The sequence below is a fragment of the Lissotriton helveticus genome, chromosome 1_1, assembly GCF_964261635.1.
Source record: "Lissotriton helveticus chromosome 1_1, aLisHel1.1, whole genome shotgun sequence".
In the NCBI taxonomy this organism is placed as follows: domain Eukaryota; kingdom Metazoa; phylum Chordata; class Amphibia; order Caudata; family Salamandridae; genus Lissotriton; species Lissotriton helveticus.
Window position 1 is genome coordinate 83,317,396 of NC_136057.1, and position 144,179 is coordinate 83,461,574.

General features: G+C 44.4%; 2 protein-coding genes and 1 long non-coding RNA gene across 4 annotated transcripts; 1 reads left to right on the plus strand and 2 right to left on the minus strand.

Moving 5' to 3' along the window:
- Positions 1–4,146: 4,146 nt before the first annotated feature.
- On the minus strand, positions 4,147–14,261 carry LOC144751973 (uncharacterized). The gene has a single exon (XM_078639965.1). It carries the CDS (start codon positions 13,687–13,689, stop codon positions 11,974–11,976), a length of 1,716 nt encoding a protein of 571 aa, XP_078496091.1. The 5' UTR covers positions 13,690–14,261; the 3' UTR covers positions 4,147–11,973.
- Positions 14,262–14,691: 430 nt separating this feature from the next.
- Positions 14,692–49,940, minus strand: LOC144767763 (uncharacterized). Of its 2 annotated transcripts, none has more exons than XR_013598339.1 (3): positions 49,886–49,940; positions 38,920–39,038; positions 14,692–15,422 (listed from the first exon to the last, which is right to left on the minus strand). It is a non-coding gene; the product is annotated as an uncharacterized LOC144767763 (long non-coding RNA). The 2 variants fall into 2 exon arrangements; XR_013598341.1 differs by lacking the exon at positions 49,886–49,940 and adding an exon at positions 40,331–40,375.
- A 481-nt stretch (positions 49,941–50,421) lies between these two features.
- LOC144767775 (uncharacterized) lies at positions 50,422–89,801 on the plus strand. The gene is made up of 4 exons (XM_078651158.1): positions 50,422–50,505; positions 58,135–58,185; positions 86,415–86,584; positions 86,680–89,801. Exon 4 carries the CDS (start codon positions 87,720–87,722, stop codon positions 89,499–89,501), a length of 1,782 nt encoding a protein of 593 aa, XP_078507284.1. The 5' UTR covers positions 50,422–50,505; positions 58,135–58,185; positions 86,415–86,584; positions 86,680–87,719; the 3' UTR covers positions 89,502–89,801.
- The last annotated feature ends 54,378 nt before the right edge of the window (positions 89,802–144,179 follow it).

Genomic DNA, 144,179 nt, shown 5'->3' on the forward strand with positions numbered 1-144,179 from the left:
CCGCGGCAAGGCGGGCGCCTGAGCAGCTCTTCACCGTCCCGGTCCGAGCTCCTCCACAGGTCCAGCATTCGTGGGCAGGCCGCAGCCCGGTACAATGGCCGCCATGCCGCTGGGCTCAGTGTCGCCCATACGCCTCCTCTGTTGCACTGAGCACGGCGCCGGGCAGAGGAACACCTATATGGGAGCGGCCACACTTAGCAGGCAGGGCGTCGCACCGCAGTAAGCCGGTCCCCACTCCCTCCGCCACGATGGATGCAGGCAGTGTCAGGGCCGGACTGCCCAAAACAGCAACCCCCCACCTTGCAGCCCGAAAATAGAGGCACCGCTGGATTCAGGACAGCACACAGGTACAGCAGCGCTCCGCGGCCGGCGTGGATGGGCACCAGGGAGGGTGATATTCAAGGCTAATTGTCAGGGGGTGCCGGAGGGACAGGAAAGCACTTCCTACTCCGCCGCCATCTTGGCCACGCCCCTGAAGGTTGAAATTTCTGAGAATCTATTAGTGAACCCTCAAAGGTTGAAATTCTGACACTTTTAGCTGCAGGTTTCTGACCTTTTGAATATTCCCTAGCATCAGAGTAGATCTGGAAAATCTTCAGCAGTACCCCTGCATGCCTGCAGGTGGTACCGTGCAGTTCTCTGCCAACGTTCCACTCCTGAAGTGTCATAATAGTATGGATTAGGTGAGTAGCCCCTTAACTGTGTCCATGAAGTTGTTTATCAAAACATTTGAATATAGCACTCTTTCTTTCTTAATCCATAACCAGTCCTATAAACCAGACAGAGGGCCTTATTACTAAATTGGCAGACAAGGTTACTCTGTCACAACCGTGACAGATATCCAGTTCGCAAAATTACAATTCCATGGGATATAATGGAATTGTAATTTGGCGAACGGGATATCCTTCTTGTTTGTGACGGAGTAACTCATCTGCCAAGATCGTAATCAGGCCCTGAGTGCGTGTGAGGGGTAATGAGATGTGCCTGTGAGTAACCGTCCAATACACAGACTTTCTATCCTTAAGAGTCTTACATAGATCCATTGAATACACTGCCAATGGAAAGACTCTACATACCCTGCATTATTTTTCCTTTAAATCAAATACGTATAGCAATCACTACATAGAAATATTTTTTGTAAAGGCTGGAAAAACAGTTTTGGAAAAACCCAGAGAAACGCCACTGAAATCCATAATATAGAAACACTGTAAACATGAGAGACAGAGTGGATTTGGTAATTGTTGGGCAAGGTGATTTGATTTAATTAGCTACCTCATTTGGAATGTTCTGTTTGTGAAATTTCTTAGGAATTTGTTGTAAAACTCTACCATGCCAAGGAATGGCCGTAGTTCATCTTTGTTGGTTGGAATGGCTAGGTTTATGCTAGAGTTCATCCTGGTCATCTTTTGGTTCAGGGCCTTTCCTGGAGATCTTGTGCCCCACATGAGTTATTTATTCACATGCAAATTTGCACTTGGCTGCTTTAACTGTGAGTCCAAAACGTTCAAATTTCTCTAGTATTTTCACACCATCGTGTTCTGTTTTGGTTGCCCCACGTACCAATACATCTTCCTCGTAATAGATACTCCTGTAATGTCTTTGAGCATTGATGACATTGCTCTCTGGAACACTGATGCTGTAGATACCAGCTCAAAAGGCATAAGTTTGAACCTGTAAGCGCCTATGGGTGTGATTAAGGCAGTGAGGTCTTGTGACTCAGGGTGCAACCTTATTTGGTAATAGGCTGATGAGAAATTGAGGGTTGAAAAAATGTGTGCTCCCATTAAGGCTATAAACATTTCATAAATCGTGGGTAGGGGAAATCTTTCAAACACTACTTCCTTGTTCAGTGCTCTTAAATGTATACACAATCTCACCTTGCTGTCAGCTTTCGTGCTCCCACAATGGGAGCTAACCACTTTGTGGCTTCGACTGGCTCAATGACATTCTGTTCACATAATCTCTCCAATTTGGGTCTCACCACATCATTTTATGTTCACTGGTAGTCTACAGACCTTGGATACAACAGGGGTTGCATTAGGTTTTAACTTACTTTTGTGGATGTATGATTTGAGGCATCCTAATTTTCTGCTAAATACTTCTGGACACGTGTACAAAACAGTTTTCCTAGATCGCTTAAACTTGGATTTGTAGTGAGGAATTAGGGTCAAGAACTACACCTAAGATTTTCTGGATTGGCATCCTAAAATGTTGTCACCTTTCTCAGACAAGTACACTTTGCTTAGGGTTTTCTTTCCACAGTCCTGAATATTCCCCAAACAGTAGCCTTTCATGATGTGTTTGCCCCCACACCCACTAGGTTGTATGTCCATGTTATTCTACTGGGCTCTATCTTTGGACTTGTATCTGAATACTGGTCAGAAATAATGGTTAGTCTGGAGCAAGAATCAAACATTGAATCTACAATATCCTTGGGACTACCTTCACCTGACTCATTCATTTGCAAGACTATTTCATCACATATTTCAGATACGTTGGGGCTTTTATACCTTTTCTCGTTTTTCTGGTACCTTCAACATGGAAAAAAATGCCCCTTCCTGACCAACCCTCAGACACAGCCTTCCATTCTGGGCATTCTCTCCAGTTAGCCAAATGGCCTGTTATGCCACACCTGAAGCACTGGTCATTTGTTTTATTTATTTCCTTCTTCTCTTTCACAACAGTTGCCTCCCTCTTATTTTCAAGTGAACTGCTTTTGTTCTCAACTTTTGCTTTTACACTGGACAACCTATATTCTACTTGCTTTGAAACAATTAACACTCCATTAAAGGGGGGGAGGGTCATCCTTGAGCCATAATTCTTTGTGTATCCTAGCTATGTTACAATAGAACAACACACTCCCATCAGTCATGCCAACGGATGTTGATACTTTGCTTGAACCAGCAACGGCCCATGTACTGTCACATTCTGATGACATTACTGAAAGGAAGGGGTCTCAGTGTGAGAACACTTATAATTATAAACTTTAAAGAAGATTAGATAACAATAAATGAATCCAACATTGTTTTTATTCACAATGAGGAGCAATATATCCAATATATTAACATTTTGAATGAATAAAGTAGGTTGAACGGTGCCCAAAAGGGGAAGGGAGGAAGTGAATTTGTGAGGATGGTGTGATGGAGGAATTGTGACAATAAAAACAAGAGTTATCAAGAAATTACAATTGTGTTTTCATTTCATTACACATAGGATGATTCACTGTGCCGATATATACAAAAATGTCATACTCCAATAATGCAATAAATGTCAAAATGTAGGTAAGGAGTTGACTATAAGGACGTTGTCGACGTTTCGACCCTCTGAATAGCGCAGGGTTAGTTGAGCCCTTGCCTTGGGGTCTTCTTCAGGACAGGGAAAACGGGCAGGCAACCTAGTAAATATGTATATATATAGAGGATTATTATAATGAGATGGCGGAGTATATCCATTAATACGAAAAACAACATTTATTTTACATTACTGTCGCACACCTGGAAGAGCGTACCGTTGTGCTTGGCACTGTGTCTTATCACTGCAATAGTCCTTAGATTGGTTTGTCAGAACTGCAGTTTGAGAGAGAATAAAACGTGATTCAGACTTAAATAGGTGTGCATAAAGCACTACAAAGGAATCATAATATTTGAGAACATTTCTCACCGATAGGTAATCAGTCCATACTTTGATAGAGATTAATACATAATGGAGAATTGGAGGGCGCGGTCATTCTGATGACGGCATTCATTGAGATCTCAAAGACGCAAGTACTACTGCTGTAATTCATGAATTTATATCTTGTGTTCTGATTAACTTGGACATATATTTGTCAATCTGTAACTTGGAAGATATTTTTCTTTTATAAAACCGAATAAAGTTTGTTGATAATAATCACCAGGGGATTCATTTACAGGGTAGCATGGTATCCCTCACAATAACTCCAGGAGTCACAGTCCACATAATGTACATGCTTTGTTTCCCCTACTTCCAACCTTACATGTACCCCTAGTCACCTGCCCAAACCTCTCCCTGCTGATGCCAATGTGGTCCTCCGTCATCTCACAGACCATATTTTTGGCCCCTTTGAAACTGACCCATACTATAAAAATGCTGCAGTTGCAAATACATATCAACTACCATTTGTTGTGTTTGAAACATTTTATTGAATAATAAAACCTAATAAACATAAGCCCATTATTAAAGCAAAACAAAACATCAGTTGTCATAAACAAAAGAGACAAAAGTAGTACATAAAAATCAACATACTGTAACATAGCAAAGTTATGTAGAGCACAATTCCTAATTTCGGGCAATCTTTAAAGTTCAACAATAGAAACGTTCATAAAGAACAGGAAAGGAAACAAAGAAGGTGGGATACAGTGATTTCATTAATGTAATGCTTCTTACATATAGAAAAACAAATAATAATTATTATAAAGTCCTCACATTAAAATACTAAGAGAAATATATTGAACATTGAACATTTCATATGTAATTAGAATTCAATTTGAATATTTTAACCTCCTCAGCATTATTTGACTCATGATTACAACCTGAATGCTTTCTGGAAAGGAACCGCCTCATGGGGTTCAAAATCACATCTTTTCCAACAATAGGATTCAAATGATAAACTTGAATTTCAATTCAATTTATTGATTTAGGCCATTTTGGAGATCAACAATTTGAAATATATACGAAATCCATACACTTTTGTAAAATTGTCTCCTAAACTTGAATTCCATCCACTTTTTGAATAAACACTTCCCATTCCAGCAAGCATCACAAGACCACTTGTTGTTATCGTCCCAATTAGTGATAATGTTTCGGCTGGCAACAACAATAAATATGTTTAGAATTTTACTTCCGAAAGCAAAAACATGCCATTTCTGAATCATGGTACACAATCAAATGTAGGAACAGAAGGGCATCTTTTGGTGTAGCATTCATTAAGGTTTGACCAGGCTTGAAACTAGAATTCCTGATTTTTTGGACATTTAAATGTCATATTTTTGAAAGAGTTCTAACAGACCAGCAAGAGCTCCGCGAAAAATAGAAGATGACTGAATTGTACTTAGAGAAAATGTGCTGATAAGTAATCTATTGATGTAAAATACAGTGGTCCGACAATGCTTGTGTATCTAATCTATTCAGATTTTAACTCCATAGTTTGTTCAATAAATTGACTGAGCATAATACTTGAAGGTCCATCTCTCAGATCAGTTCTATTACAGTTTTAGTTGCGATAACACTAATAGAGATCATTGATAAATAGATTTTAAAAGAAATGGGTGGAATTGATCCTTGGTGTAAATCTAGATTAATGTCTGCAATAGAAACCAGTACAAACAGATCAAATCTAAAATCGTTGAATATGTTTATTACAGTGGTTTAGAGTAAACCCAGAGACACACATTGTTACTGAAACTCAGAAAATGTATCTAAAGATCATGATTACATCCTATTTTAAGTCCAGAGACTGCTTTAGCTGCTTTCCTGTTTAAGTGACAACATTTGCAAATATATTTAACAAAACATTAACTCTGGATGTCAGAAATTCTGTCTTTAAGTATTGTGTAAGAGTTATGTGTGATGGTTTTTATTTGATCTGAAGCAACACTAACACTAAATAGGTACATGCACCGGTTATAATTCAACTAACAATATTAGCAAACTTAATTTGGAAGGAATTGAGAAAAATTGCCTCATGTTTTATTGTTAAAAAAATCTACTGGTTCAGTAGTTCACAGAGTTTGCAAAAGCTAAACCCCTTTTTGAAATGTACTAAGCCCATTTAACAATTCAGAATTTGGAAGGGGAATGTTAATAGTTTCCCTTCTGAATATTTAATACATCCTTAAGGTATGTATTGAGCTTTGAAACCATATGTGGACTGAAAAACAGTAACAGGATGTAGTAACCCATGGGGACATTTGTGAATCTGAAAGTAAAATGGGGTGCATTAAAAATGCCTTTATTAAAAAGCTATCAATGACAAAGTAGTGTGCTGACTCTACAAGCAACCACTTTTTACCAAATGGATTATTAGTACATGAACCTCAGTATTTCCTATATTGCTGAAATTTGGGGGCAGATGTATCAAGCCTTTTGCGAATCGCAAACGGTCTTTTTGCATGTTTTGGCATGCATCAAAAATTCGCAAAAAAAGAAATAGCAAAAATTTGCGATTCCTTATTTTGCCATAGCATTTAGGAATCGCAATTTTGCGATTCCTTAAATGCTATGTATGTAGCATTTTTGAATTGAGATTTTTGGTTAAGAAATCGCAAATTACCACTAACTTGTAGTTGATGGTAATTTCCGATGTCTTTAAAAAATGCACAATTTGGCATTTTTTAAGGTGGCATGAGACGCACACACATGCCCATAGGGCATGTGTGTGCGCCATATGCACACACATCTACATTTCAGGGGTGCAGCAGGGTGTCTTTGAGACACCCCTGCACCCTTGAAATAATTCTCAAATTGCGATTAGCAAATTGCGAATTCGCAATTTGAGAATTACTTCACAATCATTCGTATGGGCCTCCTGGCCCATAGGAATGCATGGGAAATTATTCCTTATTTGCGAATTCGCAAAATTCGAAATCGCAAATAAGGAAGATTAAGGAACCGCAAAAAAAAAGCGAATTTTTACATACATTCCATTTTGCGATTTCTAAATAGCGATTCCTTAAAAATCGCTATTTAGGAATCGCAAAATGGAATCTTGATACATCTGCCCATTGGGCTCTAATATTTTTGTAATGTCGTGTAAATATTTGTTCCTGTTAGTTCCCATTACAATATTGTCATGAAATGTACCTATTCTTTTTGTCAAACATATTGAAATATCTTTATCACAATTTTTGGGGCATTCTAAAAAGTGTTTTCACTTTCTAACTTGAAGCTTCCTAAGAAAAATACTGATGCCAGTTCCTGGTTTCTCCTAGATCATTTAGCTTTCTCACTAAAACAAGCACAATATTGATTTGAGAGAGGTGGTTATTGTAGTCATACGCACTGGGGTTAGTTTAGAAAAGATCAATTCCTTAATCTTTCGAAATAATACTTGGAAAAGTTTATGTTCAATAATTTCAGATAACTTACTGATAAAGATATCAGATAAAGATCCCCAAATTTCTTATACCTTGTGGTATCAAAAATATGCTAGAATTAACATACTTCTCTTCTAGATAAATCCAGGTATGAGAAGTTATTAAATGCAATTATCAACTTTCTGTTATTTTAACACATTTTGTCAGTGCACCGAGTATTTTCCCTACATAGATCACATTTCATGCAATGGTCTGTTCTTGAACGTACAATGAAGGGGTAAAAATGCATTTCTACCACAATCAAGAAACCCTTGGGTCTCTGCGGATTACTGTTACAAATGAAGACCTAGCTAGGATGAAATATCCCTGTAAAAGGACGATTTCCCTCACCGACCATAGTTGGCATGCTTCCTTATTGGGAATCTCCTTGCACCATGAAACAACCCCCTCACTGAGAGGGAGGAGTTCAGGCATATTTTGTTACAGAGAAAGGTATACTAAATACTACAATAATGAGCTCAGGGTAGTGGGGGCAGCAGAGTGAAAGTTAAAACTTGCTAAAGGGTATGTGGTTTCCATTATTTGTACGCCCCTGGGCCAGAATTAAAAACAGGACACTGTGGGAGAAATATATATGCACTGTTGGAGTCAATAAGAGGTCAACATGTTTCAGCCTATTATCCCTCCAAAGAGGTGTTTGCGGCATTCTTCAGGACTTAATCAAAAGTTCTGCCGCTCAATGTACTCAATCAATAACAAGTATTGTCATAGCCAATAGGTCTCGCCTTTGGGACCTTATAAGTGTTTAGCCATGCAGATTTAGTAACAATGTGAAATAATTACTATTAAAAAAAAGAAGACTATAAACTAACTAAGCTAGACGTGACTTTATAACTGGTTAATCAAACGTTTCTGGAGGTTTAGTATATATAACCAACTCCTTTTTTCTATGGTGTGTCATATAAAATTGATGCTCTAAATTTTGGTAAGAGTACACAACGTCAAAAAAATCAATACTGCTTTTATATCAAGTGGCACTTGATTGATTGATTGTTTGTGGGTTCCTAAAGCGCTAGAATCGACTCCCGAAGGAGTATCTCTGCGCTGTAGACCGCTGGGGAACCCATCCTGACTTTCCCTGTGAGATGGTCCCTACTGGGTATCTCCAAGGTGAAACCAGGCATCCCCAGCATATGTGGGGGGCCGTTGTGGAGATGAGGCAAGCTAATGCCCAGAGTTGCCGAGTGTGATCCCTAGTTAGAGTGGGCACCGAGGTGAGAATTATTGAGTCTGTTGACCTTGGTCCAAGACCCTGCCGCGTCGGGAATTGAACCCTGGTCCCAGGCCGTCCTCTGCTCACGGGTCTGCCGCCTCTAACCAGTGAGCCACACTACTCCACTTGGTTATGAGTAGGCGCTAATGACTATTTCCAGATGACAATGTAATTAGCATTTTTTGTATAAGATGTGTTAAAAGTATGGCTAGGGAAAATGGCTATTTTGGCCAAAGGCTGCCCTTTCTATATGCATGCTAGTTTTAATTTGTACACAGAATCACAATTTGTTATGTGGTACACTGTAATGTTAGATGAATCTGTTTTACCCTTCTGATAAGCAAGGGATGACGATGAACCGTTTTTTCGTCCCTGGTTTTAAATGGATTCAGGTTGGAACAGACGAGGTGTTGGTTGACTTTACCTCAGAAAATGTTTGTTTCCCGCATGCTGCTTTCATGCGACTTAAATCCCTTCAGAGGAAGAGGCGGCTGCATGCCTGCATATATGGCCAGATCAGTACTTGGCTGTTTCGGTTCTACAGTGGGGCTAGAATAGAAGCTGTTAAGGGCTTCCCGTTGGTGCAGCAAGTACAGTGGCACCAGCTCCCAGATGCCTTAAAGGCCCACTGAACTCGGATAACTGCTGTTTGTCACAGTTCAAACAGTGGCCTGAGGGGCCCACAGAACAATAATTATTGCTGTTTTCCACAGTCCAAACAGAGGGCAGGGGTCACATTTCCTTTCTTGCCTTGGGGCCCAGGGCACACTGGCTAGGCCACTGGTTAAGGATGCAGCAGGGAAAAGGTGGCGAGACAGGTGGATTATTTAAACAGCTCGATGATGACTTCATGCCTGGGTATTAAAGTATTCATTGCAATTAAAGACTGAAGCAGGAATAGATCTCATAATATAGGAAGGCCTATGTACAAATGCAGCTCGATTAACGGCTGCCTTTTTACTTCTCACTTCTCACCTCTCCTAATTTACAGTTTTATTTTAGATGCAGACTTAAATTGTGACCTATGAATAGGTTTATCTATCTTTAGGTTCCAAATGACCCATCTTTTCCATATGCAAGTATCAGACAAGTCGGGAACGCCTAATGGCTTTGAACTTGATGAAGCCACATTAATCACTGGTCTTGAAATGCAAATTGCAGCATTAGGCACGCAGAGGTGTATTCTACGTAATCTCATTATGTTCAGGGTATGGGAGAGTGTTTAGGGCATAAAGCACTTTGACAAAAACATGGCTGCCACCGTAGAAATTCAATCTTCCTTGTCCTACCCTAGTATACAAGTAGTACCACATTCTTTGTATACCTGAATTAAATAGGCACACAAAATAATACCGTATTTAAAAGCCCAGTTCAGAATTACATGGAAGGTGCACTATCCAAGACTACACAACAATGCAGTCTTTAGTGGGTACTATCATCCCACACAGGGGGAGTACACCAGATTATGCTGGAAAAAGCATGTGGTGCCCCAACGTAGGTACAGTTGTAAACTACCAGTCTGCTTACAAAGTAAAGTGTCTGGGAGCTATTAAACGAGGTGGCCTGTTTCCCCTGCAGGTGGTTGGGGTCTGTCACCATCCTGTCAGGTGGGGGTATACAATCAGTGCGCCTCCTAACTGTTTGTTTGCCCTTTCACCCGTGTCAGTGATACAGTGCAGTCACAAGACAAAAGGTTTTCCCACATTTGAACGTGACCATGCCCAATACAAAGGAAAACATGCCCGCTTAGAATCTCTCCTGCGTGATCCACGCTACATAAAGGGCTATGGAAGTGTCTGCAGCCTCTTCTGTAGAACAAAAGGCAAAATGCCCATGGGACGCAGAAAGAGGGTGCACTCTGATGCTTCATTATGTACGAGGACCTTTGGCGTTCGTCTGTACTAAGCTAGTGACAGAGTTAGTGGAGTGTTTATTGTCCTCTATGTCACTCTACTTCTAAGCACCGAATACAGCTTGTACAGTGGTTACTGTCATCTGTTCACCTACATTATACTTAATATAAATAGTGCACAATTTAGGTGTTTTTGTCTGCCTACAACGTGGAACTGATACAAATAGCAGTACCTACAAGTTGGATGGTACAATTCAACAAGAGTCTAGGATACTCCAGCACAGATGATTTTGCATCAACATTACGGGGCATCAGTCTTGATGGCAAGCCAACTTTGTATACATTATTATCAGAGACTATACTTGCCTCTTGGATACAACTTTACAACAGAATTTTATGAATTTTCATACAGTTGTATTTATATAATAAAACAACCTACCCACCATAATTGATCTATCTATTCATCTTTTTGAGTTCTGGAGTAGCATGCTACTCGCTGAAAAGCACTTCAACACTTCATACGGGGTAGAAAGCACTATATAAATGCAAAACATGCAAAACCTTCCCTCTTCTATCCCTCCAATCTCTTTTTCAACCCAACTAACAGACCAACATGTCTAGCTCTCAAACACATTTTATATTTCCCTACACTAATTCACCACTAATCATTTTTGCATCCTGGAGTAGCGTGCTACTCGCCGAAAAAGCACTTCAAATTGACCCTAACGCACCCCACTGCTCGCAGAACTCTGCGTTGAGCGGTTGAGTTTTTTTGACACTTTGCGGAGTTCTTCATTGCGGAACACCGCCTAGGCCTAATCTTATCATGAAAATCTAGATTTCAGTCATATGTAAAGAAACAAGTGTGAGTAGAAACCTTTTGGGTGGAGAAAATTTAAGACATTAATATTGTGAATTTTTTGTTAATTAGTTGATGTTTGCAAGTACGAACACTTCTCTGTGTCAAGTAAAGACCTTGAGAGTTTTGTAACTTTCAGATACTCAAATTGTGGATTTTGTTGCAATTAAAACATTTTCAAGGCCTGAAATTTCTTTGCAGGTTGCATGCGGGCAGCCTAAGTTATCCTGCAAGAATTTCTTGATGAATCCTATTGCAACTACAATATGTGCTCTCTCATGTAAAGTCAGGTTGTTAGAAGCTTTTCTGCAACTCAAGATTCGCCTTACTTTTCACCTGGTATGGGTGCATTTCTCATGTTAAGTGAGATCTCCTTTCTGAGTATAACGTTTCTGGCTTTCCCCTCCTGTATAAGGCTTTAGTCCAGTGTGAATTCTCTCATGTGAAATGACATTGTATTCGTGAATAAACCTTATCTGACATTCCGAACACACATAAGGCTTTTTTCTCCCTTGTGAGTTTGCTCCTGACACGTGAGAAGTAATCTGTGACCAAAACTTTGCTTGCATTTCGAGCAATCATAAGGTTTTTCCCCAGAGTGGGATCTCTCATGAAGCATAAGGATTTTCTCCAGTGTGGAGTTTCTCATGGTGAGATAGCGTTTTTCTCTGCAGCTTTTCTGGCATTCAGAGCACTAATAAGGTTTTCATCAGTATGGAGTTGATTATGGTTAGTGAGGCTGTGCCTATCAAAAAATAGGAATTTCTGCCATTCACAGCATAGGTAATGTTTTTTTCCCTATGTGCGTCTGGTCATGTAGAGTGAGATTGCATTTAAAATTGATGCTTTTCTGGCACTTGGAGCACTGAAGTATTTTTGATGGTGTGTTTTCTTATGGTGCATGTAACCATCACTACCTCTGAATCTTTTCTGACATTTAGAGCACTGATAATGTTTTTCCTCCAGTGTGGATTCCCACATGTGCAGTGAGATCAAATTTACAGCTGAAACATTTTTGGCATTCGGAGCACTGATAAGGTTTTTCCCCAGTGTGGGTTCTTATATGGTGAGTGAGATTGATTTTTTCACTGAAACATTTGTAGCATTCAATGCACTGATAAGGTTTTTCCCCAGTGTGGGTTTTTGTATGCCGAGTGAGTATTCTTTTTTCACTGAAACATTTCTGACATTCAATGCACTGATAAGGTTTTTCCCCAGTGTGGGTTCTTGTATGTGTAGTGAGTATTCTTTTTTCACTGAAACATTTCTGACATTCAATGCACTGATAAGGTTTTTCCCCAGTGTGGATTCTTATGTGCCGTGTGAGACTACTTTTTATACTGAAACATTTCTGGCATTCAGAGCACTGATAAGGATGTTCCACAGAATGGGTTATTGAATGTTGAGAAAGACTTTGTTGGTTACAAAACCTTTCCTGGCTTTCAGAGCACTGATAAGGTTTTTCCCCAGTGTGGGTCTGTATATGCTGAGTGAGACTGAGTATGTTTTTGAAACATTTCTGGCATTCCGAGCACTGATAAGGTTTTTTCCCAGTGTGGGTCTGTATATGCTGAGTGAGACTGAGTTTGTGTTTGAAACATTTCTGGCATTCAGAGCACTGATAAGGTTTTTCTCCAGTGTGGATTCTCACATGTGCAGTTAGAAGTGATTTACGGATGAAATGTTTTGGGCATTCAGAGCACTGATAAGGGTTTTCTCCAGTGTGGATTCTGATGTGCTGTGTGAGTCTACTTTTTAAACTGAAACATTCCTGGCATTCAATGCACTGATAAGGTTTTTCCCCAGTGTGGATTCTTATGTGCCGTGTGAGACTACTTTTTAAACTGAAACATTTCTGGCATTCACAGCACTGATAAGGTTTTTCCCCAGTGTGGTTCATTGCATGTAGAGAAAGACTTTGTTTTTTACAAAACCTTTTCTGGCATTCCGAGCACTGATAAGGTTTTTCCCCAGTGTGGATTCTTGTATGTTCAGTGAGTCTTTTTTTTACCCTGAAACATTTCTGGCATTCAGAGCACTGAAAAGGTTTCTCCCCAGTGTGGGTTCTTATATGATGAGTGAGACTGTTTTTGTCAATGAAACATTTCTGGCATTCCGAGCACTGATAAGGTTTCTCTCCTGTGTGAGTTCTTCTATGCCGAGTGAGATGGGTTATGGCATTGAAACATTTCTGGCAATCTGTGCACTGATAAGGTTTTTCCCCAGTGTGGGTGAATACATGTTGAAAAAGACTTTGTTTTTTACAAAACCTTTTCTGGCATTCAGAGCACTGGTATGGTTTTTCCCCAGTGTGGGTTAATACATGTTGAAAAAGACTTTGTTTTTTACAAAACCTTTTCTGGCATTCAGGGCACTGATAAGGTTTTTCCCCAGTGTGGGTCCTTATATGTACAATAAGGTCTCTTTTTTTACTGAAATATTTCTGGCATTCAGAGCACTGGTAAGGTTTTTCCACAGAGTGGGTTAATACATGTCGAGAAAGACATTGCTTGTTACAAAACCTTTTCTGGCATTCAGAGCACTGATAAGGTTTGTCCCCAGTGTGCATTCTCATATGTTCAGCGAGATAAGATGTAAAGCTGAAACTTTTTTGGCATTCAGAGCACTGAGAGTGGTTTTTCCCAGTGTGCATTCTCTCAAATTCAGTGAGATGAGATTTATGGCCGAATCTTTTTTGGCACAGGTAACTTTTTTCCCCAACTTGGGTTACTTTGCTTTGATTGAGGCGAGTTTTAACACTGAATTTGTTCTCACAGCCCGTGTTTTTATAAGGTGTATTCCTTGAGTTAATATCTCTACATTTAGTTTTATCTTGCTTATATGCCACGGTAAGAGTGATCCCGATTTTAGAGTCGGGCTTGTTTAGATAATGTTCAGCATTTATCTTTAAACGAAATTGCGTGTAATCTTCTTAACACTTAAATTGAGCAAAATATGTCTGGATGCAGCCCTTTAAAACCTGTTGAAATGTTTCTAGCAAATAAGAGCCTTTTGGTTATAGCCTCTTCGGCAGCAACTTATTTTGTGACTGAAGTTTTTCTCAAATCTATTTGTATAGGTTCTTGGCAATGCAGTGATAAGGTGTTAGTCTGATACTTAATGATTAAACTAATAAGTACCTTTTTGCACTGGCGTAATGGCAGTAACTGAGAACATTAGTGGAGAAGTGTGGCTCAGCGGTTAGAGGCGGCAGACCCGGAAGCTGAGATCGACCGTGGACCAGGGTTCGATTCCCCGCCTCGGCGGGTCTCGGGCTCAAAATTCCACGGACTCGACAATTCTCGCTCTGGTGCCTACTCAACTCACGGGGTCACACTCTGCGACTCTGGGCAATAGCTTGCTTAATCTCCACTACGGCCCCTCGCAGCGGGATGCCTGGCTTTCACCTTGTGGACACCCTGCCGGGGTTTCTCACAGGGGAATACCAGGATGGGTTCCCTAAGCAAGCGCCGGGACGCTTACGGGCAGCTGTGCGCTTTACAAGTCCAGCACATTTACATTAGAACATGCACAGTACTATTGTGTCTCACCAGTCGCAGAACATCAGTTCCTTTTACCCTTTCTATGTTTGGTGGAAGGTTAAGGATTGTAGTTCTGAAGTTGAGGATTTATTTACATTAGCTATAGCGCAACGGTGCTCATTTAATCCATTTTTATATTTAACAGTTTTACATATCACTCCTTCACAACAGATAATGTTGAGGCAATTTACATAGAATTACAGAACAGTACACAATAAAAAGGAAACAATCTGAGATGGTCATGAACACAATAAAGGGTGAATTTTTAAGGTTTTCACCAGAGTGAGCAGAGTGGGTCTCAGTGTTGTATCCCGAGGCAGATAGTCTCAAACTTGCGTAACTGGTTAAAAACGGTTGTTAAACAAAGGTGATTTTCCAATCTTTTGGTTGTTAGCGTGTCAGCTTCGGAGTCTTCTTTCAGTGTCTTTTCTTTGATGGTCTGCAGAAGAAACCTTTTGTTATATCTTTCTTGTATGCAGTGTGTGCTTCCTCTCTGGAATTACATGATGCTTTAGATGAACGTTATTCTGTCATGCTGAGGCAATTTGTCTTTCTGATAATATTTCAGATGAGGATGTTGTGATTGGTCTTTCTGGCATTATCTCTGATGCTGTGTGGACAGATATGACTTTGCTCTGGGTTAATGAAATGTAAAATTAGAGACTTCACTTACATGTATAGTACCTTCCTCAGCTCCCACTTCCTCGCCACACCTAGATTTTGGAAATTGTTTAAACTTAGAACGCTGGATGTCAATCAGTTTTTCAAAATAAACCTTCTTATGGCACTAACATTCAGTTGGCTGGTGCTAAATCTTGCTTTCTTCGTCCGTAATTTCAATCACCTATAGTATTAAAATTAAATAGTTAATACATGTATATATCCCCAAAAATAATTTACAAGCCATATCAATGCAGAATTGCAGAATTTTGAAAGTGTTGAGCTGTTCTTCAGCCAGAGCAGAGTGTAGAATGGTAGCCTGAGAGTACTTGGATCAGTGAGTGAGGATTTGTAGAATTTCCAACATTTTAGTACGCTCAGGAAGGATACATGTACCCTATGGACTTGTAACATAGAATCCCAATAGCAGACATTAAAGTCATATGGACTGGCACCAAAAAGATATTTAAAATAGAATTCTATTAATTAATTTTTAATGTAGATTTCTAGGATGGGAATTTCCCCTCCACGGACAACAGGCGTTTTCCCCTGCCCTAAGTGACCACCTACTTGTATCTGGTATCCTGACTTTTGAGCTCTGGCCTCTCTCGCACGCAAATCTATTGTGTGTTACGAGGACTATGCCTAGACCTATCCCTCAACTATGGTCCAGAGTATGAATCAAGGGCAATGAAATTAAGGAGTACTTTCATGTGTTCATTTTATTCCACCTGATTATCAGTTGTTAGGCTTTACCGGGTGCAGAAAAACAGGACACAATTTTTTACCAGACAGAAAAATTAGACTGAAAAGACCCACAAGACTCTGGGTGCAGCAGAAGCAGCCAAGACTTATGCTGTTTTTTTATTAACTGGGGGAAACACACAATTCTTCCCTCTGTTAGAAAATGCTTTCCTCTTCCCTCCCCTGCTTCACCCATCCCCCCCCCAACCAACCACATGCATATATCTACCACCTGCTTAAAACAAGTGGTAAATAAAAACACTATGTAATAGTGAATGGCATGTGGTTTGACAGGGAGAAGAATCTGTTCCTCGTGGCAACTCCCCAGTCCATGGCGTCAAACTTGTAACTGCATGTTACATAAGATTTTTCTGCCACCCCAGTACTATGCAACTTCTAACAAGGGACTATGAGAGATTTTGGACCGGTCCTGTGACCTGGAGGGTCACACCAAGTGTGCCCTCATTTAAGACAGAGGACTGTCATGGGTTTAACAGCTAGAGCGGTGATGGCAATGCATCCTGTTGTAAGGATCAATAGCCTGATGAGATCTTTGCATCATGGTCAGTGTAGTGGCATCCTACTGACACACCCATGTAATGCTCCATTTCTATGCCTGTGTCCAGACTTTGCAATAACATCCAGTGCATGTTTAGGGTGTTGGTGTGCATAGCATAATTGCAATGTGAGGGTGCGACAGAGTAAACTGTGTCACCTGCCTGCCAGTTGTGTAAACAAGTGGGACCATACATCCCTCTTTTATACCCTAGCTCAAAGTCCTCTGTTACCAAGGAATAATGTGCTCTATAAAGTACTCAGGTGCCTGCTGTGGCACCAGGGATGGTGTCAGCCTGACAGATTATCTAAGTTGAGGGGACGTAATCTGCAGGGAAGGGAGTTTGACTATCCAGCAGGAGGACAACACTGTCCTGAAAGAAGCAAGGTCCAACACATCCCCTTTATCTGTAGGGCGGGCCGGAAAGCCATCCAGCAGGACCAGCTAGTCTGAGGGACCCCGCCCTGCCAAGACTCTCCCAACAGTTGAAGGCAGAAAATAAAACTCTACGACATGATTGTTTAGGCCCAGTAGGACGATTGTGTGCTGCCAACCGTCCCGTTCAAGGTTGCATTTGACAAATTCCTAACACAACAGAGTCTGAATCTACTGGCTTCCTGGAGAGCCTGTGTTGGGCTTTTAGCTGGTGAATTTCTGACTACTCTGTGTCAGAGGCCCATAAGGACTACAACTACTCCAGTGTCGAACACCCTGTCTGAGCTTACGCCTGTGTTCCAGCCGGCCACAATGTGGGCTCAATTGCTGATGGTCAGGCCTCCAGAGGGGCTGCACTTACCGACAGGCCAGGTGTGACTGCTACCTTGGGACTGCTGATCTTCAGGCAACTGCAAAGAAAAGACAGAGTGGGTGCCCTACAGAATGCTGTAGTGTAGTTCCTATATTCCCAATAGGCTCTCTGCATTGGAATAACATAAACAATAGTTTAGACATAGGACTGAGGTCATCTAGGTCTCTATTGAATATGTTAGACTTAATTAGGTTTGCCAGCTAGCTCAGAGGTCACTAGAAACTTTCTTGGGTAAACAAGAAGGTGTTTAGTTTCTGACAACCGCATAAACTTGACAACTTTGCTCCCCCCAGAATAAGAAGTATATCTCCAGAGTCGCGGAAAACAATAGACAGCTATTTCACTCAGTCAATCGTGCATGCTTAGTTTCACCAGGAGTGCAGAGAAATAGAGAGACGGGCGTTTTCAATAAAAGTTGTTATTTATTGAGCAGTCCTCTTTCTCATGCAAGAGAAGTGAATTGCCACATTTGCAATACTTGTCATGAAGTAAAGTGCGTACAGTAAATAGAGTATTATGAAATAATACTGTAAAAGCATTTATTTGGTTTCTGAGCCATATGATACTTAAAACGGATAAAATATATACATACATAAAATCATTGACTAAACGTACTCAACTGGTGCTTCTAAGATACGCCTACCCCGGTGTACCTGACCTAAGCCTAATACGTGGGAAGGAGTAAGTGAGCTGCAGTTTAAGTTAAGTTCGTTTTTGCCAAGAATCTGAATCAAGAACTCTCTAAGGATCTAATCAGCTCCGTACCTTGGTTATAGAATGAAGGAGGTCTTGTATCTCTCTCAGGACTCGATCTCCCAGCAACCCACAAGGGTGACTGGAAACACTGGAGCTGGATTTCTCGGCAGGAGAAAAGACAGCGTCTCTCTCAGTGCGTCAATGGGAGGGTCGGCTTCCTTCGGCTCTCGTTACAGCTGGGCTTCGGGTAAGTAGATAGCCGATCTGCTCCAAACCACCGTGTGTTTGCTTAACCACTTGGATGCTAAGGATCCCGCGCCGCTTCAATGTAATTTCCATTGAAATCAATGGAAACTCCATGACGAGTTACCCTTGTCATTAGCACTGAAGGGGTTAAGGCAAACTTTGGTATATTTATACCTGGACGGTGCCGAGTTTGACGTAAGGTTGGGCATAAGACGTCACTAAGAACTTACAGTTCTTTCTGGACTCCAGGAGTTCTTGGACAAATCCAAACAAAAGCAGGGGGAAGTCCCGGGCTGCTGGAGGCTTGGTTTGTTTAAAGAACATGTTGTACTTTCTAGGAGTCTATGGGAGTAGCCTTGCCGTATTTGGACTGCATTGGCTATGACTAAATATGGATATGATTCTTATGCCTTTATAAGGATATGATTTGTTATAACCACATAAGGGCATGAATCGGGAATATTTAAATAGGGTCCTAGATACATTTACAACACCCACTCCACGTATAATGTCCATCATTACTAAATACTAAGCAATACTAAACATATAACGATGCATGTGTTTTCCAACCCACCCCAAAAATACATAAAATGCATTTGAAATGGTATATGGTATATAGACGAAAATGAGTATTTATACTGTATGTTTTTCAAGCAGTGGTATCATTCAGATAATGCATATATACATTTTGGCTGAATGAATTGCGAAAATTACATTTATGAAATGGCTCTTAATACAGAAGAGAAGGTCGAGACCATTTCATCACATATTTATACAATACTGTACATGTGCTAGAGGCTAAGTTACAAATATTGTCTCTAGAGTCTCTAAAAATAGAAGTTCTGTTCTCGAAGAATAGTTCTACTTTAAGCAGAGTACCATGTGCCAAAAAAAAAAGTAAATATTTTGGGAATGGAAAAATAATTTCACTTTCAGGGGAAAAAATAGTTCCAATTGTTTTCAGTAGTGTTGTTTATCAAAAACTGAAGGCCGAATTCAGAGTTCAGGGAACGCTGTGTGCTCGTTGTTTCAAAAGTTATTCTCGTTGTTAGGAGAAAACATCAAATCAGACAGGCTTGCGAAAAATTGGTCTACAACAGTAGGTGAAAGTTCGACCAAGTTCGAAAAAGCTGAAATAGTGCATACGTGAGAATCATTGCCATCATCGATGTCTGGATCAGCAATGCTCACAGAAGGTTGTACCTGTGTGGTGCTGCTTTCATCTCGTACTTCACATCCACCTATTTGTAATGGTGAAGCTTCAACGAATGCAGTCATCAGAATAGGTAGCCGCTGGGGACAACACTTTGCATGAGCCATTACCGAACCAAGCAAAGTATTGATATCCATTGGTACTGCTGATGGTAGTGTAAGAGACTTCCAACACGCATTCTTCTCCGCATAGCAGACATCGAAGCACAGGTAAGATGCAATCTTGCCAGATTTGTCTGAATGAAAGAAACCAGGTAGTACTCAGATCTCTTAGCCGGGCAAAGCCGAGGACTTTAGTAATCCGTTCTCGGTATCATATAGCCAGGATCGTTTCTTCAATTGTAGCCTGAGTTTTGTCTGTGGCTTGGCTTGCCATATCGGAGCAGAAGGAACAAAAATAAAATTCCTGCTACGAGTCCCAAAAGAAGAGGCAGGCCGCCGAATAAAGAATGCACAAAATTCGGGAAGATGCCCAGAACTGTTTCAAAGAGTGCCAACAGTCCCGAAAAAATTGTCTTATATACAAGTGAGATGCCACTGGTATCAGACATGTTTAAAATTTGGCTTAACATTTCTACGAAATGCACGGGGCAATTTGTTGATAATAGGGTATGTATCTCTGCTGCTGTCCTTGCAACTTGCAGATCATACGTCTCTTTGGACGAGGTTAAAGGCACAGTTGTCTGTAAAAGAATAGACTTCATTCTGCTTAAAGTATCAATTCAAATAGAAGAGATATTCAGAGAAGGCCATATTGCTGCCTCCTTCTCTGGTTTGCTGTTTGGATACAATATTTGCATACAGCAAATGACCCTGGAAGTAACGCTCACGAGATAGGCTATTCCTGGCACCATGCCACAACAGCTGTGGTCACTTGTTATAACATAGCTGCCGTTGGAAAGCTGTCTGACAAAAGGCTCTATCTGTGTTGCAGGGGTGCCATGCAGGTGACATGAAAGGTTATTTGATGAACCTTCGCAGGCTCCATGTAAGTTAATACCTTGACACAGAAGTGTATCTCTTAGTGAATTTTTACAGTTGTTGCCACTAAGAAATACTTCTTTTTTTCCTTCACTATAACATTTATGTGTATAAGGTAAATTCCAGGTTGACTTGATGTATCCTTTACCCAACCTTTCATACAGGCCTTCTGGTATATACTTTTGGCAATATTGAAACTGAAAAGTTGTTATCGGAATTGTAATTGTACCATGTATTATTCATTCAATGACAGGTCTGTCTGACATTGTCAATGGTAATCTCTCAAGTTTTTCAATGCTCAGAATTGTATAGTCTGCTCCTTTTTGTGCCAAACTGATTTGTTTATCAGTAAGGTTAAAGATAGAAAATAATGACGTTATGTTGATTACATGCCATGGTACGTAGCCTGAACGCAGATTTTGCAACGTCCAGCCTAGCTGTACAATAGAATGCAATTGGGACTGGCCATGTTGTAACATTAGCAAGTCCTGCTCTGTTATATCAATAGCCGATGATACAATGCTGTCCAGTGAATAAATTCTGAAGGACAGAGTCGTTAACCCATTGTCCACTACAGACAGTGATTTTTCCAAATTTATACGATCAATTTCTCGTATTTTTTCAGCAGTTTCAATTTGCGTCACTTTCCAAGCTTCGATGTAAGCAGCGTATATATTGGCGTATATGAAATATTTTTGACCCTGTTTGCGAGGTCCCAATATGAAATCTCGCAAGTCAGCACCTTCTTTAAGTAAAGTTAAGTGTTGCTTAATTTCAGGCAGTGTGGATTTCTGTAGCCACTCAAGGCATAGTTTTCCTACACTATATGTTGTAACTATCCCTGGATGTTGTCTCTGGGAATATCTTGGGTCTGGCCTGTTCTGTTTGAACCCCTGTGTTTTGTTCAGGAATCTATCTAGACACTTATTTGTGTCTGTGGGCCAGATCAACCATTTTTTCCAATCAGGATTTGTTCTGTTTTGGTGTAAAATATGGGATACGTCTATCTCAACATCTGTAGTGCTATTACTATCAGGTATGGGCTTTGGAATAGACGGTTTGTTGAAGTCTTTTATCTTGGCCAAGCCAAGACAGGTTGTTTGCTGAATGGTGTCATTCAGGAATATCATCTGTTCTGGGATCATGCAGGCTCTAAATAATGATTCTAAACCTTGTACCTGCCAGTCTTTTGGACCCCAGATGGTTTTAGTCTCAATGTTGTTTTTCCAAAAATCAAAACCAAATGTAGACATTTTTTCATAAAATTTTTCAGAATAAATCAATTTAGTTTTTGTCAACATGTTTTTCATTCCTGTCTTATTTAACATTTTAAAATAAAACGTTTCTGGATCAGGAAACCCTGAGAAGTATGGGAATTTCTCATGAAATGTTTTTGAGCTGCCTTTTGGTGGAGTTGGACAATGTTCCCATTGGTTATAATTAAAAACATTTCTAGGATTAGCAGATTTATGCAAATAGTGATGACCATAATGATTAAAGCAGTACATTTCTTGATAATTTGATGAACCCTGTAAATAATCATGCTCTGTGAATTTAGCTGACATTTGTAAATCTGACATCATATTATTAATATTTTCAAAGTCCCAATCATCAGAGAAAGTACTTGGTGATACGAAGTCACTTAAGGAAACCTTGAATTGATGTGGATATTTCAAGAGCTCAATCGGGCCATAGATTTCATAATCCGTTGTGTCCCATGCTACCCCACCGGGTATAGGATTGGCTGTGATGTTCACTGATGACAGTTCTCTTTTTTCAATGTGAGAGGATCTGTGAGGCTTTATGACCAAGTTGATGTTCTGACTTGCTGTGTCCATTGTACTATGTTTTCCATCAATAAATCTAACCAAAACTTAAAATCAAGATGAGCCACAGAAGGAGGAAAAGTACACCTAACACAATCCATAATTCAATCCATGGTGAAATTAGATATGTTTCTTTGAGTTGATGAAAGAGTTCAGTCATTTTTTCTTTGAAAGTTTTTGTTGCTGGCGTTTCTTTATGTTCACTTGGATCATCAGAAAAGTCATCGAAATTGATGAAGTAGCTAGATGCAGTTCTGTCAATTGTTTGAATTGCTTCCGGATTTTCATTTATCTTTGGATATGTATGTTCAGAGGCTACATCATTGTAGACTGGTGTTTCTTGACGAACTGTTGCAATTTGGGTTTCAAGAGGCACAAGTTCCATGGCTTTGTTGCATAGTCCTTTTTTTATTCACTGCAGGTTTATCAAATGTGATTAGTCTCTCAGTTTGAACCTCTTGGATTGTAGCAAGATTTGGTCTTCTGCTATTTCTTGGGAGTCCACTGGGCCTACTACTTTATTGGCCACATGATTGTGGTTTTACCAGGTTGATTGATACAACTCTGTTCTCCTTTTTACCTACAAGGGGCGGTAGTACTACTGATCTTGTTCCGCTGACAGCTAAGACAGGTACTGCTTTTCTGTAAGAAGGCCCAAATTCCTTTTTCACCGTGATTTTTTCTCTGACCAGATCCCCAATCTTTGGAATCCAGACAGGTCTTTCTGGGACAGGTGGTTTTTCTTCAGTGGCCGTTGGCTTTAGCTTTGTGTTAATTAGACTTCTTCTTGTTTTATTTAAGTCCTGTAAAACAGCCAAACGATCTTTGATATCAAAGGTTTTTTGTTTCACCACTGAAGTCTGACAATCTAGATCCTGGATGATCATTCTAGTACCAAACAAAAGTTCGTACAGAGTGATACCTCCTAGAGAATTTCTTGGCAGATTATTAAGACTACGTTGGACACTTGTTAGATGTTTGACCCACCCGTCACCCGAACCTAATACCCTCGCTGTTATAGATTGCTTTATGTCACGTTTTATTCTCTCCACTACTGCATTTCCGTCGGGATGGAATGGACTAGAGTACCGCAATGCAATGCCCATGGTGGCCATGGCCTCCTTGTAAGCCCGAGAGCTAAACGCAGGACCCTGGTCAGAATGTAGCATGCCAATTGCGTATGTGCCGATAAAGACTCGCAAATCTTTTATAACAGTTTTGGCGTCAGTCGAGCGCTGGGGCCACATCTAAATGAATCTCGTCTTAATAATTATGGGATCGCATTTCTCCGTCTCGATTTCTGCGTATAGATAGCCTAATGCTTTCTAATAAAGGTGTCCTGGCAATTGTCTGGTCCGGTTCACAACTGCGATCTCTATTGCAGTTTTGACAATTCATTGCAAAGTTATAAATGTGCACGCTCATCCCCGACCACCAGTATTGTGATTGTAATTCTATTAGAGATTTCAAGATCTCTTGGTGCCTCAGACCCATTCCCGTGTGTGCTTCTTGAATCAAGTAAGCTCTCCGGTTCGTGTTTGGAATTACTCTATCCCTCACTCCAGGGATTTGAGCAAAAGGAACAGAGTTCGCATCAATTATGTATTTATTTCCGAGTGGATAATTTAGAGGTAACGCCGCATAGTTGCCTTTCATTGAGGTTTTTACTGCTAGTGGCGTTTCACCGTCTATTTGTTTTCTAGTACGCTTTTTTGCAGCTACGGAAGCCGATTGAACAGCTGCCGCTGTGGCTCTGTTAGCCAATGAATTTCCCACAACGTGAACGCCATCACGGTGATGACTCAGTGTATGTATCACGTGAGTCTTTTGTAGTTCTTTCAGCAAAAGAACTACCTGTTCCCAAAGTTTTTTATGCTTTACTGTGGCACTTGTCTCATCTTTGTAACCGTTTTTGATCCATGTCTGCATGTCATTATTGTAAGACTGGACGCAGTAATGCGAATCGCACACTATTAGTGTGGGGAATTCGCGATTGGCATTTTCAAGCACCATCTTTAAAGATCTTATTTCAGCTCGCTGAGCTGTACAGTTTCTGAGTGATTCAGTTTTGGTGATTATCGGTCTGAATTTACCTAAGCGCCAGCGACCTTTGACAATTGCGCACGCTGCATTATAAGATTTTTTATCCACAACGCAGTGTTGTGAAAATCTGTCTGTGTAGATTACACAGGTGTATTGTTCGAGAGGCAGAATTTTGATTGGCAGAGGATATTCATGTTCGTATTCCAGATCTTCTAGTTTTTTCATTTTCGGATCAAAAGCGTGTTTCACGTCTTCTGCAGCAAGATCATTTTCCTATTGTATCCATTTTGGATCTAATGCCACAGCATTTGGAATGCGTGGTCTTGTTACTGCCTCAAGGGCTGATACTGCTGTTAAAACAGATATGCTCTTGCCTTGGGCTAGGGCTCTTTCTTTTGCTACAGCAGTTTGAACCGCAGTCAGAATTTGTTCAGTTGAACTGAATTTCATTTCAGCTTGTGTGTACAAGTGTGATTTATAAGATATTGGTACCGTTTCTCTTGGTTTGAAATCAGGTTTTATTAATTCGTATAGAGGTTTAACCCTCTCTGCATAATTTAGAATGTATGTTCTTCCGAAATTCAGGAAACCTCATATTGATTGTAAGTTCTTCAGCGTTTTTGGAGCTTGGAGTACTGCACACTTCTCTAAGAAGTTGTCTGCTAGGCTTTTGCCTTCACTTGATAATTCATATCCTAAAAACAGGACAGTTAGGTGAGCAATTCGTGACTTTTTAAAGTTGAATTTGAACCCTTCAGCTGCGAACCCAAGTATTATGGTGTTCACTCTTTTCAAGTGTGTCTCCAGGTCGTCGTCTGTAAGATAGATGTCATCGACATAAGATAATGCCTCATCATCATACATTTGCAGTAACTCTGTTACCCTGGCTGAGAATAATCCTGGGCTATTCTTGAATCCCTGTGGGAGACGGCAAAATTGTTTTTATGCCCCCATTGTTGAGAAAGCGGTAAAATACCTGCTTTCAGGTGCAATGTTTTGACAAAAGAAACAATTTGAAATATCTAATGTCGTTTTATATTTTTTGCGTACAATGTTATTCATTAGTGCTGCACTATGTGAGTTTTGTACTGCAAATGTTTTGCAACAAGAGTTTAAGTGTCTATAATCCAAAACTAGACGATATGAATCGTCTGGCTTGGAGACAGGAAACAAAGGATTGTTCATTTGTGAGGTGCATGTTTCAATCACCCCCTGATATTCAAGATGATCTAATATCTCCCTGACTTGCTTTTTAGCTTCTTACTTAACAGGATTCTTACTGCCTCTGTGTAGTCAGTTGATTTTTTAACTGGATTTATGGGGAGGAGAATCCTCATCCCATCCTACATGATTTTTATATAATGCAGGGGCTTGGGCCACTGCCCATTTTCTAGCAAATGTGTATTTTTTATGAATTGGAATTTGATTTGAGAAGGCAGGCATAATCATTTCTTCGCCATGTGGGCACTCCCTGACAAACTCTGGTGGCAAGTCTTTTTCTGCTAGAAGGATATCATAGCCTTTCGAAAGGTTATCCCAAAAGAGACCCCTTATTTTCCTAGTCTTGTCCCCCTCTATACGCAATGTGAGTTTATATAATTTATGGGGTATGCTAACTCGGTGTCTGCAGTTTCCACTTGAATGTATTCATTTGTGTCCACTGTCTCCAGAAGATTCATCAGGATCTTGCGAGCTATGGCCACTTCTGCTGCGCTGCTTAGCATTGTCTGGGCCCACTCTCCGTTTTTCAGTTGTGTCCTCTAAATCATCGGCATGTTTTATTTTAATACTAGCTACCTTCTTTTTTGGAAATTGTGATTTTTTTACTTTGATGAGCAGGTTCCTTGTCTTTGGACTTGAGGTGCTCTTCTTTGTGTTCTGACCGTCCTCTTCTTTCCGATTTCTGTGAGGAATTCTGAAAAGATCGAGAGGGACGTGTATCAATATCTTGATATCTGTCAGGTTTTCTCAATTTATCCCTATCTCTAAGGTTGTATCTTTTTTCAGACGGCTCTCTGTGGGGAGACTTGCCTCCTCGTTCTGGAGATCTATCTCTCCGTTGAGGAGATCTTCCTCTGGACTGGAATTGTTTTTCTCTGGGAGTGGATTGTTTATTACCTTCCCACCTCTTTTTTGGAGTATTGAGATTATTTTTAATAAAGGTTTTTTCAGGATTTTCAGTTAGTTGTGGTTTTAGTGGTTTCCCACCCAAACTATCTCTACCTGGTTCTTCATAGGATTTTTCTATGATTCTGGCAAGTTCAAAAGGTTGTTCTGCTATACCTGTTTCTTTCAATTTCTGGCGGATGGTTGTACCGTCAATTGCCAATTGAACTAATTCTCTATATGCCTTTGTTAATTCTTTTAGTAGCCTCGCTGCCTCTTGCCCTCTGCTAGTTAGTAGCCCAAGTGTTGTTTAGCTTATTGTTACTGTCTGCACCGTTTGTTTTTTCCACTGTTTTTCTCCACTGCTTTGTTTTTGCCCTGTGCCCCTGTGCCTCGCCGCCCACGCGCCCACCAGCTCCGGTCCCCTCCTCCCGCCGCCGGGAGTGAAGCCATGCCCCTTTTTCTTCTGTTCCCTCCCCGCTCCCGTCTCCCAGCTGCTCCTCCTCCCCGCACTTGGCCATATATGGCGGCCGTGCGACACAGGTGAGCGTGTTCCTCGTGAGGACGCTCCCTGCACCACACGGCCACCAGCCGCTGAGTGATCTCCCCGCCTGCCGCTTCACAGGAGTGACCAAGCCCTTGGCTGGCCACGCCCCCCGCCGCTCGTCGCTGCCTCGCTGCCTCTTGCCCTCTGCTAGTTAGTAGCCCAAGTGTTGTTTAGCTTATTGTTACTGTCTGCACTGTTTGTTTTTTCCACTGTTTTTCTCCACTGCTTTGTTTTTGCCCTGTGCCCCTGTGCCTCGCCGCCCACACGCCCACCAGCTCCGGTCCCCTCCTCCCGCCGCCGGGAGTGAAGCCACGCCCCTTTTTCTTCTGTTCCCTCCCCGCTCCCGCCTCCCAGCTGCTCCTCCTCCCCGCACTTCGCCATATATGGCGGCCGTGCGCACGCGCAGCGCTGACGCGCAGCGGGCGCGCCAATTGTGCGCCGAAGGCGCGCCAAAGGTAAGCCCGTCTGCGCCCGTCCGCACCTGGACCGCGCCCAGGGCCAGGACCCCTGGCTCCCGCAGACCCCAGCCCACCCGCCGGACGTACGACGCCGCCACCCTCAACGCACTCAACACCGGCCGAATCCCCGGATGCTATCGAGCCACCCCGAGACGAACCCACGGACTCTTCAGCTGTCACGCCTGCACGTTCTCCTGCAACCGGACCTGCCCCGCTCCAGCACCCGCCAACCCGAACACCAGCAGCAACCACCTCAAGTGCATCCTACTCAACACCCACTCCGTCCACAGACACACCATCGAACTCTGGAACCTCCTCGACACCACAGCTCCTGACGTCGCCTTCCTCACGGAAACCTGGATGAACGACTCCTCAGCGTCCGCCATCGCCATCCCAGAGGGCTACAAGATCACCTGAAGAGACCGCGGCAACCAGACTGGAGGAGGCATCGCCATCATCTACAGGGACACCATCCGCATCACGACCAACACCGACGACACCCTGAAAACCGCCGAACACCTGCACTTCCAGATCCACACAGACCCAAAAACCACCCTCAGAGGCACCCTCATCTACCGACCCCCGGGACCACGCACACAATTCAGCGAAGACATCGCCGACTTCATCTGCCCGCATGCCCTCCCCTCCGCTGACTACATCCTCCTGGGGGACATCAACTTCCACCTGGAGAACAACAACGACCGCAACACCACCACCCTGCTGGACAACCTCGCCAACCTGGGACTCAAGCAGCTGGTGACCACCCCCACACACCTCGCCGGACACACACTCGACGCTGTCTTCTCATCCAGCAAGGACATCATCTTCAGCCACGCCACCGGACTCCACTGGACGGACCACAGCTGCGTCCACTTCAGCTTCAGAAGGACCACGATCCACCACCACCAGCAACAGGTTGCTCGAAGAAACTGGAACAAGATCACGGCAGACCAGCTCGCCGCTTCCCTGAGCCAGCACCCTCCCGCCAGCTCAGCGAACCCCAGCCAGGCCGCCGACAACCTCACGAAGTGGATCAGCAACTGCGCAGACGACCTCGCCCCACTGAGGACACCGCCTAGCAGACCCGGCAGCAAGAAGGCCCCATGGTTCACCGACGAACTCAAGAGCTCCAAGAAGAACTGCAGAGCCCGCGAGAAAGCCTGGAGAAGGGAGCCAACACCGGACAACATGACCACCCTCAAGCTCGCCACCCGGAAGCACCATCAACTGATCCACGCCACCAAGAAAACAGCATTCAAGGACCGACTGGACAACAACGCACACAACTGCAAGGAGCTCTTCACCATCGTGAAAGAGCTCTCCAACCCCAACGCCGGAAACAACGACATCACCCCTTCGCAAGACCTCTGCAACTCCCTCGCCTCCTACTTCCACAGCAAGATCGCTGACATACACAACAGCTTCAGCCCACAAACAACGCTCCCCACGACCGCACCAATGCCCCCCACCACCACCCTCAGCGCCTGGACCCAGATCAACACAGAAGACACCATCAGCACGATGAACTCTATCCACTCCGGATCTCCGACCGACCCCTGCCCCCACCACGTCTTCAACAAGGCCGACGCTGTCATCGCACCCCACCTGCGGGACATCATCAACACCTCCTTCGACACAGCCACCTTCCCTGAGAGCTGGAAGCACGCCGAACTCAGCGCTCTACTAAAGAAACCAACAGCGAACCCCACCGAACTCAAGAATTACCGCCCCATCTCGCTCCTCCCGTTCCCAGCCAAAGTCATCGAGAAGACCGTCAACAAGCAGCTGGCCGCCTTCCTCGAGACGAATGGATCCCTCGACCCCTCACAGTCTGGCTTCCGAGCCAACCACAGCACCGAGACCGCCCTCATCGCTGCCACCGATGACATCCGAGCCCTGCTGGACAACTGTGAAACAGCAGCCCTCATCCTCCTAGACCTCTCCGCGGCGTTCGACACTGTTTGCCACAGCACCCTAGTGCAGCGCCTCAGCAACATCGGAATCCAGGAGAAGGCACTGGAGTGGATCATCTCCTTCCTCGCTGGAAGGACACATAGAGTCCGCCTACCACCGTTCAGATCGGCAGCCACGGAAGTCATCTGCGGCGTTCCTCAGGGCTCCTCGCTCAGCCCCACCCTCTTCAACGTCTACATGAGCCCCCTGGAGGCCATCGCACGCCAGCACAACCTCAACATCATCTCCTACGCCGACGACACCCAGCTGATCCTCTCCCTGACCAACGACCCCGCCGCCGCCAGAACCAACCTCCACGAAGGGATGAAAGACGTAGCCGAGTGGATGACGACCAGACGCCTGAAACTGAACTCAGACAAGACGGAAGTCCTCATCCTGGGATCCTCACCCGCCGCCTGGGACGACTCCTGGTGGCCCCCCGCCCTGGGCACCGCACCCAAACCGACAGACCACGCACGCAACCTGGGCTTCATCCTGGACTCCTCCCTCTCCATGACCAGACAAGTCAACGCCGTCTCCGCGTCCTGTTTCAACATCCTGCGCATGCTACGAAAGATCTTCCGGTGGATCCCCACCGAGACCAGGAAGACGGTCACCCAGGCCCTCGTCACCAGCCGACTAGACTACGGCAACGCCCTCTACGCCGGAACCACCGCCAAGCTCCAGAAGAGACTCCAGCGGATCCAGAACGCCTCAGCCAGACTCATCCTCGACATCCCCCGTCGCAGCCACATCTCCGGACACCTGAGAGACCTGCACTGGCTCCCCGTCAACAAGAGAATCACCTTCCGTCTCCTCACCCACGCACACAAAGCCCTACACGACCAAGGCCCGAGCTACCTAAACAACCGCCTCAACTTCTACGCTCCCAAACGCCACCTCCGATCAACCAACCACGCCCTCGCCGCCGTCCCCCGCATCCGAAGAGCGACAACAGGAGGAAGGTCCTTCTCCTACCTGGCCGCCAAGACCTGGAACACCCTCCCTACCGACCTCCGCCTGACCCAAGATCACCTCTCCTTCAGGAAGAAGCTCAAGACCTGGCTGTTCGAGCAGTAGCGTCACCCCACCCCCCCAAGCGCCTTGAGACCCTCTGGGTGAGTAGTGCGCTCTATAAATGCCTTGATTGATTGATTGATTGAACTAAAAGTTCTTCGCTTGACATTTTTCGAATGTCGGGATGTGGTGTGTAGCTGGCTAGAACCGGCCTTGTGGCTCCTGGTCTACCTAGTGGACCGAGCCTGGTAATGTGATTTTGATGTTTTATGGCGACATTAAACCAGAGCAGGTGCTCTTGGTATGTTAGTGGAATTTCAACGTCCTTGAAAGGGGCGTATTCCTCAGGAGATTCCTCTATTTTGTAATGGTGGAAATCGTGTGTTATTGGATTTGCTTCAGGAAAATGTATCCATGAATAGAATACCTCTGTCTGCCGATATTCATGGGCCTCTACCACAAATATGACTGTACCACCTCTTAATGATAGTCCATTTTCTATAAGTTTAATAGTTATAGTTTTTCTTACATTTACCGGAATGATTATAGCATGCGGGTCTTCATTTTGGAGACTTGTGTCATCCGCTAAGAGTTGAGCTGCTATTCTAGCTCTCTCCCTTTTATCGTCACATTCCACCATTTTACTGATAGAAAGTTTTTCAGTTGCAGAGCAAGTTTCAAGGAACCAAAGATTAGGTGCACAATATTTTGGAACATTATATCCTTCAACGTTGACTAAACCAAAAACTAATACATAGGAATCTCTTCCTACTAAGTTCCGGCGGATATTAACCTTTTACCCACTCCAGACGTCTATTGGAGTTTTTACGGGAAAAAGGGGTCTGTGTGAAAAAGTTGGGTGCCATGTAGTGTAGTTCCTATATTCCCAATAGGCTCTGCGCATTGGAATAACAAACGATAGTTTAGACGTAGGACTGAGGTCATCTAGGTCTCTATTGAATATGTTAGACTTAATTAGGTTTGCCAGCTAGCTCAGAGGTCACTAGAAACTTTCTAGAGTAAACAAGAAGGTGTTAACTTTCCTGAATAGACAAGAAGGGATTACAACTGCATAAACATGACAACTTTGCTCCCCCCAGAATAAGGAGTATATCTCCAGAGTCTGGGAAAACAATAGACCGCTATTTCACTCAGTCAATCATTCATGCTTAGTTTCACCAGGAGTGCAGAGAAATAGAGAGACGGGTGTTTTCAATAAAAGTTGTTATTTATTGAGCAATCCTCTTTCTCATACAAGAGAAGTGAATTGCCACAATTGCAATACTTGTCATGAAGTAGTGCGTACATTAAAAGGAGTATTATGAAATAATACTGTAAAAGCATTTATATGGTTTCTGAGCCATATGATACTTAAAACGGATAAAATATATACATACATAAAATCATTAACTAAACGTTCTCAACTGGTGCTTCTAAGATACGCCTACCCCGGTGTACCTGACCCAAGCCTAATACGTGGGAAGGAGTAAGTGAGCTGCAGTTTAAGTTAAGTTAGTTTTTGCCAAGAATCTGAATCAAGAATTCTCTAAAGATCTAATCAGCTCCGTAACTTGGTTATAGAATGAAGGAGGTCTTGTATCTCTTTCTCAGGACTCGATCTCCCAGCAACCCGCAAGGGTGACTGGAAACACTGGAGCTGGATTTCTCGGCAGGAGAAAAGACAGCGTCTCTCTCAGTACGTCAATGGGAGGGTCGGCTTCCTTCGGCTCTCGTTACAGCTGGGCTTCGGGTAAGTAGATAGCCGTTCTGCTCCAAACCACCGTGTGTTTGCTTAAGGCAAACGTTGGTATATTTATACCTGGAAGGAGCTGAGTTTGACGTAAGGTTGGACATAGGACGTCACTAAGAACATACAGTTCTTTCTGGACTCCTGGAGTTCTTGGACAAATCAAAACAAAAGCAGGAGGAATTCCCGGGCTGCTGGAGGCTTGGTTTGTTTAAAGAACGCGTTGTACTTTCTAGGAGTCTATGGGAGTAGCCTTGCCGTATTTGGACTGCATTGGCTATGACTAAATATGGATAGGATTCTTATGCCTTTATAAGGATATGATTTGTTATAACCACATAAGGGCATGAATCGGGAATATTTAAATAGGGTCCTAGATACGTTTACAACAATGCAGCACTATATACAGGACAAAAGCGCTCCACAAAAGCCTGCTGGTGGGTCATTGCTCTCTCGAGTCTTCGGGCGTGCCATTCAAGTGTCGGGAAACAGGAAAGAGCCCCAGACAAGACTGACTCATCCTGTGAAAGGGTAAGACACTTACGACAGCATACACGCATTGGGGTGACGGGAGTGACAGAACTGACACTATACTATATTCATGATACTCCTAAATGCCCTTAGTGGGGAAGAGGGGATCAGAACCGGGCGCACCTGTCTGCAGCACATGGTAGTCTGGCATGCCTAAACTATCTTTTCACCCAGACTGTCCATAAAGATGATTTTAGAGCCGCTACGCACATAGCAGGGGGAATCTCAGACCATTCGCTGGTTGAGATGCAACTCGTTGGTCCGAATGTGGAATTCATGCTACCCCCAAGGGCTGATCCATGATATTTAAAAGACAAGACGTTCAAAGCTCGTATGAGAGATGGAGCAGACTTCTAGTTTAAGGAGAACTTGCGGCCTGTTGAATCAGCTTGTGTGCTATAGGATGAATTAAAGCCAGTGATCCTTGAGGACACTGACAACAAGGGGACGGAAATACTGGGAGAGACTTCCTGAAAGACCTGACCCTGCCAATGCTAACGAATGAGGACTGAGACGCACTAGACCAAGACCTGACAGTAGACTAAATAAATAAGACAATAGGAACCTTGCAAACAGGGCACGCGACGGGGCCTAATGAGCTCCCCATAGAATTAAATAAAATCATGAAGGATAAAATCAGGGAGTGCCTCTAGAGGAGGTTTCAGACTGCCTGAAAATAAGGGTGTCTCCCAGAGGACCAAAGAAAGTCTGAGGTGGCGGTCATCCCAAAAAACGATGAAGCAGCAACTGAGTGTGGGTCTTATAGTGGCAGTGATCCTCCTTGATCTCAGCGCGGCGTTCGACACGGTCAGCCACAGCACCCTGCTGAACCGTCTTTCGAATGTCGGCATAGTGGACAAGGCCTGGCTCTGGTTAAAATCTTTTTTGAGCAACAGGTCGTTCCAAGTGTTTGTTGGACAGACAGTGTCTTCCAGCATGCCCCTGAAGTGTGGAGTCCCCCAGGGCTCCTCTTTAAGCCCCGCGCTTTTGAATATCTACATGAGGCCACTGGCTGAGGTAGTTCGTCCGTATGGAGTTAAGATCATATCCTATGCGGACAACACTCAGCTGGTGGTTTCATTAGCGCAGGAGGCTAACCAGCCACTTTCAGGTGGACTAATAAAATGCTTGGAGGAGGTGAAGGCCTGGATGACCTTGTCATCTTTAAAACTCAATGGTGACAAAACGGAGCTTATGCTCCTGGGCCCCGCAGATCCCACATTCTTCAACTCACTGTGGCCCACCTGTCTAGGCCCCCCCCCCCGGCTCCGAAGGAGAACATCAAAAGCCTTGGGGTATGGCTAGACAGGAGTCTTTCACTCAACACCCAGGCCACAAAGCTCTCAGCTACCTGCTTTGGACTGCTCAGGACACTGAAGAAAGTTCTTCCTCTGCTCCCCAGGGAGGCAAAGCAGGTAGCCATACAGGGTCTGATACAGTCACGTCTAGACTCCAATAACGTCCTCTATCTGGGTGCACCAGAGTACACCCTAAAGAGACTGCAGCTGGTACAGAATTGCGCTGCCCGCACTCTGCTGCAAATCCCACGCAGACTGTCAGTCAAGGCGGGACTGACCAGCCTGCATTGGTTGCCAGTGCGTCAGAGAGTCACTTTTAAGGCAATGTGTATTGCCCACCAGGCCTTCTGGGACTCAGGACCTCTAATTACTCTTGGGCTAGTAAGTCAGTACCGTCCAGGTAGAGATCTCCGATCTAGTCAGGCTTTTATGGCAACAGTCCCAAGGATCAAAAAGACAAGGTCGGGTGGAAGGATGTTTGCCTACAATACCGCCAAGATCTGGAATTCCCTCCCTGTACACCTGAGATCCAACCCTAACCTCTCCTCCTTTCGTAAACAATTAAAAACATACCTGTTTAATTCTTTTCAATAAAACTCAGTTCTCCTTCTTTCGTCCTGGTCTATAACCTCACTCACTCAAACCAGCAGGTTTCCTCTAGCGCTTGGACGCCTCAGGGCAGCAATCGCGCTGTTATAAATCCACTTTCATTCATTCATTCATTCATTCATTCATAGACCTCTCTCCCTGCTTAATTTTGAGACTAAGGTCCTTGCGTAGGCCCTGGCGATCTGCTTGCAGACAGTAATTGCAACAGTGGCTCATCCTGATCAATTGGGCTTTATGCCACACCAGGGAACGCGCTTATATCTCCGACACCTTAATGGCATACCACATGCAACAGGGGATTCCTTTGCTAAACCAGTGGCGCTGCTGTCAAGCTCATGTATGTGGCCCTTCTAGCGTGCATGCGTGCCAATAAAACAGTCTCCCGAGTCTTTGCCATCCGACAGGGATGTTCCTTGTCTCCTATGTTCTTCTCACGTGCGTAGGTTCGCCAGGACCTCTCATATGGGGTATTCCAGTTGATCAGGAGTGGGTCGAGAGCATCTCCCTCTACGCTGACGTTTTGCTGTAGGACACATAATCAGCCTTCTCGAGTGAACGAATCCTACACATTTTTCACATATTTAGAGATTATTCAGGATATAAGATCAACTGGAATAAGTCCTTAACATTCCTGCTGGTGGCAGGGACCCTGCGGCTGCATTCTAGGTGCACAGTTTGGGTGACACTACATGGCTTAAAATATTTGGGCGTGTTTATTACAAGAGAGCCACAGGCAGGATCATACTTCCGAAATTAGACTAGCTTTGCTGGGATGCCCCACACTTGCGGGTGCTCCCGCTTTCCTTACTGGGCCGGGTGGTCCTATTTAAAGTAATGACCCTCCAGGGTCTCCTGTACATCGTGAAAAAAACGTCCTTCAAGATCCCACTAAACATTTTCTTTCAAAGGGTAGACCGAGAACTTTGGCTCCTGTTTTGGGATGGTGGCACTTCGCGCTGAGTAAGGTGCAGAGGGGAATTTATTAAGGTGGACCGGTGGGGTCGCATTACAAAGGGGGCAAGACCTTTGAAGCTCCCCACCACGGGTGGCTCTTCCTGTCCAGGGGAGACGTGAACACCTCCACCCAGGAAAGCATTGTTCTCAGCCACAGAGTGCGCAGGCACTCTCCCCTGAGGTCAGAACACACTCTGGTGGTAACAGGCTGGCTCAGGCCAGTCAATGACCACACTAAGGATTGGTAGGTTTCATGGGACCCCTCTAAGGGGCCCTATGTGTGCAATTTTTAATAAAATCTACACTGGAATCAGTGCAAGTTTATTATGTTGAGATGCTTGGTGCCAAACATCACATATTTCAGTGAAGCCATCATGGAGCTGGCGAACTCATAATGACGAGTGTCCAGCCTATGTACTTACTATGACTTCCCTGGTCACTTACAATATCCAGAAATTGACTAGGATATTGCAGGGGCATCAGGGGCATTTCATGCAGATATGCCCTCACAGGGGGGAGAGGATGTGGTGCAGCAGCCAGACCTGCCGACTTGGGAACTGGGGATACAGGTTTGAGTCTCTGCTTCAGCGCAACATCCTGTGATTCTGGGCAAATCACTTTATCACCCCGTGACCATAGACAGCGTCTAGAAACCATCACGGGTGATGAGCCGCAATATATAAATCTGCGAATTTTAACTCACTGCCCGAGATATGTGCAAGACATCCCTAGAGCAGTGTTCATGGGAATGGCACACAGGGATGTGTGCCTGGTCGGCTCTTCAGTTTTGTCAGTAGATGACGCAGTCTGAATTTAATAATTGTCCCACTCAGTAAGGAGGGCTCTATCACCCACTCCCCTTCTTCGCTGTCATCGTCAGTTGTGTGTGCGTCTCCGGGAGATGAGACATCAATGCCACCGGAGGGGGTGGCCTGATGATCGATGAAGGCAGATGAAGAGGCATCAGTGGGACAGATGAGGCCGAATCCGAGGGAGGAAATCGGCGGTAGTAGTCATCAAGCACATGTTGCAAATTAGAGATGAGAGACATGGGCATCTGCACAGTTGGATCACAAGTGGTGGTTGAGTATTAGGCTCAGGGTAATAATCATATCCTTGGTCATCATCAATATCTTGTCATTTGATGAGAAGCTCAGAAGGAGTACAAGCAGCACGGAACCGGTCATCCTCTTCCGAAACCTCCTCATTAGCCCCATAGTCAAAAAGCTCCACAGAAAGATTTGGAGATGGCTGAATCGGCAATAGATCCAAAGAAGAGTTCCTATGTTGAAGTAGGGAAACATCCGACGTTCCTGAAGGCGGCAAAAGTGTTGCTGAAGATTTCAAGGGGACTAGAGACATCGCAGCTGAAGGTGGAATCAAGGGTGCCGCCGCCGACTCAGCGGTCGACGACGAAGAGAGGGGTTGAAGTTCCGTAAGGAAAAGCTTCTGTGCTGTCGAATAGGCAACCATCGACGAGGCAACCGTCGATGAAGCAGGTGGAGCCTTGAGAGCCATCGACCGTCTCGTCGGCGAGAAGGCATCCGTCGACGACTGACCGGAGACAGACCTCTTTTTTGTCCACGACGAAGTGAGGGAGTGGCAGACGAGCGAGGCTTCACCAACACCATGACAAACGTCGACGGAGAGGCAGCTGACAACATAATCATTGTAGGTTGAGGAGAAGAGAAGGTGGAAGTCGTCGTTGTAGCAGTGGCGACGGAAGTCATCGTCGACGAGGAACCCATTTTTTAGGCAAATTTGTCTCAGGAAGAGAGACTTAGATGCCTGAGACTTAGATCTCGGAGGCGTAGAGGGCATAAGTACCCCCTTAGAAGGAACACGGGCCCTTTTTGAGGAAGAAGTCTGGCCTTCATGAGTAGAGGTGTGGTCTTTCTTGAGCACCTTAGCCTTAGCAGATACCATCTCCGCCTCACAAGCCCTCTTCTTAGAGATGACAGTCCTGAGAGAGGAATCACTCTCAACATCTGATATCCTTAGTCTTGAGTTTCTGTAACCACAGAAGTTGACCTCCCTCTCTGTCTCTTAAAGTCTTTTGAAGAAAAGTCCTGCAGATTTTACAATCTCTCACCTGATGTTCAGGGTGGAGGCAGTAGATACACTTTTTGTGGGGGTCTTCGGAATGAAGCCAGAATTTCCCACAAGACTCACAGTGTCTGATGAGTGACCTTTTTGTAGTAGACAAAGCAGTGAAGATATTCTGAAGAGTTTCTGAAGGGAAAAGGTAGAGGTACTGAGCAGAGCTCAGGGAGACTCCCTTCACATGACGTGCAGTAGAAAATCTGAGAGCCTGAGCCTCTGAGGAGACGGTTCCAGAGGGTGCTGTTGCATAATTGGCTGGAGTTTGTACCATATCTAGTAACTTGGACAAGTTATTAAAGTGACATGTTTTTTCCTATTAACGTCCATGTTACAATACTTCCTATTGCTCTTTTAGCTATGCTTTCGGTATGCTATTGCTATATTGCTATTCTATGTACCGTGGGAATCCCACTTCAACGACGAGGAATGATTCAAGCATGTGAATCTATGAAAGATACCCCATTACTGGAGAACAGCAGATTTCTCACTACTGAAGCTCTTACCCAAGTTGCTTTAGCCTTAGTCATCTCTCACATTGACTACACTAACTCTATACTGTAGAGAATATTAGGTCACATTTACCCATTTTTCCATATTTGCTCTTGATGAAATGGCAACAGATTGCTCCATGACTACACAAGGCATGAAAAAAGTTGACCTGAAGTATAGACCCCATCTTACCAGCAAGTCCATGGGTGATCGACACTTTCACACAGTGATAGGGGCCATTAGTTCCTCAATTTCTCTGCCACTGTTTTTAATCTCAACATGAACCAGGAAGATAACATTAACTATATTGTGGCAACTGGTTGATAGTTGATCTTATATTCAGACTTTCAATAATCTCACATTTTATGACACAACATCCTCTGTCCTACTATGCTCATCCGGCGTACCTAATAAAAGATCTGCAACAAAGTGCCCTCTTGTGGTGCCCGCCAGGTATTTTAGCGCTGGCCTGGTGAGGAGTATAGCCCAATGATGAAGTATGTCACCTTCAGGTGAGTGAACGTAACTTGACTTAGAAAGCATATGCTTCCTAGGGTGTCTGCGTTCAGTTACAGATAATGTCGCTGGGACTGAACCTCCGGAACAGTATACTGTGATTTGACTGTTATATTTTAAATATTGTACATAGCAGATATTGGCCCTTCCTTATTTCACAAAAATTATCGGATACCTGCCTCAGAGCGCACTTCTTACAGACGAGTATTGGGTTATCATGTTGCTGTTACAAGCTCCTTACCTGTGCGAGTTATCGGGAACGATGCAGGAGGCAGACCCAAACCAGCCACACATGGAGATCAATGACAAATACTGAAGAATGAACAGAGCTTCCAAGCTGGTGACCATTACTTAATTGACCTTGAAAATAAAAGACACATTTTAGTATTCTGGTGACTCGTGACCATAAAAAACAAATGTTATAAATTCAATATTGTGTCAAATACTTAAAAAATGGAACTGGATGTGCTGAATTGGATGTTGTCCCAGGTCATGAGTGACACCTTCCACCACTATTGCTTATGGGACTTTGAGTTTTGTTTTTCTCATTAACCCCTTCCATGCTCATGACGAGCTCAGCTCGTCATGCAGTACACTGCTTGGGTGCTCATGACGAGCTGAGCTCGTCATGAACAATGGATTTCAAGCACTTTCAGCACCAAGCGGGAATTGCTTTATCATTGCTAGTGTTAAAAGGATGGGCTCTAAAGTCCCAGTGTTCTAAGCGATATTGGTTAAAATCAGAGGCCTGACGCAGGATGAAGCATGCCACTGCTCTGCTTAGCAGCGAGATGAATGACAGTTCCCCAGCCCTTCCATTCTTTGACCTACTGAGGCTTGTTGGCCATTCATATTTTCTTGCAACGACAAAGAAACTTTTATTACAGCTTCTGTCACCTGAAGAGATAATACGCCTGGGCGTGTTTCATTAACTACTGACAAACATGAACAAGCAAGAACATGAGTTTCTGGAAAACTATCAAGCACCCAATCAGAATCAGCCGCCCTTCACTCCCAGCAAATCCTACTCTATGGCAGGGTGATGCCTGCCACTATTTTGCAGGTTACTTCCAACATAATCTGATTTATACATACATACTCCAGGGTGCTGCCAGCTATCGGGTCTGCACACAGCAGTCTTGAGCCACTCAGGAAGGAGGTTAGCTCTTCATTTCATCTTAAGCCCTTAGGTTACATTCACAGCCTGATGGGTCCGGAGCACTTTATCCTCGCTCTAACTGCGCCGAGCAGATAGACGTAGCCCATCATAGACTGTGTTTTGTGCTGGGTGATACCTGGCATCTTATTATCGTTGGCGGGGGGATGAAGCTCCGATTAGAGCTATTACAAAAGGAGCAGAGAAACAGGGCCACAGATCGCCACAGAGTGACAACTGCCAAGAAGCTGAAGAAAGAACTCTGAAACAGCAAACCTCCTACACCCTGGAGATTCTCCAGGGTAAGCAAATGATGGTAATGAAATGCAAACTGCAGCATTAAGGTCACACACTACAACATCATTCCCTTTAAACAAAAGGTAACAGCCTACAAGAAAAAGCGAAACAAAAAGCAACAAAACTAGAAAATGCATTTCCAAATGCTGCAAAAGAGAAACAGTTAATACAATTGAAAAATATTAAACTTTGTTGGTACCTTAGTAATATGCTTACTTCTGGGCTTCACTCCATCTGCAGCAATAATGCTCTAAAAGGAGAAATTACTGCTGTGAGTCTCAGAGTCTTCAGTATTACTGGTCTAAGTCACGAAGACTGTGGCGTCGGAAAATAACTTTCTCTTATTTGGCTTTATAATTCCACCAGTCACGCCATCGCTTTTAGCAGACACGCTACAGTCGGCAGCATCACAACGTCAGGCAGACCTGCAATGCGAATCTCACCACTCATACTGGGTGAATATTCAACAAGCATGGTCTCGGCTTACCAAGCAGAACTAAAGAATCGGGTCTCATAACCATACCCAGAGCCACAGCTAGCTCTGCCTCCACTTGAGCATACCCAAACACCTCAGCACTTAAGCACCAGTCCCAGGAGAGACCATCTGTGAAGTCCTTGTTGACTGGCACCACTCCTGGGTCAGCACAAGCAGCATCATGGACAGCGTCTAACACCGCTGCCACAAACATTCATGAACATCCAAATCCTCGTCACCCAAACTATCCAAAAATGGCTTTCTAGATAAGCAGCCAGCCCTGTAGTTTCTGTCTCTGTGTACTAATTTGATGCCAAAGATGTAATTTTAAAAACAACCTTAGTTACATTACAGGGGCCTGACTGACACCGTTAAGGGTTCAAAGCAAAGGGCTGTGGTCTGCGAACTTTAAAAGATGCTTGCCCCCAGACCTCTTCTGGACAATAAAAACTGGCACACCCATTCAGAGGAATTGGTGACATCATAAATCATGTAAGAGGGCAGTAAGCTCACTCCGTACCCTCAGAAAAACAGAGCGCACTCTATGAATGAGAGGTACTGCCTGAGCTTTAGGTTTGATACAATACCCATTCACTGCACCCACTCGGGAAACATCAGGAGAAGGTAGTAAAGTATTCTTAATGTCATTGGCATCAAAATCTACATTCAATACAGGCATGTCACTCAACACCGCTGGATTATCAGGAACCGGCCTCATAGCGAAACCAACTTAGTCTGAATCTGTCATTCCATCCCTTACCTTCCATTGATAGATACATACATTTTTGTGTGAATCTTTTAACCCAATCATTCCAGCAGACTAACAAAGTAATCCAGTATATATCGAAATCCTGCTCACCTAAGGTGTGGGGATTTATACTGGAGCTGGTCAGCTGTTTCTCACAGCTCGAGTTTTATCAAAGGCTACATCACACTAAAATCTTGATGGGTAGTCCTGAATCGGCCATTCCATTTAACAGCACTGCACCAGCATGAACGATACACAAGGGACACATTACTTGTCGCATGAAGGTGGAACGAACTATGGAATCAATTGCTAAAACTATGTTATTCCCTCTGGGGACATTCTTCCTCATTAACATCAATTGTGCAGACGTTTACAGTAGTGCATACACTCATACTGCTTGAAAATGCCCCAACACTGCAACACTGTCCTTGATCCGGGCCTTTCCCATTACTTCCCACATGTGCCTCAAATCCACACCTGTAACAACTGCCATAATGAGCTTTCTCAGCCAAATTCCTTTTTGTTCGGTCTCTGGAGTTCACAGAACAATCCAGAGCAGTCCCAAGAATGCGACTCACTGGTGATGCGCCCTCCTCAGAGGTCAGCGTCTTAGATGAAAGCGTGTAGCGCTCTATGCTTTTAGGAATGTTCACCTCTCGGGGAGAGTTGGGTTCCTGCAGCTCAGTAATCTCTCCTGCAAATTCTTAGATAAACAGTTAAACACAAACTCGTCTCTGCTACATACATCCACTCTGTTCTCAAATTTGCTTGGGGCTGTCAAAATGCAAAGAGCTGCAATATATTTGTTTTAAAAAGTTGTGACGTTCAAGCGTGAAGCTTGGTTTATCTCTAAACTGAATTTTGTAGAGGTTCTGTTCCCGCACGATACTCGTCCCATATTCCAAGTGCTTCAACCCTGGTAGGTTATCAACTGCCTATTTGCAGATAATTTCTAAAAACTCTCTGCTAGTTTCTGCAAGAAACTGAATTATTATTTGTGGTGAAAGAGGAAAAATCCCAACCCCTGTCAGAGTGAATTCTCAACGCCATTAAAAGTAACCTGGAGTCAACCCCCTGGTACCTACGGCACGGAACAGGCAGGCTTAACATAAGACAATATGTAAAATATGTATGCAGAAACCAAAACAGTAAAAGTCAAAATGCAAAACAATAAAAATAAAAACACGAAATAGAAAAATAATGTAAAATGTAATGAACAAAATAACACTAAAATGACAAAACCCAATAAGCGGATTCTGAGATGTGAAATGTAACGCTTCAAGTAGCGATAGTGCCAAGAATCACAAGGTGCAAATGATACTGCATTGTTGCGGAAGACCTAGGCGTAAATTGATGGTGACCACGATGGAAGTCAGGTCAGATACACCAACCAGGTTCGTGCTGGTCAAAGATTTTACCTTTTGACTTTAGTCCTTTAAGTCTTCTTCCATAATGGGAGTGCACTTCTATAGCACCCCAGGACCTCATGGGAAGCACTTAGAGCCTCATATGGGCTCAGTCAAGGACCAACAGCCGGGACCAGTCCAGTCCATGCCTCTGGTCAGCTGGACAGTTGCAGCAAAGGCCTTTTTAGTGTTCTGTATCCTTGTAGGTTGAACACTACACAGCACATGGGCACATCTATTGTTAGTGCAGCAGGCACAGTGGCACCAGGGCTGAAGAAGGGGTAAGAGCTCACTGAAGCCTACCCTATGCCCACACAGGAGCAGCAATCATTAGTGAAGCAGGTGCAAGGAAGCTCACCAAGGTGCTATTTCCGTAATCAGATGTAGGATAGATATATAGGCAATCACCTGGCATACCCGACAAGACTACACGCTAGTACTGATCAAAGGCAATAATCCTTTCAAGATTTTATCTGACAGGATGAGATGGTGATTACCAGCTTATTGATATTGCATCTCTTAATAAGAATAAGCGGCTTGGTGTTCTTCAATGAGGCTATTTCAATATGGATCCAAGGCATTAAATCAATCATGAATGTACCAAACTGATGCTACGTTGATTGCCTATATATCAATACTACATCTGATTATATGCTTAGGTGAAAGAACATGGACAGTGGCCCTCTACTTCAGAGGCACTCATCAGTTCTATGTCCCTCTGAACTCAGTTGGATACCTCCATCTACACTCTCCTGAGACACTGAACTGACCTACGGGGAACTCTTCTCCTCATCTGTGCAGCACCTAACCGTAACTTGTTCACAGATACATCCCAGGTGGCAGACAGTACCACCATGGCAAACAAAAGTGATCTGGCTCATTACATCCCTCGGGTCAGACTTTTGTTCCCAACCCAAGGTAAACTCTGTAAATTTAGACAGCAACCAACAGAGGCCCCGACAGCTGTCAGCTGACAAAAACATCAAAGACAAACAGGTACGTGCCAATACATAGGTGACAAGACCAAAGGTTTCCATACAGACCATGCTAGCACTACCTCACATTAAAGGACACCACCAATGTGGAAATTGCATCTCATGCTTGAGTACCATCGAAGGAGATAAATTTGAATACAGAGGCAAAAGTATCATACATGAAGAATTCACAAATTACAATAGTACCAACGTAATATATTATGTAATATACCCATGCCTGCGTGCATACCACCTAAGAGTCCCTCTTTGGGGGCCCGTCAGGTATTGCAGCACCAACCCAACGAGGAGCAGGCACAAATGATGAAGCATGGCACCTAGCTGGCTGGGTGCGTGAGGGCCCTAGTTCCGAAAGGAGGAATTCCCCTCCCGCCGATTATTTTAGGACTGCCATTTCTCTTTGTGGCAATACACATTGTTGACCTCTCTTTACTTCTCTTGACCCACCTAATCACTCAATCCAGACATGCCAACCCTCCCGATTCAGGCGTGAGACTACCGATTTGAAGGGTTTCAGCTCACAGGGCTTGGTATTGTTAAAAGTTCTAATCCTTCCAGCAAAGAGTGGCAATGCAGGGGTTCTCGAAGGGGGGAAAAACCAACAAAGCGTCATTTACAAGGGAATCGTCTTTTAAAGACCTGCGAAGTACTGGGGCGGGGGGGCTGTTTCAGCCCGGGCTGCCACAAGGGGGTGGGACAGGGGCGTAACACAGGCCCCCGCATTGCAGGGGGCCCTGCGCTCCAAGGGGCCCATCAGTCTCAGAGGAGCCAGCAGCAAGCCTAAATGGTGCGCAAGCGCCCACCAAGTCACCATAAATTAAATGGTGCTGCACCATGGGCATACGAAAGGCCCCCGCAGTGCGGGGCCCCTACCTCCAAGGGGCCCCCTCAGCCCAGTACGCTCATTGACTGGGTTTGGGACCAGTTCGTTTTACAGTTACGCTCCTGCGCACACGTACAAGCGATGTGCGCCATGAAAGTCACATGAGTCTTTACACGTGGTGCAGTGCAGCAGTGCGCGCCACTGCGTGGTCTTCAGGACGGGGCGGAGGCCAGGGTGTGACTATATTGAGTCAAGTTCAATGTAAACTGCACATGTGCGGCGGAAAGCAGCCTGCTCCTGAAACCGAAGCTGCAGGTCACAGGTGAGACGAGTAAAATTAACTAGCAGTCACGATACCACAGTCACATGTCGTGCAGTGGGGGCTGCTGTATTCAGGGACCCCAGGGTGTGAGATTCGAGAAATTGCTACTGTGAGCCTGAGCCCCACGATTGCCTTATGTTATTGGTAATGCGCGCGCTCGTCGGAATGGATCGCTCCCAGCAGGCTTTCAGTTTACTGGCATACATTTCAAAATCTCAGCCACTTCTGTGATATGTAACCCAGTAAAAGAACACCTCCTTATTAGCGGCATCACAGCATTAATCACTGCTCGGATTTCACACCAACTACTAGTGGAACTTTGGGCGTTTTACTGCAAAGGAGGTCTTAAAAACCGTCCACCCAAAGAGCAACAGTGCTTGAATCAGCCCCATTTGTAAAAATAAAAGCATCGTATCTGCTGATCTCCGCAGCCCTTCTTCCCACCCCATGTACTGGCGCACGAAGGTTAGTTAGCAGCTTCTAGAGGCCACCACGTCTGTGTGTGTAAATTATTTTTGGTATTGGATTTATAATATTATGACAGTAGTTTGAAATCCTTCACCAGCCAGTGCCGGGTTTAGAGCTAGGCATTTTAGGCGCCCCCATTAACCTCACTCTACACGGATTTCCTCACTACCACACTCAAACAGGGCCCCGTCTCTCTATAGCTCCTGTCTCTCACATGCATTTCATTTGATTTATAGTGCTATTCATACCAATGAGGAGTGTAAGAGCACTATACATCAAACACACACACATTCTACAGAAACAATGTGAATCGGCGTTACGGGAAATGTTACATAAGACAATGGGGATTATATTGTGAAGGAGTCGCAGGACATCGGAACCAGTAGCCAGTATATTTTAAGAGTTTGGTCTGGAAAAGCATAAATTCACAATTTAAAATGCACCACAGGGTTGGCTTTAGTAGTAGTAAGAATACATTTCTCCCCAAACAAACCAATGTTTAGCTACATTAGTATAATGAAAGACTAGGGAAAAAAATGATATTCTAACCTATATCACGCAGTCTGAAAGCATCTAAACTCTTGGAGGACAGATCATAGCTCTCTGAGCTATACTAGAATTGCAACTTATGAGCAGCAAGTAACAGAAGAATCTATCTGACACATGCAGTGACCCACTGAGCTATCCAAATAAAATACAGTTCTGTGATCTGCAGGATACCTGTTCTTTTCAGCAGGCACACTAAACCTCTGCGCTACTTTATAGTGAGCAAAAGCAAATGAAATTTCTGCTGGCTTAAACTTTGTGTGACAATAGCATCTTCCATTTATTAGTAATATCAGAGATTTCTGTAAATTTTTATGAGGGCAATTTTGTATTCTACTGTTTGAGGATAGTAAAAATAATCCTCAGGAAGCACATTTTATTGGCGCTGTGGGGGGTCACATTTTATTAAATATTTTCTAAATCAGTGGAGGCCAAAACTTGATGTAACTGTTACACATCATCCATCAAGACAAAATACTTTAAACTTTTTTGTATAGTTATGTAATTGCAATTTGACTTTTTTGTAGCTTTAATGCACAGCTTGCATAACCTCTGAAAACTGCGCCAACTAAAATGCAACTTTCAAGAAAGCCTTTTACGAGCTTCCATTTGAGAATTATAGAAATGGAATTCAAGCAAGGTGTTGGATGTCACGGAAACACTCTGATGGGAGTAGGGCTAATTCATGGGACCAAACTGACCTTTAATGCAGTGTCGAGAGCATAGCTACCTTTGCGTGTCACTGCTAATATTATCATGGAAAGGGACGCAGCGTGAATTAAGCAGGTGCTCTTTGATTTTGTAAGGGCACTGCAATTGTGGGACGCGGGCCAGCACTAAAGCTATTTCATCCAAGATGACGTGAACGCTTGTGTCCGTCTTTTATTTCCTCGAGGATCAACGTTGTGGAAATCAAAGATCCAGGGTATTGGCACCCCCTCCCCATAGCACCCGGTGTAGTGGCACCGGTCGTACCACCCTAAAGCCGGCACTGTCTCCAGCCCCTCTGTAAGGTATATAGAGAAGAATTCAGAATTATGTACATACATACAACTTATTAAGCAGTCTGATGTTAAACAGGTGGTTAAATCTACATGCATGAGACGTAGTGGTTAATTTTGCATGAGGCATGGGTGTCAATCGTTGGAGGTTGGCAATTTCTGGTTTGAGGAAATAGTTATTGTATATGCAGTTTTGTGCAGCTGACAATTCACCTGCGTGTACTGTGCTCCGCAAGCGCCCCGCCGCCTCTCCATTTGCTATGCAGCCACATGCAATGCGTGATGCCTATTACAGCATAGCTGGGGCTTTCAGTAACTAAATTGCCCTCATTCCTTCTCTCTCCTTTTACCCTCATTCCTTCTCTCTCCTTCCTCTGCCCTCAGTCAGAGAGACGGTAGAAGGTGGGGAGAGACGAGGGGTGTCTATGAGGATAAGATTACTTCGGACTGCAGAGACTGAAGGGACTTCCTGTTCAGATGGGTGTGACGTAGCCTGGTTTTGGGCTGGAGGTGGCGAGGAAGGGTGAAGTTGGGAATGGAGGAAAAGGTTTGGGTGTGATATATGAAACCAGGGGGGTGAGGCGTAGGAGGATAGAGAATAAAAGGGGCGGAGAGCAAAGGAGATGTGGTCTTAGACTCAAGTTAGAAACATCCAGTGGAAGGGAGACCGCAGCATCCAGACTGGAAGAGCCATCGAGCTGCGCGTGGAGAGAAGAACGATCACTCCACACACACAGCAATATTACAGACGATTTTGTGTCCTACTGTCCCTTAGTGGCATTCCAGGGCAATCTGTGGCAATCGCAAATACTTTTTTAGGTGCACACTTAAACTGGGAATCTAGTGAAAAGAAATATGATTTAATCAATGTTTTAAAGTAAGGTGTGGGGTTCCCAAGAACGTTAGAGCCAAAGTAGGATTAAACACTGCATTTTGAAGCATGTTCCACCAGAAACATTGGTAAAATCTAGATTAGACTGAAAGACAAAGTCAAGGAAGATTTATGGCATGCCCCAAGGGATTTTGATAAAAAAAAGTATGTGGCAAAAATACCACATTACAAGGACCCCTGATGTAAAGCATTTATGAAAACTAATAATATTGAAGGTGGATCTAAAATACGTGAATCTGTCTCTGTGCAGCGGCATAACATTAACTCCTACGGGGTAGCCGCTGCCGGCACTGCGCATGTGCAGCAGACCCCTGGCTTGAGAGCTCCTGACTGGGCCCAACGTGTGGGGCCCCCCTATGTTCTTTGCAGGGGGGCCCCCTCAAGTTTCGTTACGCCACTGGGGTGGGAGGAGGGTGGGGTGCATGTTCTGCCAACAACCTGCCAGGTCAGTGCACGACACTTGCAGCACCCCCTCTCTGCCTGCCATTATGCTCCATGCTTCTGAAAGGTAAGAAAAAAACGTGCATTTGTGTTTCGAATGTCCGATCTACAGCAGCCACTTCCAAAGCCCATACATGCCAGTGACCCCATACATGCCAGTGTCCCCATACAAAGCCCATACATGCCAGTAATCCCATACATGCCAGTGACCCCATACAAAGCCCATACATGCCAGTAACCCCATACAAAGCCAGTGACCCCATACAAGGCCAGTGACCCCATACAAAGCCCAGACATGCCAGTGACCCCATACAAAGCCCAGACATGCCAGTGACCCCATACATGCCAGTGACCCCATACAAAGGCCAGACATGCCAGTGACCCCATACATGCCAGTGAGCCCATACAAAGCCCATACATGCCAGTAACCCCATACAAAGCCAGTGACCCCATACATGCCAGTGACCCCATACAAAGCCCAGACATGCCAGTGACCCCATACATGCCAGTGACCCCATACAAAGCCCATACATGCCAGTAACCCCATACAAAGCCAGTGATTCCATACAAAGCCCATACATGCCAGTAACCCCATACAAAGCCAGTGATTCCATACAAAGACAGTGACCCCATACAAAGCCCAGACATGCCAGTGACCCCATACAAAGCCCAGACATGCCAGTGACCCCATACATGCCAGTGACCCCATACAAAGCCCAGACATGCCAGTGACCCCATACAAAGCCAGTGATTCCATACAAAGCCCATACATGCCAGTAACCCGACTCAAGGGCCCATTCTCCCGACTTTTTTTTTTTAATCTCCCACTTTGCTCTCCTGAAATGTTGCAAACATGTGTGCTCAATCATTCATTCATTTGTAAAGCGCACGACAATCATAGCAGAAGGTAAACATGACGCCAATGGAGCGTGGAAGCGGGGCCTGCTGCAGCCAGGCTCACGCGCCGTGTTTTGTGGCTCTCACGGGCTGTATGTGGCAGAACGGCCGGAGAGCGCGAGGCCCAAACAAACACCAGAATCAGACACCAGGATCACCACGAACACACCCACGGGGACGGGATTATATGGAATGGTTTGACTATGGCGATGTCACGGTCTCTCTTTAGTTCTTCATAAATAACAAAATATTTTGTTTTAAACATAAAAGCCAATACAAATATTACTACCTCACACACACACATTTGGGCGCTTTGAGGTGCCCTCACCTCTGCTTGAGCACCGGTCAGTGGGGGCTGGGGGAAGAGGGGGCACCAGGGGCCCGGCTGAGTCCGGCTGCCTGTGAGGAATGGGGCCCGGTGTGTTATTCCCCCGGAGTGACGCGCGCGCTCACGCCGCAGCACGAGCCACCATCGCGAGCGCGAACAAAACATAACTTTTCTCCGCAGCGCACGCGCAGGACCGCGCGTCACAGCTGCGCATGTACAGAGCAAAGACACTACTCGTAAGGCAGAGTTAGGACCTTGCACGGGGTACAGATTGTGAAGTGCCCTGGACAGAGGGTTCTCAGTCTCACTGCGCATGCGCAGAGTGTAACCACTGTCTCAATGCGCGTGCGCAGAGCAAAGACACGCCCCCACAGAGGAGCCGAACCGAGGAGCCTTGCACTGAAATACATCTCACCCTGTGCTGTGGCGCGAGGCCCCTCGTGCTCCGGGGCGTGAGGCAATTGTATCTCACTGATTGTGTCCTCGCGCGGACACTGTCATTCTTGTGCTTCTTTGTGTCCCTGAGAGGACCCCGTCCCACCTGTGCTGGCACTGAGCTGTGCTGTCGGAGTCTATGTTGTGAATTAAATAAAGAAACCTTTCTTGCAACGACTTCTGGAGTTGGATTGTTTAAACAGCGGTGTCTGTACTCAGCATGCGCAGTTGTTCATCCATCAGGCCGTCTTTCACCGCGTTCCGCTGTGGAAGGCGTGTCTATCTCCAGCGCATGCGCAGTTGTTTAATTCAAGACAGTCCTTAACTCGTGCTCCGCGGCGGGAAGCAGTGTCTGTCCTCAATGCATGCGCAGTTGGCCATCCATCAGGCCGTCTTTAACCGCGTTCCGCTGCAGGAGGCAGTGTCTGTTCTCAGCGCATGAGCAGTTAATCCAAGGCCTGTTTTACCCGCGCTGTGGGAAGCTGTGTCTATCTCCTGCGCATGCGCAGTTGTCCATGAACAGGCCCTCTTAACCCCGCGCTCATGCTTCAGTCCTGGCCTCAGCTCAGCAGGGCCCACAGGCCCCACATGAAACCCCAGGTGAGGGAAGGAGATACAAAGATTGTCTGGTGCTGGGAGGGTCTCTCGAGCCTGCTGTACGGGATTCATCTGTTGTTGTTGTTGTCTGCATCGATCTATGATTATTTTGTATCAACAATGCTCATTGGCCCTCGCTGCTGGAGTTGGGGCGCTCTTTTCAAGGCCTCAGCAAACGGTGACATTTGTTTTCGCCTGAAAAGTCTGTGATGAGAAGATCGACTTGAATCCCGTTTGTGGCTTTCACCAGAGTGAAGGGGGGCAGCCCCGTCAATCGAAAGTGAAAGAACGCACTCCCGGGCAGCACCGACTGCGCCTCATTGTACCTGGGCCTGGGCCTGCACAGCATCATCTGATGAGGCTAAAACTCCCCCAAATGTGACTCAACCTCTCTAGGGCCTCAGTAACCAGGCAGCGGTCAGCCGATGCCCATCAGGTAAACAAGCATTGGCATCGCCAGTAGGTCTCGCCTCTGGGACCTTATAAGTGTTTGGTTATCCAGCACAATATCCTTGGTGCAACAACATCAACTGTTGCATGGCTAAACACGTATAAGGTCCCAAAGGGACGACCTATTGGCTGTGCAAATGCTTGTTTTCATTGGTTCCTCTTTGAGCCTTTTAGAGATGCATGCTTCTGTTTCGTCCTCGTGTCAAACTACTTCTGCCTTTTGTTGATCTAGGTCATGGGTACTCATAAACATTTTCCCGGGGGCCACAAAGTTTGGTCTATGGTGTGACCGAGGCCCGCACTGATGCCAGCGGGGTGTAAAGTAGGGGTAGGGAAACAAAGTATGTATATCTAGGGGCTGCCATTAAGAAAGAAGGTATTCCTAAAGTTAAAGGCCTAGTCACCTCCTTTTCCTAACTGCAATTAACCTGTAAATAAGTGTTTGCTGTATAAGTACGTTTCTTTTTCATGTTAGTTCTGAGTCGAGTAAACAGCATCCCAGCGCTGCTGTTGCCCGGGGGTCCGCATGTAAAAGACCTGGAGGGCCTTATGCGGCCCCCGGGCTGTACTTTGAGTATCACTGATCTAGATCCTCCCGGCGACCACCCCAGCTACATGTGTATTTCCATGTTCTTCAAAAAGGGGTCGGGTTGAGCCGGGGCCACTGGATCTCCTTTGCTCTCGGTGGTCCCATGGGAGTAAAAGCTGCTCATTCTGCTAATCTTTCCCTAACTTTCCAGAAGTGTCAGAGCAGACAGGCTCGTCAAGTCTTCAAGGAAGTGTGAGTGTGACGAGGCTGGTTTATTAATTCACCACTTAACTAATCAGTCTCCTGCACCTCCGTCCTCACTTAAGCCACAAATTGTGACACATTTGCTATTTTAAGGCTTGTAATAACATAACTTTTGTATATTTAAGTCTATACAGATACTGAAAACAGCAAACCACAAGTACGAAAATGCAGAGTACAGGGGGCACAAGCCCTAAACAAAAGAAAAAATAGGTTTTAGAGGGCCAGGGTTTGCAAAGTAGCATAGGCAGTCTGCAGTAATGTCACAGAGAGGGACATTGCAAGTTTATTATGCCTCTCTTTAATGGTAATGAACCATGATTCACGTATTATAAGCACGCACATGAGCAGTGTATGCCCTCATGTACATAAATAAAGAAGGCTTAAATGTATTTTGGTACAACAATGTGGGAGAGTTTTAATGAAACGTGGGGGAACATGTTAACATTAACTTTCATTGGGCAGAGCAAGTTTCCAGTGGGAGAAAGCTAAAATATTGTAATGCATGATATAGAATGAATATAGTCCTCTCTGAATCTGACTTATATCTATGTACTTTTATTTTTTACTGCATTGCACAGATATTCAACGCAGTAGTCTATTATTAATTTCCTTTTGCATGATAGCGTGTATTACAGTTAGCTTATAGATGCCACTTCTTCAGCTATTCAATTCACTAATGATGAGCATTTTTATTTTGGTGCCGGTAAATATTCTTTATCTCAGTGCGACCCTGATAGTTGGCAGCCCACTACCGATTCATTTGATATTCACTAAATACCAGGCAGTTGGGGTATACCTGCTACTAGCTACCAAATGGGTGTTTGGACACACAACAAACTGGAACAAGCATTTGCAATGCAATTTGTCTCGCATTTACGCAAGTTTGAGCTATTGGCATTGTAAATGACAATGCCTTTTATTGATGTTTTGGTTTTCAAAACATAAATAAAATGCTTTGTCATTTACAATCCCAATAGCTTAAACTTGTGTAAATGCGCGACCTGTTGCTTTGCAAATGCTTGTTATCTTCCGTCTCATGGTCTTTTTAGTAACATTAGAAAACTTAAATTTGAAGTTTTTGTGTTGGCTCTTTGGCCTAGGGCGCTGTACACACAACCATACATTTCTAATTCGTTGTCAACAAAGTTTGAATTTGAATGATTCTGCCCAGGTTTAACCAAAAACTGTCAGTTACTGAAACATTTTGCATAGTGTATTTTCCTGTCAACAAATAAACATGTGTGTGGCATAAATGCCTCAGTGGCCGCTTACTTCCTTGAAGTACCATTGTCCTTATTGTAATGTCCCCAATTGAATTATATTCAAATGGCATCAGATTTATGGAATTCCCCCTTCCCACCCACAACAGAAGCAATCGTATGGATTACCTAGATACCTGTGTGTGTGGTTTGATTGCCACAGTAATCCTTGAGGACTCCGGTTCTGGTGTGCATTACTGGGTCAAAGGTGAAGATGGACAGATACTGTTTGGAGAAGTCATGTCCAGTGGTCGCTTTGGCAGCGGCTATAAACCGCTCACGCCTCTTTGTCCCATGCTTCACTGGCATCCCATGGATGTTTTCATGGAAGATTAAATCTGTCCCTGTAAGTGTACATTTCTAATTAGTTGTCAACAAAGTTTGAATTTGAATGATTCTGCCCAGGATTAACCAAAAGCTGTCAGTTACTGAAACATTTTGCATAGTGTATTTTCCTGTCAACAAATAAACATGTGTGTGGCATAAATGCCTCAGTGGCCGCTTGCTTCCTTGAAGTACCATTGTCCTTATTGTAATGTCCCCAATTGAATTATATTCAAATGGCATCAGATTTATGGAATTCCCCCTTCCCACCCACAACAGAAGCAATCGTATGGATTACCTAGATACCTGTGTGTGTGGTTTGATTGCCACAGTAATCCTTGAGGACTCCGGTTCTGGTGTGCATTACTGGGTCAAAGGTGAAGATGGACAGATACTGTTTGGAGAAGTCATGTCCAGTGGTCGCTTTGGCAGCGGCTATAAACCGCTCACGCCTCTTTGTCCCATGCTTCACTGGCATCCCATGGATGTTTTCATGGAAGATTAAATCTGTCCCTGTAAGTGTATCCCGCCCCTGGGAAGCCCGTGGGATCTATTCAAAGCCAATCGCCTGTTACATTAAACCACGCGAGCTACCGGGGCAGAACCCACAGATGGCCACCGCGGTGCGTGCAGGCCACGGCTCTCATTCAGTCAATTTTTTTTGTAAATGTATTGTTTGGGTGAGGGGTTAAGTTTCTCTTAATTTCCAACAGGAAGAGGCTTTTTCTGCAGATGCTCCACTGAAAAATCTGTTAACGTTATTCATTGCATAGGAAATTATGGTGGTGGACATGGTGGTGGTGGATGCGGTGGTGGTGGACATGGTGGTGGTGGTGGACATGGTGGTGGTGGACATGGTGGTGGTGGACGTGGTGGTGGTGGACGTGGTGATGGTGGTGGACATGGTGGTGGTGGTGGACGTGGGGGTTGGGGACCTGGTGTTTGTGGATGTGGTGGTGGACGTAGTGGTGGTGAACGTGGTGATGGTGGACATGTTGGTGGGTGACGTGTTAGTGGTGGACGTGGTGGTGGTGGGGGTGCTGGTGGACATGGTGGTGGTGGGGCTGCTGGTGGACGTTGTGGTGGTGGATGTGGTGGTGAACTTGGTGGTGGTGGTAGTATTGGTGGTGGTAGTGGTAGTGGAGGTGGTGTTGGTGGATGTGGTGGTGGTGGTCGACGTGGTGGTGGACATGGTGGTGGTGGATGTGGTGGTGGTGGTGGACATGCTAGTGGTGGGGGTTGTGGTGGACGTGGTGGTGGTGGATGTGGTGGTGGACGTGGTGGTGAATGTGGTGGTGGTGGTGGTGGACGAGGTGGTGGTGGTGGACTTGCTAGTGGTGGATGGGGGGGTGGTGGTGGACATGGTGCTGCTGGTTTACGGTGGTGGTGGTGGACGTGGTGGTGGTGGACGTGGTGGTGGATGTGGTGGTGGTGGACGTGGTGGTGGCACGATTGGGCGGATGTGGCACGATTGGCTGCCTCACTTTGGCACTAGCAACAAGGGACAGAGGCTGGACCTGGCAGCTATTTCCCCTTTCAAAAAAGAGGGTAAAAGGGGACGAAAGTTTGGCTGAGGGGGACATTATTTCACAATAAAATGACAGTTATTTCAAAATGCAAACAAACTTTGCCAAGGCAAGGGAAACAAGGACATTGCAAGCTTTTCAAAGGACACAAATAAGGAGCTTTGCATCACCCCACCAGTATAAATAAGCCAAGCCACGAAAGCGAAAGTTAAAGTGATCGGACGGAGGCAGAGAGGAAAACAATTTAATGACCCGTGACGGAGGAGACTGATGGCTGTTCTGCGCGTGCACGTGCACGTGCACTCAAGCTTGTAGCCAGCCATGAAATCCTGGGTAGCACTTTCAAGATGCCCTTTACTATAAGTCGAGCAAACAGCACATGCGCTGTTCTAGGCTCGACCTAAAAATGAAATGTGATGTGTTTTCACTAGAATAATTAGGCTGATTGTTGGTGTCTCATCATTTTCATTTGTTTCAGTTTGTGATTTTTAGGTCTCGCCTAGGCAGCGTGCATGCGCCGTCTCTCCAAGACATCTAGTAATCTACATGCTTGGGGATACTCCGCCTATTGCGGGATAATTTCTCCCCGCTTGCCGTTAGTTCACTTTCCCTTTTTAGGTCTCGCCTGAGCCAGCGCATGCGCTGCTCTGCAAGACATTTTGTTAGTGTTTTTAAAAGTGCTGCCACAAGGCCTAGCGCTTGCGTTCACGCGCGCAGCCGCCAGCTTTCAGCGCCCTGGCCTCTCCTTCTTTCGTGCGCACCACTCGCGTGTTTTTTTTAACGTGTGCGCGCACAACTCCCGGGCTTGTTGCTCGCGCTTCTTGTTTTAATTATAATGTTGGTATGCGCTGTACTTAACATGCCTCCTGACGAGATCCCTGGCACTTAAGTTTTTAACAAATTATTCAATGGGTGTAATATCTTTTCACAAGCCCTGTCACCACCCACTGCACGTGTGTACATGTAGCACAGAATTCCCGGGAGCTATAATTACACGCTGAAGTCAAAATCCTTGCTATATATCGATTTTACGAGTGGACGATCCCGTCCAACGCGGTGCAAACTCCGTGCGCAGCCAGTATTTCGTGTGGGACAGGCCATTCAGCGTTACTTGCATCTCGGAGTGTGCTAAATATTTACTACCAGATTTAAGTTTTATGGATATCACAAATATTGGCCTTTTCATTGATCAGGTTTTTCCCAAATGTACAACTTGAACACAGCATTCCGCCACAAACAAACAATATTTCCTCGAAGAAGAGCTACTTTCTCGCAAGTTCCTTTTAAAAATGCTTTCCTTCCCATTATCAAAGCAGGTGCGTGTTAATGATCTTTTCATATCGGAACAAATTAAAAGGTGCAGCATTTAAAATGTTAACATAATAACCCACAAGCAGATATCTTCGCAGACTAGGGTCCTTAAGTGCAGTATTGGCGAAAATTACAGAAAATCTGTGAGGGAACATTTCTTCTCACTGACATTTTACTCTAGGGCAATCCCCACACACGCACGTAAGCACACACACACGCACCATTCTCTGTTCTTGATCACAGAGCTGTCTTTGGTACTTGTCAAATTAAAGTGGTATTCATCGTGTGCGGCCTGCTGTGTTTTTCTGAGTGATTACACCCCTGTGCGTGTGGATTACCCATACCTTAGAATACTCACGAGCGGCAGGAGTAAACAGCTGCGGAATCACTGCCCCCTGCTGACTCATGGCATGCAATCCTACTCGGACCCTCGTATACCACACATGTAATAATACATGATTTCATGTCGACGTCGCGGAGCAGGATGAGAGACCCTTCATGCCCACACACCACCTACACAGCTAACATCTGCCGATCTACTGTGAAGCCACAAGGCGGCCAGCAGCACCCACTGCGTGTGCGCACAGAACACCCTTTCGAGTGGATTACAGTGTAGGCCACATAACTTTCAAGCCAGTAACCCACCATGCATGCACTCATCCTGCGCACACTTTCCTTAAAGTGACTTCCTAGCTGGTGACCCCCATGCATGCCTTCACCCTGCACACACTCTCTTCGCAATATCTTCCTAGCCAGTGACCACCCATGCACGCACTTACCCTTCACACACTTTCCTTGCGTTGACTTCCTAGCTGGCACTCACCATGCACACACTCACCCTGCACGCACTCTCCCTGCCGTGGCTACCTAGCTGGTGACCCCCTATGCACACACTTTTCTTGCAGTGATTTCCTAATCGGCTGTGGAGACTTCCTAGCTGGTGACCCCCATACATGCACTCCCCCTGCACACACTTTGTTGCAGTGACTTTCACGCCCTTCATTACATCAACCACGTCCCTCTGGGAGCCATCACAAGGTTTTTCATTCCACTTAAAGCCCTTCCTCCGGTATAGTGACTTCCTGCTGAACAGGAAGAACAAGTTCACTCAGACTTTGCAGTCAGCTCCAGAAAGACTAATCCATGCCTGAGCCCCTCATCCATTGGCACCTTGTGATTCTTACAGCGTTACAGTTCATATCTCATTCCCCTTATTGGATTTTGTCATTTTAGTGTCATTTTGTTCAATACATTTTACTTTTTTTTCTATTTTGGTTTGGGTTTTTTATTGTTTTGCATTTTGACTTTTACTTTTTTGGTTTCTGCATAAACATTTTACATATTACCTTAAGTTAAGCCTGCCTGTTCCGTGCTTAGGTACCAGGGGGTTGATCCTAGGTTAATTGAATGGCTTTGAAAGTTCACTCTGACAATGGTTGTGATTGTTCCTCATCTACCTTAAATAATAATTCAGTTTCTTACAGAAACGATCTGAAATTATCTGCAAAACAGGCAGGTGATAACCTACCAGGCTTGAAGCACCCTGTGGACAAACTGGAATACGGGACTAGTATTGTGTGGCAATAGAACCTCTAAAAAAATTCAGCTTGGAGATGAACCAAGAATCACGCTTGAATGTCACAACTTTTTAAAACAAGGTAGTCAGGAAAGTGTGGGGAATATATTGCAGCTCTTTGCATTTTGGCAGTCTCAAGCAAATTTGAGAACAGAGTGGATGTATGTAGCAGAGACGAGTCTATTTACCCAATGTGAGTGGTGAGATCCGCTTTGCTGGTCTGCCTGAAGTTATGATGCTGCTGACAGTGGCCTGTCTGCTAATAGCGATGGCGTGACTGGTGGATCTATGAAGCCAAATAAGGGAAAGTTATCTTCCGACACTACAGTCTTCGTGACTGAGACCAGTAATACTGAAGACTCTGAGACTCACAGCAGTAATTTTTCCTTTCAGAGCGTTATTGCTGCAGATGGAGTGAAGCCCAGAAGTAAGCTTATTACTAAGGTACCAACTAAGTTTAATATTGTTCATTTGTATTACCAGTTTCTCTTTTGCAGCTTTTGGAAATGCATTTTCTAGTTTTGTTGCTTTTTGGTTAGTTTTTTATTGTAGGCTGTTATCTTCGGTTTAAAGGGAAAGATGTTGTAGTGTTTGACTGTGGTGTGGGATCAAGAAGAGACCTCAGACCAGTTCGGGGTAGGTAAGGTTTTATTTTGGAAAACGTCTTTTTATGGCGGGTTGTCAAGGTGTCTCTCTGAAAAGCTCTGGGGTCCGTGATGGCGTCTGGCTATGGTCTTGTTTCCAGATGGTTAAGAAGCAGACTTCAGGGGATGTTCCGTTCTTCCTAACTCCTCGTTGGACTCCGCCAGGGAAAAGAAACAGGTACAGATCGTCACGATATGTACTCTATCTGGACTCTCCCACAGGGAACCGGGCAAGTGCAGGGGACACCCGTGCTAAGGTGCTAAACACTTTATTAAACGTGCAAGGGTGCAGAGGCGTGATTACTGTCTTCCTACCCAGCCTGCCAAACGCTGCCGTACCTGTTGTAGCCACACTCCTCCCTCGGGAGTATGGCACAGTGATTCACGGATCCGGTGGCCTCCTGGCTTACTCCTACCGACCCCGGGTTCGCCTCCAAAAGCTCCGTTCTCTACTCCTCCGGTCCGCTCTCCCACTCTCGATCCTCGGTTGGTGACGTCACACACCAGGACATCTTCTTCCGCGTTTTTACCCACTAGGAATCCCGCGTCATCATCAGGGGGCGGAGCTGCGTACTCGTGTGTCTTCCAGTTAAAGGGGCCGTCATTCAATTCGTCGGCTAGTTCCCAGGAACAGGCTTCTCCCCTGTTCCAGTCATGCTGATAATGAGGCAAAGAGGGGGAGGATGTCAGTTCACTACGCCACCACTCAACATTATCCGGTTCTTTTCCTCCCGTTCCCTGCCTAGTGTTACAGTGACCTTAATGCTGCAGTTTGCATTTCATTACCATCATTTGCTTACTTTGGAGAATCTCCAGGGTGTAGGAGGTTTGCTGTTCCAGAGTTCTTTCTTCAACTTCTGGGCAGTTGTCACTCTCTGGCGATCTGTGGTCCTGTTTCTCTGCTCTTCTTGTAGTAGCTCTTATCAGAGCTTCATCCATCCACCAACGATAATAAGATGCCAGGCATCACCCAGCACACAACACAGACTATGTTGGGCTACGTCTATCTGCTTGGCGCAATTAGAGCGAGGATAAAGTTCTCCGGACCCATTAGGCTGTGAATGTAACCTAAGGTCTTAAGATGAAATGAAGAGATTACCTCCTTCCTGAGTGGCTCCCGACTGCTGTGTGCAGACCCGATAGCTGGCAGCACCCTGGAGTATGTATGTATAAATCAGATTATGTTGGAAGTAACCTGCAATATAGTGGCAGGCAGCACCCTGCCATAGAGTAGGGTTTCTCATAGTGTTTTAATTCCTGACACATTAATGGAGATTGTCTTTTAACAGGCAGAAGAACAACACTTGACCGTACATTTTTCTGGTTTGTCTTTAAAATGACGTACACATTAGGAATGACATTTCGTTCTGCTGGAATAATAACACAAGTTATCTTGCACTCTATGTTGTTACCTGAATTTTAGGCTGCAATAAATTCCATGTTTCATTCAAACAAGCTTTCTACAGGGCACATACATGATTTGCTGCTGTAGAGAAATAATGCTCCTGTGTACTGTGGCAGACTCAGAAATATTGAAAAACTTCATGATTTCTCTTTCAGTACTTCCTAGTAAAATCTTTCACTTTTTGACTCCTACATTTAGCAGAAACATAACTTAGTACCCATAAAATAGTTGTGATGGGGAACATTCATGTGGGGTTAAGACTGGCTCGACCAGAGAGCATGCTGACTTGGAGGAGTATGGAGTTGACCACCTTGCCTGGTCCGGTGTGGAACCAAGCCAGCGATGCTTTGCTGCAGGCTCATTTGCCCTGATAGCTGGTCATCAGTTTGAGGAGGAGGAGGTGAAGAGCTGGCTAAGTGTGCCATGAGGCTGGCATTTCAGTACATCCCTGAGAAGTGAGCTTTGAGTCATGTAGTGTTCCTCTTATACCACGTGCAATTCACCCTCTCCAAAGCCTCAAGAATTCCTGGGTGTGAAGGGCGGCTGATTCTGATTGGGTGCTTGATAGTTTTCCAGAAACTCATGTTCTTGATTGTTCATGTTTGTCAGTAGTTAATTAAACACGCCCAGGGTTTTTATCTCTTCAGATGGCACAAGCTGCAATAAAAGTTTCTTTCCCATTGCAAAAAAAATATGAATGGCCAACGGGCCTCTGTCTGTCAAAGAATGGAAGGGCTCGGGAACTGTCATTCATCTCACTGCTAAGCAGAGCAGAGTCATGCTTCACCCTCACTCATGTCTCTGATTTTAACTAACATCGCTTAGATCAATGGGACTTTAGAACCCATCCTTTTAATGAGAAAAACAAAACTACAAGTCCCATAAGCAATAGTGGTGGAAGGTGTCACACATGACCTGGGACAACGTCCGATTCAGCACACCCAGTTCAATTTTTTAAGTATTTGAGACACTATTGAATTTATAACCTTTGTTTTTTATGGTCACGAGTCACCAGAATACTAAAAACGTGTCTTTTATTTTCAAGGTCAATTAAGTAATGGTCACCATCTTGGAAGCTCTGTTAATTCTTCAGTATTTGTCGTTGATCTCTACATGTGGCTGGTTTGGGTCTGCCCCTACTTTATTCCCGATAACTCGCACAGGTAAGGAGCTTGTAGCAGCAACATGATAACCCCATACTCGTCTGTAAGAAGTGCGCTCTGAGGCAGGTATCAAGGAAGGGCCAATATCTGCTATCTACATTTGTTAAAATAAAACAGTCAAATCACAATATACTGTTCCGGAGGTTCAGTCCCAGCGACATTATCTGTAACTGAACGCAGACACCCTAGGAAGCATGTGCTTTTAAGACAAGTTGTGTTCACTCACCTGAAGGTGACATGCTTCATCATTGGGCTATACTCCACACCAGGCCGGCGCTACAATTCCTGGTGGGCACCACAAGAGGGTACTTTGTCGCAGATCTTTTATTAAGTTTGCCGGATGAGCATAGTAGGACAGAGGATGTTGTGTCATAAGATGTGAGATTGGTGAAGTCTGAATAGAAGATCAACTATCGAACAGTTGCTACAATATAGTTAATGTGATCTTCCTAGTCCATGTTAAGATTAAAAACAGTGGCAGAGAAATTGAGGAACTAATGGCCCCTATCACGGTGTGCCAGATAGGGCAGGGCAAGGTTGCATACTTGGGTCACCTTGTTAGTGGAGGCCAGGTTCAACCCTTGCAACCCAAGATCTAGACCATTCTAGACTGGGTGGCTCCAACTACCCAGACTCAAGTGAGGGCCTTCCTTGGCTTCCCCGGTTCTATAGGAGGTTTGTGAGGGATTTTGGCACCATTGTGGCACCCCTCACAGAACTGAAATCCAAAAGAATGCCCAAAAATAGTGAATTGGACTGTGAGCTGTCTAAAGTTTTCTGACACTCTGAAGGAAGCAATGTGCTCTGCAGCTGTTCTGAAAGCTGCAGATTATGTCAAGCAATTCATTGTGCAGACTGATGCCTCTTAACATGGTATAGGAGCAGTGCTATCCCAAAAACATGACCACGGTCAAGATCAGCCAGTGGCTTTCATCAGTAGAAGGCTAATCCCAGGGAACAGCGTTGAACTGCCATTTAGATGGACGCCTTTGCTGTGGTTTGGTCCCTTGAGAAGTTTAGGTCAAACCTATTTCGCTCTCACTTCCTAGTTCAAACCGACCACAGGCCTCTCCGATGGTTAATGCAAATGAAAGGTGGAAATCCCAAATGGCTAAAGTAGTCCATCTCCCTACAGGGAATAGACTTTGAAGTGAAACAGAGACCTGGGACTGCCAGTGCAGATGGACTTTCCAGGTTGTCCCATTTAGACGATGTTAAATGTTATGTTATGTTAAAAATACTTATAAAGTGCGCGCACACCACAAGGGAGTCCTGACGCTAAGTGATTCATTCATAAGTCTGGCGAAAGAGCCAGGTCTTTAAGAGTTTCCAAAATTGAGGATATGATATCATCGATCTAATGTCCTGAGGGAGAGAATTCCAAAATTGAGGGCCAGGACCGCAAATCTTAGTTCCCCCCAACTTCTAGCGTTTAAAGGACGGAGCAGATAGAGGATTCAAATGGGAAGACCTAAAATCCTGAATGTGGATATATCTCTGGACCCGAGTAGATACAGAGACTGGGCAGTTACCATGGAGCGCTTTAAAGAGGAAGCATCCCAACTTGAATGCACTGAGTTCGACTACCAGAAGCCAATGTTACTTTTTCATAAGAGGGGTGACATACTGCATTCTTGGCTGGCGATAGATTAATCTAGCAACCTGGTTTGGCACTAGTTCAGTCTTTTAGATTGATATGCTGGAATGCCAAAGTAAAGAGTTAATGTAGTCAATGTGAGAGATGACTAAGGCTAAAGCAACTTGGGTAAGAGCTTCAGTAGAAAGAAATCTGCTGTTCTCCAGTAATGGGGTATCTTTCATAGCTTCACATGCTTGAATCATTCCCCATCGTCGAAGTGGGGTTCCCACGCTACATAGAATAGCAATATAGCAAAAGCATAGCTAAAAGAGCAATAGGAAGTATTGTAACATGGACTTTAATAGGAAAAAATATGTCACTTTAATAACTTGTCTAAGTCATTAGATATGGTACAAACTCCAGCCAATTAGGCAACAGCACCCTCTGGAACCTTCTCCTCAGAGGCTCAGGCTCTCAGATTTTCTACTGCACGTCATGTGAAGGGAGTCTCCCTGAGCTCTGCTCAGTACCTCTACCTTTTCCCTTCAGAAACTCTTCAGAATATCTTCACTGCTTTGTCTACTACAAAAAGGTATGACAACAGAATGGTTCCAGAGGGTCTACATCAAAGGTGTGAGCCTGCGGTTGACAGAAACCAGTCAAAACAAAAGACCCTGGACTGACTTTTACAATAAATCACTGTGACAACCCAGTGGATGGTCAAAAGTACCCATCAGTCACCATTCGAGACCGCCCTTCATCATTTGGGATTTTTTAGAACCATCTCTGTGTGTTGGTAATACTCAAAACCAAGGGGAGACTATATGGTAAGTAGTTCTCTCCCGTTGAGTGACAATAGTATGGTAGACCACTATCTATAACTGGTAAGTGGTAGAAGAGCGGTGTGACTGAGGGGGTGCAGTGTAAGATAACAAACGTGGAAAATCAAATAGAAAAAGTGTCTAAAATTGGATAAGGGAGCATAGAGCAAATTTTATTCAGATGATGCTCTCTTTACCAAATCTAAAAACCATTATTATGTCGAGACAGTTTGAAAAATGCGCTGTCTGTAGAAGGAACTAGGTCAACATGTTTCAGCAAATCATCGACATAGTAGTCGTTGCTTTCTTCAGGACCTCATAATAATTAGTTGCTACTGCAAATCAAAAGTAATACGTGAAATTTGTAAAAGGACAAGTACATAGGATCACCTGCAATCTCCAGGTGAAGAGTCTTGTCCTAACTCGCAGCTCGTGTCGTTTTACTGCAAGATCAGAACCAAAAAAGGGGGGTCAGGCATCAGACTACTTAAATGTCCCCCACAGCTCACAAAAGACCTAGGTATATAAAATATAACCCTTAGATCAAGTCAAAAATAATGACTACAGTATTCCCAAACAGTGGTATAGTATCTTAATCAATATCAGGATATACAATTTATATGCCTAATACAAGAAGGTCACATCTTACCACAATTTGCGAGACGTGAAGACCTCACCCCACCTGGCAGTGGCTCAGGGAAAAAGTGAAGCACCGCTCTATGAAACATGTAAACAAAGAAAACATGTTTGCCATTGTATACAAAAAGGTCACTCATCAGACACAGTGAGTCTTGTGGAAAACTCCAGCTTCATTCCGAAGACCCCCACAAAAAGTGTATCCTCTGCCTCCACCCTGAACATCAGGTGAGAGATTGTAAAATCTGCAGGACTTTTCCTCAAAAGACTTTAAGAGACAGAGAGGGACGTCTACTTCTGTGGTTACAGTAACTCAAGACCAAGGATAATCCCTTATCAGATGTTGAGAGTGATTCCTCTCTCAGGACTGTCATCTCTAAGAAGAGGGCTGGTGAGGCAGAAATGGTATCTGCTAAGGCTAAGGTGCTCAAGAAAGACCACACCTCTACTCATGAAGGCCAGACTTCTTCCTCAAAAAGGGCTCCTGCTCCTTCTAAGGGACTACCTATGCCCTCTACGCCTCCGAGATCTGCTTCTAAGTCTCAGGCGTCTAAGTCTCTTTTTGAGACAAATTTGCCTAAAAAAATTGGTTCCTCGCCGACGAAGACTTCCGTCGCCACTGCTACAAAGACGACTTCCACCTTCTCTTCTCCTCAACCTACAATGATTATGTCATCGGCGTCTTCTCCGTCGATATTTGTCATGGTGTCGGTGAAGCCTCGCTTGTCTGCCACCTCCCTCACGTCGAGGAAAAAGAGAACCGTCTCCGGTCGGTCGTTGATGGATGCCTCCTCGCCGACGAGACGGTCGATGGCTCTCAAGGCTCTACCTACCTCATCGACAGATGCCTCGTCGTCGAAGGTTGCCTCGTCGTTGATGGGTGCCTCGTCGCCGGTTGCTTCGTCGGCAGTTGCCTCGTCGACAGCACAGAAGACTTTCCATACGGAACTTCAACCACGCTCTTCATCGTCGACCACTGAGTCGGCTACGGCATCCTTGGTTCCACCTTCAGCTTTGAAGTCTCTAGTCCCCTTGAAATCTTCAGCAACACTTTTGCTGCCTTCAGGAACGACGGATGTTTCCCTACTTCAACGTAGGAACTCTTCTTTGGATCTATTGCCAATTCAACCATCTCCAAATCTTTCTGTTGAGCTTTTTGACTATGGTGCTAATGAGGAGGATTCGGAAGAGGATGACCGGTTCCGTGCTGCTCGTACTCTTTCCGAGCTTCCCATCAAATGGCAAGATATTGATGATGACCAAGGATATGATTATTACCCTGATCCTAATACTCAACCACCACTTGAGAATCCAACTGTGCAGATGCCCATGTCTCTCATCTCTAATTTGCAACATGTGCTTGATGACTACTACCGCCGATTTCCTCCCTCGGAGTCTGCCTCATCTGTCCCACTGATGCCTCTTCCTCTGCCTTCATCGATCATCAGGCCGCCCCCTCCGGTGGCATCGATGTCTCATCACCTGGAGGACGCACACACAACTGATGACGACAGAGAAGAAGGGGAGTGGGTGATAGATCCCTCCTTACTGAGTGGAACAATTATTAAATTCAGACTCTGTCACCTACTGACAAAACTGAAGAGCCGACCTGACACACATCCATTTCTGTTTACACATCCCTGTGTGCCATTCCCATGAAAAGTTAAAGTTCACAGATTTATATATTGCAGCTCATCACCTGTGAGGGTTTACAGACGCTGTCTATGGGCATCGGGAGATACAGTGATTTGCCCAGAATCACAGGATGTTGCACTGAAGCAGAGACTTGAACCCGAATCCCCAGTTCCCGAGTCAGCAGCTCTGGCTGCTGCACCACATCTTATCCCCCCTGTGAGGGCATATCTGCATGAAATGTCCCTGATGCCCCTGCTATTTCCTAGTCGATTCCTGGATATTGTGAGTGACCAGGGAAGTCATACTAAGTACATAGGCTGGACACTCGTCATTATGAGTTTGCCAGCTCCATGATGGCTTCACTGAAATATGTGATGTTTGGCACCAAGCATCTCAACATAATAAACTTGCACTGATTCCAGTGTCGATTTTACTATAAATTGCACACAGAGGGCCCCTTAGAGGGGTCCCCTGAAACCTACCAATCCTTAGTGTGGTCATTGACTGGCCTGAGCCAGCCTGTTACCACCAGAGTGTGTTCTGATCTCGGGGGAGAGTGCCTGCACACTCTGAGGCTGAGAACAATGCCTTTCCTGGGTGGAGGTGTTCACATCTCCCACTGGACAGGAAGAGCCATCCGCGGTGGGGAGCTTCAGAGGTCTTGCCTCCTTTGTAATGCGACCCCAGCCTCTCCTGTTCGAAGGAGCCGGCCTCCATCCTGTCCTCACCCCTTTTTGGCAGCAGGACAGGTGGGAAACCTTTGATAGAAGAGGAGATGAGCCCCCCCTCTGCCAACTCCACCTCTCGGGTGCTGGAGGCTAGGTCAAGTACACTTTTCAGTGCCCACCATCTTGAAGATGATGGGACTTATCCAGTTAGGGCTAGGACTGTGTCCTCCTCTCACAGAAGGTGAAAAGATTATGCAGGGGTTCTGCCCAAATAACCCTCCCAAACCTGGGCTAGGTACGTCACAAGGATGAAAAAGTAGAACAAAGCGGGTATAGAGGGATCAATTGGACAACAAACTTTATACACAAGATATATTTAATTACCTTGTAATGTACAATTATTTGTAAAGCATATGATTTCACAAATTTACAAACACAGATATACGCATCACAGGACAAGGTGGCACAACAGCAAAAATAATATATAGATTATACATATTTACAATATATATATATACATCATACAAATACATTATATGCATTACATATAAACAAACAATGTGTACCCTACAAAAGGAAAGAAAAATAATTAGGATAAACAGTATTCACTATAACCTTAAGTGATATAAAGCTATAAAGAAAATCCTCTCCGCGCCTAAGTTGTAAATTCTTTATACACAAAAATATAGAGAAGAAGGCGCCAGAAACGAAACACAATAAATCAATATAAGGGGACTCCTTAGAATGGTGTCGACGCAGTCGCGGTCGCGCTTCCGCCAAATATTTCTTTAGGCTTTATCAGGACACGGGTACTGGTGTACATGTCCTCAAAAATGAGGGTGTCCACTCAAATGTCCCAAATTGCGTATGCCGGTTCACACGGGGCAAGTCTATACTTCATTCAGCTCCTTCTGGAAACAATCTCAGTGAGCAGAGCCACGGCAAATCCAAAGAACAAACACTCAAACCTGCACCCATCCGCTAAGTCGGATCTCACAGAAGGTGGGCATGTTAGAGTGCGTAGACACCCCAGGCAAAGGGCCCATTGGACACTACCTGTCACTCCCTTGTAACGCCCTTAAATCACGTTTTTAGGTGGCATCCCCAGTCCATGAACTTCAGTTCCTGACCACCTAGTTCCCCCAAGCCGCTGTTACTTACCTGTAAGCAGCCTCTGTCCGATTGCCCTAGTCCCCCTGTATTGGGTTTCCAACCTTGAACTTGCAACTGCACCCCGGCACCCACGTGCGGCTGGTGGTGCACTGTTGGTTCTGAACTGAACCTTGTCCAATACTGACCTTAACTTCCGAAGAATGGTCTTGTAAGTGGATGTTGCCTATACGTATGTTGAATGTTTTCTTCACCCCAGAGGTTAACATTGCAAAGTCTGAAAATTGCACGAATTATCCACTTTTTATATTGGACAGTACTTCTATTGTGAAACATATTTACTCTAGATGAAATTCTGTGGTTCTGCAAAAGAAATCTAACCAAGTATCATTTTATAAATTGATATCAGATTTATTCATTGAGTGTGTGTCATTTATTGCCACTGTGTGTACAACAGTGTGTGTCATTATTGCCACTGTGTGTACAACAAATGCTTAACAGTACCCCCGGATACATCTAACTGCTCCCCCACACTACCACAAAAGAGCATTAGTATCATCTACTTTAGCCTCTGTAAAATCTCTGGGGATCCACTGGACTCTCTGCACACTATGGTATACTATATTGAGATTTGCATTTGTCACCCCGAGAGGGATGGGTATGCTCAGACGTGAGTCTCATGCTCTCCACACCACTGTAGTCAAGTTATCCTGGCTGAAGACGGCTGAAATGCCAGAAACCGGTCCTCGGAAGCTTGTTTCCGGTCCAGGGAAGGCATTGCTTGGCAGTTCGGGCTGGACTGTTCCCATGAGGCACAGGGTCAAACGGATTTGCATATGGCCATGTCTGAACTGGGGTGGTGTGGAGTGCAAAAAAACGATGGATTTAGGCCCAGATCTCTGTACTGGGGTGAATGTATGACATTGTTCTGCATTCTGTCCATCAATTGTTGTTTTTGCATTTGTCACCCTGAGTGGGATGGGTATGCTCAGACGTGTGTCTCATGCTCTCCACACCACTGTAGTCAAGCTATCCTGGCTGAAGACGGCTGAAATGCCAGAAACCGGTCCTCGGAAGCTTGTTTCCGGTCCAGGGAAGGCATGGCTTGGCAGTTCGGGCTGGACTGTTCCCATGAGGCACAGGGTCAAACGGATTTGCATATGGCCATGTCTGAACTGGGGTAGTGTGGAGTGCAAAAAAACGATGGATTTAGGCCCAGATCTCTGTACTGGGGTGAATGTATGACATTGTTCTGCATTCTGTCCATCAATTGTTGTTTTTTCATACTATATTGAGACTCACACTCAGACAAGCTGGATGTGGAGGGACTGGGAAATGTCTTGGAAAACCCAATGTACCAGCTCCCGCTGGATGTTGAGGAGGCCACGACCATTTATAATAATTGGCTTTTGGATGCCTGTGATCAGCTTGTTTCCCACAAAAAATGGACTCCCAAACGGGCCTCTCCTGCAGAGGTGAATTGGCGGAAATTTTATGACAAACCAGAGAAGGAGAATTACAAAACTTGTATTTTCAGTTACAAGCAAGCTCTTTTGGAAGCTAAAAAAAGAGTACTTCTCGTTACAAAATACCATGGCCGAATCCAATTCCAAAGCATTGTTTAGAACTATTTTTAATGTTTTAAGTTTTATAAAGCGCATAGCTGCCCCAGTGACGGGGTGTCCCAGCGCTAACTAAGCCATGGCTGAAACACTTCAAAGGAAAAAGAAGAGCCTAAGCTGGAAAGAGCCAGGTCTTTAACGCCTTACGAAAGGCCAGATGGTTCTGGAGTCCTCTGATAGATGTAGGAAGAGAGCTCCAGAGGCGTGCCGCCTGAACTTTAAATGATCGACCGCCCGCTCTAGCTCTGAGAAAACGGGAAGTGCAAGCCAAGCCCGCATTAGCCGAAAGCAAAAGGCGGTTCTTTACATAATGGGCCAGCAGATTCGCCAAAATCTGCGGTCCTTGGTAGGTCAATATTTTATGAGCCACACACAAAGACTTAAACTGGATTATTTTCGCTATCGGTAGCCAGTGCAATTTAGGCAGAAGGTGCGAGACTGAGCAAGATCTGGGCAAAGCTAGCAGGGCGCGAGCTGCTGGGTTCTGGATTCTCTGCAGGCGGACAATACAGGACTTGTTGACGCCTAAATATTAGGAGTTCCCATAGTCCAGCCTTGACAAAATTGTAGCCTGAAGGATGATTTGGCGAACTTTTGGTGCAAAATAGCCAAGTAGGGGCCTCAACCCTCTTAGGAGACCAAAGCAGGATCCAGACAGGGCCTTGGATTGCACATCAAACGAAAGTTCGCTATCGATCGAAAAGCCCAAATATTTTACAGCCTTCTTTGGCTGGGGTGCAGGTTTAAGTTTGACAGGCCACCACTGTTCTGACCAGAGGGAGCTGTCTCTACCCAGCACTAGAATTTCTGACTTGGCAGCATTCAGCTGTAAACAACTAGCTGCTATCCAGTCAGAGATAGCTACCAAGTCCTCTTTCAAAGTGATGAGATTGTCTTGGCAGTTCCTCGAAAAAAGTGATGACTAGCTGGGTGTCATCGGCGTATGAAACCAATGACAACCCTCTGCTTTTTGCCAGTAGGACTAGGGGCTGTACAAAGATGTTAAAAAGTGCAGGGCTCAATATAGAGCCCTGAGGAACCCCGTGTTTAATAGCATGTGTGTGAGAATGAAACGGTGGTGCCACCACTTGAAATGCTTGACAGATTCTGCCAGGACTGAGTTCACATATGCCTCAGTAACCTTAGCCAGAAAAGGAAGCTGGGAAATTGGACGAAAGTTACTCGGGTCTGATGACTCCAAGGAAGGCTTTTTTAAAAGTGGAATGATTTTTCTAAACTAGCTAACCCTGCCACTCCAAAGAAACAGGGGATGCAGAATTTTGTAATAAAATAGCTGGCTTTTTTAAAACTAAAGTAGAAACAATTTTTACCTCACTCGATGGTCTAATCAATGATACTCAGACTGATTTCAATCTAACAGAATCATGAAGCTTAGGTGCCCCGGCAGAACTACTGGAGCATTTCACCCCGATTGAGAAAGCAGATTTGGTCAAATTGTTGTCTATGCTAAAATCGGGTGCCCCTAGTAATCCGTGTCCTGCTGGAATTGCTAAGCAAATTCCGGAAACCTTTGGAACGGCTCTCACACCCCTGTTTAATGCAGTTTTACGGTCTGGAATTTTTCCCAAAAATTGGAAAAAGGCTCTGTGCTTCCTCTTCTAAAGAAGTAATCTCTTAGCCCTAAGGACCCGAATAATTATCGTCCTATCTCTAGGCTTCCACTACCTGCCAAATTACTGGAAAAAGAAATAAATAGCCAAATCAGCAACTTTATCTCTGCCAATAACTCCTTGGACCCATCGCAATATGGGTTTAGAGCTTTTCACAGTACGGAACTGGCTTTAATAAAATCAACCGAGGAAATCGGAGAAGCCGTGGATAGGGGAGGTAATGCCATCTTAATCCTCCTGGAACTATCCGCGGCCTTTGATGCTGTCCACCGTAAGGTCCTGCTGAACAGGCTCTCTGATATTGGTGTGAAGGGCTCAGCATGGAAACTGCTACATTCCTTCCTGTCTGACAGAGATCAGACGGTAGATTTAGATGGCAACACTTCGGAACCCTTCTCACTTCCCTGCGGGGTGCCACAGGGCTCGGCGTTGAGCCCTATGCTTTTTAACATCTAAGTGGTACCCCTGGCCAGTGTCATCCAGTCGTTTGGTTTCCAGCTCACCTCCTATGCTGATGACACACAAATTGTGCTATCACTGACGGAGGGAGCGGAAAGGGAGGCAGGGGAGAGGTTTTATAATTGCATGAGCTCTATTTCCACCTGGATGTCGTCCAACTGTTTAAAACAATAATCCCTGGGTCTGGACCCCGGGATTGGTGGCCGGAGGATCTGGGATCGTGCCCTACACTCACTAGGAAAGCTAAGAATTTGGGAGTCATGGTGGATAACAAACTCACCATGGGGGACCAAGTGAATCAGGTAACTTCAGCAAAAAAATCAAGTTCTTCCTATCGTCAGACAACCTAAGGATGGTTGTCACTGCACTCATTATGTCCCGTCTGGACTATTGCAACAGCTTCTATCTTAATGTTCAGAAACAACATATGAACAAGTTGCAACTGGTCCAGAACGCGGCAGCGAGAATGCTGACGGGAACACGTAGGTTTGCTTTGGTCAAAGGAGAACTTAAGAAACTGCATTTACTCCCAGTTCCACTTAGATCACGCTTCAAGGCACTTTGTGTCATCTTTAAGGCGGTTAATAAGATTGCTCCGGAGTTTCTTAAAACCAGCCTTACATGGTATGTTCCTACGTTCCTCCGGATCCAAATTAGTCCAAACCTCCAACTTTAAGAAAACTAATCGGGGAGGCAGAAGTTTTCTCCACTGTGCCTCCAAAGCATGGAATGAACTTCCGTTTCATCTCAGAAATGTGCTAAACCTTTTTTCTTTTCGCAAGGGTTTGAAAACCTGAATCTTCTCCCACTAAACAGCTGATGCTCCCGAGGTCACCAGTACTCAGCGGCAGGACATCCTAGGGTAGCAGTGCGCTTTACAAGTACAAATAACATAACATAACATAGACACACAGACACACACGCTCTCTCACTCACACACATTCTCACACATGCCCACCCTACCTCACATAAGAAAAATATAATTAACTTCTAAATGACACCTTCAACTAGGACCATTAGTAAACAGGTTCATGCAGAATTCAAAAGATCCTACTTGTAAGGATATCTGTGCAGTCATCCCCATGACAGGAAAGAAGAAATGAAAATGAATTAATAAAATGCTTTAGGAGGCTTGGAGTTCTGGACTTTTTGGTTCCGTCCAGAGGTGTCAGGGAAAACACCCGAAGACCCCGGAGTTCAACCTGTCTCGGTGCACAAACAAACAGAAACACGGGCTTCTCGATGGTGGCGTCAAAGACCAAAGGTTTATTACTGCAGGGACACAGAAGTCACAGAAACTGCACACGGGCAGTATCTAGGAGCCTGTTCAATTTGTACAAAGAGGGTTGTTCCTTATATACTAAATATTCTGCTCGGGGCAAATTCTTTACATGTTACCACAGTTCTAAACATTCGTGTCTTAAACAATAAATATTTGGCGTTGCACAGGAATCGTCAACAGTATCTGATGTCAAAACATTACGAATGAGGGGTTCCCACTAGTCCATCATAATCCCATGTCAATTCTTCATTCAAGACCCGGACCGCCTCATCGTAAATTTCGTTACCTCCCCCTAATAAAGGCCCAGAAGGAAAGGAGCAGAGCCAGGTGTGGAAGATAGAAAGACAGGATAAGAGATGTTTGTGGGTCGTAAATGGGCACGGTTACCAGCTTCGGCCGCCTAATCATGATCAGGCCAACGGACACAAGAACCAGTATAGCAGGACTGGCCTCAGGCTGGGGAGGCAGCTCTTGCCGAGTCATGCTGCCACAGCGTTGCTGGCCTAAGGTGCACGTGTCACTCGCAAGGTGAATCGCCTGCTAAAGCCTACGTGTCCTTAAATGAAAAAGAGGTCATTGCGTGTCCATTGACTATGTGAGGGCAAGGAATACAAAATGGCTTCCGTGTCTAAGATGGATGCCATGGGTAGAACAGAAATGTGTTTGTAACAGGAGTGCTCTTGCTCGTAGCATAGCGAAAACACCAGGATATACTAAATGGATCATTTGCGGTTCACTGATACCAAAATTATGTATTTACGACAATGTTACAAACACGAGTAAAATCGTCACGGAACCTCAGACCCTCCTTTTGCCCTTACATAGGCAATTACTCAGTCTATATCAAAGTCAGAGTCTAATTCTATGCTCATTAGGTCAGTGACATGTTGTTGTATCATCATCCTGTCTCGTGCCTTTTCTCCTAATGCAGGTGGTTTTCTGAAACAGGTTGCAACACAGAGACTACACAGAGCGGGACCACATTGGATAATAAGACAGCACGAGAACAGAAATACTAGGATGACACCAATGACCATCAGAACCTTCCATCCCCACGCTGATACCAGAGTCCAAAACCACTCCATGAAGGACCAGTTTCCCTTATCTACGTGTATAGAGTCGGAAATCTTGTGTAGCTTAGAGATCGCTTCATAGACTGTTGGAGCATTATTTGGAATAAAGACACAGCAGCTCGATTGGATCATTCTGCATACCCCACCTCGATCTGCAAGTATTACGTCTAGAACCATACGGTTCTGCAACGTCATGAGACGATCCGCCTGAAGCTCAGCTGTTAAGTTACTAAGGGCACCAGCAGTTTCTGTAATAGTAGATTCAACTACCCGTGTTAGTTGACGTAGATTTCTACTATTGGCCATAGGCCCCCAAAACGGAAGGAAACCTTTGAAAAAGTCTCCAGCTTCTTGACCAGCGGTATCTTCCTTGCTGAAGACACCTCTTGCTACTCTGGTCTTGTGATAATCTGAAGAAGCAGTGTATGTCGGAGGTAACAATCGAGCAATATAACATGAACCTGAAAAGTCAGCAGGCAGCCATGTATATGCTCTGTCCTGACAGATGAAGTAGGTACCCCTAGCAGTCAGGAAGGCAGGGGAGGAGTTAGACGGAAATACGTAAGTCTCAACGCACTCACTCCTCCCTAGCTGAGCTCTCAGATTTCTCCCATTTCCTTGCAAACAGACCTGACCTCGGTGAGGCACGACCCAAACTGAAGTGGAGCTTTTACGCTTGCTTTCTCCCAAACTAAGGCGATACTCTGTAGAGTTCCAACTTAAATACACCCGTAATTCATCTCTAGGGTAAGATGGAGTATTATTGACGTCTTTAATCATGTCAATAATTCCCTGGACTAAAGCTTTGTTGGCTGAGTTGTATTTAGTGGACCGTGGTGGACGCGGAGGATAGGTCTCAAGGGCATATGAAAAAATGGTCTGAAAGGCCTGAAATGATCCATTGTAGCTAAAAGGCAAGACTAGATAGGGAATGCCTTTATCCATAGTGTGAGGTATCAAGCCACACACCCAGCAGTCTGTAGTATTAACTACCAGTTGGTGTTGATGCAAGAGCTGTACAAATGTATTGTTAATAAATTCTTGTTCGTGTTCAGGAAATGAGTGAAAAGAATGCATAGAAGAAACCGTAGAAGTAGTAGGATCAAGGGGAGGTACTGTAGTTACTGGCATAAAAATCAAATGTACACCAAAGACGATTCCACCCACCAACGTTATCAAAACAATTAAAAATGTAACTGCACATTGCATTAGAAAGCATTTGCTGTGAAGTATTCTGTACAGTCTATTTCTGCGAACATAAATTAAATTTTCTCGTTGCAGCTCAGGAAGCTCCATCTTCTACGACCGTTCGCGACCACTGATGATGTGTACGTAGATGAAAATGCCTCTATCAGCCCTGGGAGTTCCCAGAACTAACAGAAAGATCAACCTTGTGTCTGACCCCCGCAGATTCAACTAGGCACACAGCCACGACCCTACGGCTACCCAGACGGCAAGGCAATTTTAAAACAAAAAGAAACAATACAAAGTATTAGCAAACTTCCTGGCTGGAGGCAATGTATAGAAAATTCAAATCTGAAAAATAGGCAGTTTCCTGCTTTATTTGTCCATATTGCGAGAACGTAAGTTGTATCTCAGTTTTGCAGGAGCTGTCTGGTCTTGAAACAATGTATTTTCAACTGACGTTGCAATGTTCACGTTCGCAGATGGCAAATGTTCAGGGTTCAAAAGAGCAGTTTCAGGAGGAGAGTCAGAATTTGGTGAATCCGTGATCAGTTCTGCATCGCTGAAAGGTATGAACCTGGGGACTTGTTCCGTTTCAGAGGCACCGATTCCTTTCTTTACCCAGTTGTCGTAAGGAAGTGGCAGAGGCACACGTTTGACATGTGTCGTATGGATCCAGTTTTTCCTTCCGGCCACACGAATAGCAGTTCTCGTTGCTAGTAGGACTTGGAAAGGGCCAATGAATCTGGGCTGAAGATTTTTCGTTCTTGCAAAATTTCTAATGACCACCTGATCACCCGGTTTCAGCTGATGGCCTGGACTCTCCGGTGGCTTTGGCAATGCATCGAAAACCTGTTGGTGAATAAGACTCAATTTAGCAGTCAAGTCGAAAAGGTAATCAATTAACATTGGGTATTCCAGCTGCTTGAATTCTTTTGGTCTAGGTACCCCCCAAACATTTGCAGGACGACCAAAAACTATTTCATAAGGACTAAGCCCTACTCTAGAATGTACAGTTGCTCTTGTTGATAGCAAAGCCAAAGGCAATGCGTCTGGCCAGGACAAACCCGTGGATGCTTGTATCTTAGCAAGTTTCAGTTTAAGGGTGCCATTGTAACCCTCGACTAAACCCGCGGACTGGGGATGGTTCGCACTATGAAACTTCTGTCTAATCCCTAGGCCGGCACACACACTCTGCATAACTTAACAAGTCTAAACCAAGCAGATTTTCATTACAACCTGTCGTCAAAATCAGGGGTGCTTTCAAGTGGCAGGGTCCAACAGAAATAGACAAAGGACCAGAAACAGGGTTATGAACAGGGGCGCCCGAAAAACCTACTGAAACGTTTGTTGAGCCAGACAAAGGTGCGCCAGGGAGTTTCGCATGTATGATAGAACTTTTTGCTGCACCAGTATCCAACAGAAACGGTTCGACTATACCTGATGTTGCTACTGCGACATAAGGCCCACTCTGATCTACTGGAACTGATACTACTCCCTCTCTTTGTCCATGGCTGTCCTAGTACTCACTTTGCTGAACTTCCTCACTAGCTTCATAATAGTCTTCAACATGATATTGTGGAGACCTATTCTGTTGGGCAGATTGTCCATTTCGCTGGTCGAAATAATTAGAAGGGCGATCACTCGTCTGCGGAGGCATAGCACCTCGTCCTCGACCTCTAGAGTTTTGCATGGAACTACCACGACCTCTCTGAGCTGCCGCAGCATTATTTTGTGCCCGAACTGGACACTCATTTTTGTAATGACCTTCCACTTTGCAATAAGCACATTGATTCCATTGGTATTGTGGCCTTTGAAAATTATAATCCGTTCTTTGATATGGCCCTTGCTGTATATTAGTCTGATTCGTGCGAGGCGGATAAGCTTGCTGTAAAAGTACTTTAGTTTTTAAATCTTTCGTCTTTTTATCTGATTTTTCCTTCTCTTCTTTATCCCTATTTTCATAGTACTGGGCAGTCGCAAGTATTTGCGCAGTCGTAGAGACAGCCCACGCACTTTCAGAATTCTTTAATTTACCACTAAGTTCTGGCAACAAATTGTGCACAAATTTATCAACAAATAATCTCTGGCCTCCTTCTGTGCTCATATCCTGACCACTATGATCCACGAAAGTCTCCTCGAATCTTGTGAAAAAGTCGGAGACGCTTTCGTCTTTCTTCTGTTTGCACGCGGACAATTTGTCCCAGTTAACGCGTAATGCTGGCATCAAGGTTTTCATTAAATCGATTATCCTACCAGGCAAATTAGCAATTAGGGGTTCTGGTTTGGAACCACCTATTTGTTGACCATCCGCTGCAATTATAGCTGCCCAGTCACCACCTAGGGCAACTGGATGATTCTCTTTACGAATTTTAGCCCAAATTGGTTGCGGTACTACATTACCAAATAGCAGATCTATGTCAGCAAGATTCAATACACAAGCGTCAACCGTTTGAGCCAACTCTTTGTAGTACCCTGCAGGATTTTTACGCGGATCTGGCAAGGCCTGTTTCACTGCTAATACTTCAGCTCGCTTCCATGGAATATGTATCCATACTCTCTGGAATTGGGCCGGAGCGGCTGCAATACCAAGGTTTGCATTAGCTTGCACAGCTTCATGCCAAATTGGTGGAACCTCCCTCATTGGGTATTGACGATTTTGTTTCGTACTGCGTTTCTCTAACTCTCTCGGTGAACGAAGGGATGAGTCGGTTCTATAACTTAGAACCAGTTCCATCGCTTCTTTTATATTTTGTCCAACTATCATACCTGCAGCAAACTCTTTCTGAACATTAATTAATTCTTCTAGATTCGATTCAGGGTCATCCTCTTCCAATTCCTCACGTAGAAGGAAACACATTTCATCGAACACATATCGTTGTGTCGGTTCATTCCATTGCATAAATGTATCTAATACATCTTGTACATTATATCTTCCAACTTTCGAAACCCATCTAAGAGCAGTGGAATCTAATATTCCTCTTTCTTCAGTACTGGGAAGCTGACTACGCCTCTGTACAGAGTCAGAGGTAGGAGTCTTAATCAGAGTTTTATAGAAGGGAGATAGAATATTAGAGACAGAATCAGTGATTCTCCGACGAACAGAAAGTGGAGTCATAATATTAGCAGATGCAGTAAATAGAGTAGCAGTTGGAACAGATAGATTAGGAACAGTAGGAGTAGCAGGAAAAATAGCTTGTGAACTAGCAGGTGTGAGCGACACAGGCATAGGTAAAGAAGCCGGCAACCCTAGAAGAGGGGTTGTCGAAGGAACATTAATATTGACCACAGGAGGTACAGGAACTTGATTCAGGGGAGCGGGAACAGGGACACCGGGTTGTCCAGCAACCGGTAATTGAACATTCGGTATAGGTGGAGCCGTAGCACCCTGTGCATACGGTGGGGGTGATCGTAACAAGTAAGACAACAGGGGATCCTTTTCAGGGTCCTCTACTATCTTAGCCGTACTCGATGGTAAAGCAGGATAGCACTTGTCTATCGCTAAATTACGCTCTCTATTGGCCACCTCCATCGCTTTCTCAGACTCGTTGAGTTGCAGCTGCCTAGCAGACTGTTCTAAAGTCAACTCTTGCTCTTTCTGTTCTTTCTTCAACTTTTTAATTTCTCTTTGTTTAGATTCTTTTCGCCAATAACGGAAAGAATCAAACATTGCCGGCCGGGCTTTCTTCTTGAACAACCTTCTTTCTAGATTATCGAGAACTTCAGGTTCAAAACTACCATGTAGTGGCCAACTAAGGACACCATCTTTCTCTGTATAGTGGATCCATACCTCGTTATAAGAGATAGGGCCCACACCAAATTTGCAATATAGGTCATAAAGGGGAGTTCCAATCGGAGGAACCAAACACGAGTCCTCCAACTGGGAATCACTGTTGCAACTAAAACAAGACAACATACAATTTTTCCGATTTACCATTTTATAATCCGGAACACAAAACAAACAAGACACAAACAGAAAAGATGCGCACTCGAACCAAGAACTTAGGCCTACCAGAACTGACAAATGTATCGATACCTGAACTGAACAGAATGATTATCGTAACCAGAATAACCAGTGATAATCTTACAGAACTGAACTGAACTGAGAACTAAAAGGATTATTCAAACAGGAGCAACCCTCACAAAATACTTAACTGAGGTACTGAAGACGTCACCAAGGAGAAACCCGTCACATCTCGCCGTACTGAGGACTGCACCTCGGGTCCAAGACAGGGCGACGGTCAAGGCAACGGACCACTGCAGCCGTCTGAACGGGAACCCTCGCGGAAGAGAACGTCGGGGCCACTTTTGCGATATGCCGGGATCGATGAAGTGGGGCGCCTCCCTCTGAAATCTTCACACGAAGCTCCTCGAACTCTTCAGGCTTTTGGACCGGTACCGAATGACGTCGCCCAACGTTGGGCGCCAATTGGAGTTCTGGACTTTTTGGTTCCGTCCAGAGGTGTCAGGGAAAACACCCGAAGTTCAACCTGTCTCGGTGCACAAACAAACAGAAACACGGGCTTCTCGATGGTGGCGTCAAAGACCAAAGGTTTATTACTGCAGGGACACAGAAGTCACAGAAACTGCACACGGGCAGTATCTAGGAGCCTGTTCAATTTGTACAAAGAGGGTTGTTCCTTATATACTAAATATTCTGCTCGGGGCAAATTCTTTACATGTTACCACAGTTCTAAACATTCGTGTCTTAAACAATAAATATTTGGCGTTGCACAGGAATCGTCAACAGTATCTGATGTCAAAACATTACGAATGAGGGGTTCCCACTAGTCCATCATAATCCCATGTCAATTCTTCATTCAAGACCCGGACCGCCTCATCGTAAATTTCGTTACCTCCCCCTAATAAAGGCCCAGAAGGAAAGGAGCAGAGCCAGGTGTGGAAGATAGAAAGACAGGATAAGAGATGTTTGTGGGTCGTAAATGGGCACGGTTACCAGCTTCGGCCGCCTAATCATGATCAGGCCAACGGACACAAGAACCAGTATAGCAGGACTGGCCTCAGGCTGGGGAGGCAGCTCTTGCCGAGTCATGCTGCCACAGCGTTGCTGGCCTAAGGTGCACGTGTCACTCGCAAGGTGAATCGCCGGCTAAAGCCTACGTGTCCTTAAATGAAAAAGAGGTCATTGCGTGTCCATTGACTATGTGAGGGCAAGGAATACAAAATGGCTTCCGTGTCTAAGATGGATGCCATGGGTAGAACAGAAATGTGTTTGTAACAGGAGTGCTCTTGCTCGTAGCATAGCGAAAACACCAGGATATACTAAATGGATCATTTGCGGTTCACTGATACCAAAATTATGTATTTACGACAATGTTACAAACACGAGTAAAATCGTCACGGAACCTCAGGCTAAGCATTCTTAAATTAAGAAATGAATGAAAAATAAGCCAGGAATAGAGAGAAACAGAAAAAGAAATAAGAAAGAGGACAAAAAAAAGTAAAATCTATCTATATAAATAAAAATGTAACTGTTCGTTGTTCAAAATCTCAAATCTCCGAAAGTACTCCACCGATTGCTTTGAAATTTTGACACACCGTTGGATTCGAAAACGGGCGTGTTTTTATATACACAACGTTGGATTCAAATACGTGCGTGTCGAATACATGCGTGTTTTTAATCGAAACCCCGAACAGACCCTATCGATTTGGTTGATGCGCAACAACTACAAGGGACCCATAGAGACAATAGTCTACATATATTAGGATGGACAGTTGGTGTCAGGATGGCAGACCGTGAAGTGGGTGGAGGAAGGGGGGAGGAGTTGGTTCAGTTTGTAACATGTTATATATTAAGGATGCGTCCAAAAGCTACCATCTATACTGATTGTTTCTGTTATATTAACTGATGTGATGTGATTTAAACATGTATCAAATTGATATCGATAAAAACTGGATAACAAGCAGCAAAAAAACATGAGTACTTGCTATGATACATGTACTACAAACTGTGGTTTTCGATACAGTTTGTTTAAAAACATTTTAAAGAAAAGCTCAGGGCCAATCTTTAGAATTGTGCGGTTTAGATCTAGACACGGATTGCTTCTCACAGGGACAATTATATGTTGCGTGTTCTGGAGTCGGCAAACCAGACAATCTCTACATCTGCACAGACAATGGAACAACAAAAAATATTGTATACCCACAAGCATATTAGAAACGTGCGTTTACTCTTTTCTTTCTTTTCTATTTAACCAGACTGAGCCACAGCAACGCGTGGCCGGGTACAGCTAGTAAAGATAATAAAAACAAGGGAAATAGAAAGTACTAATGAAAGAAATGAGGCTCTCATATATTATATTCAGTGGTGCATGTAATACGGCGGCCAGGATATCCGTCACGTTTGTGTCTAACTAACCCTGCCAGCGAACTCTAAATCAGGCTCTTGACACTTTGCAATATTGCTGCTGTTAACTGTGCACCATTACTTCCGCAGAAGTCACGGGCAAGAGACACCTGGCCGCCTGTAACATACTTTTTATATTTATAAGGGTGTGACAACACCGCATAAACAACAAGTGCAGATTAAACCGCAGGGTTCAAATAAACCCACACACACACCGTAAGATTACGCTGTACTAAACACACAAGCCTCAATAACAGGTAACTAATACAAAAGACTGATGGACATAATGAAGCGGACCTAGAGATACATGCATAGCACAGAAAAGATAAAGGTCTTGATTTAGAGTTTGGTGAGCAGGGTACTCCTTCACAAGCGTGGTGGAGTATCCTGTCCAACAAACGGATGGTCTGCCTGACCTAATGCAAGTCAGCTGGATTGTCATGTGTCCAGCCTTACTTGAGTGGCATGGATGTAAATACATTGGACGGCCCTTCCTCTCTAGATCAGGCTGTCTGAAGTATTTTTCTCTTATTCAGGACCACCAGGGAATACCTGGCAGTCGTGATGAGAATTTGTTTTTAAATGAATCCCACTTCCTGGGAGAAAATTAATCAGGGAGAAAGTTCCAAGAGTGTGAGGGTGATTAGTTGTTGGTTTTTAAAAATCAACTCCAGATTTGGAACACAAGTTGGTGAATGGCCGCCTGGAAACATCCCCAAGGGATCCAGAGAATTGTAGATCAACTTCCTATAGATGGTCGAGATTGCTTTTTCGGTTGGGGATTAGTTAGCAGCTGGTACTCCAGTGGGAATGCATCAGGCAACTTCCCCCCTTCCCGGATGTGACCTTGCAGAGCGTGACCCACCTGCAAATGTCAGAACCGTCTTTGGTCACCTAATATACCTTTGTTGTAGGATTGTGAAGGACACAAGTGCCTGTCTCCTCCACACATCGCCCGGCCATTCTAAGCTAATCAATCCCCATTTTGTAAAGCCCTGCAATCCTCCCACTACACTTAAGAGATCACCATCATACAGTGGAGTAATTTCTGTCAGCTTACCTTCTCAGCCTAAACACTTGGTAGCCTCTCTTCACACCCTTACCACTGTTTGGGTATGAGTAGATAGGGTGCACTCATACTTTCTTCGATACAGCACGGCGTGGGGTAACCTCTCTTGCCCATGGCCAATCTATCTACCCGGTAAGCAGGATCCTCACAGTCTGCAAAAACCCAGTTGTTGACTGCCACCAGCTGCGTGGCCCAATAATACTTGCGAATGCTCCGGACCGCCAGTCCACCTTAAACTCCCCTCTGCATCTTACTCAGTGCGAAGTGCCACCATCCCACAACAGGAGCCAAAGTTCTCAGTCTACCTTTTAAAAGAAAATGTCTGGTGGGATCTTAAAGGACGTTTTTTGCACGATGTACAGGAAACCCTGGAGGGTCATCACTTTAAATAGGGCCACAAGTGTGGGGCATCCCAGCGAAGCCGGTCTAATTTCGGGAGTATGTTCCTGCCTGTGGCTCTCTTGTAATGAACACGCCCAAATATTTAAAGCCATGTAGTGCCACCCGAACTGTGCACCTAGAGTCCAGCCGCAGGGTCCCTGCCACCAGCAGGAATATTAAGGACGTCTTCCAATTGATCTTATATCCTTAATAATCTCCAAATATGTGAAAGATTTGTAGGATTTGTTCACTCGAGAAGGCTGATTACGTATCCTACACCAAAACATCAGTGTAGAGGGAGATTCTCTCATCCCACTCTTGATCAACTGGAATACCCCATATGAGAGGTCCTGGCGAACCCATGCATGTGTGAAGAGCATAGGAGACAAGAAACATCCCTGTCGGACGGCAAAGACTCGGAGACTGTGTTATTGACGTGCATGCACTCTAGAGGGGCCGCATTCAAGAGCTTGACAGCAGTGCCACTGGTTCAGCAAAGGAATCCCCTGTTACGTGTAGTACTCCATTAAGGTATCAGAGATTTAAGCGCGTTCCCTGGTGTGGCATAAAGCTACTGTCCGCAGGCAGATCGCCGGGGCCTATTGAAGGACCTTAGTCTCAAAATTAAGCAGGGAGATGAGTCGATAAGACCCACACTCAGTTGCTGGTTCGTCCTTTTTGGGATGACCGCCACCTCAGACGTTCTTTGGTCCTCCGGGAGGCACCCTTATTTTCAGGCAGTCTGAAACATACTCTGGAGGTACTCCCTGATTTTATCCATCATGCTTTTATATAATTCTAACGGGAGCTCATCAGGTCCCGTCGCTTGCCCTGTTTGCAAGGTTCCTATTGTCTAATTTATTTAGTCTACTGTCAGGCCTTGGTCTAGTGCGTCTAGGTCCTTATTTGTTAGCATTGGCCGGATCAGGTCTTTCAGGAAGTCTCTCCCAGTATTTCCGTCCCCTTGTTGTCAGTGTCCTCAAGGATCCAGTTTCGTCCTTTGTCTTGTCTCTCTAACCATGTAAGCAACTCATTGGCTTTATCACCGACATCATAGAGACAATGCTGGGTAGCCAGCGCATGAGTGCACGCTATTTTCCATTAGTGCTCTTAATGTGTGCTGCTTCAGTTCATGGTGTAATGGGAGAGAAACTGATTCCCCACTTGCCAAGCGAACCTCCAGGAAAGCACATTCCTTGTCCTGAGCCTCGCACTTCAATTTACGTTCCTTCGACATTCTCCCAATCAAGGCTTGTGTCTGGCCTCGAATCACTGCCTTGAATTCACCCTATAGCACTCAAGCTGATTCAACAGGCCTCCCATTCTCCTTAAAATAGAATTCTGCTCTATCTCTCATACAAGCTTTGAACGTCTTGTCTTTTAAATATCACGGATCAACCCCTGGGGGTAGGATGAAGTCCACAACCGGACCATCGAGTTGCACCTCCACCAGCGAATGGTCTGAGATTCCCCCTGCTGTGTGCATAGCAGCTCTAAAATCAACTTTATGGACAGTCTGCATGAAAGGATGGTGCAGGCATGCCAGACTACCATGTGCTGCAGACAGGTGCGTCCGGTTCTGATACCCTCTTCCCCTCTAGGGGCATTTAGGAGTATCATGAATATAGTATAGGTGCAGTTCTGTCACTCCAGTCACCCCAATGCGTGTATGCTCTGTCGTAAGCGTCTTATCCTTCCACAGGATGAGTCAGCCTTGTCTGGGTCTCTTTCCTGTTTCCCGGCACTTGAATGGCACGCCCGAACACTCGAGAGAGCAGTGACCCACCAGCAGGCTTTTGTGGAGCGCTTTTGTCCTGGGTAGGGCTGCATTCAGTAGGGCACCCACTCTGTCTTTTCTTTGCAGTTGCCTGAAGATCAGCAGTCCTAAGGTAGCAGTCACACCTGGCCTGTCGGGAAGTGTAGCCCCTCTGGAGGCCCGACCGTCAGCAATTGACCCCACACTGTGGCCGGCTGGACCACAGGCGTAAGCTCAGACAGGGTGTTTGACACTGGAGTAGTTGTAGTCCCTCATGGGCCTCTGACACAGAGTAGTCAGAAATTCAGCAGCTAAAAGCCCAACACAGGCTCCCCAGGAAGCCAGTAGATTCGGACCCTGTTGTGTTAGGAATTTGGCAAATGCAACCTTGAACGGGCTGTTGGCAGCACACAATCGTCCAACTGGGCCTCAACAATCTCGTTGTTGTAGAGTTTTATTTTCTGCCTTGAACTGTTGGGAGAGTCTGGGTGGGGGAGGGGGGTGCCTCAGACTAGCTGGTCTTGCTGGATGGCTTTCCGGCTCGCCCTACAGATAAGGAGGATGTGTCGGACCTTGCTTCTTCCAGGACAGCCTTGTCCTCCTGCTGGATAGTCAAACTCCCTTCCCTTTCTTACCAGACAGGCAGGCTTCTAGGCAGACTTCTAGGCTCTTCAGGACAGGTACACAGCTTCTCCATTAAGTAATTCAGCCTGTAGGTGATGTCTTTTCAACTTAGATAGACTGTCAGGCTGACACCATCCCTGGTGGCACAGCAGGCATCTGAGTACTTTGTAGAGCACTTTATTCCTTGGTAACAGAGGACTTTGAACTAGGGTATAATAGATGGTCCCACTTTTATACACAACTGGCAGGCAGGAGATGCTGTTTACTCTGTTGCACTCTCACATTGCTTTTATGCTACGCACACCAACACCCTAAACACGCACTTCATGTTAGTGCAAAGTCTGGGCACAGGTATAGAAATGGAGCATTACATGGGTGTGTCAGGAGGACGCCACTCCACTGACCATGGTGAAAAGAGGGTGCATTGCCACCACCGCTCTAGCTGTTAAACCCATGACAGTCCTCTGCCTTAAATAAGGGCACACTTGGTGTGACCCTCCAGGTCACAGGACCTGTCCAAGACCTCTCATAGTCCCTTGTTAGAAGTTGCATAGTACTGGGGTGGCAGAAAAATCTCATGTATTTGTTTTTTTTAAACTTTGTGATATATTTACCCCAGTAACGTGCAGTCACAAGTTTGACGCCATGGACTAGGGAGTTGCCACGAGGAACAGATTCTTCTGCTTGCTTGTCAATCCACCTGCCATTCACTATTTCATAGTGTGTTTCTGCTTTTATTTACCACTAGTTTTAAGCAGGTGGTAGATAAATGCATGTGGTTGGTTGGGGGGCGATGGGTGAAGCAGGGGAGGGAAGGGTAAAGAAATGTCTGACAAAGGGAAGAATTGTATGTTTGCCCCAGTTTGTAAAAAAACAGCATAAGTCTTGGCTGCTTCTGCTGCACCCAGAGTCTTGTGCGTCTTTTCAGTCTAATTTTCCTGTCTGGAAAAAAATGGTGTCCTGTTTTTCTGCACCCGGTACATCCAGGTGCAGAAAAACCTAACAACTGATAATCAGGTCAAATAAAATGAGCACATGATATTACTCCTTAACTTAATTGCCCTTGATTCATACTCTGGCCCATAGTTGAAGGATAGGTCTAGGCATAGTCCTCGCAGCACACAATAGATTTGCTTGAGGCAGAGGCCAAAACTCAAAAGTCAGGATACCAGATACAAGTAGGTGGTAACTCAGGGCAGGGGAAACGCCTGTTGTCCATGGAGGGGAAATTCCTGTCCCAGAAATCTACATTAAAAATTAATTAATAGTATCCTTTTTTAAATATCTGTTTGGTGCCAGTGAATATGACTTTAATTTCTGCCTTTGGGATTCTATATTACAAGTCCATAGGGTGCATGTATCCATTGTGAGCTTAATAAAATGTCGAAAATTCTATAAATCCTCACTCCTACATCCAAGTACTCTCAGGCTACAATTCTACACTCTGCTCTGTCTGAAAAACAGCTCAACATTTTCAAAATACTGCAACTCTGCATTGATTTGGCTTGTAAATTATATTTTTGGAAATTTTCATGTATTAACTATTTATTTTTAATACTATAGGTGATTGAAATTACTGACGAAGAAAGCGAGATTTAGCACTAAGCAACTGAATGTCAGTGCCATAAGAAGGATTATTTTGAAAAACTGAAGGACATCCAGCATTCTACGTTTAAACAATTTCCAAAATCTAGGTGTGGCGAGGATGTGGGAGCTGAGGAAAGTACACTACTGTAAGTGAAGTCTCTAATTTAGCATTTCATTAACCCAGAGCAAAGCCATATCTGTGCACAGAATAACCTTCATCTAAAGCACCATGTAATTCCAGAGAGGAAGCACACACTGCATAAAAGAAAGTTATAACAAAAGGTTTCTTCTGCAGACCATCAAAGAAAAGACGCTGAGAGAAGACTTCGGAAGCTGACACGTTAACAACCAAAAGATTGGAAAATCACCTTTGTTCAACAACCGTTTTTAACCAGTTACACAAGTTTGAGACTATCTGCCTGTGGGTAGAAAACCACGACCCAGTCTGCTTACTCTTGCGAAAACCTTAAAAATTCACCACTTTATTGTGTTCATAACCATCTCAGATTGTTTCCTTTTTATTGTATACTGTTCTGTAATTCTATGTAAATCGCCTCACCATTATCTGCTGTGCGTGAGTGATATGTAAAACTGTTAAATATAAAAATGGAATAAATGAGCACAGTTGCGCTATAGGTAATGTAAATAAATCCTCGTCTTCAGAACTACAAACCTTAACCTTACACCAAACAAAGAAAGGGTAAAAGGAACTGATGTTCTGCGACTGGTGATCCACAATAGTACTGTGCACGCTCTAATGCCCTCAGTTACTGCCATTACGTCAGTGCAAAAAGGTACTTATCAGTTTAATTATTAAATATAAGACTAACACCTTATCACTGCATTGCTAAGAACCTATACAAATAGATTTGAGAAAATCTTCATTCACAAAATAAGTTGCTGCCGGATAGGCTATAACCTGAAGACTATTATCTGCTAATAACATTTTGACAGGTGTTACAGGGCTGCTTCCAGACATATTTTGCTCAATTCAAGTGTTAAGAAGATTACACACAATTTCTTTTAGAGATAAATGCTGAACATTATCTAAACAAGCCCAACTCTAAAATCGGGTTCATTCTTACTGTGGCATATAAGCAAGAGAAAACTAAATGTAGAGATACTATCTCTAGGAATACACCTTATAAAAACACGGACTTTGAGAACAAATTCAGTGTTCAAACCCGCCTCAATCAAGGCAAAATAACCGAAGTTGGGGAAAAAAGTTACCTGTGCCAAAAAAGATACAGCCATAAATCTCATCTCACAGAATTTGACAGAATGCACACTGGGGGAAACCACTCTCAGTGCAATGTATGCCAAAAAAGTTTCAGGCGTAAATCTTATCTCACTGAGCATATGAGAATCCACACTGGGGAAAACAACTCTCCATGCAAAGTATGCCAAAAAAGTTTCAGGCGTAAATCTTATCTCACTGAACATATGAGAATCCACACTGGGGAAAAACCTTATCAGTGCTCTGAATGCCAGAAAAGGTTTAGTATCAAAGCGAGTCTAGATCTACATGCATTAACCCACTCTGTGGAAAAACCATACCAGTGTGCTGAATGCCAAAAAAGTTTCGTCCGTAAATCTTATTTCACTGAACATATGAGAATCCACTCTGGGGAAAACCCTTATCAGTGCTCTGAATGCCAGAAAACGTTTTGCAACAAACTGAGCCTATCTCGCCATGCATTAACCCACTCTGTGGAAAAACCTTATCAGTGCGCTGAATGCCAGAAATGTTTCAGTGACAAAAGAGGACTTACTATACATACAAGGACCCACACTAGGGAAAAACCTTACCAGTGCTCTGAATGCCAGAAATGTTTCATTGACAAAAACAGGCTCGCTCGGCATATAACAACCCACACTGGGTATAAACCTTATCAGTGCTCTGAATGCCAGAAATGTTTTAGTTACAAAATCAGACTCACTGAACATATAAGAATCCACACAGGGGAAAACCCTTATCAGTGCTCTGAATGCCCAAAACATTTCAAACTTAAATCACTTCTTACTGCACATTTGAGATTCCACACTGGGGAAAAACCTTATCAGTGCTCTGAATGCCAGGAAAGGTTTTGTGACAAACAAAGTCTTTCTCGACATGCAATAACCCATTCTGTGGAACAACCTTATCATTGCTCTGAATGCCAGAAATGTTTCAGAGACAAACTCAGTCTCACTCGGCATATAAGAACCCACACTGGGGAACAACCTTATCAGTGCTCTGAATGCCAGAAATGTTTCAGTATAAAAAGTAGTCTCATACGGCACATAAGAATCCACACTGGGGAAAAACGTTATCAGTGCTCTGAATGCCACAAATGTTACAGTGAAAAAAACGGTCTCAATCGGCATAGAAGAACCCACACTGGGGAAAAACCTTATCAGTGCTCTGAATGCCAGAAATGTTTCAGTGAAAAACGCTTTCTCACGGTGCATATAAAAACCCACACTGGGGAAAAACCTTTTCAGTGCTCTGAATGCCAGAAAAATTTCCGAGACAGAAGACGTCTTTCTCAACATACAATAACCCACACAGGGGAACAACCTTATCAGTGCTCTGAATGTCAGAAATGTTTCACAAACAAATTCAGTCTCAATCAGCATATAAGAACCCACACTGGGGAAAAACCGTATCAGTGCTCTGAATGCCCAAAAGATTTCAGACTTAAATCACTTCTAACTGCACATGTGAGATTCCACACTGGGGAAAAACCTTATCAGTGCTCTGAATGCCAGAAATGTTTCAGTGACAAAATGAGACTCACTAAACATACAAGGACCCACTCTTGGGTAAAACGTTATCGGTGCACTGAATGCGACAAATGTTTCAGTGAAAAAAGCAGTCTCACTCAGCATATAAGAACCCACACTGGGGAAAAACCTTATCAGTGCTCTGAATGCCACAAATGTTTCAGTCAAAAATGCAGTCTCACTCAGCATATAAGAATCCACACTGGGGAAAAACCTTATCAGTGCTCCAAATGCCAAAAATGTTTCAGCCAAAAATCTCATCTCACTGAGCATGTGAGAATCCACACTGGTGAATAAAATTATCAGTGCTCTAAATGTCAGAAAAGATTCAGAGGTAGAGATGGTTACAAGCGCCATAAAAAAACACACCAACAAAATAATTCAGTACTCCGAATGCCAGAAAAGCATCAATTTTAAACTCAATCTCACTCTACATGAGCAGACGCACACAGGGGAAAAACATTACCAATTTCTGTGAATGCCAGAAATTCCTATTTGATAGGCACAGCCTCACTAACTATAGGCGACTCCATACTGATGAAACACCTTATGAGTGCTCTGAATGCCAGAAAAGCTGCAGAGAAAAACGCTATTTCACCATGAGAAACTCCACACTGGAGAAAATCCTTATGCCATAAAAGGTTGAATCTGAAAGACAGTGTTATGCTTCATGAGAGATCCCACTCTGGGGAAACACCTTATGAGTGCTCGAAATGCAAGCAAAGTTTTGGTTACAAATTACTTCTCACTTGACATGAGCGAACTCACACTGGGGAAAAAAGCCTTATGTGTGTTCTGAATGTCAGATAAGGTTTAGTCTTGAATACAATGTCATTTCACATGAGATAATTCACACTGGACTAAAGCCTTATACAGGAGGGGAAAGCCAGAAACGTTATACTCAGAAAGGAGATCTCACTAAACATGAGAAATGCATCCACACCAGGTGAAAAGTAAGGCCTATCTTGAGTTGCAGAAAAGCTTCTAACAACCTGACTTTACATGAGAGAGCACATATTGTAGTTGCAATAGAATTCATCAAGAAACTCTTGCAGGATAACTTAGGCTACCCGCATGCAACCTCCAAAGAAATTTCAGGCCTGGAAATATTTTTAATTGCAACAGAATCCACAATTTGAGTATCTGAAAGTTACAAAACTCTCAAGGTCTTTACTTTACACAGAGAAGTGTTAGTGCTTGCAAAAATCAACTAATTGCCCAAAAAAATCACAATAATAATATCTTAAATTTTACTCCACCCAAAAGGTTTCTACTCACCCTTGTTTCTTAACATATGACTGATATCTATTTTTTCATGATACGATTAAGCCTTTGCGAACTCCGCAAAGTGACAAAAATACTCTGGTGGTCTACGTGGAGTTCCGCAAGCAGCGGAGTGCGTAAGGGTCATATCGTTGGTGGTGATTTCATCCCATGTCGGAGGATCCTTTGGCCCTTCTCTTCCAGGAAGTTATGGATCTCTTTGCCAAGGGAGGTATCAAACGCGTCCCTGTGCCAGAAGTAGGTCGGGGTTGCTACTCCCACTTCTTCTTGGTACCCAAGAAGGACAAAGGCCTGCAACCTATTTTAGTCCTCAGGGACATCAACCGCTTCCTCCGAAAGGAGAAGTTCAAGATGTTAACCTTGGCTCAGGTCTTGTCTGCCTTCGACCCTGGAGATTTGATGGTAGTGTTGGACTTGCAGGACACTTACTTTCACATCCCCGTCTTGCCTGCCCACCGGCATTACCTACGGTTCACGGTAGGCTACACGCATCTTCAGTTTACCACGCTCCCCTTTGGCCCTACCAGCCCCCCCCAGGTGTTCACGAAAGTGATGGCGGTGGTCGCAGCTCATCTGCCCAGATCAGGGGTTCCAGTCTTCCCCTATCTCGAAGACTGGCTGTTGAAGGCGAGCTCTCCCAGGCTGTCGTCTCCCACCTCCAGACTACAACGGACTTCCTGCATTTGCTGGGGTTCACAGTTACCGTGCTGAAGTCGCACCTGCTTCCCTCTGATAAGCTCCTTTTCATCGGAGCTGTTCTGGACACAGCACAGTTTTGGGTCTATCCTCCCTACCAGCAAGTCCAGCATTTTCGGGCTATGATACCGATGTTTTAGCCTCCATCCCGGTGTTCGGTGAGAATGACCCTGAGGCTGCTGGGCCTCATGGCCTCCTGCATCCTGCTGGGGCATCATGCCAGATGGCATATACGTGCTCTGCAGTGGGACCTGAAGTTCCAGTGGGCGCAGCACCAGGGGAATCTATCCAATGACGTTCAGATTTCGGAGGGGACTGCAAGTCAGTTGCAATGGTGGTTCACAAACCAGGATTGGGTCAACAGCAGATCCCTCTTCCTCCCCCAACCTGAGTTCACAGTAGTGACGGATGCGTCACTCCTGGGTTGGGGCAGCCATATGGGAATGGCGGAGATCAAAGACCTCTGGTCTCTGGCGGAGTCCAGGCACCACATCAACCCTCTGGAGCTCCGGGCAATTCATCTTGCACTGAAGGCATTCCTTCTTTCTGTCAAAGGAAGAGTGCTGCAGGTGTTCATGGACAACACCACCGCCATGTGGTACTGCAACAAACAGGGCAGGGTGAGGTTGTGGACCGTATGTCAAGAGGCTCTTCACCTTTGGACATGGCTGGAACATCAGGGCATATCTATGGTGGTTCAACACCTAACAGGTTCACTGAACGCAAGGACGGACAAACTCAGGCGCCAGTGCATGATGGATCACAAATGGCATCTTCACTCGAAGGTCGTGCTAGGTCTCTTTCAGTAGTGGGGAGAGCCTTGGTTAGATCTATTCGCCACCGAAGAGAATGCTCAATGTCAGCAGTTCTGCGTGTTAGAGTTTCCAAAGCGGCTCTCGCTCGGCGACCCTTTTCGTTGCGAGTGGAGTTGCGGCCTCCTGTACCACTTCTGCCAAGATTGCTGAAGAAGATCAAACGCGATCAGTCCCAAATCTGGTACCCCGAGTTCTTGAGCATGGCCATCGATCCTATTGTTAACAGATTTCTGAAGTGCATTACTCATCTCTTTCCTCCTTCTCCTTTCGTAATGCCCTAGTGGGAGTTGACCTCACTTATCTTATGTGTGCTCCCTTTGAGCGCCTACATAATTGTCCTCTTCGCCTCCTTTGAAGACTGCTTTTTTGCTTGCCATCACCTCTGCTTGCAGGATGAGTGAGCTTCAGGCTTATCTTCCAGACCTCCCTTTCTTGCTGTCCATACGAACAAAGTAGTCCTCCGTATAAGCCCTCTTTTCTTCCCAAAGTGATTGTCTCTTTCCACATAGTTCTGACCATCAGATTACCTACCTTCTTCCCACCTCTGCTGTGTTTTACTCTGCCAGGCGCACAACATATAGACTGTTCACACACTTTCTGTAGTATGCTTCGTTATGGGCAGATAAACTCTAATCCCCACTCTACTTCTATCCTCGTGTTAGTGCAGCCCGATGTAAACAGTAATTGTAATGTATTGAGATTTATATAACACTTACTACCCCATACGAACTTTGAAGCGCTTTTTCGGCGAGTAGCACGCTACTCCAGGATCCAAAAATGATTAGTGGTGAATTAGTATAGGGAAATATAAAATGTATATGAGAGGTGGACATGTTGGTCTGTTAGTTGGGTTAATAAAGATTGTGGGGGATAGAAGAGGTAAGGTTTTGCTTTTATATAGCGTTTGCTACCCCTGATAAAGTGTTGAAGTGCTTTTCGGCGAGTAGCATGCTACTCCAGATCCCAAAAAGATGAATAGACAGATCAATTATGGTGGGTAGGTAGTTTTATTGTATACACACAACTGTACACAAATTAATAAAATTCCGTTGTAAAGTTGTACCCAAGAGGCAAGTATAGTCTCTGATAATAATGTATACAATACTGATAAGTTTTAAGTTGGCTTGCCATCAAGACTGATGCCCCGTAATGTTGATGCAAAGTCATCTGTGCTGGAGTATCTTAGACTCTTGTTGAATTGTACCATCCACCTTGTAGGTACTGCTATTTGTATCAGGTCCACGTTGTAGGCAGACACAAATGCCTAATTTGTGCACTATTTATATTAGGCATAATAAGCATAATGTAAGTGAGCAGATGACAGTAAGCACTGTACAAGCTGTATTAGGTGCTTAGAAGTAGAGTGACATAGAGGGCAATAAGCACTCACTAAATCTTTTTTATTATTAATAACAGTTCTCATAAGACCATACAATTCAATACGATGTACAAATAGCCCATTGTATCAAGTATCAATTTACATTGGGGAACAGTTCAGGCATCATCTGGGGATTACACATCCGAGAAACACAAGTGTCTTTCATGAATACAAATTGACTACTCCTCCAAGGACTGCACTGTATTATTGACACGGGCAAAAAGGCAAACGAGCAGTCAGGAGGCACACTGATTGTATACCCCCCACCTGACAGGATGGTGACAGACCCCAACCACCTGCAGGGGAAACGTGCCACCTCACTTAATAGCTGCCAGACGCTTTACTATGTAAGCAGACTGGTGGTTTACAACTGCGCCTACGTTGGGGTACCACATGTTTTTTCCAGCATAATCTGGTGTGCTCCCCCTGTGTGGGATGATAGCACCCACTGAAAACTGCACCGTTGTGTAGTCTGGGACAGTGCACCTTCCATGTAATTCTGAACTGGGCCTTTAAATACGGTACTATTTTGTGTGCCTATTTAATTCAGGTATACAAAGAATGTGGTGCTACTTGTACACTAGGGCAGGACAAGGAAGATTGAATTTCTATGGTGGCAGAAATGTTTTTGTCAATGTGCTTTATGCCCTAAATACTCTCCCGTACCCTGAACATAATGAGATTACGTAGAATACACCTCTGCGTGCCTAATGCTGCCATTTGCATTTCAAGGCCAGTGATTAATGTGGCTTTATCAAGTTTAAAGCCATTAGGCGTTTCCGACCTGTCTGATACTTGCATATGGAAAAGATGGGTCATTGAACCTAAAGATAGATAAATATATTCATAGGTCATGATTTATGTCTGCATCTAATATAAAACTGTAAATTAGGAGAGGTGATAGCTGAGAAGTTAAAGGCAGCCGCTAATCGAGCTGCATTTGTACATAGGCCGTCCTATATTATCATATCTATTCCTGCTTAAGTCTTTAATTGTAATGAATACTTTAATACCCAGGCATGAAGTCATCGTTGAGTTGTTTAGATAATCCACCTGTCTCGCCACTTCTTCCCCACTGCATCCTTAACCAGTGGCCTAGCCAGTGTGCCTTGGGCCCCAAGGCAAGAAAGGAAATGTGACCTCTGCCGTTTATTTGGACTGTGGAAAACAGCAATAATCATTGTTCTGTGGGCCCCTCAGGCCTCTGTTTGAACTGTGACAAACAGCAGTTATCAGGGTTCAGTGGGCCTTTAAGGCATCTGGGACCTGGTGCCACTGCACCTGCTGCACCAATGGGAAGCTAAGCCCCTGCCCTTAACAGCTTCTATTCTAGCCCCACTGGAGAACCATATGCAGGCATGCAGCCGCCTCTTCCTCTGAAGGGATTTAAGTCGCATGAAAGCAGCATGCGGTAAACAACCATTTTTTGAGGTAAAGTCAACCAACACCTCGTCTGTTCCAACCTGAATCCATTTAAAACCAGGGACGAAAAAACGGTTCATCGTCATCCCTTGCTTATCAGAAGGGTAAAACAGATTCATCTAACATTACAGTGTACCACATAACAAATTGTGATTCTGTTTACAAATTAAAACTAGCATGCATATAGAACGGGCAGCCTTTGGCCAAAATAGCCATTTTCCCTACCCATACTTTTAACACATCTTATACAAAAAATGCTAATTACATTGTCATCTGGAAATAGTCATTAGCGCCTACTCATAACCAAATGCCACTTAGAATTGTCTTTCACTTCAAGCTTTCAAAGGTATATTAATATAAAAGCAGTATTGAATTTTTTGACGTTGTGTACTCTTACCAAAATTTAAAGCATCAACTTTATATGACACACCATAGAAAAAAGGAGTTGTTTATATATACTAAACCTCCAGAAACGTTTGATTAACCAGTTATAAAGTCTAGCTTAGTTACTTTATAGTCTTCTTTTTTTTAACAGTATTTATTTCACATTGTTACTGAATATGCATGGCTAAACACTTATAAGGTCCCAAAGGCGAGACCTATTGGCTATGACAATACTTGTTATTGATTGAGTACATTGAGCGGCAGAACTTTTGATTAAGTCCTGAAGAATGCCGCAAACACCTATTTGGAGGGTTAATAGGCTGAAACATGTTGACCTCTTATTGACTCTAACAGTGCATATATATTTCTCCCACAGTGTCCTATTTTTAATCCTGGCCCAGGGGTGTACAAATAATGGAAACCACATACCCTTTAGCAAGTTTTAACTTTCACTCTGCTGCCCCCACTACCCTGAGCTCATTATTGTGGTATTTAGTATACCTTTCTCTATAACAAAATATGCCTGAACTCCTCCCTCTCAGTGAGGGGGTTGTTTCATGGCGCAAGGCGATTCCCAATAAGGAAGCATGCCAACTATGGTGGGTGAGGGAAATTGTCCTTTTAAAGGGATATTTCATCTTAGCTAGGTCTTCATTTGCAACAGTAATCCTCAGAGACCCAAGGGTTTCTTGATTGTGGTAGAAATGCATTTTTACCCCTTCATTGTCCGTTCAAGCACAGACCATTGCATGAAATGTGATCTATGTAGGGAAAATACTCTGTGCACTGACAAAATGTGTTAAAATAACAGAAAGCTGATCATCACAAATATAACTAGAATGTTAATTCTAGCATATTTTTGATACCACAAGGTATAAGAAATTTGGGGTTCTTTATCTGATATCTTTATCAGTAAGTTATCTGAAATTATTGAACATAAACTTTTCCAAGTATTATTTCGAAAGATTAAGGAATTGGTCTTTTCTAAACTAACCCCAGTGCGTATGACTACAATAATCACCTCTCTCTCCCTAGTGAGAACGCTAAATGATCTAGGAGAAACCAGGAACTGGCGTCAGTATTTTTCTTAGGGAGCTTCAAGTTAGAGAGTGAAAACACTTTTTAGAATGCCCCAAAAATTGTGATAAAGATATTTCAATATGTTTGACAAAAAGAATAGGTACATTTTATGACAATATTGAAATTCTGAACTAACAGGAACAAATATTTACACAACATTACAAAAATATTAGAGACTAAATTTCAGCAATATAGGAAATACTGGGGTTCATGTACTAATAATCCATTTGGTAAAAAGTGGTTGCTTGTAGAGTCAGCACACTACTTTGTTTGTGATAGCTTTTAAATGAAGGCATTTTTAATGCACCCCTTGGGTTACTACCTCCTGTTACTGTTTTTCAGTCCACATATGGTTTCAAAGCTCAATACATACCTTAACAATGTATTAAATATTCAGAAGGAAAACTATTAACATTCCCCTTCCAAACTCTGAATTGTTAAATGGGCTTATTACATTTCAAAAAGGGGTTTAGCATTTGCAAACTCTGTGAATTACTGAACCTGTAGATTTTTTTAACAATAAAACATGAGGCAATTTTTCTCAATTCCCTCCAAATTAAGTTTGCTAATATTGTTAATTGAATGATAACCAGTGCATGTACCTATTTAGTGTTAGTGTTGCTTCAGATCAAATAAAAACCATCACACATAACTCTTACACAATACTTAAAGACAGCATTTCTGACATCCAGCGTTAATGTTTTGTTAAATATATTTGCAAATGTTGTCACTGAAATAGGAAAGCTGCTAAAGCAGTCTCTAGAGTCTGGACATAAAATAGGATGTAATCATAATCTTTAGATACATTTTTTGAGTTTCAGGAACAATGTGTGTCTTCTGGGTTTACTCTAAACCATTATAATAATCATATTCAATGATTTTAGATGTGATCTGTTTGTACTGGTTTCCATTGCAGACTTTAATCTAGATTTAGACCAAGGATCAATTCCACCCATGGCTTTTAAAATCTATTTATCAATTATCTGTATTAGTGTTATCGCAACTAAAACTGTTATAGAACTGATCTGAGAGATGGACCTTCAAGTATTATGCTCAGTCAATTTATTGAACAAACTATGGAGTTAAAATCTGAATAGATTAGATCCTCAAGCATTGCCTGACCACTGTATTTTACATCAATAGATTACTTATCAGCACATTTTCTCTAAGTACAATTCAGTCATCTTCTATTTTTCGCTCATGCTGGGTCTGTTAGAACTCTTTCAAAAATATGACATTTAAATGTCCCAAAAATCAGGCATTCTAGTTTCAAGCCTGGTCAAACCTTAATGAATGCTACACCAAAAGATGCCCTTCTGTTCCTACATTTTATTGTGCACCATGATTCAGAAATGGCATGTTTTTTGCTTTTGGAGGTAAAATTCTAAACATATTTATTGTTATTGCCAGCCGAAAAATGATCACTAATTGGGAAGATAACAACAAGTGGTCTTGTGATGCTTGCTGGAATGGGAAGTGTTTAATCAAAAAGTGGATGGAATTCAAGTTTAGGAGACAATTTTTACAAAAGTGTGTGGATTTTGTATATATTTCAAATTGTTGATCTCCAAAGTGGCCTAAATAAATAAATTGAATTGAAATTCAAGTTTATCATTTGAATCCTATTGTTGGAAAAGATGTGATTTTGAACTCCATGAGGCGGTTCCTTTCCAGAAAGCATTCAGGTTGTAATCATGAGTCAAATAATGCTGAGGAGGTTAAAATATTCAAATTGAATTCTAATTACATATAAAATGTTCATTGTTCAATATATTTCTCTTAGTATTTTAATGTGAGGACTTAATTGATTAAGCAAAATAATTAGTATTTGTTTTTCTATATGTAGGAAGCATTACATTAATGAAATCACTGTATCCCACCTTCTTTGTTTCCTTTCCTGTTCTCTATGAACGTTTCTTTTGTTGAACTTAAAAGATTGCCCGAAATTAGGAATTGTGCTCTACATAACTTTGCTGTGTTACAGTATGATGATTTTTATGTACTACTTTTGTCTCTTATGTGTATGGCAACTGATGTTTTGTTTTGCTTTAATAATCAGCTTATGTTTATTAGGTTTTATTATTCAATAAAATGTTTCAAACACAACAAATGGTAGTTGATATGTATTTACAACTGCAGCATTTTTATTGTATGGGCAGTTTCCAAGCGGCCAAAAATATGGTCTGTGGGATGACAGAGGACCACATTGGCATCAGCAGGTAGAGGTTTGGGCAGGTGATTTTGAACTTTATGAACGTTTCTATTGTTGAACTTTAAAGATTGCCCGAAATTAGGAATTGTGCTCTTTTTTTTTTTTTTTTTTTGGTTTTCCTCGTATACCAACCTGGAAATTTCTGAAGGGAAACTAGGCTACTCATTCCGATTTGGTCAGTCTGATCAAGCCCTGATGTTGAAGACCAATATCATACCGGAACGTGCCAGGTCCCTCAGATTGCCGCTGCTTTCCCAATCCTCTCCCGTTCACACCTTAGCTGGCACCCTGTGTTACTTAGGAGATACGGGAGACCAACAGGGCCCAGGATAAATCATAGGAAGACCTTTCAGCTTTTACCTATCTCGCCAAACCACGAGGGGCGCCCAGGTTTTAACCAGACTTGTGGGGTCGCATGCCATGTCATATTTACTGGTAAGGATGATGTGTTTTAGACAATTCGAAAAAGAAGGGGGAATTGGGTCCTTCCATGCTCTGCATATTTTACGCCTTGCAAGAAGCATTACATAAAAAATAAATCTTGTGTGGGGGTCGTTGACACTATAGCCATGACTCAGACCAAAGAGAATAGTTCTAGTGGTGATCACCATCTGTGACTGAAGAACATCTTTCATAAAATCCTGGATCTTTGCCCAATAATCTCTTATCTCGGGACAGACAGCAAACAAGTGAACACCATCTGCAGCCAGGAGTCTATATCTTGGACAGTAGTATTCCGAGTTGGAAAACTTGACTAATTTTTTAGGAGTTATGTAGGCTCTATACATAGTATAGAGATGATTTTGGTTCAATACGGCGGGCTTAACTACCGCCTGCAAGATGGTGAAAGAGTCAGTCCACAGTTCTTCCGAGATTTCGCAGTCAGGGTTTGATACATTGTTCCAAAGTTTTGGTAGCTCTGACGCTGTGATGTTATCAGCATCTAACATGGCAGTATACCAATATGAAATTTGATTTTTCCACCTGCCACTCTTAAAGAGTAGATCGAATTTTGGATTAGGATTATTAAAATTCCCTGATCTCGTTGACCACCATCCAGACAGCTGGTAATATTTAAATCTGGTAAGTGTTCCTCTGGTTAAACTGGCTAAGACCTCCCAGCTTAGAAGCTGCGAATCTTCCTGTAGGTCCCCCCAGCATTCTAAACCGGCCATCCTTAGGGGCCGAGATAGCTGGACGTCAAGACAAATCGGAGTTCCTGGGGATTCCCAAATGGGGGCCTGCACTGCATAGTAAGGAATATCCAGTCTCTGTCTGATGAATACCCAGTTTCTTAAGGCAGCCCCTAAGGTCTTGCGTCTGACTTTTTTAATGAACTTTGGATCCCCATACTTGAAAAGATAGTAAGCTTCACCCTGTGGTATGTCTTTCAAAAGTGCATTAAATAATAACCCTAAAGGTGATACATCATTTTTACCCGCAAGTGGTCTAAAGTTTTTAAAATGAAAGGCGTGGCAATAGAGAAGTAGGTCAGGAAGGGCCAACCCTCCTGTTTTTAATGTCCTCTTGAGCTTTTTCCAAGCTATTCTTGGTGATTTAGAATTCCAAATGAAAGATCCAAGTTTACCCTGTAGTTTTTTAATGGATGGTAGGTGAAATGATAAAGGGATAGAGTTAAATAGGAACGTTATTTTTGGAAGGATGATCATCTTAATTAAATTTACTCTCCCAAAGATGTTTAGAGGGAGAGATGACAATCTTTGGAGGAGGGCGCAAACATCCTTTGAGACTCTTTCTAGGTTGATTTTTGGGATATCTTCGATTTCTTGGGCCAAATATACCCCTAGATATCTCATTCTGGACTTTGCTACCACTGTCCCTATTTCCTGGTTCCATTCTATGACCTCGGTTTTATCTTTATTGATGGTATATCCCGAGACCTCACTGAACTCCTCAGCTAGATCTACTAATCTTGGAAGGGCATCTCCCGGGTTTGGAGTGAACATAAGTAGGTCATCAGCGTATAACGCAAATTTTAACTCCAAGTCGGCTATCTTAAAGGGTTTAAATATCAAATCAGATCTAAGCAAACAAACAAAGGAATTGTGCTCTTCATAACTTTGCTGTGTTACAGTAGTTGATTTTATGTACTACTTTTGTTTCTTATGTGTATGGCAACTGATGTTTTGTTTTGCTTTAATAATCAGCTTATGTTTATTAGGTTTTATTATTCAAATAAAATGTTTCAAACACAACAAATGGTAGTTGATATGTATTTACAACTGCAGCATTTGTATTATATGGTCAGTTTTAAAGCGGCCAAAAATATGGTCTGTGGGATGACTGAGGACCACATTGGCATCAGCAGGGAGAGGTTTGGGCAGGTGATTAGGGGTACATGTAAGGTTGGAAGTAGGGGGAACAAAGCATGTCCATTGTGTGGACTGTGACTCCTGGAGTTAGTGTGAGGGATACCATGCTACCCTGTAAATGAATCCCCTAGTGATTATTGTCAACAAACTTTGTTCGGGGTTATAAAAGAAAAACATCTTCCAAGTTACAGATTGACAAATATAATATGTCCAAGTTAATCAGAACACAAGATAAAAATTCATGAATTACAGCAGTAGCTTTTTGCGTCTGTGAGATCTCAATGAATGCCGTTATCAGAATCGGTAGCCGCTGGGGACAACACAGTGCATGGGCCATTACTGGTTCAAGCAAAGTATCAACATCCGTTGGCATGACTGATGGGATTGTGTGAGACATGTGTCTAACATGCATTCTTCTCCGCATAACAGGCAGCGTAGAACAGGTAGGATGCAATCTTGCCAAATTGGTCTGAATGACAGAAACCATGTGGTATTTAATTCTCTTAGACGAGGTAGTCCCAAGATTTGGACGATGTGCTCACGACACTTCATCGCCAGTAGAGTTGTCTCCATGGAGAACTAGGTGTCGTTTGTGAAATGACTTGCCATATCGCAGCAATAGGAGCAAAAATAGTATTCCTGCAGTGAGTCCCAAAATGATAGGCAATCCGCCAAACATAGAGTGCACAAAGTTTGGAAATATTACCTGGACTGCTTCAAAAGGTGCTAACAGTCCAGAAAATACGGTCTTAAATACATGTATAATACCACTCGTATCAGACATGTTTAAGATACGACTTAACATTTCTGAGAAATGTATAGGGCAATGTGTAGTTAAGAGGGCATGTAACTCTGCAGAAGTCCTTGCGATTTGCAGATCATAGGTTTCTTTGGCCGAGGTCAGTGGCACTGTTTTTTGCAAAAGAATGGCTTTCATTCTGCTTAAAGTATCAATTTGTATAGAAGAGATGTTCAGTGAAGGCCAAAGTGGCGACTCCCGGCTGTCTTGGTTTTAGGAAACAATACTTGCATACAGCAAGTGACCCTGGCTGACACCGTCACTAGATATGGTATTCCTGGCAACATGCCACAGCAGCTGCGATCATTCAACGTAAGGTAACTCCCATTCGAGAGTTGTCCAAAAATTGGATTGCATTTTCACAATTTTCCCCGCTAAGACATACTTCACGACCCCCAATCCAACATCTGTATGTGTACGGCAATTCCCAGGATGGCTTGATGTATTCTTTGCCCAACCTTTTATATGTGCCTGCTGGTATATGTTGTAGGCAATATTGAAAATGGAAAATTGTAACAGACTGAGTGAATGTTCCAATGTATAATCCATTCCATAACTGGCTTTTCAGCGACAGTAAATGGCAATCTTTCCAGTTTTTCAATGCTCAGCACCATATTGCCTGCTCCCCTTTGTGCCAATTTGATCTGTTTATCAGTGAGATTGAATTCTGAAAACAGTGACGTAGTATAGCCTGAATGAAGGTTTTGCAACGTCCAGCCTAATAGCATGATAGAACGTACTTGCGACTGACCATGTTGCAACATGACCAAGTCCTGTTCCATGATGGCTATGGCAGAAGACACTATGCTATCTAAAGAATATATCCTGGACCACAGAGTCATTAACCCATTGTCAACCACAGAGAGAGATTTCTCTAAATGAATACGATTAATTTCTCGTATTCGTTCTGCAGTCTCTGCTTGCGTAATTTTTCATGCTTCGTTATAAGCAGCAAAGATACCGGCATATATAAAACGTTTATGAAGCGGAGTGCTTGTTCCTAGCAACAATTCCCTAAGATCAGCGCCATCTTTAAGTAAAGATAAGTGTTGCTTTACATCCTTAAGTGTAGATCTATGTATCCAATCAAGGCAAAGTTTCCCTACACTGTATGTTGTTACTATTCCTGGATGCTGTCTTTGAACATATCTTGGTTCTGGCCTAATGAATGTGAACCCCTTTGTTTTATTCAGGAATCTATCTTGACAGTTGTTTGTGTCTGTGGGCCAGATCAACCATTTATTCCAATCTGTTTTGTTGTGATGCAAAATAGTATGTACGTCGACTCCCCCCTCTGAAGTGTTATCACTAACAGGTGTAGGTGTAGGTATAGACGGATTGTTCAAGTCTTTTATCTTGGCTAACCCAAGACAAGATGTCTCTTAGACAGTGTCATTCAAAAACAAAATTTGCTCAGGGATGATGCAGGCTCTAAATAAAGCTTCTATCCCCTGCACTTGCCAATATTTTGTTCCCCAGACAGTTTTTTGTCTCAATGTTGTCTTTCCAAGATTCGAAACCTAGTGATGACAGTTGAGCATAAAAGGCTGTAGAATAAATTTGCTTGGTATTTGTTAACATATTTTTCATTCCTGTTTTTGTTTACATTTTTAAAGTGAAATGATTCCGGATTGGATACATTGACCCTGAAAAGTACGGACCTTTTCTAAAAAATGTTTTTGAGCTACCCTTTGGTGGCGTAGGACAATGTGCCTATTGGTTATACAGTAATACATTTCTAGGATTTGCAGATTTGTGCAAGAAATGATGACCATAGTGATTATAACAATACATTTGTTCATAATCTGATGAACCTTCTAAGTATTCATGATTTGTAAAGTCTGACATCCTATTATTACCAGTCTCGAAGTCCCAATCATCAGAAAAGGTACTATATATTTATATTTATATTTGTGTATTTTGTATAGCGCGCAGCTACCCCTACGCGGTGTCCCGGCGCTGGTGCTTAGAATACTGGATCTAGTCCAGAAGGATTTAGCAGAAGAGAAATGTTTTAAGCACTTTACAGAAAGGTAACTCCTCCTGGATTTTACGGAGGGAGATAGGAGGTTTGTTCCATTGAGAAGAGGCACACACCTGGAAAGTTCTGCCCCCAGAGCGAACTTTTCTAAATCTGGGTGTGGTCAGCAATAACTTAGAATTGGAACGAAGGTTTCTAACATTGCTATAGGGACGGAGACAGGACGAAAGATAGGCAGATCTGCGTCCTTTTATTGCCCGATGGGCCAGAGTCAACACTTTAAACGCTGCCCTTTTATGGATCGGCAGCCAGTGCAGCCTCCCCCGGTAAGGTGATATATGTTCTCGGGGAGAGATGCAACAGACTAGCCGAACAGCGGCTTTCTGAACTATTTGTAGTCTATGGCTCAGACCCGAAGTGAGTCCGAGATAGAGGCCGTTAGCATAATCCAGGTGAGAAGTAATTAAGGCCTGGACTATTGTTTTCCTAGTGTTGCTGGGAAGATAGTTAATGAATTTTTTAATCATCCTGATTTTAGAGAAGCAGGCAGCAGCGACTGCATGGACTTGGCTGTGGAAGGTGAGACTGGTGTCCCATCTCACCCCAAGGTTTCTTACTGATTCCTGGGGTGAGAGGGCAGAGCTCAGCTCCACCGGGCACCAAAGGTTCGAGTCCAGAGGGGTAGATTGATGAAAGAAAAGAACCTCAGTTTTTCCTGCGTTCAATCTCAGGAAGTTATTATCCATCCAGTGCGCTATATCACGGAGGCAGTCTTTCAAAGGATCAAATGTAGTCAGGGTGGGGTCGTCATATGTGAACAACAGCTGAATGTCATCAGCATACGATGCCACTTTTATTCCTGACTGGGCAATTAACTCAGCCAGAGGAGAGAAGTACACATTGAATAAAAGAGGACTCAGTGAAGAGCCTTGGGGAATGCCCAATTTGATCGGGCGACAGTTGGAAGTGTATGGTGGAGTAAACACTGCTTGTGTACGGTTGGACAGAAAAGAAGAGATCCAGCTAAGAGCCTTACCCCGGATGCCTATTGACCGGAGGCGGTTCAGCAGGACAGGGTGAGAGACAGTGTCAAATGCTGCGGAAAGATCCAACAGCACCAACACCGCCCTTGCACCCCTGTCGAGTACCCAGCGTACCGAATCGGCCATTTCTATCAGGGCCGACTCGGTGCTGTACCCGGGCCTGAATACATCTTGGGAATCATGAAGTAGTCCATTAGATTCTATGAATCCGGCAAGTTGCTGGTGTGCCAGCGTTTCAAGAATCCTGGCCGGAGCAGGAAGTAGAAAAATAGGCCTGTAGTTAGCCGGGTTCTCTGGGTCGGCGTTGGCCTTTTTCAAGATGGGAATCAGACGGGCGTGTTTCCAGGAATCCGGGTAAATCCCGGTGCGAAGAGAATCATTCCAGATTCCATTAAGATGGGGGTTGAGAAGTGGAGCAAGGACTTTATATTGCCAGGGATCACTAGGTGATCCAGACTTGCACTTGAGGAGCTCTGAGAGAGAACGGTCTTCCGAGATCTCCTCAAATTCAGAGAAGATAGAAGATGGAATCTGGTAAACAGATGGTGTTTCCCCGGTTCCGTTGCTGTAAATAGTGGTGAAGGAGTCATAGATGGATGCTATTTTCTCCTCAAAGTAATCAGAAAGTTGATTACAAAGAGACTGCGACACTGGGGATTGGCGATGAAGAGCCTGTGGTTCTGTGAATGTTTTGACCGTGTTAAAAATCTCCCTAAAGGAGCCTTGCGCCTTATTGATCTTATCGGTACAAACAAAGTGGTCCCAGAACAAAGTCAAGGATAATATGAAACATTCATTTAAATAATTTACATCAAACTTTAGGAGTACGGCTACATTGTTGTTTATTCACAATGTGCACACATATTCAATAGTATAGTGTCTAACAGACAATAATTAAATTTAAACACAGTCAGTGCCCCAGATAGGTAAGGGAAGGGAAAGTGAAGGTGTGGGAGGAAGTGTCAGGAAAGAAATTGTGACTTTAGCAATAATCAATCAATGATATTCATTAGCCATTGCAATCAATTTCATTCGAAAAAACTGTTAAATTAATATTTCAAAGTATTGAACATAAAGTGTGTCATGCTTCCAAAACTGTCATCAATAAATGATAAATGTGGGAGGAAGCTGACGGGAAGAGAGCTGTCGACGTTTCGACCCAGTGCTGAATACAGGCAGGTGCTGACGCCTTGCTATAGGGTCTGCATCAGGACGGTTAGGGGCTAATGTTACCATGTGGTATAGGATAATCAGTACATGGTATTGCAGTCTCATAAACACGGTACACATCCAATGCGTGATGCCTGTAGGTCAGGAGAGTTCACAGTAAAATGGGGGGAGGGGGGATTGTACGTCTCCCGGTAATTCAAGTTCAGTACGTGGGAAAGGCGTTTAGATGCAAAAACGCAGATTACGCTGACATATCGGGAATCTGTAGTGGTTGCAGCATCCACTGTATCTGAGAATTCCGCAGGGCATCCGATCAGAAAACTGGTATGGGAAAACAATCCTTGATGTCGGTTTCCTGACTGACGCGCATACCGGACCCCGACATCGAGGATTGTTTTCCCATACCAGTTTTCCGATCGGATGCCCGGCGGAATTCTCAGATACAGTGGATGCTGCAACCACTACAGATTCCCGATTTGTCGGCGTAATCCGCGTTTCTGCATTTAACGCCTTTCCCACGTACTGAACTTGAATGACCGGGAGACGTACAATCCCTCCTCCCCCCATTTTACTGTGAACTCTCCTGACCTACAGGCATCACACATTGGATGTGTACCGTGTTTATTAGACTGCAATACCATGTACTGATTATCCTATACCACATGGTAACATTAGCCCCTACCCGTCCTGATGAAGACCCTATAGCAAGACGTCAGCACCTGCCTGCATTCAGCACTGGGTCAAAACGTCGACAGCTCTCTTCCCGTCAGCTTCCTCCCACATTTATCATTTATTGATGACAGTTTTGGAAGCATGATACACTTTATGTTCAATACTTTGAGATATTAATTTAACACTTTTTTCGAATGAAATTGATTGCAATGGCCAATGAATATCATTGATTGATTATTGCTAAAGTCACAATTTCTTTCCTGACACTTCCTCCCACACCTTCACTTTCCCTTCTCTTACCTATCTGGGGCACTGACTGTTTAAATTTAATTATTGTCTGTTAGACACTAGACTATTGAATATGTGTGCACATTGTGAATAAACAACAATGTAGCCGTACTCCTAAAGTTTGATGTAAATTATTTAAATGAATGTTTCATATTATCCTTGACTTTGTTCTGGGACCACTTTGTTTGTACCATATACTCACCCAGGTCCCAGTGACTTCTTTGGGTCAACCCGCGTTTACATAACACATTATTGATCTTATCGGCAAGGTAGCTCCGTTTATGATTTTTGATCTTTTTCCGATAATCTTTGAGGGCAGCTTTGTATAATGATTTATTATCCGCTGAATAGGACTGTCTCCAACCATGTTCCAAAAGTTTACATGCAGATTTACATTTGCGCAGTTCATCAGAATACCAGGGCGCGGCGGGAGCTGAACGGTAGGTCTTTATAAGCCGAAGAGGGTCAATGGAATCGATGGCCTTGGATACCCAGTTGTTTAGAATGACCAAGCGTGAGTCCAAATCTAACGCTCCTGGAGGATCAGCAGAGGGAAGATGATTGACTACACTGTCCGGGGAAATATTGCTCCAGTTTCTGCCATACTCCTTAGTCCGAATCCTAGGTCTGTCCTGTTGGTTCAGGAGGATAGAGAAGGGAATGAAGTAATGATCGGACCAGATCACCGGACTAGGTTCCCCGATTGTAATATCCATAAGATTGGAACAAATAAGGTCCAAAGTATGACCGGCCTTATGAGTGGGGAAGGTGATCCGCTGATTAAGTCCGCAATCAGTCATGGTGGATATAAAGTTGTTACTTATCATATCAGAAGTATCCTCCACATGGAGGTTTAAATCTCCAAAAAATGTGCATAGCGGGAGCTAGCTTGAAGTACAAAGTCTAAGAAATTAGGTAAATGAGATGTGCTGGATTTAGGGGGTCGATATAGCAGCAAGCCTGAGCACGTGATTTTGGAAGTTAATTTAGAAGGGAAGAGCTTCGATTAGATCGATTTGATCGTAGAGGAAGGACGAGATCGACCAATGGGATCTATAAATAATAGCGACTCCTCCTCCGTGTTTATTGCTTTGCCGGTTGGCACAGAAGATATTATAGCCTGTTGGAATGGCTAGGCATAATGCAGGATTAGTTTCATCTCCCAACCAAGTTTCTGTTAAAAAGAGTAAATCCCATTTGTTATCAATAAGAGACTGGAAGATATCTAGAGAGTGTTTCACCAAGGAGCGACAATTAATGAATCCCGCCTTGAGGGTTAGAGTATTTTGGTTAAATTGGGGCGATGCCGCGGGTTTTATTAAGGGACATTGATGCACTGAGATGCCTCCTTCATGTTTTGGGTCACATGCTTTGCAGGGGTAGAACTCAATGGGTCGGTCAAAGGGAATGGAATGTAAATAAGCACTGTCCTTGGGCCTGAGGGAGAACAGCTTCTGTCTAGTGTATGGGATGGTGTCCAAAGGGTCGAAACCGGCAGCATCTCTGGCCCTGGTTGCGGAAAGGTCGCCGACGGGCGCAGATGGGCTTGCCTTTGGCGCGGCCGAGTGGGGCTAGCCATTTAAAGCGGAAGAGGGTGGAAGGGAGCAGGCAGCTGTACCGCTACCCTTCCGTTTCCCCCAATATGGTGGCTCTTGTGAGATCAGAGCCCCGTCAGAGCACCTGAATCAGCTGCGGGGGGGACCAGCAATTCGAAAGACGCACCAGCTCTCCGGCGAATGCAGGGAGAGGTAATTACAAGTTAAAACAAAGCAAATTACGAACAAACAATATTCCGTGACAATAAGGTTTTAAAAGAGTTCTCTTCCTCTCCCGGCTTTCCGCCTCAGGAGGGAAGTATCTAGCTATTTGTGGCACAAAAGGATGACGCTCTTATAGGCGCGTCCGAGGGCGGGAGGGAGCCGGCAGCTGTACCGCTACCCTTCCGATTCCCCCAATATGGCGGCTCTTGTGAGATCAGAGCCCCGTCACAGCACCTGAATCGGCTGCGGGGGGACCAGCAATTCGAAAGACGCACCAGCTCTCCGGCGAATGTAGGGAGAGGTAATTACAAGTTAAAACAAAGCAAATTACGAACAAACATTATTCCGTGACAATAAGGTTTTAAAAGAGTTCTCTTCCTCTCCCGGCTTTCCGCCTCAGGAGGGAAGTATCTAGTACTAGATGAAACAAAGTCATTCAAGGAAATCTTGAACTGGTGTGGAATCTTCAACAGCTCTGACGGGCCAAAAATGTCATAATTAGTTCTGTCCCAAGCTATACTCCCTGGTATAGGAACGGCTGTGATGTTCACTGATGACAAGTCTCTTTCTTCACGATGGGATGATTTGTATGGCTTGAGAATTAAGTTGATGTTCTTACTTGCTGTGTCCATTTTGACATACCTTCCATTTATCAGCATTCCCAAAGTTATTACCAGAGTCAACCAAAGTAGAAGAAAAAGCACACCCAACACAATCCAAAGTTCAATCCATGGTGAAACCAAAATGGTCTTTTCCAGGTGATGAAAAAGGTCTGTTGCTTGTTCTTTCAAAGTTCTTTTTACTGGCGCAGTTTTAGGTTCGCTTGGATCCTCGGAAAATGTATCAAAGTTAATGAAATAGCCAGAGGCCGTTCTGTCAATTGTTGGGATTGCATCTGGTTTCGTTGAAATCGCTGGAACCTCAGGATTACTTGTAACATTTGTGTAGTCAGATGCTACTTCATTGTAGATAGGCGTTTCTTGACAAACTGTTATTTGGGTTTCAAGAGGTACAAGTTCCATAGCTTTATTGCTTAGTCCTTCATTTCGCACTGCAGATTCTTCAAAGGTGATGAGTCTCTCAGTTTGAACCTCTTGGATAGTAGCCAGAGCTGGGCATCTGCTACATTGGCGGAGTCCACTTGGCCTACTGCTTATGATTGGCCACATGAGGTGGTTTGACCACGTTGATAGACACAAACCTGTTCTCCTTTTTTCCAGCAAGTGGCGGCAGTAATACTGTTCTTGATCTGTGGATTGCTAGGACAGGTACTGGTTGTCAGTAAGAAGGCCCAACTTCCTTCTTGTCCGCGATCATTTCTCTGACCAGATCACCAAGCTTTGGGATCCAGACAGGCCTTGCTGGGACGGTCGGTTTCTCTTCAGTGGTGGTTGGCTTCAGGAACACATTACTTTGTTTCGTTCTTATTTCATTTAAGTCCTGTAAGACAGCCAAACGATCTTTGATATCAAAGAGTTTGTGGTCTACCAATCGAGGTCCGCTACTAACATTCTGGTCCCAAAAAGGACTTCCTATGGAGTGATACCCCCTAGAGAACTTCTTGGCAGATTGTTTAGACTACGTTGGACACTTATTTGATGTTTGACCCACCCGTCACCCGAACCTAATATCCTAGCTGTTATAGATAGCTTTATGTCTCGTTTTTTTCTCTCCACTACCGAATTTCCCTCAGAATGGAATGGACTAGAGTACCGCAATGCAACGCCCAGATTGGCCATGGCCTCCTGGTAAGCTCGAAAGCTAAACGCAGGACCCTGGTCGGAATATAGCGTGCCGATAAAGACTCGCAAATCTTTAATAACAGTTCGAGTGTCAGCCGAGCGCTGAGGCCACATCCAAATGAATCTTGAACACGAATCCACTGCGATCATGATATATTTATAGTTGCCATCACTCTGTATGGGACCGCAGTGGTCCAGGTAAACGCAAGCTAATGGTTTATCTGAAATCAACAGGGGCGTCTGCGCAGGACGTTTCACAGTAGAGACTTTCATCTTTTGGCATATTTCACATTCCAATACATAGTGCTCGAGGCATATGAGCTGCAGATACTACACTGTGCATTAGATCGCCAGCTGGTGTTGGCCTCGGATGATTGCATGTTGTTGTCGTCTTGAAAGAAGTCTTTTGTAGTCACGAGATAGGTGACTCCTCCCTTGGACGATAGTGCGCAAGGGCATCGGCTCCATCCTTAGATTGTTTTTTTCCGCCACTGGGTTCGGATGAACTTTTTCTGCTCCGGCTCGACATCTACTTTTCAAGTACTTCGAAGCGCAAAAACGTACTAAAACTTCACCTAACTACCTTCGATATCGACTAACATTGTTTTCGACTCCATCAGCTCGATTCCGGTCATCGACTCGGGCCGTTGGGCCTATCCACGCCGTGAGGCCTACACCTTATGGAAAGGACGCCATTCAAGAAATGCCCCTTGTGGGGAGCACAGTTTCCATGCAGTGACCACCACGAGGTCTGTAACCTGTGCTTATCGCCAGAACACGACAAATCCAGCTGTACAGCCTGCGTGTCCTTTCGATCTAAGAAAACCATCTAAGATCGGAGGGCCCGTCGACACGACATGCAGAGATCAGCTCCAGAACCGGTGAATATCTTCGCCGAGGAGGTTCCGCTCGTTCCCGAAGAGGATTCCGATGATCTCCAAATCGTCATATCAAAGGCAGACGACTCCATACCATTGGGTCAGTGCGTGAGTACTACTGCCCCTGCATCAAACACAGCACCCAAACTGAAGGCAAAGGTCAACACTCCACCTCCTGGGCCCAGTCGAGACTGAAAAATCACTTCGAAAGCCCCGCCATCGAGCCCGGCTCCGAAGAAAATAAGTAAGCCTTCCGGCAGCTCCTTACCGAGCAAGCCGCACGTGTCGATCCCACCAGCTCCATCGGCACTGGAACCGAAAGAAGTCGAGGCTCCGTCGACTCCTAAAGACAAAGGTGTGAAGCCAACGTCCAGCGCCTCAAAGCCGATGAGACCAGCTTCCACTCTAAAGCCATCACCTTCGGTATCGAAACTGACAAGGCCTGATTCCGATGCACCCAAGCGCTCGAAACAGCCTACCACACCGAAAACAACACCTTCGGTGCCGAAAACTGCACCAAAGGACACTGTAACGCCTCCTAAGGCTAAAGACAAGCAGCAAACTCGTTCAGATCCGAAAAAATTGGCGCCGACAAAGGTTACACAAGTAGAAGAACTTTTCCAACCTGATCCTCTGCAAAAGAAGATCTACATTGACCCAAAGACAGGTGCTGTATCCACCATACCACACAAGAAGAGGAAGGCAGATACAACACCTACTGTAGTATCTGCCAAGAAGAAGGACTCTGCCACATCTCCTGTGCACCCTTCTTCTCCTATACTTCCTTCTACTTCATCCCCTGTTCCTCGTAACAATTCACCACAGATTTCCCCTCCACATTCTCCTCTTCTGTTTTCACACTTACCTCAAAATGATGATGAGTATAGTTTAGGAAGAGGGACAGACCCTAATAAGCCTTTCCCATACCCTATAGATGATACAGACTGGGAGTACCCAAACCCACAGTATGCACCAGATATGTCTGACCCACAGTCATACCCATCAAAACCTTCTCCCCCAGAAGATAATATTAGTTTTGGACACCTGCTGAACAGAGCTGCCATTTACCATGGAGTCACTATGCACTCTGATGAGGCAGAGGAAGATTTTCGTTTAGACACATTTGAACAATCGCAAAGGTCTGTTCAAATTCCTCCTATGATTAAAGGGGTCATCAAACACGCTCCAGAGATATTTAAAGACCCTGTACGTACTAGGATCCTAAACCCTAGAATTGAGAAAAAATATAGGCCTGCACCTGCAGATCCAGCCTACATTAAAGGACAACTACCATTAGATTCACTAGTTGTATCAAATGCTAGGAAAAGGGCAAATTCACAAACGTCAGGTGAGACACCACCACCTGACAAAGAATCTAAAGTAATAGATGCTTCAGGCAAAAGAATAGCTGCGCAAGCTTCTAACATATGGCGTATAGCTAACACACAAGCCCTCCTCGCAAGATATGATAGGACTCATTATGATCAGTTAGAGAAACTACTGGAACATCTACCTGACCAATATAAGGCGCAGGCAAACAACCTTATACAAGAAGGCAAGCTAATTTCCAATGCCTCAATCAAGTGTGCACTTAATGTGGCAGACACTGCATTCAGAGCTGGCAACACTAGTGTCATACGTAGAAGACATGCGTGGCTACGCATTTCAGGATTTAAACAGGAAGTGCAAACTACCATTTTAAATCAACCATTTAATCAAAAACAATTGTCCGGACCAGAGGTAGAGACACAGCACTTGAAAAGATGAAGAAGGATACATATACTGCCAAATCTATGTGTGCTTTACAGTCCACACAAGCTAAAAGTTCCTTTCCTCGCTCCTTCTACAGAGGAGGCTCCAAACAGTCTGGAGCAGACAATACAACATCCTTCAAATCAAACACACAAACATTCTCTAACAAAGGATATTTTAGAGGAGGATATGGAGGAAACAACAACAAAGGAAGAGGTCGGGGTAACAACAATAATCAAACCTCCTCAAACACAAAACAGTGACTTTCCTCTGCTCCCCCAACAGCATTCCACTCCTGTGGGGGACAGATTAACACATTTCCTACCTGTCTGGAATTCCATCACAACAGACAAGTGGGTAAGACAAATTATCCAGTCTGGCTACTGCCTGGAACTTACTGCAACCCCTCCACACATACCACCCAGACAGCGTCCAATGTCGGCAGAACACCTTACTCTGCTCAAACAAGAAGTCCTGTCACTTCTTCAAAAGGACGCAATAGAAATAGTTCCTTTACAACACCAAGGAACAGGGGTTTACTCGCAGTATTTTCTAATACCCAAGAAAGATGGGACACTAAGACCAATTCTAGACATGAGGCCCCTCAATTATTACATAAAATCAGATCATTTTCACATGATCACTTTACAACAAGTGCTCCCACTGCTGCAACAAGGCGATTTCCTTACAACACTAGATCTAAACGACGCCTACTTTCACATTCCTATACATCCTGCTCACAGGAAGTATCTAAGGTTTGTACTAGAAGGACAACATTATCAATTCAAAGTCCTTCCATTCGAAGTTACATCAGCACCAAGAGCATTTACAAAATGCCTAGCAGTAGTAGCAGCACATCTAAGGAGACAACAAATACATGTCTTCCCTTATCTAAACGATTGGCTCATAAAAGCCAAGTCATTCAATCAGTGTGTTCAACATACACATCAAACAATTCAAACATTGCACGACTTAGGGTTCACAATCAACTACACCAAGTCACACCTGCAAACCTCTGACCTGGAGGAACTGGGTTCGAGTCTCGGTAACGACGCCAAACTTCCTGTGATTCTGTGCAAATCACTTAATCTCCCCGTGCCTAACAAAAATGAATGTGTGTCCTAATGTAACGTAACTGGTGCTATGTAAAGCGCTCTGATACCCGATTCAGTTCGGGTCTAGTTTGCACTATATAAAACTCTGCCAAAAAAAAAAAACCCTCTCATATACATCAGTATCTAGGGGCTACAATAAACACGTCAACAGCTCTAGTGGATCCCAGTCCAGCAACGATACAGAGCATTCAGTCCTTAGTCACGGTCTTCCAACATCAACAATCTCTGCAAGCCAGAGTGTTCATGAGACTGATAGGCATGAAGGCATCTTGCATTTTCATAGTACCATATGCAAGACTGCAGATGCGTCCGTTACAGGAATGTCTAGCACAACAATGGAACAAGGCTCAAGGGCAACTAACAGACCTGGTGTTGGTTGACAGCCGCACACATCGCTCTCTGCAGTGGTAGAACACCAAAAACTTGACAAGGGGGCGACCGTTCCTCGAACCAGTTCCACAAATAGTACTCACAGCAGACGCATCTCTCACAGGATGGGGAGCCCATCTCCTACATCATACAACTCGCGGTCAATGGACCACTCAACAAAGACTGCTCCATGTCAAACATCTAGAGCTGTTAGCAATATTCCTAGCACTCAAAACATTCCAACTTCAAGTACAAAATAAAGCTGTCTTAATCCGGACGGACAACATGACAGCCATGTATTATATATAAAAACAGGGGGGGACACACTCTCTACAACTGTCCCAGCTCGTACAGAACATTTGGCGATGGGCCATTCCACAAAACATATATCTGTTGGCAGAGCACCTTCCAGGAGTTCACAATCAGATAGCCAATCTGTTGAATCGGCAGACACAACAAATTCACGAATGGGAACTACATCCGCAAGTTCTTCAACTATTCTTTCATAAGTGGGGGCATCCAGACATAGATCTGTTCGCCACACATGAAAACGCAAAATATCCAACCTTTGCCGCCAGGTTTCCACACCCGCTGTCCAGGGCAATGCGATATGGATGAACTGGTCGGGCAGATTTGCGTACGCTTTTCCGCCAATACCACTAGTAGTACGCAAGCTCACACAACAGTCAATCAAATTAATCCTGGTAGCTCCCACATGGGCACGCCAACCGTGGTTCACCACACTGTTAGAACTCTCTCTAGCTCCGCACCAAAAGTTACGCCTAACACCATCTCTGCTAACGCAGAACCATAGAGACATCAGACATCCAGACTCAAATCAACTGAATCTGGTGATATGGCTCCTGAAGTCTTCGAGTTTGGTTATCTTAACCTACCTCCAGACTGTATGAACATTATTAAAGAGGCCAGGAGACCTACTACAAGAGCTTGTTATGCTGCTAAATGGAAGATATTTGCCATTTATTGCAACAATAACCAAATAGATCACCTGGATGCTGCTATCCAGGATATCATTTGCTACCTTTTACATTTACAAAGATGTAACTTGGCATATTCATCCATACGCCTGCACCTTGCAGCAATTGCAGCATATTTCCAAAACAGATAACATAAGTCTCTTTTTAGAGTACCCGCTATTAAAGCATTTATGGAAGGACTAAAAAGAATCATTCCCCCAGGTTACCACCTTCTCCAGTGTGGAACCTAAATGTTGTTCTTACAAGACTCATGGGACCACCTTTTGAACCTTTACACAAATGTGAACTGCAATTCCTCACATGGAAAACAGCTTTCCTTATTGCTATTACCTCTCTTAGGAGAGTTAGTGAGATACAAGCTTTCACAATACTAGAACCTTTTTTACAGCTACATCGTAACAAAGTGGTTCTGAGAACTAATCCAAAATTCCTGCCAAAAGTCATTACTCCTTTTCATTTAAACCTATCTGTAGAGTTACCTGTGTTTTTCCAAAACCCTGACTCTGTAGCAGAAAGAGCTCTACACACACTAGATGTCAAAAGAGCTCTTCTCTAGTATATAGATAGGACTAAATCTTTTAAAAAACAAAACAATTGTTTGTATATTTCTCTCCACCTCATAAAGGCAACCCCATCTCTAAGAGTGGAATGGCAAGGTGGATTATCAAATGTATACAAATATGCTATCAAAAAGCAAAATGTACATTAACAGTTCCTCCTAAAGCGCACTCCACACGCAAAATAGGAACATCTATGGCTTTCTTAGGGAACATCCCCCTAGAAGACATATGCAAGGCAGCGACATGGTCTACAACACACACATTCACTAAACACTACTGTGTTGATGTGCAAACCAAGCAGCAAGCTGCAGTAGGACAAGCTGTCCTTAAAACTCTTTGAAACTACTGCAACAGATACAGGTGACCACCGCTAGGGACACAGTGCTGCACAATCGATGCACAGCGTAGTATCTGCAGCTCATATGCCCCGAACGGAAAATGCTACTTACCAGTATGCATCTGTTCTTGGCATGTAGAGCTTCAGATTACTACACGCCCTCCCGCCTCCCCGGGACCTGTATCTGTTCCAGTTTTCATCTTTGTTAGATGCACATGCAGGACATCTTTCTATTTACTTCTACTAACTCCATCATTTCCCATCATGGTGAAAAACAATCTGCGGATGGAGCCGATGCCCATGCGCACTATCGTCCAAGAGAGGAGTCACCTATCTCGTGACTACAAAAGACTTCTTCCAAGACGACATCAACATCCGAGCCCAACACCAGGTGGTGATCTAATGCACAGTGTAGTAATCTGCAGCTCTGAAAAAAATAGAAAGGGAGGTCTCCTCACATATCCAATGACGGGACGAGGAGAGAGAAGAAACAGGAAATCAGAACAGTCCCTATTATTACCTATAAAACAAGGATACAATTATCCTCAACTATACCACCATAGCTCAAGAGATCTTTGCATTTATATCCACTCCAGACATTTATACATAATAAGCCAACAATAAAATCAGAGTTATACACAATTTATTTTAAAATATACAAAGACAGTAATCTGCAGCTCTACATGCCAAGAACAGATGCATACTGGTAAGTAGCATTTTCCTTCTGGTTTGTTTCCTCATGTGTGGCCACCAGTATCTCTGCTTTAATAATGACACTGTGGCGGAAACACGTGCATGTGCAGAGGCGAGCCCTTCATGTGCTGCTAAAGATTAGTCCTAATCTATGTTTCATGTTTGAAATTACTCTATCCCCCACTCCAGGAATTTGAGCAAACGGAACATTGTTCGCATCAGTTATGTATGAATATTTGAGTGGAAACCCTTTTGGTAATGTTTACCACTGTCTTTGCTTGAAGCATTGACATCCAACATTATTTTGCAGTTTATTTTTGTTTTTGAACGAGTGATTGCAGCTACGGAAGCCGTTTGCACAGCTGCCTTCGCGGCTTCATCAGCCAATTAATTCCCTGCAACGTGAACGCATTCATGTTGATGACTCAGCCTATGTATCACATGAGTGTTTTGTAGTTCTTGTCGTAACTGAACTACTTGTTCCCAAAGCAACTTATGCTTAATTGTGCCACTCTTTGCATCTTTATAACCGTTTTGAATCCAGTTTTGGAAGTATTCATTGTAAGATTGAACACAATAATGCGAATCGCACACTATGAGTGTGGGGAATTCGCGGTCCGTATTCTCAAGCGCCATCTTGAATGCTTGTAGTTCAGCTCGCTGAGCTGTACAATCTCCTAGAGATTGAGTTTTAGTAACCATTGGTCGGAATTTGCCATCGTGGCAACAACCTTTAACGATCGCGCAGGCCGCACTATAGGCTTGTTTACCCTCGATAGCGGGTTGAGCTGATCCGTCACTATAAATGATACATTCATACTGTTCTAGAGGCAGAATTTCAGTAGGCAGAGGACATTCTTGTTCTTATTGTAAAAATGCTTGTGTTTTCAAATAAGGCTCAAAAATATAGTCAACGTCTGTTGCAGCAAGAGAATTAACCCATTGTATCCATCTCGCATGTAAAGCTTTAGCATTAGGAATGCTCTCTTTTGTCACTGCCTCTAAGGCAGGTACAGGTGTAACGACCATAATGCGCTTACCCTGTGCGAGTGCTCTCTCTTTCGCTACAGCAGTTTGAACAGCTGTCAGAATTTTTTCTGTAGAAGTGAATTTCATTTCTGCTTGTGTGTACAAATGTGATTTGTAAGTTATTGGTACTTTTTCACCTTGGTTAAAAGTTAAGTACGTGAATCCGCATTGTCCTGGAATGATTCGGATCACTAAGTTGCGTATGTTTACACGTGTTTGCAAATGTTTTGTCACTAACATCTCTGTTTGCAATGAACGTAAAATTTCAGTGTGTTTTTGTGTCCAATTAACTGTTTTACAATCAGGTTTGATTAATGCATAGAGAGGTGTTGCCTTTCTGCGTAATTTAGAATGTAATTTCTTCTGAAATTCAGGAAACCTAGAATCGCCTGTAAGTTTTTCAGCGTTGTTTGAGGTTGGAGCAGCGCTCATTTCTCTAGAAAGTTTGCTACCAGTCTTTTGCCTTCACTTGAAAGTTCGTATCCTAAAAAATGGACATTGAGGTGGACAATATTTGATTTCTTAAAATTGAATTTATACCCTTCAGAGGCGAAGCTCAATATAATGGTGTTCACCCTGTTCAAGTGCCTATCCAAGTCATCATCTGTCAGATAGATGTCATCGACATATGACAATGCTTCAACATCATAAGTTTGTAGTAACTCTGTTACCCTCACTTAGAATAACCCAGGACTATTCTTGAATCCATGAGGGAGACGACAGAAGTGACCCTGTGTCCCCATGATTGAGAAAGCGGTCAAATACCTACTTTCTGGTGCAATATTTTGACAGAAGAAACCGTTAGAAATATATAATGTGGTTTTATATTTTTTACGCACAATGTTATTCAATAATGCTGCACTGTGTGCTTTTTGTACTGCAAATGTTTTGCAACAAGAGTTTAGATGTCTGTAATCCAAAACTAGATGATATATATTGTCTGGTTTGGAGACCGGAAACAAAGGATTGTTCATTGACGAGGTGCATGTTTCAATCACCCCCTGATATTCAAGTTGATCTAAGATCTCGCTGACCTGTTTTGTAGCTTCTTGCTTAACTGGGTACTGCCTTCGTGCAGTTGGTTGATTTTTTAACTGGATCTTATGGTGAGGAGAATCCTCATCCCATCCTACATGATTTTTGTATAATGCGGGAGCTTGGGCAACTGCTCATTTCCTGGCATAAGTATATTTTAAGTAAATTGGAATGTGGTTGGAGAAGGCTGGCATAATGATGTCTTCGCCATGTGGGCACTTACTGAAAAATTCTGGTGGCCAGTCTTGTTCAGCAAGAAGAATGTCATAACCCTTAGAAAGTCGCTCCCCAAAGAGTGCTCTCACTTTTCTTGGTATGTCTCCCTCCCTCTGGAGTGTTACCTCATATAACTTATGTGGAGAACTAACCCTGAGATCTGCAGTTTCAACTTGGATGAACTCATTCAAGTCCACTGTCTCCAGATGATCCTTCAAGTTCTTGTGAGCTCTGGTGACTTCTGCTGCACTGTCCAACATTGTCTGAGCCCATTCCCCGTTCTTGAGTTGTGTCCTAAAGATCCTCGGCATGTCTGATTTTTAGACCTGCTACCTTCTTTTTCGTGAATTGAGGTTTCTTGTTTTTCTGAACGTGTTGATCGTCTTTGGACTTCACGCGTTCTTCCTTATGTTCTGACCGTCCTCTCCTTTCGGATGTCTGTGACAATATCTGGTGCATTCTTCTGTGCCTTACAAACCGTGCATATACATGTGCATTGATTGCTTATCCTATAAAATACTATTTATGTAGGGACGACATATTTTTAAAAGGGACTTTTTTGCATTCCATATGGTTAAGGTGTTTCTAGTACAACATTTATATTGCATGCCTGCCACTGAGTGTAATATCACGTTTATAAAACTCTCGCACACCAGTAGCAGTGGGAGGCGGGAAGCAGAGTCCTGGCAAGGGATGCTTCTGTGGCAACCATCTTCTGTTACTAAAAACAGTCATCTAAAGGCAGGTGTCCAACAACTTGCAATGTGAATGCTGCGGGGAGGGGGGATTGGGCAACACTTAAAGCCTGGCACATCACAGCACAAAGTAGCCTTTCAGACTATAAGTTATTGTTCAAGCCACTCAGTCTGGTGTGTTGCATCAGCCTACCATCCTGCAGGACTCAGCAATATTTACTCAGGCGTGCAACTGTGTACAGGACTGTGCTTGCACAATATTTTCTGCACTACCCATCTGTTCTGTGTTAAATCCTTTGCAGCGCCATAATTTTCAGGACACAGTTACAGCCTGCTGTGTCAGTAACTCCCCCATTCTAAGTCCTCTAGACAGTGCTGTAGCTCTGTCTTTTGTCACACAGGTAATTTCCTCATTCGAAGTCCTCAAGGCAGTGCTGCAGCTGCTTATCTGGTCTGTCAGTAACTCCCCCATTCTAAGTCCTCTAGACAGTGCTGCAGCTGTGTCGTTGGTCAAACAGATGATTCCTCAATCTTAGTCCTCTATGCAGTCCTGCAGCTGTGTCTTTAGTCAAACGGGTAATTCCTCATTCTTAATCCTCTAGGCAGTGTCTTTGGTCAAACAGGTGATTCCTCAATCTTAGTCCTCTATGCAGTCCTGCAGCTGTGTCTTTGGTCACACAGGTAATTCCTCATTCTTAGTCCTCTAAACAGTGCTAAAGCTGTGTCTTTGGTCACACAGGTAATTCCTCATTCTTAATCCTCTAGGCAGTGCTGCAGCTGCTTATCTGGTCTTGTCAGTAACTCCCCCATTCTAAGTCCTCTAGACAGTGCGCAGCTGTGTCTTTGGTCACACAGGTAATTCCTCATTCTTAGTCCTCTGGGCCGTGCTGCAGCTGTCTCTCTGGTGACAGTGGTAATTGCTTATTCCTAGTCCTCTAGACAGTGCTGTTAGCTGCTTGTCTGGTCCAGTCTGTAATTCCTCATTCTAAGTCCTCTAGGCTGTGATACAGCTCTGTCTCTCTTCATACACCCACTACACTCCAAACCAAAAAACATAGGTAAAAGACATTGTCATTTTCAACGCCAATAGCTCTAACTCTCAAAAAATGCGAGACCTATTGCATTGCAAATGCTTGTTATACTTCTATGCACATTTCTTGTGATCCTTGATCCAGAATTCACATTGGACAGGCAAGCTTCCTGTGACTCCAGATGAGTTGTGATTCATTCACTACATATTTAATTACGATCATGTCAAACACAGGTCTTAAAATATGTATCTTTTGTATTGCACAGGCTGCACTTGTTTTTAGAACTGAAGAAAACCCAATCTGATGTTTTAAGAAAACACTACTAGCAAGGGTCAAAACTTCATCTATATACATATGTTGTGCCCCGTTTTTACTCTAAACACAACACAAAGTATTCACTCTAAAACTAGCCGTTGTTATTCATAGACTTACGGAACAAAATAGGCACTATATCGAATTAATTGTTTTAATATATTTTGTTGTTGTGTTCAAAGTCTATTGATCATACTGCATGATGACTTCGCTTCAATGTCACTTTCAAAGAGAAAGTGTGGAGAAGTGTGGCTCACTGGTTAGAGGAGGCAGACCTGGAAGCAGAGGTCAGCCCGGGAACAGGGTTCAATTCCCGGCTCGGCGGGGTCTTGAGTCCTAAAATGTCCATTGACTCGACAATTCTCGCTCCGGTGCCTACTCGATTCACGGGTTCACACTCTGCGACTCTGGGCAATAGCTTGCTTAATCTCCACAACGGCCCCTCGCGGCGGGATGCCTGGCTTTCACCTTGCGGATACCCTGCCGGGGTTATCTCACAGGGGAATACCAGGACGGGTTCCCTAAGCAAGCGCTTAGAAACCGCTCGGTGATTTGCGCTATATAAATTCCTGTACATTTACATGTACAAAGACCGCCTTGATAAATTATTTTCCTGTAAACCTCTGCATATGAATAACAATATACGTGGGAAACCAGACTCCTGTGTTTTTGAAATCATTTAGTGATAGGTCAAAGTTGTGAAGCAGAATATAAATAGTTGGATGCAACATTTCCTTCCTTCTGACAACCATTGTAGCTACATATTATGAGCTTAAAGCAAGCAAGGACTTTAGAAACTGCTGCCAGAGTGTTTGGTAGTTGTGGAAGATGGTGGGCGTGAGGAGGAAGATGGCGCGTTGAACCGCACTGATGGGGGTTTGTTCTCTGCCGTGCACCTGACCGCTGCTGTTCTTACCAGCCCTCGGCTCAGCCTAGTCATGCAGCTGGGAGACTTGAGCGTGTGAATTTGTGTGGGTGCCCGGCCCCTTCTCTGTATCTACTCCATTATGGATGGCTGCATGATCCCGCGAGGGTGTGCATCTTGAAGCAGCATATTCCCGAGGAGGTGAATACCCTCAATTTTGAAGTGGCGATAGACCAGCCACTCCTTGAAAGACCTGAGGTTGATCACCAGGTGGAACCCCCCGTCCTTCTTCTCTACCAGAAACAAGTTGCTGAGGAAGCCACTGGGATGAAGCTGGGAGAAGCATATCACACTCTTGGCCAGAAGGTCCGTAGAATTCTGTGTGGTACCCTTGGACGGTCTCCAGTACACACTAGTCCGCCATTATCTCTGCCCATTTGTGCACGAAAAGGCATAACCCCCCGCCAAACAGAGAGGTGATAGAACAGGGCTTACTGTTGTATCCATTGTTGTTGGATCCCCCTCAAGGTTGATTATGTTTCCCTTGACTGCCACCACGGCAGAAAGATGGTTCTGTGACGGCCATCAAGCCATCTCTTCGCATGGGCACTGTTAGGGCATTGGTATGATTGGCTTCTGGAGGAGCAACCCCTGCCTCTTCTGGCCCCTCCAATAACCCTCGACAGGAAGATATTTTTTATTGAAGACTGACCTTTGTCGAGGGCTGAGAACATGGCGACGAACTTTCCTGGTTCTTTGACAAAAGGGTCACCGAACAGGGTAACCTGTGCTATCGGGCCTGCCTCCGAGGTTAGAGGTTCTCCCAGCTTGGGGTTGATTTTGATCAGAAGGGAACAGCATTGTTCTGCTGAGAGGGCGCAGTTGGCATTGCCCAGGAGGCAGATCGCTCTCTGCGCCCAGCATGCAATGTCCTCTGTGGGAAGAAGATTCCCTGACTGTCTAGCCTGTTCTGCTAGTCTGATGAGCTTGGTTAAAGGCCCCACCACGTCCCGGAGTTTGTCCTGGCAGGCTCGCCATGACCTGTCTACCCCTTTCTTAGGATCCCTCATGTACTTAGCGAGAAAGGTGCATCATTTGGGATTTATCTCTGGGGTTGTTGTCACCATATCGCGAAAGGAAGGTCTGGGACATTCCACCCTTAGGCTTGCCCTAACTTCTTTACTGAGAGGCTGCCGGCTCTTGCTCGCCACATACACCGCCCCTTTCTTCTCTGGGACCCACTCTGCGGAGTGTGGAATGTCACTAGGCCCATTGTCTCCCTCAGCAGAGTCTGAACAGGTTGAATGTGGGTGCCAGAATCTGCCCAAGTCTTGTGCCTCATCGTACGAGGCTTCGTCATCCTCAACATCACCCTCACCCGTATCGGGTAACCCCTCTTTGGGATCGAAATCCATTGAGACGTCATCGCCCATTACTCCAGGTATTTCTTCCTACTGGTAGGGTGCATCCTTAAGCGTGCACGCACTCTTGTGGAAGACTTCATTCAAACAGCTAAAGCCTTCCATGTGCCCCCTGTTATGCTTGCCGGCCTTGCGTGTGGGGACTGAGGTCACCACACTAGGCCCAGCCCCCCCGTCCCCAAGTATACCTCTGTAATCATAGGCTGACAGTTTGGCGACACTCTACTGCAGAGGGGCAAGCACAATGATATAGCTATGAGATATGACTTGGAGAAAGAACTTATCCATCTCTGCAGGAAGGTGTCATTGTGGGGGCCAAACCTCCTCCTAGGCACACGAGGGTGCATAGTCGTGTTCTCTCTGGGATTGCATCTTCTTTAAGGGTGAGAGCACCAATACGTCCTAAGGTATATAAATGGGCATCCCCCTCGCTGGTGCTCTGAAGTGGTGTTCCAGGCAGTAACCAATTTCAGGGGTGTACGCTGCTTGCCTGCACCACACAAAAGTTTTAATTGGGCTTAGCCCTGTTTGTCTTACCGCTTCCGTGGTGTCAGGTGAGGGTTGCAGAGAGGAGGCACACAGTGGGAGTACGCTTCACCTCTCTTCAGCAGTACGTGCTGCTGGAGCGCTGACAGAGCTGCTCTGCGGTGTCATGAATGGGTTAGGAAGTGCGAAAGAGTGCCATGTAGCGCACCAGCGCTGTAGTAGGTAGACACCCTAGGGCGGTTTGCCTACAGCGCATGGAGCCTGAAGCAAGGAGGCTGTAACTAAAACAAAACAAAGCTAAGTGAAAGCTCATGTAGAAAGGCAACAATTTTTTTAAATAAGCAGTCAAATCAATAACTCTGCACCAGAAATGCCCTCTATCCCTCTAACTATAGTCAGGAAGGAATCTAAAGGCGACTTAACTGACGTCATGCAGTGAAGAAAGAGGAAGGCCTGCGATGTGTTGTGTTATTTAGACTATCGTACTGTTAATGGATTTGACTATTGGTGACCATGTTTACTCCCTGTGGTTCATGGGAGTTGTAGTATTGTTGCAGTGTTGTTTTTACTTTTATCTTTGAACTTGCTATTAATAAAGAGTGAAGAAAGATATGCATAACCTCACCTCCTGTCCTGCCGTAGAATTCCCAAGTCTGGAAGAAAACAGTGTTAACGGCACAGGTTGTATCTAAAGAGTTAGACTCTTTAGAGGCTGCGCCCTCTCTGCAAGGCTGTCCACACAGTCTCTACATCTTGACAAAACACAATACTTCTACAAGTTCTACTATAAGAACAATGTATTTTCTATGTGCGTGCGCAACTATGACGGGTTGTAATATGCATGCGCAGTTGTAGGTGGCCGTTACTACACATACATCTTGTTCCACGCAAGAGCACTTGTTATTCATCATATCGTGCAATGCGCACTTGTTCATGATCAAATTCCTCTTAACCGATGCACGTGCTTTAGTGCCGCGTGTCCAGGGGAATAACAGTGTCTGTGGTCCCTGCTGTGCCCTCTGTGGCGGACTCACACAGGCTGGCTCAGGAAAGTCTACACTCCGTGTCTCGATCCTCACAGGTTGTGTTCTCTCTCTTTATTCATTTATGCTTCGCTATGTAACGCAAACTTTACCCAGAGGTGTCAGAGCACTTTACAATAGAGCAAAGTAAGTTGCATGAGGCATGAGAGTATTATGGTAGTAGGTAAAACTACTTATATGTACAAGTTACTCTCACTGCCAAACCGCCCTTCCCTTTCCACCAGCTGGCTATCATCTGCGCCAGGCTGCCCCTCCCTTAGGCTGTCTACTCACTCTGCTAGACCGCCCTTCCTTCTCCACCAGCTGTCTACCCTCTGTGCCAGGCCATCCCTCTCCATTGGCTGCCTACCCTCGGTGCCAGGTCGCACCTCTCCCAGGCTGTCTACCATCTGTCAAAAAGGAGGAAATTTCCCTTGATAATGATTAAAACCTATACCTTTGATTGTATCAGAAATTACACCAATTATGTAAAGTGGTTACCACTGCATACAATGCTCTAACACAACTTTTTTTCTGACTTGAAAAACTTGTATCTTTATTTGTAAGCCTTGGGCTTTTTTGATAAAAAATCTTTTTAAAGGATTATACATGTACATCAATTTTTCGAAAAGTTCATTTACAATTTCTCATATCATGAACAAACAATAAAAAATATATATATCAATTTCCACAATTCAAATTAAAAACAGCACAATATCACAAACATTCTACATACAATATACACAAATTATGACCTGCATATTCTGAACAACACAAATACATGAAAGACTAAAAACTTGTGTAATTCAATCGCGCATTGATTATAACAAACCCAGGCCAATATTTTCAAATTAATATTTGCACCCTTTCTTTGGCTTTCGTGTTCAAAAGGCTGTCTACCAGGCCGCCCTTCCCTCCCTTTCCACCGGCTGCCTTACCTCTGTTCCAGGCCACCCATCCCTCAGGATACCCTCTGGGCCAGGCTGCCCCTCACTCTCCACTAGCTGTCTATTCTCTGTGCCAGGCTACCCCTCCCTCTACACTGGCTCTCGACCCTCTGTGCAGGTTGTCCTTCCCTCTCCACAGGTTGTCTGCCCTCTGTGCCAGGCCACCCCCCCTACTTTCAGGCTGTCTACCCTCTGTGCCAGGTCATTCCTCCCCTCAGGCTGTCTACTCCCTGTTCAGGCAGTGCAGCCCCCCCTCAGGCTATCTACGCTCTGTGCCAGGCTCATCACTGCCTGCGACTAACAAACCGGATGCACAAGGAGAGTTTAGGTAAGAAATGGCCTTGAGGGCAGGATGGGTTCTGTCAGTGCTGTATTATACAGGACAGTTAACCCCCCCCCCAAGGACCCCTGTGGAGTGTGACTGGTTGTAGGAGGCTGGCTTAGCATATGGTGCACACTTACCTAAGTGGAGCACCTTGCACTAATCCACGCAACCCTTCTGGTGATTTTAGTGATCTAAGACAACCATGGAAAGCTCTCTTAAGTGGTTGCTGTGGAGAGCAGCCTTCAGGCGTATTCTGAAAGAGTGTTAAGCAGCTTATTTTACCAGATCTAATAATGTAGTGTAGGTTAAATGAAAAATAACCCCAAAGTATATATATATATATATATCCAATAACAAAGTGCCCACGAGCTTCGGGGAGCACTCAACAGCGCCTCCACCATCCAGTGCTTGTTGTCCGCCCACCTGTTAGAGACCTTAAGTTATATTTGCTGCCTGACGCGTTTCAGGGTAGGAAACCCTTTCTTCAGAGGCTTCTCGGCTTAAAATCATGGCGCTACAGCGTTTGTGTGTTCTCTACGTTCTTTTATTCAATACTGGCCCCACGTGACATCAGGGGGCCCTGCTAAGTGCAGTATGCATGCCCCATGCATTTTGGGACATGTAGTTTCACAGCGCCATAATGTACCTTTTTTTCGCCGTGTTGAAATGTCTTCAATAGATTGCAGACTCCTGTGGGTGGGTGGGCTTGTTGATTTGCTGTGCTGCTTGATCGAGGAAAAGTTCCTTTCACCAGCCTCTCTATTTAGTTCATCAGAGATGGTGCTCACCCCACGGCAGGACGGCCGTGCAATTATTCAATAACAATATATATATAAAGTTATTTACCACTCAACACTCACTAAGACATTGGTTTATCTCATACCCACAAATACACATCAATACTTCAATTGCAAATAAGGTAAGTAGCACAAAATACAGTAGTCTCCAGGGGAACACCGAACCATATCCTAAAAAAGTGCAATGCGAACTGTGACCAAAGTCAGGACTTGGACAAGGAGACTCAATGGAGGACTTCAGAAAAGATGCCACTGGCGAAGGCTTGGCAATAGTCCAGTGGAATCCAAGGGTGGAATCTTGAAGAGGAGAACTTGCAAGCAGAGGGGACAGGAGCCACGGAAGAGCAGTACCCACCAATGTCAGAAGGTTTAGGAGTAGTGACAGTGACCTTGTCACTGCACTTGTGAGGACCAAGAGATACTGAGGAAGATCAGGAGCAATGCACAAGCTGTCCCATGTCGGAAGTCAAGAACCAGGGGGTCAGTGTCCAACAGTAGCACTAACCTGCCTTGGCAGGTGCAACATGCATAGAAAGCGAAGAAGGAGCAACGTTAGGGCCAGCAAGGTCCAAGGGACACACCACAAGCAGGAGAGTCATAGCTGGTCCAGAGCAAGCAGGGGAGCCCACTGAAGCAGGAGAAGACTCTCTAGAGGAGCCACAGGCCGAAGGCACAGGAGTCAAAAGAGGACCTCGAGCAGCTTACCAAAGATGAAGGTCCGCGGTGCAGCGTATGCAGTGAGGACGCTGTTCTTGGCAGGACGAGATGCTGGAGGCTGGAGCTTCTTGTAGCCCGAAGATCTCTGGAGTGCTGAGCCAACAAGCATTGGCTGAGCCTGTCTGTCTCCTATGAGATTTCTGAATAGAGAAGCAGCTTCCAACTCCCTGGCGAGCCAACCTTGTCTGAGGTCGGTGTGACCTTATATAGTCTGCTATTGGTTGGTACACTGATTGGTGTTTGTATCTGGTGTTTCTATTGGATTAGGGATAGTGTCCTCATTGTTTGGATAGTTTAGGGTTCTGATTGGTTTATTGGTCTGTGACACAATCAATGTAGCATTGGGACTAGGGCTAGGGTTAGGATATCGGTTTGAAGTAGGGACTAGGGCTCCCTGTGTGATTGGTTGTTGGGACTAAGGCTAAGGTTAGGCCTTTAGTTGGAGTGCGATTAGAACTTCTGGTGTGATGGTCTGCAGGACTAGGTGTGGTACTAAGGGTGGGGTTAGGCTTTCTATTAGAAGTAGGGACTAGGGCTTATTCTGCCATTGGTTGGTTAGACTAGTGCTCAGATTTGCTGTAAGGTCCTGGTCTCCTATTGGATGAGGCTATTAGGGCTGGTGTTGTGATTGGATAGTGTTAGGGCTACAGTTCCCATTGGCTGAAGGGGTAATCTGATTGATAGGGCTATAAAAGGCCAGGCTTAGGGCGTCTCAGCCCGGGCGTCGATCTTAAGGGCAGAGATGACAAGGGCAGTTGCCTGTTTGAGCCTGTTTGAGATTGGTCGGGACTAGGGCCAGAAATTCTGTCCAATTTCCCATTCAGGAATACCCACCCTACACCATTCACACACTCACACCAAATGCACACCACACACATCCCTATGCCCATACCAATTTTTCAGCATACACTACAAAACAAACCATAAAACATCTATATACCCTCCTATCCCAAATACCACACATTTCCACCGTCACCTACAAACATTATACAACTCTATCCTATACCGCCAACCAATCCATTCATCACTAACACAACACCATTCAACACCATACATAACTACATCCCATTCAGACACTCACTCCCTGCTCTAATCACCCCTAACAGACCACTTTATCTCACTAACAAACATATAATCAGCCTTCCATCCTTTGTCCAATCAACACCCTCCTCTTCCTCCTACCATAATACCACAAACGCACAACACACACTGCTAGGCACCACACTTTTTAACTCTTGCAATAAACCAGTCTAAGACAAAGACAAACACTCTTACCTCTAATTCATTCCCTCCTACACACAAAATACACTCTACTCATAAACACATCACCACCGCCTCTACCTTACAACATCCACTCACAAACAATACTATACAAACAAATCCATCACATGAAACAAATACACCAGAAACCCTGTTCACTACTCCTAAAAAAAACATATCACACACACCAGCACATCAAGATCTTCAAAGCACAACACCTCTTAATACCTACCATCACAAAATACAAACATATAACGACTTTTCAAACGACATAAAGGAACAAACTCCAATGGCAAGCTTTCTCTCTTCCACCACACTTAACGCAGATACAGCAACACAGCAACTCTCCTCCAAACGCCTCTCATCCATTGGACAATTTAGAACCATCTCTTCATGACCAACATGCTGCACCTCCACCCCTGACTCATACACCTTCCGTCCTAAACTTATGCAAACAATATAAGCAAAGTGCCACACCTCCCAACCTCGCTTCCCCATGTCTACTGCACAACAAAGTTACTCCACGAAAACAACACAGCACACCAACTCACTCTCAAACACCATCTTCACCACGTACACACTCAGACCCATCAAAATGCCTTCTTAGCATGCTGGATGAGGAACATGATAAAGAACAGCTACACGATTGCTATCCTAATACAGCTAATACCAGCACTAAAAACACACCTGCTAGAAACCCACACAATACTGATCACTCTTCTACCAAACAAACTCCCACTGTCACCAAAGCCCATTCTCTAAACTGTCTACTAATAAATGCTTGGTACCTCTCTAAAACAAACATCACATCTACGACCTTTCTCACCGATGCTAAACCAGACATACTATTCATAACCGAATCATGGTTGGGAGATGATATGGCTCCAGTCGTACATGAAGCTGTTCATCTAGGCTATCAAACGATCACCCAAAATCGTATAGGCAAAAAAGGAGTTGGTCTAGCTGTTGTGCTTAGACAAACATTACATATCACTAAAGTTGACGACATCACCATAAACAATTGCGAGGCTTTTCTCACCAGATGCAATCCTACACTGTCTTCCTCCTGTAACTTCCTGCTCCTTTACATACCTCCACCTAGCAAGGCGACATTCCCAAACGCACTTCTAGACACAGTTTCAAACCTGATAACAATATACTCCAACCTATGTGTCCTGGATGACCTCAACATTTGGTTTGACAAACCCAATAGTACCCATCCGAAAACAATAATCACTGGCCTAGACGCACTGAACCTGCATCAGATTGCCCACACACATCGCTGGATATATCCTAGATGTCATTTTTGCTAATTCTGAACTAGTTACCTTTCAAACTATAACTACAGTCACATGGTCAGACCACCACTTGCTTGCTTTCCAACATAAAACAAAACTAAGCGACTCACCTAAAACTACCTTACTTCCATCCACCTATCAGCTGTGGAACAAACTCAATTTGGAACACTTAGAAACACAACTAACATCCAGTACAAATCTGGAAACAGTACATTCTGTTCAAAAGCTATATAAGTGGCTACAGGAAGCTTTTGACATCCTGATACCACTCAAAACCACACAACAGAACAAAAGAAAAAATCGCCTTGGAGAAACATAGAGATAAAAGACATAAAACAACAAATTAGAAAGCTGCAACATACCTGGCTCTAAACAAACGCCAAACAAGACAAACTTCACCTACAAAAAATTACCAGATTATACAAATCAGCTATCAAAAAAGCTAAGAAAAGGTACCATTCAGACAGAATTCGAACTGCTAAATGTGCAAATAAAGAATTCTATAAAATACTTAATGAATTTCGCTGATCAAATTGCCTAGAAGGAATTCATCCTGTTACTCAAGATTTCACAGACAAACTGGCAAATCATTCACAGACAAAGCTGACACACTGGACTCATATTAAAAACAGAAACAAATCACCAGCACTAACCCTTATACAAAACAACAACCCAAGAATACTATAACCCAGTCTCTCCGTTCCTTGCAACACATGTCACACAATGAATTTATGGACATGGCCAAAGCAAGCAGGCCTGCCCACAGCCCTTCTGACCCGTGTCCACCACAAACTTTCAAGACAATTCTTTTAACAACCTCTGGTGCCACTCCAGTAAGAATGATCAACGATTCCTTAACTATTGGAATATTTCCAGAAGAACTCAAAAAGTCACACATACGCACTTTACTGAAAAAAACAAACTTGGATCCGCTGAACTCTGACAACTACCGACCCATTACAAATGGACGTTTCCTGGGCCAACTGATAGAAAGAGCAGTGTTTGCCAAGATGTCACAATTCATTGAAGAGAATGACATACTTTCAGACTTCCAAACAGGATTCAGTCCAGGAAGAGGCACATAATCTGCCTTCCTTACCATCGGGGATGACCTAAAGAATACAGTAGACTGCAACAGGGTTGCTGAGCTAATCCTCCTGCACCTCTCGGCTGCCTTTGACACGGTTGACCATGACACTCTGAAACAAAGATTCTATGAAGCCGGCAGAGAGGGGACTGCTCTAGACTGGATCGCAACCTACCTTCGAAACAGAACTAATGCCATCCATACCCCACTTTTCTCATCCAAACCGTACTCCACAATGGCAGGGGTTCCTCAGGACTCTATCGTCTCGCCCATGCTTTTCAACATTTACATGAAGTCATAACTGGAACTGATCATTCAATTTTACATCACGTGCTAAACTATGCAGATAACACACAAATAATCCTTCAACTGGAATGCCCCAAAGACATATTACAAAGTTGTAGGTGATTTCACTAACACCAAAACACCAAAGTATTCTTCTATTTGTTTTCAACAAACTCGTTATAAAAATCAAACCAGTACTGTTCATGTGTATTTAAAAAGGAAAATAATAATGACGAAACATTTCGCAACTTATTTGTCACAGAATTGTTTTGAATTGCATTCTAATCGGCATATTTCAATTTTTGTTATAACAAATTAGATAAGAACAAAATGCCTCCTAGTGCTGTGCATAATAATGTAGACTTCGTAATAATTCCGTCTGAACTGATGAATTTAAATACCTATGAGTCTATTCTTATTAAATGTGTCCATCCATTTCAGGCTATTATTCGTATAGAGCCTAACACGGAAAAATGTCCTCCTTTTCATTTACAGAGAGAACCCACCAAGCACAGAGATTGCTGCAGCAGCACATTCAGCAAGCAATCCACACCCACAAATTGATCCTCATTTCGATGAAATTAACATTCAGTGCATTTATTGTGATGAAGTTTTGTCTCACGAGTAACAATCTATCGACCTAATAAAATGCATGGATCAGGAGCATCACTATGCTCAACATTACTTTTTTGACATTATCTTCTAATTAGTATGAACTACCTCAGCCGAAAGCAGTGCTTAAATTGCACCCTTTCTGCCTTTCTTGACTGGTATTATCAATTATTCTTCAATATCACATTCTGATTGAAAGTCAAGGCCCTTCATCGAGCCTTTTTGTTGTAACTACTTCCCCGGCTAAAGGCACTGGGTAATTTGCACACTTGCAGCCATTTTAATAAATGTATTCTTGGGGGGCGGAGCTTGCCAGCGCCGATGGTGGATGCTTGAGTGCAGAGCTCTGCACCATCACCCACATAATCCGGCATTTTTCCTTGCAAAACGGAGCCCGAGAACTCTAATCGACGGAGCACGACCCCTGGACACTGCTGATCCCGGCGGCGGTGGGTGCGGAAGAGTGCGGACAGCCTGGGACGAAGCTGCGGGAAGATTGAATACTCGGCCGTATAGGCCGCAAAGCCTCAGACTAGCGTGGTGCGCTGCCCGGCTTACATCACCCGACGTGCGGCGGGAGTCACGACATTTGGCCCGGGGATAAGCGACACTGCGAGTGCCCTGGTACCCCTGCTCGTCGGAGCGCAAGAGACTGCAGTGGTGAGGTGAGGCCCCCCGTAGGCTGCTGACATCAGCGGGGGAGCCCTACCTGAAGCCCTGGCGGCCCGATACAAGGAGAAGAGCTGACAGCCGAATTGGCGCGCTGGGCCCAGGAGTCTCTGGCTTGCACTGAGCGCTGCCTGGTGTGAGCCTCTGGACGCGGGGCCAGAGCAGCGACTACCGACTTTGAGGCGCCGGAGAGGACACTGAGGTAGCGAATAGGCCCTGGGAACAGACTGAGCTCTTTGACGACCGCGGAGCGCTCCGGTGCTAGCTTGGGCCTACGCGCCCTCCGCCTGGTGCTCAGGCACGGCCGGGAGGAGCCCACCTCTTGCGGGCAGTGGAGAGGCGCCGCAGCAACTGAAGCGACCGCACCTGTGGCTAGTGCAATACTCTACCCGGGAGAGCTTGGGGAGTTTAGCTTGAACTGGACAACTCCCCCCCCCTTCTTTCTCCTGGCACAGTCATAACGAAGCGGCTGTACCGCGTGCACTGGGCCATGTACAGCAGAGGAAGTCATTGAGGAGGCCCTGGCCCTGGTTTGCTTGACACTCGACCTGCTAAGCATTGTGGGGCACCCTGTGGAGAGGGCTAGCCTGACATCCCCGGTCTCCTGAAGTGGGCCCCCTGACCAAAGTGCTGGCGATCTAAGTCCTAGCTGGGGTGAACACCCCTGACAGCCCCCTACTCCCTTCCTTTGCCGGCGGAGCGAAGAAACGATCCCTGGCTGTTGGTGTGGACACCCCGCTGGGCAGCCGGGCACGTCTCACTGCCTTTCATCCCAGCTTGGCTGGTGCACCCTCGCTTGCAGATTGAGGGGGGCCTCTGGCGGGCCGGCTGGAGAGACTGAGTGGAACCCTGGTGGCATGAAAACTGCGCTGAGCTGAGCTCCCTGCAGCGAATTAAGTGGAGCGGGGCCTCCGTGGTCCACCCCAGCACCATGGGTAAAGGAGACAAGATGCAAACCAAACTCCCATTCGAACAGCGACGAGCAAAGGCCCCAGATCCACAGGAGCCAGAAACGGCGCAACAAAACAGGATCCAGGAGAGCTCGATATACTCGGATGTCAAGGAGCTGCTGGTCACTATGGAGAAGGGCTTGCAGGACAGTATGGCGTCTATAGGGAAAAAGATTGACGCCCTTACTTATCGCTTGGACCGGAAGTCATAAAGAGTGGACAAGCATGCGGAGTGACTGGACATGTCGGAAAGACGCCTGACTGAGGTTGAAGAAGGGCAAATGGAACTAGACAAAGACCGTAAACAAATTGGCAAGATCCTCCAGGTAATACAGGACAGGTAGGAAGATTTGGAAGCCCGCTCTAGGCGCTCTAATATACGCATCACAGGAGTTTCGGAGACTATGCACACAGGTAAAATGGAGCTATTTGTAGAGAAGCTGCTGACCACTTTACTGGGAGAAGATGTCTTCTAGCTTATGTTCATAGTTGAGAGGGCGCACCGCATGCTGGGTCCCCGCCCACGCCCGGGGGCTCCCCCGAGGCCAATTATCGCTAAACTTCTCAACTACAGAGATACTGCGCTACGGGTGGCCAGAGAGAAGGGACAGCTACAGTTCGAGGGGGCGGCCATCTCCCTATACCCAGACTTCACAGCGAAGGTACAGGAGGAGCGTCAGCATTTTGCTCCGTATAAACAACAACTCCGAGATCTTGGATTGGATTATGCCATGCTGTACCCAGCGAAGCTAAGAATTAACCGACAGGGGCACTCTCACTTCTTCACCGACCCAAAGGAACTCCAAAAGGCCCTAAAGACATGGACTAAGGAGCAAAGGAGCAGCCCCAGGAACCAAACGGGGGAGCAGGAACACACCAGCCGCCTTAATGAGCAAGAATAACAGTACGGCCCCATTTCTGTAACCTCGACGTGGGACGTGCTGAGGAAAAGCCGGAGCGAGATATGGGTGATGAGCCTCACCTAGCTGAGCTCTCTGCTTGACAGACAGTGGGGAGCGGAGCGGACCCATGGCGCCTGCGTGTGCTCCGGCACTCCGGGACCTGGTGAGATTTTTCCATGTTAAGTTTGCCTATTTGAACACTGGTAACTGATCTTAGTAGGCTTTGTGTGGGCACACGCTTCCTGTTATACACTGCTGGCATGCGAAGTGCCTGATCGAGAGTTGGGGGGAATGGAGACACTGTTGTGAGGGACTGCTTAACCGTACATAAAGTTACATTGATATTGGCTTCTGTTGAAGGACATGAACGGGGTGGTGGTGCTAGGAGCGGTATTGAGAGAATTGTCAGCCTGCAATTGTTACCTGTTCTTATTCTGGCGACCTCTGCCCTAGCGCTGTATGCACTACTGGTTCCTGCGGGGACCAGCAAAGGTCAATTGGGAAGTTTTGGGTGGGGAAGTATTTTCATGCTAGGCCGAGTTGAGGATGGTCTGCTGTGGGAGGGGGGGGTGAATTTAGGGGGAAGGGAATGCCTTATTGTTAAAGAATGTATGCACTGTGCTCCTTGTACACACCTTAACGAATTGCTCACTGCTCGATGGCCCGCGTTTGCAATGCGATCGGCTCCAGAGATTGGCACGCTAGTCTGGATCTCCTCTTGAGACCTTGTGCACCACACGCTAAGAGCGTCACAACATGATGTCTAGTGTAGCGGGAGAGCAGGAAAATGCACAGCCAGCCATTATACGCGCTCTCACGTGGAACGTTAGGGGATTGAACGATTTTAGAAAGTTAAGGAAAGTGCTGGGTTATCTGAAAAGACATAATATAGACATAGCGCTGTTGCAGGAAACACACTTGCCACCCACCAGCAGGATGTTACATAGCAGAGGCCTGGAGGGGAACATAGCAGCAGCTGGGTTCACGACTCATGCCAGGAGGGTCATTACTTGCGTAAACCCGGGATCGAAAATCCTGTTACACACACTGAGTGCAGACCCAGAGGACAGATATGTCATAGCCTCCTGTAAGGGCATGGGGATGGATTTTGTGGTTGTAAATGTTTACGCTCCCAATTATGACGACCCAGAATTCTATGAATCGCTAGCTGCGACAATCAGCGCTTACCAGTTTGAGAAAGGTCTATAGTCAAGTGAATATGCAAAAAATTATAGAACACTATAGTAACCACCATTGTTGATTATGGTAGTAACTGTCAAAGATAAGTAATCTCACCACCCAAAAATACCAGTTATATAAAGTTATTTTACTTTATTTATTCAAAAAAAATATTTTTTTTTCTTTTTTTTCAGGTATGTTTCATCTTTGTGTAACAATAGTGTTATATACATATATATCTTTGTTTCTTTTTTATGTATATACGTTTATCATATGACTGGGTTGCAGTTCATAAGCATATAAAAGTTAAAACCATTTACAAACAGACATTAACATAACAAAACAGATGATATAGGCAATACGGCAAGGTAGTTCACAACGCGCGTTTCAGCCAGTTAGCCTTCCTCAGGTGGCCGTGTATTGCAGGGGACAAGAATTATATCCAAACCGTATGTTAGCAGAGAAGAGTTGCTAGATGTCACCCCTTATTTCTTGAAAATAAAACTAGATATAACTGACGTAAGACGTGATGATCAGGGCCATACTTGGATGGTTTGTTAATTGTAGTATCGTGAAGGATGGATATTTGTGTAACGTGATAACGTTCCCAAATAGTGGTTGCAGCTACTCGATTGTTATGTTATGTTATGTTATGTTAAAACGGATCTTTTATAGCGCACGGCTACTCTGAGGAGTGTCCCGGCGCTTTGAGAAAAACCCGATAAAGAAAATCCAGGTCAGATGCAAGATTGACGATCTTTTACGTCTAAGCTAAAATATGGTGCTGACATTTTTCCCGTATCTATACCGATGACTTCCGGGTGAAGATTTGGTTTACAAAGAGTTGGAAAAACCGGTGTATGACATATACTCTATTGTACGAAGGGTCCCCACGAAACGACTGGCTTTGTATCCAGCCAGTCGTTTTGTGGGGACCCTTCGTGGTGTTCCAACAAGATCGAGAGTCATAGCCGGAACACATCTTTACTTGTTACGAAGAAGGAGATATAATATAATCCCTGAACCCTGACTCTCGGCACCTTTATCAATATACGCCTAGGACTACAATAGAGTATCTGTCATACACCGGTTTTTCCAACTCTTTGTAAACCAAATCTTCACCCGGAAGTCATCGGTATAGATACGGGAAAAATATCAGCACCATATTTTAGCTTAGACATAAAAGATCGTCAATCGAGTAGCTGCAACCACTATTTGGGTACGTTATCACGTTACACAAATATCCATCCTTCACGATACTACAATTAACAAACCATCCAAGTATGGCCCTGATCATCACGTCTTATGTCAGTTATATCTAGTTTTATTTTCAAGAAATAAGGGGTGACATCTAGCAACTCTTCTCTGCTAACATACGGTTTGGATATAATTCTTGTCCCCTGCAATACACGGCCACCTGAGGAAGGCTAACTGGCTGAAACGCGCGTTGTGAACTACCTTGCCGTATTGCCTATATCATCTGTTTTGTTATGTTAATGTCTGTTTGTAAATGGTTTTAACTTTTATATGCTTATGAACTGCAACCCAGTCATATGATAAATGTATATTCATAAAAAAGAAACAAAGATATATATGTATATAACACTATTGTTACACAAAGATGAAACATTCCTAAAAAAAGAAGAAAAAAATATACATTTTTTGAATAAATAAAGTAAAATAACTTTATATAACTGGTCTTTTTGGGTGGTGAGATTACTTACCTTTGACAGTTACTACCATAATCAACAATGGTGGTTACTATAGTGTTCTATAATTTTCTGCATATTCACTTGACTATAGACTTTTCTCAAACTGATTAGTTTCCCTATGTATAGCATGTGCATTACTATTAGTATATAGGGGTCCGCTTTTTCCAAAAGTAAACAATCAGCACTTACGACACACCCCACATAATCTGGGGTGGAGATTTTAACCGGACACTTAACCCAGACTTGGACAGGTCTATGGCCCACCTCTCAAGCCATCGTCAGCGGCTCAGACGCTTGCAGCCAAACTTCTTGTGTTGGATATGGTAGATGTATGGAGGAGCAGAAACGTGGGATCGGGAGGGTATACACACTACTTGGCCTACCATGGAGTGCACACTAGGATAGACTACTGGTTCGCCACCTCGGGAGCACACCGCAGCACAAGACAATGCAAGGTGCTGCCGCGCACGCTGTCAGACCACTCCCCCATATTGCTGGTGATGGAAACCCCGGTTAGGAGAATTCCCCCCTTCACATGGCGCTTCCCACCATACTCACTTCTGGACCAAGTCTTTCGCGGGGAACTGGCAGAGTCGATTGATCTATTTTTTTAAAAGAATGTGGGATCGGTGGAAGACTTCCAAACGGTGTGGGAGGCGTTTAAGGTTTACATACGGGGCATTGCGATATCGAAACACTCTAGTGTCCTGAAGGCAATAAGGCACCGTTTGGCGGAGCTTGAAGGACAGTTGCGAACCCTTGAGGTACAGCAGCTGAACCAATCAGATGATGAAACTGAGGAGAGGATTAAACAACTCCTAATAGAATACCATGACGAAGAAGACAGAGAGGTGAAACACCTGGGCAAATATGCCACTGCCCGCACATATGGAGAGGGTGAAAGCCGGGATCGGTGCTGGCAAATATCATTAAAGGCAGGAGAGGTAAACCACTGGTCACCAAAATGAAGAATGCTGATGGACACACCGCCACGGAGGAGGCGGACATAGCTGTCATCTTTAGAGATTATTACTCGGAGCTATACTCCTCGAAGAGCGTAGAGTTGTCGGCGAAATCCTGGATTACCTAGAGCACATAAAGGTGCCGTCTCTCTCTGACTCGCAAAGGGAATTCCTCATGTATCCTATTCAACATGATGAAATCAAGGAAGCACTGGCCTCCATGCGATCGGGCAGTGCGCCCGGCATCGATGGGCTAACGGTAGACTTTTACAAAACATTTCAGGAACAACTGCTCCCGCACATTTCTACACTGATGAGCGACATCTGTACCCAGGGAAGCATGCCGTGCTCCATGAGAGAGGCAATGATAGTCACTATTCTTAAACCGGATAAGTCACAGTATGAGTGCGGATCATACCGGCCGCTGTCATTACTGAACGTAGACACTAAGTTATATGCAAAAGTACTAGCGACTAGATTAGCAATACTGGCCCCCGAATTAGTAGGCCCAGAACAGGCAGGGTTTATCCCTAGCAGAAACCTGACGTACAATATAAGAACTGTATTAGGCACTATTCAACATGTTAGGCAGGATGTGACGGCAGTGGCTATATTCCTAGACCTGGAAAAGGCATTTGACTCGGTGGAATGGCCGTTTCTACTCCAGGTACTGAGACGGATGGGAATTGGGGAGCCCTTTCTGCAAATGGTTGGCGCACTTTACAAAGGGCCCTTGGCAAGAGTGCGAGTTGGTAATGCAGTCTCACAACCTCTCAACATCGGTAGGGGGACGCGACAGGGGTGCCCCTTATCCCCATTGCTATATGCACTGGCTGCAGAACGTCTGGCCTGCGCACTGAGAGAATACCACGGCCACGAGGGTGTACGATTTCCGACCTACAAAATAGTAGTGTCTATGTATGCTGATGACACGCTACTTTATGTGCATGGCCCAGCAGCGAACCTACCCCCGCTGCTAAGGGAGGTGGTCCACTTTGGTGCGCTCTCTGGCCTTAAAGTCAATTGGGCGAAATCCATTGTATTTCCCCTCACACCTGTGACTGGGCAGGTGGAAATGGAATACCCCCTACAGTGGTCTGAAGACCCGATTAGGTATCTCGGGATACAACTACACACGGACCTGGACCTGCTCATCAGCCAAAACTATGGGAGGGCGATCAGCAAGCTGGAAGACGATATAGTGCTCTGGAGCAAACTCCCTCTTACTTTGATGGGCCGCATAGCCATTATGAAAATGGTAGTATTGCCGCGGTTCCTATTCCTCTTTAATGCCCTCCCAATAGTCCTATCTAAAGCTTTTTTTCAAAGGCTGACGAGTCTTATGATTAGCCTGGCGTGGGCGGGAAAGCAGCCCAGGGTAATGTGGTCGACCCTTACCCTGCCCTACAACATGGGAGGTCTGGCAGCCCCTGACCTTGAACTCTATTACAGAGTGGCACAGGCGTCGCACCTGCACACGTGGATACACGGAGACAAGATGATCCCGCATGTCCGCATGGAGCGACTCTTTGCACACCCACAGCCGCTACCGGCCACGGTATGCAAGACTCTGGATCGCAGGACGGGAGTGTTGGACTCCATAACTGCTACCAACCATGCATGGCACTCGCTCTTGCAGCGATAGGGAGGAGCATTGCTGTATTCACCAGATATGCCACTGGAGTGGATGCTCTGGCTCCCGCCTATGGGTGAGAAGGGTGTCACTAGAGAATTGGCGAATCTTGGGCTTCATTGAGCTGGCGACTTGTTTGAGGATGGCATTGCCAAAACCTGGGATCAGGTGCGGGGAGACCGCGGAGAGACCCCTATGTTGCAACGCTTTCAATTTCACAGAACGCGGAGTGCACTCCTGGAGCTGCTCGGTCCAGACATGGCGGAGCCTCCAGACGTTCATGAATTGACATATGTTATCAAGGCAAAGGAGCCCTGGAAGCTACTCACGAATTTGTATAGGGTTTCCAGGACGCAAGGAGAACATCAGTCTATGAAAGCAAGACTCGCATGGCAAGAAGATCTGGATAGTACATTAGACGACGCTATATGGCGGTACTGCTGTGAGAGTACGAAGCGGATATCGCTCAATGGTCGTCACAGGTTGATCCACTTTAAGTTTCTGCAAAGGGTGTATTACACTCCGGAGAGACTCCACAGATACGGTCTACGGCAAACGGCAGAATGCGAACGATGTCACGCTGCAAACGTTGACTTCATGCACTTGGCATGGAACTGCCCAGGCATTCAGTCTTACTGGTGTGACATCTTCTCGGAAATGAGCAAAATAATGGAGGTGGACATGACCCCGGAACCAGGATTGGCTCTCATAGGAAACTCCAAGCGACTCCCAGTCGCGATTCGCAGACTTGCAGATATGGGGATGCTAATGGCTAAGAGGGTAGTAGCACATTGCTGGATGAGAGGACCGCTCCTAACCAAAGCTAGATGGGCGCGAGACATGTTGTATTGTAGCACTCAGGTGGAGACCTATAGCGAATTGCTGCCCCCCCAAGAGCCGCCCTAAAAACTTTTGGGCACTATACTGCACTTACATCAATGGAGGGGCGCAAGAGGAATCTAACAGTCCGGAGCCACATGACTCAGAAACGACATCACGGAGCCAGATGGAGGCGCAGAGCGACGCAGGTCCTGGCTAGATGGGCGGGGTGGTAACGCAGACATACTGCTTATTCTCAGGCTGGCTGGGGCATTGCAATCGGGACAAACACCCTAGCTAGGACAGATTAGTCAGGAAGCAGACTTAGCGCTGGAGCACATTTGGAGGGAGTGTGGAGGCAGGATAGTCAAGGCATCATTATGGCACATACACCTTTAGCATACACTGTGAAGGCAAGGAGGGAGGGGCAGGAGGGGGTAGGATCAGTAGTTGAGTGGGGATTTAGTATGAGTTAAGTTGTGATGCTAACGCATCGGTCTTTAATCCAAGCTGTAGCATTGGGGGTAGGGAGGGCGGGGATGAACAGTTGGAGATGAGAAAAAGAGGATAACACGCACGATAACTGCGCCCTGGTTCTTTTGTTGATAGTGTAAATGGTGAATCCGCTAGCGCCTTAGTGGAATACGCCGCCGGACCCCCGGGTTGTCAGCTGATGGGCTGTGTCTGCATGTGTCAATTGTTTACTTGAAATATGTAAAATGCGGCCGGCCCTTGAGGTTGTAGGCCTGGAGCTGTGTATCAGAAGTGCGTGGAAATAAAAAAATAAATAAATAAATAAATGTATTCTTATAACATCTCATAACTTAATAGACCTAAAATAATGTAATCATTTATTTCATATACCTCATTATCAATTTCAAAACTCATATGATCATACTAGATGTCATATAATTCTTCCAGAAAATCAACATCTAACCTTTAATCTAGGAAATCACAGCTAATATCTCCAGCATTTATATCTTCCTCTTCATTCTCGCGAATTATAAAGTATGTTCAGCTCTTCTATGACACTATTACTAATTTCGAAAATGTGTTCAAATTCTGTTGTTGATTTTCCAAACTGAATTTCTTTCGTTGTAGCTCCTTGTACATAAACACTTCTTTTTATCTATACTATAATAGCAGCTCATGTGGTGATTCAAAAAAATTATATTAAATATTTATTTTTGAAATAAAACAATATTTTGTACATGAGTATATTCTATTTTCAAAACATTGGAAAATTAAATACAAGAAATAGTGTCACTCTACATTGTGTCAAGTGCTTTATTTATCCTACCTACTGTGTTGCAAACTTAAAACAGAGACGAGAGCAGTGCCCCCATTACGTTGTCAATTAGGGTGGAGGGAGGCAAACAAAAAACAACACTGCCACAGACACTACGCTGTGCAACTCATTCTGAAGAGACGTAGAAACATACTGTAAATAAAACGGAATACAAGTAAAGAAAAAGAACAGTTTATATGCTGCTCTCTAATGAAAAGCAATCTAATTCCTACTTGAAAGACACAGCAGCTTAACTTGCTCTCCCTTTCAAATAGGAAACCGGTTTGCTGTGCTAAAGTGGGAGCTGCAACGCTCCCGCCCTACCATACCAAACAGCAGTGTCCCGGGGGTACACACCCCGGGACACTGCAGGAGTCCCCAGAACAATCAAGAGCTCCAGGACGGAATCACCGCTACCCCCTCCCAACATTAAAAAGCCCCGAAAAGTGGTAACCCCCGGAGCTAGGAGATCCGTACCCTCACGCCCACCCTATTTTAAAGATTACTGCCCCAGGAAGGTGGCGGACCCTGGGGCACGTACGCCCCCTCGGCCACACTGCAAAGTAAAACATGCCTACTAACACTTCCTACTTTGAAGCGTTGACAGCCAATTAACATGCAACTCGTGATTGTATGTCCGCGTACGCCGCAATTTTCCTATTGTAAATAAACAAATATATAGAGCTTACAAATTCATGAACGACCCCCTGAGCAAGCCTACAGGATCACAATGTTTCTACCATGCCCCCTTTCCTTATTTCTCACCTTTGACCGACAGTTGACAACCAATCAGCATTCACGTAAATACGCGTACTCCGCAATTTTTCTATTCAAATTAAAAAAAATATAGAGCTTAAAAATCCATGAATGACCCCCTGAGCAAACCTACAGCATCAGGATGTTTCTTCCATGCCCCCTTTCCTTATTTCTCGCCTTTTTTTTTTTTAACTGTTTTGTTCTGACTCGGTTCTAGCGACCAACAACACGGCTGCCAACACTTCCTGGTTTGGAGTGTCGACAACCAATCAGCATGCATCTCGTGCAAGTAAATACGCGTACTCCATGATTTTTCTATTCAAAATAACATTTTAAAAAATTGCCTAAAAATTCTAAACCTTACCCCGACGAAGCCTACAGGGTCAGGATCGTTCTACCCTGCCCCCTTTAATTATTTCTCAACTTTGTTTACTGTTTTCTTGTGACTCGCTTCTGGCGACGAACAAAATGGCTACCAACACTTCCTGGTATCGAGTGTTCACAGACAGTTGACAACCAATCAGCATGCAGCTCCTGCTCGTAATTCTAGGTATTTCTGTACGCGTACTCTGCGATTTTTCTTTAAAAAAAAAAAGAACAATAGAGCCTAAACATCCATGTACAACCCCCTGAGCAAGCGTAAAGGATCAAAATGTTTGTACCCTACCCCCTTCCCTTATTTCTCAACTTTCTTTACTGTTTTCTTCTTACTTGGTTCTACCGAGGCACAAGATGGCCGCCAACACTTCCTGGTTTCGAGTGCTGACAGACAGTTAACAGCCAATCAGCATGCAGCTCGCACTCTTAATTGAACTAATTTCCGTAACGGTGCTGCACCCCGTCTCTAGATATCGCTATGATTTTACTTACAATTTTCTCAGAAACTACTGAACGGATTTACACC

Coding starts and splice junctions, on each gene's coding strand:
- LOC144751973 (XM_078639965.1), bottom strand. CDS start 13,689: ATGCACACTGGGAAAAACCACTCTCAGTGCTCTGAATGCCAAAAAAGT.
- LOC144767775 (XM_078651158.1), top strand. CDS start 87,720: ATGCACACTGGGGGAAACCACTCTCAGTGCAATGTATGCCAAAAAAGT.